Source organism: Nelumbo lutea, chromosome 4, assembly GCF_056320005.1.
Source record: "Nelumbo lutea isolate HS-2025 chromosome 4, American lotus-T2T, whole genome shotgun sequence".
NCBI lineage: Eukaryota > Viridiplantae > Streptophyta > Magnoliopsida > Proteales > Nelumbonaceae > Nelumbo > Nelumbo lutea.
In genome coordinates this window covers 87,781,227-87,903,122 of record NC_142687.1, presented here as the reverse complement: position 1 = coordinate 87,903,122, position 121,896 = coordinate 87,781,227, and the positions used below count along the sequence as shown (strand labels likewise).

The 121,896-nt window shown below is 35.6% G+C and overlaps 3 protein-coding genes and 2 pseudogenes across 11 annotated transcripts; 2 read left to right on the top strand and 3 right to left on the bottom strand.

The window, feature by feature from the left end:
• Positions 1-2,547: 2,547 nt before the first annotated feature.
• Positions 2,548-57,427, bottom strand: LOC148861602 (protein ALWAYS EARLY 3-like). 9 transcript variants are annotated; one of them, XM_088986386.1, is made up of 20 exons: positions 56,857-57,427; positions 54,596-54,709; positions 49,967-50,065; positions 49,676-49,738; positions 47,562-47,639; positions 44,558-44,747; positions 41,102-41,364; positions 40,632-41,007; positions 36,156-36,233; positions 27,250-27,533; positions 26,996-27,058; positions 25,503-25,832; positions 25,230-25,408; positions 18,176-18,458; positions 11,044-11,283; positions 10,137-10,298; positions 5,829-5,972; positions 5,534-5,749; positions 4,206-4,487; positions 2,548-2,939 (listed from the first exon to the last, which is right to left on the bottom strand). In XM_088986386.1, the coding sequence occupies exons 2-20, from the start codon at positions 54,698-54,700 to the stop codon at positions 2,775-2,777; spliced, it is 3,600 nt and encodes a 1,199-aa protein (XP_088842512.1). In that variant the 5' UTR covers positions 54,701-54,709; positions 56,857-57,427; the 3' UTR covers positions 2,548-2,774. The 9 variants fall into 9 exon arrangements, with proteins under 9 accessions (XP_088842512.1, XP_088842509.1, XP_088842513.1 ...); XM_088986383.1 differs by having other exon boundaries at positions 56,699-57,275; XM_088986387.1 differs by having other exon boundaries at positions 26,996-27,052; positions 56,699-57,243.
• Positions 57,428-59,401: 1,974 nt separating this feature from the next.
• Positions 59,402-62,152, top strand: LOC148861601 (pentatricopeptide repeat-containing protein At1g69290 pseudogene; annotated as a pseudogene).
• A 19,152-nt stretch (positions 62,153-81,304) lies between these two features.
• On the bottom strand, positions 81,305-81,470 carry LOC148861600 (U6atac minor spliceosomal RNA; annotated as a pseudogene).
• Positions 81,471-83,136: 1,666 nt separating this feature from the next.
• Positions 83,137-100,810, top strand: LOC148861599 (zinc finger CCCH domain-containing protein 34-like). The gene is made up of 7 exons (XM_088981863.1): positions 83,137-83,640; positions 83,776-83,918; positions 84,256-84,321; positions 84,515-84,634; positions 84,773-85,060; positions 85,147-85,464; positions 99,704-100,810. The coding sequence occupies exons 1-7, from the start codon at positions 83,547-83,549 to the stop codon at positions 100,100-100,102; spliced, it is 1,428 nt and encodes a 475-aa protein (XP_088837989.1). The 5' UTR covers positions 83,137-83,546; the 3' UTR covers positions 100,103-100,810.
• A 5,745-nt stretch (positions 100,811-106,555) lies between these two features.
• LOC148861598 (uncharacterized) lies at positions 106,556-107,826 on the bottom strand. The gene has a single exon (XM_088941575.1). It carries the CDS (start codon positions 107,776-107,778, stop codon positions 106,720-106,722), a length of 1,059 nt encoding a protein of 352 aa, XP_088797701.1. The 5' UTR covers positions 107,779-107,826; the 3' UTR covers positions 106,556-106,719.
• Positions 107,827-121,896: the final 14,070 nt, after the last annotated feature.

Here is a 121,896-nt window from a genome sequence, read left to right as displayed (position 1 = left end):
CCAAACGGTTGGTTGGTCGAACCCTTGAAGGTAAGCAAAACCAAAGCTCTCTGGTTTATCTCACATTCCGATCCAAGTAGATGAATCTGGCACTTTGTTTACTTCTGTCGTCTCCCTTGTCTTTTCCCGTTTGCTTCAGATTCAATGATAAAATGTCAACATTTTCTCTCCATTTCATAGTTTAAAGTTTTAAGTTATGACTTTTTTTCCCAACTTTTTCTAGGGAGAAGTTAAGAGCATGGACTTTTTTTCCCTTTTCCCAAGGTTCACGTAGCAGCATGTACTGGGAGCACCCCAAAAATTTGAACAAAAAATACTAATACTGCCCGATACAACTCTACCGGCATATCAATATTTAGAACCTTGAATTTTCATTTGCATTTCTTTGACGTGGGCAAGGCCGTAAGGGTAACAATCGCTCGTTAAAATGCTGAGCAGCTGAGGCATTTAGTTATGTTGTTACATATTTTCTTTTTATATTTTGTTTAGTGACTTATAAAAGCTCAATACTCGGATGGTTAGGGATAACATGCTTTTAGTTGTAGACTTCTAAAGCAATTTTGATCACTTGAACATTTTTTATCTGGCCATGAAGGTCTAAAATGATAGGGAGTCGGGGGTAGCATCTCATCTCATTTGAAAAACTGTGAAAGCCGGCAATCATAGCTGTGATTCACAGCTATCTAATGAACCTCTGATCAATGCAAAAGCAAAGCTCCCGTAGAAGATGAGTCTATCTAATGAAGCTGGGGTAACGGAATTGGAGTCTGAAATGAATGCGTACCAACTCTGTAGCAGAACAGCAGATATGCTTCCAAGATGCGTTTCATTGAAGAACTGGTTGATTGGCCTGCCTGCATGGTTATTAACCTTCTTCAACTTCTGTCGAGGGCGGATGGCAGGTTCGGGATGGTTAATCAATGATTATTATCTTGGTTCAGGCTCAGGTCCTAGCCCATTTGGATTCATGGAATGATGCTGGTTTTTCTCTGATCTCTACTTTTCTTTGCATGTCACAAGCAGGACTTTAGGCTATGTTTGGTTTGAAGGAAAAGGTAGGGAAACCCATACAACATTTGTTAAAAGTTTCCCTACCATTTCTTTCCTTTCCCTACTTTTCCTTCAAACCAAACAGAACCTTTAGTTCTTAATTTTCTAAAATGTGTAAAGGTAGTCGCCACAGGAAAGCTAGAGTGTCGGAATAATTTTCATTCAGGTGGGTCTTCAAAATTACTGTATTTACTTTGAGGTGTAAGATGCTTTGAATCCGTAGCCCTAGTTGAGCTGGGATTAGGGCTTTAGTATAAGCCTGACCCAAGCTGGGTTGGACTTCTGGGAGGCCTCGAATAACTCAGTTTGGTCCAAAATGTACAAATAATCAAGGGTGGTAAATTAGTACTCCACAAATGGGGCACAGGATTGCCCATGTCAGAAACAAGTGGGGTCATCTAGTAAGATAGCCTTGATCTGATTAGGAAATTCTTTATCCAAACGTACGTGTTTAGATAATGCATCAAATTTCAGATTGAAACCTGGCCAGCCAGAGGCCGAGCCCTTGGGTTCAGAGCTTCAGGCTAGTGTTACAATTGAGCACTGATTTGACCTTTTGCTCGACCAACCCAACCCGTCCACCAAGTTGGTCCGTGTTCTTACAGCGCTGATGCATTCGTGCATAAATAATTTGTTTGAGTGGGGAGGGGACCATCTTACTGGTTTGTCTCAAATCTCTGAGTTCAAATCAGAACCCCCCCCCCCCCACCCTAACGTCCCACAGCACATCTCCGCTGTATATTGGAGACATCTCCTGATGATAATACCAAGAATGATAATATCATCATGTTAGGGGATGTGCGGGACGTTGTAGGGGCTGATTCGGTCTCCAAATCTCTAAATTGCATTCTTGTCTTGGACTAATAAAAATCGGATTTGCTCCTCAGCACATGGGATCATCTCCGGATCTGCACCTTGCACCTCACAGGAACATCTCCGCATACTGTATTTATTATTCATGGGGAGATGTTCCCAGTACACGATGATGGGATATGGCTGTGAGGAGAGCTTTGTGAGGAGCAAATCCCAATTCCTTCCCATAAAATACGGGAGATGGCTGAAGTGAGGCACGCTCTAAGAGGACTACCGTCTACCGAGGAGCGAATCCGATTTCCTCCTTATATTAGGCTCCATTGACTCCAGTACAACCATCAACTCGACTGTTCCGCTGCAAAGGTAAAAAAGAGCAGCTGCAACTCAGTAGTTTATAATAAAGTAAGGAGAAAGGACATTATTTACCTCTATAATTACGACAAGTACTTCTTGAGATTAAGCAGCGGAAAGATTACAAACTCTGTTAGCCATATGCCTGCACACACTGCTGTAGCAAAGCATGCATAAACAGATATGGGAATTGAAATGGAAGTGTTAACAGTTCAGCAAAGAGCTGAAATGCAAGCTTTAGATTGGCCAAGAACCCCCACCAAACCAAATTCTCATGGTACTTCGTATGCTGCACACAAGTACAATTGCCCTAAAAAGAACTCTTGTAGGACATTAGAATCAGTAAAAACATCCTAAAATATCATAATAAACTAATACAAAACATGGCAAGGATCTTTTATTGAACATATGTACAACAGAAACCACCCTTGTTGGAATCATTAACATGCAGTGATGCACATTTTAGTCCCTGCAATGCAAGTAATAAAAAGAATCGAAACTACAACTTCATTTGATGACTCAAATATACATGGTGGACAGTATTGTGAGTGGTTCCGTGTCTATGTTGGTACAAGTGCCAATATCTGGTTCCTTACGATTCCCATGCACTTACGTATCTCTCCATAAATTGGAAGGTTCTGAGAACAACATGGCTGCAAGCTCTTAACTGCAGAATCTATTATCTGGGCAACTTCAGCAGGGGGATACTGCCGCTCAGTGCATGTCTGCATTTTTTTTATAAGGTAGTAGTACTTAGCTCCAGGGGAACAAAATAACACAAATTTTCAGAATATAGATTATGTAAACCAATTGAAGAGGACAACTTCTACTATAAAATTGTAAAGGTTCAAAAACTAGCCGAAACAGAGAATTTGTGTTGGGTTGACTTTGGAAACCAACCCAAAAACCCAAGTTGGACTATTTGCTTCCACAGCACCATATGGTGAGGCCTCTGGCCCCTGCCTGTGGTCTGTATGTCATTATTTTGTGCTACAGGCCTTATCAACAAATGAGTCATTAACAGTTTTACTGACCATAATATTATCAAAGAATGAGAAGACATATACCTAACAAGAAAATGGAACATCACATTAGATGTTCTGCCATCCTAAAAATAGGAAACTTCTTAAACCAGTTCTTCAAGTAACAGAAAGAAGATTTTGAAAGGGAAAGCAGTAATAATAATAGTATAGAGGCTATTGAAATAACAATGGTACATCCAATAACAACTTTGACACTTGTTCTCATATTACACCATCTTACTAGTCATAGCTGGACATCTGTTTTGGATTTTTTGAGATAAAGGGGAACTTAACAAACTACAAAGCTTACCACTTCTGATACCTTGGATCAATTCATCCATAACGAGGGAAAAATTGAAGAGGATGTTTCCCATAGGATTAGAGTAGGGTGGTTGAACTGGAAAGGAACATCTAGTATGCTGTGTGAATGGCAGATACCAATGAGACTGAAAGTAAAGTTTCGTAAGGTGGGTTGGTGAAGAAACATATTGTTATATGGAACAAGGAGTGGGCAGTGAAGAAACATGGTAAATAAAATTAGTACCTACGATGATGGGTGGAAAGACAAGAAAGGACTGAATAAAAAGGATCACATTAGAGAGCACTTTTAGGAGTTGCCCGATTGATGACAAGATGAGAAAAAGTCAACTGAGATGGTTTGGTCATGTGCATTGGTGACCAATAATTGCAGCAAGGAGGAGTTGGTGCAAGTAGAAGGCTTCAAGAGAGAAGGGCAAGACCAAAGAAAATGTGGGCTGTACGTGGTAAGAAAAGATCTAATGACTTGCTATTTGACTCCTGATAGAGATGGCAGAACAACACTTGTATAGCCAACCCCAAATAGTTGGTATTAAGCGTGGCATAAGTTCACTTGAACTGAGTTGGTTCACTCAACAAAACTTCCTATTCAATTACTATTATTCTATTATACATTAGAAGATCAAAATTTGTAGTAGCAATTAAAGTTACCTGAATCATGAGTAATGTGGCAACACAAGATGAGATAAGCTCTGAAAGGATCTGAGAATCATTTGAGTCAGAAGTGTTCAACTTCAGATCAGATGCAGGAACTGTAGCTGTTGGCTCTAATATACTGGACGTTGGATGATCCTGATAAGTCAAACCTCCATTGGCTGGATCTCTAATAGCTGATGCAACAGAATCAGCTCTAAAATGCCGATTATTTGCCGAATCTAAAGCTTCTCCAATCCTTGCAAAAGCATCTTCGCCCTCCTTCAAAGAGAACATAACCTGAAATTTTTACAAGTAAACTCAGACCACATACGAAGTATTGGACAAAAATGTTAAATATACCCACCATAATGGACAATTTAGCCCCATCTATCTGCATTCAATTGTTGAAATAATCCATTGACCTAAGACCACCTAGAAAATAGTTTAACAACTTGGAATAACCAACCTAAAAAAGTACCACAATCAGGCAACAGAAATATTTGGCAGTTTACAAAAAGGTGAACAGACCATATAAATAGGACCATCTGATCAATGAAATTTTAAGGCAATAAGGTAGCTAATCAATTAAACAAATCCAACCAATTTGTAAATAAGTGATATGAAGCAATGTTTTGAAAATTGTAATCGTATCGTAAATCATAGAGAAAGTTGAACCGAATCAAATATTTTAATCCGCATCTACCATATAGGTACATAAAACAATAAATATACCACCGGAATAACAGAACCTAAGATGATACAATCAAGTTTGACTTAAGAGTCAAATAAATCCACATACAATGGCTCTTTACATGTGATGAAAAATAAACTCAATGTGTGATTTTAAATAATGTAAATAAATCATTTTCTAGTAAAGGCTTAGAACATGTCTCCCATGACAAAACCAAACATAAACAAGAAAATGACGAAGTAAAGAACTAATTCTTAATTGGATTTATCTCAATCACAGTGAATCACAAGAATCGTATAAACCGTAAGATTTATGATGCAAATCATAGGATGCAAACAAAAATCAGATTTTTGCACAAACAGATTCAGACATAAGATTTGAATCAAAACCCTTCGAATTCATGATTCAAATCGTGAATCATATCGTAAATTGTAAGATTTTGACAACATTATATGAAGCATGAAGGGGCAAGACTCCACTGTTAATTTTCACAATGCTTAGATCCACTTTTCATCAACTGGATAAGCAAAATCAGAGAACATCAGCTGTAGGAAATGAAACTAGAACTCTAGAAAACTACACAATTGAGAAGAATGACAATTGTAGTCGGCATAAGTAAGAAAGAAGCCTCAGTTTAAAGGGATTTCCCTACCTGTATAGCTGTATGTACCATTGCCTGTGCTTTCAATCTGGAAGTTTCAACAATTTCAGCAACATGAGATCCAGATTCTTGAGGGAAAAATTCAGTGTGATCAAAGGAGCTTGGTCCAATAGGACCACCTGAACTAGGTTGGGGCTTCATCCATGGCAGTGGAGAATTTCCTTGGTACGTATTCCGTTGCCTCAAATAAAGAAGAGCAGAAGAAACCTGTATATGAGAATGGTGAGCTCAAGGTTGCAAAACACAATACTGGCAAAATAAAAGAAAAAAAATGGAAACCACATGCCTGGTCATTAGCTTCCTGTAGTTGTAGGATAACTGTGGCATATTGCTTCTTGAAAGGGTCAGAATCTTTAAGAGAATTGTCTCCACCTTTCTGGTTTTCCAACACTTCATCATTCATGTGCCTCAGCTCTAGTAACAGAGCTTCCTAAAAATGATAGGAAAGATGTATTAGCTTACTTTCAGATAATTAATTTGAAGAGAAGCATATCTAAGTAACATGAATAGACAAAGTTTGAGAAAGAAGCTACTGGACCACAAAAAACAAATTCAGTATTTGTTATTTCATCCTTTTTTTTTTTTTGGGGGGGGGGGGGGGGGGGGGTTGCTAAAAGATCCAAAACAATCATTACAAACAAAGAGCGCTGGACCCTATGAACACTGATGTAGTGACGCTTCCATCTTGGAGGGATGGCTCAAAGATAGCCTACAATGTTTGGCTACGTATCTTAATTTTCTGCACCGTTGCTGGTCCTTTAATTAGTGGTGATGTGTAATCTTGTTTATTCATGTTGCTTTCACCTTTGATCATGTCTGCTTATGCACATTTTCATTTGCCCTTTTACATACATTATCAGTTAGATTTTATTTCTGACCCTCTTACATATGAGTTTGTATAGTTGATGCTTTTTGTATCTGTTATAACTGTAGTTTTTTTTTTGTTAGATGATGATACAGGGTTTAGATGCCCCTCCTGTATGTCTAATGCATTCCAATTTTTTAGTTCTTAAATATAATATATATTTTTTTTGTTGCTTGTCAAAAGGTAGGGGAAAAACTTCAATCAGTAACCAAAATATAATATATAGCATGGAGACAACTACTTTCCATCAGTAACCAGAATTGTATTAAAGATTACACATGAAGATGTATTAGTATTCAGGTGATTTAAAAGAAACATAAAGAGCCAGAAGCATATGAATGTTGGACTTCCTGGCAATATTATAACATAAAGAGGCCAAGCAAATCCTAAATAGCATCCATCAAATTTAATAGGACTTCCATATATGATCTGGATACCAGTTCTACAAGATAACTGACAAGAAAAATTGGAAGATTTTTTTCTTCTTTCCTCCATTTCTTAATACCTTTGTTCCCTAATTGGTTTCCCAGGTGTAACGAAAATAGATTTTGAATGGTGCTTGGTCCATGTCCTCAGCAATTCGTAAGTGTTTCCAAGAACACTTACGAATCAAAAATAAATTGCAAGATTGGACTCAAGGAGACTAATGGGAATCAAGAGAAGGAAGATGTTAAAAAAAGAAACAAGGTGCAGGCTGAGTGGAAGAAGACTGTACATAGGGAGGAGGTGCATTGTAGACAGAGATCGAGGTTTTAGTGGATAAAAGAAGGTGATAACAGCATGTATTATTTTCATAAGTATGCTAATGGAAGGCATAATAGAGTAAACCATATCAGCAAACTTTAGGTGGAAGGTCAAGAGGCGGAGGACCCAATACAAATCAAAGCTGAGATTTTAGGGGTTCTTTAAGAAGTTTTACTCTTCAAATAGATGCTGGAAACCCTCCTTAGTAGATTGGAAAGGGCGCCCTTTCAAAGCAAAAGAGATTGTTGTTGGAGAGGAGTGTTAGTGAGGATGAAATTAAGGAGGTGCTTTTTCAATGGATGAAGACTAAGGTCCCTCTTGGCATCAATTCTAGAAAATTCTCATTCTCAAAATTTTCCAGAAAAGAAAGAATTCTGTATTTGCCAGGTTCTGAGAATGAATATAGGGGAAAAAAAAGACTTATCACCACTAACTCGTTTGGGGATGGTCACCAAAATACCAAGACCTCAATCTGAAAAACAAAACTGACGATGGTCATTCTTTGGTGGTTTCCTATCAGTGCATGAAACAGAGGATGGCCATGTTATGAAACATCAAATGAAAACATAAATAAATAAAAAATAAGATTTTTGTAGAGGCACTTCTCATTGGTGATGGTCCTAGGACTAGTTATCGCAAGCAATGGTTCTCAAAGGAAAGTGATTTCGTGATATGGTTTGCAAATTAAACCTTGAAAAGGAGTATGATAGAGTGGTATGAAGGTGTATATGGAAGCAATGAGGCTAGGGTTTGGGGAAATTTGGATTAGATGGATGCAGGGGGTGCATTCAGTTGGCTTGGTTCTCCATTCTCATCAATGGATTTCCCCACAGTCGTAATCAGATCCATGGCTTCAAGGTGAGTAAGAGAAATTTATGAAGATGGGCTGAAGATTAATATGTCTAATAGAAATTTAGCTGGAGACAACATCTCTCAAGATGAATTGAATGAGCCCGGACTAACCTTGGGCTGCAAGGTTGAGAGGATAGGCCTATAAATTACTTGGGGTTGCCATAAAGTGGGAATCCTAGTGCTAGAATCTTCTGAAATCATCATCATCTAAGCCCTTATTCCAATCTCCAACTATGTATGGTCGGCTACATGAAAGCAGCTTCTTCTTACAGGTGTTGTATATGCTCTTCTATACACGACTGCATTTTTTTTCTGAAGCCAATGCATGACTGCATGTGATCGAAACATCTTAGTCTACTTCTTATCATTTTCTTACCTACTGGAGCTACTCCTAGGTTCCTTCAAATGAGTTCATATCATTTTATCGTTTTTTGGACATGTCCCTTGACTGTCTAACATTTTTTTTGGATAATTAACTGAACTTTTATTAAAACGAATACAAAAGAATGGCAATACAACAGAACAAGGGGAGGGGTAAAATCTCTCAACCCATCCCTTGTTTAACAAGTGCATCCGCAAAGGAGTTTGCAATTCTCTCAATCAACTGAAGCTTAATCTTCATGCCCTGGGTCAACCATTTAAACTTCTTTTTCTCATTTGAGAACTTCAAGATCCCATTCTCTTCCTTCTTCAGTCAGCCAATGACCAGAATTGAGTCACCTTCCACAACCAATTTTCTGATATTTAATTCCTTTGCACTCATTATCCCTTCCAAAACCACCATAACCCCAGCTCTTGGGGAATCCCCTATTCCAATGGGAATGGAATACATAGAAATGTTTTTTCCTTCCTCATCCCTAAAAACTCCTCCTATACATGAAGGGCCCGGGTTGCCATCACTACTTCCACCAAAATTCAATTTTCTGAACCCAACAACCGGAGGGGACCAAAGTGGACTAGGCGCAGATTTAAGAGGAGCTGAACAAGCCACTTCTTTCCAATTCTTGATAATATCTCATGCTGAAATACCTCCAAAGAGTTTCATAGTCCTGACCCAAAGTGTGAAGAAACCTGATGTATTGTATTACTATAGTCCCTGCTGTACATAGTCTTATTCTTTTCATATTCTTTGTATTACTATTCCAGCCCCCCTAAGGGTTATTTTGTATTCTCTTTTTTCTCTTTTAGCCCTTCAAGGACTCTGATGTAATTCTTCGAATTATTTAATATATATGGCTCTTTGGGCTGGGGGTCAAGTAATCAGTTTAGACACCCCTGAAACTCTTTGTCCTCTCTTTCTAACTGGTTGGTTGACACAATGAACATAAGTGATGGTGTATTTGGGAGGAACATAACAAAAGAATTTCTGAGAGCTTAAATACCTCTCCCAAAGGCCTTAGAGGAAGGATTCTGGTAATGGTTATTCCTTGGATACAGGAAAGTAAGCCTTATAGAGGCATCTCTATGATGACAAGAACAGAAACCTCCTGCAAATTCTGAGTGATTTCTTCAAATCTGCCTGCATGCATATTCTTCTTCCTAGAACTTATTCTGAGTTCAACACAAAATTTTATGGTAGCTGCAGAAGCATTGCAGGTCAACAGAGAAGGGAAGGTATTGGGGGGCTCATTCTTAGAGCTAAAGGTGACCTGGTTTGGTTTGGGTAGGCAGGTATTGCAGAAGCTGAAATCCGATCTCTGTTAGTGGGTCTTAATCTCTTAGAGCCACGACATCTCTCAATATCTCTTCTGTTGTGATGGAAAGGGCTGTCATTAGCTGGATAAGTGATGGTGAGGGAGGTCTGTGGAGATTCAACTTCATTTTATAAATAACATATAATATTTTAACATTTTAGCTTAATTTATTAATAGTATACCATATCAGAATCTAAGCCAAATCCAATATGAACCCTACAGATAAGATTCAAATATAAATGGATCAAATTTGGTTATAGGTATTTCTGATTTGAATCTGTGATTACTTTACAGTCATAATTTTTGTAAGTTGTAAAGCAACATCCTAACCTTGGAAGGTCATGTACAAATACAATGATTGCATAACAATGTAAAAATGTTGACAAAACAAACTTTAGCAATAGACATAATTTAAAAACCTATTATTACGAGGTACAACCTTTTTATCAAGAGCACGAGTCAGCTCAGAAAGAGCCCGTATATCAGCCTCCTTTGCTTGAACTTGTGCTAGAGTAAATGGCTGAGTGTATCTAGCATGTTGTGCATTAATCATTTCACTGGCAGCAGCTTTAGCCTGCGAAATGGAATTGATTGTGTCCTCCTGAAAAAAAAAAATGATGAGTTTAAATGATTTTGACAAACATAACTCCAAATTCCAATTATTCCAATTCGGAGCACTCCTCTGAGCATGAAAATCAAGAAACAAATCAAGGCGGGCCCTAAGTGAATCTAAAAATAGTATCTAAACCATTTTTGTTGTTGATATTTCAATTACTCATGGTGAGTTCAAAATCCAACTGCACATAATTTATCCACTAGAGCTTACAAATACATCCATCTGGCCAATCCAAATTTGGAAAACCTAAAGTGCCTTTTGAAAAGTCTTTTTAGAATAAAAAAAAAGACGTATTGAGCTTTTGGGGTCTTGTCTTTAAAGGCAAAGACCGTTTGGCAAGTGGCTTGGTCTACCAGGCCTTTTAAAATGCATTTAGAGGCTATTCATCACGCGGAAAGACCATAAAACTTCAATTGAAGCTTCCTGAAATTCGGCATTTTTTGTCATTTTGGGTGTTTCCACACACACGTCTTCTGGTCTTACCAGCTTTTGGCTACCAAATAGAAAAAGACCAATTTTCTGTCTTTCGAGCTTGCCGATGCCCAAAAGACCACACGGAAAGACTTGCCAAATGCAACCCAATACAAGCACTTAAAAATTAAAAACAAGCTTATTTATTCAAATAAATCCTCACTTTAAAAAAGTTTATCAGTTTAACCTTTGCTGTTTCGTGAATGTTGCTAGAAATTATTCAATAGATAAATGACACGTAGAGATGACAACTACCTACCTTTGCCTGCTTTAACAGAGTGTTCATGGGATAAGTCACAGATGAAATCTGAGAAGAACCATCTACGATCTCCATATTCTCACATGGAGCAAATTTCATGCAACATCCATTTTTCAGATCTTTGGATCGAATCACTTTAGGCTCATTGATATTCTCACTGAAAATTTCAACTTCAGCAGTCTGTTTTCGAAGAAATTCAGGCATATTTTCCATTGGATTCGAAGGCATGCAGTCAATATCCTGGGAAAAAGGATAAAGTTTCATGTCATTGAGTTCAAAGACAAATAATTCTGCCAGAAAGTTATACCTTAACCTTATGGGGAGGAAACCACTGACCAATTCATGTTTGAAGTTTTTAACCTACTATTACTTTTATGAGGCAGAGGATGAATACGGAATTTAACAAATAAAATGTAGAAAGGAACTGTCAGTAATTCCTACTTCATAAGCATAGCTGTAACAAAATTTGTGTTCACATCCAAGAAATACTTTAAACTAGATGTTGTTGTATTGACTCATTAGGTTCTCATGAGAAAACATCAAGTATTTTCATAAAAGGAAATGAATTACAGAATGGTGACATCATTGAAATATTAATTAATTTATTTAAAATTATCAAAGATACTTAAATTGAGTAGTTCACAAAACTACAAAACAATAGTTATAGTAAACAAAGAGAATATATATATATATATAAAAGAATCCTGCAAGTACATGAAAAAACGAATAATGAGGCTAATATGTTAAAATAGTTCGAGATTTCTAAAATCAAAGAACCTATCCATATCAGATTCTTTTTATTTAGCAACAAGTGTTCTCAGTAAAGGAAGAAATAAGAGATAATAAACTTGCCTTCAAAGATTCTATCCCTTGGATTAAGTGAGTTTAAAAGGACAAAAAGAATGAGATCAAATGAACAGAACAGAATTTACAAAATGAAATAACAAAAATGAAAGTAATAAATCCTAAAGTTAGCATGTCTGCAATAATATAGTAAAAGGATGAAAAAAAGAAAATTTTTCATATTATTTTCATCATCATAATGAATTTTTTTCTATAACATATAATAAAAGGGAGAGTGATCATTTTGATCAAAGAATAACTCAATGTGACCATTTTCAGTACCTTGGTTCAATAATTCATAACATGGGAGAGATCGACGAGGATGTCACCCAAAGAATTAGGGCAGGATGGGCAAAATGGAGGGATGCATCTGGACTTTTATGTGATAGGCAAAAACCACTTAGATTAAAAGGAAAAATCCCATAAGACAGTTGTGAGGCTAGCCATGTTATATGGAGCCAAGTGTTGGGCAATCAAGAAACATGTCTAGAAAATCAATGTGCCAGAAACGTGAATGAAGATGGATGAGTGGAAAAACTAGAAACGATAGGATTAGGAATGAAGTACCTAAAGGAACCTAGTAGCTCAAATAGGTGATAAAATGAGAGAGAATAGATTAAGATGGCTTGGGCACATGCATAGAAGACCACCAATTGAAAGAAGTGATTTGTTACACATTGAAGGGGCTAGAAGAGCTTGGAGTAGACCAAAAAGGACATGGGTAGAAGTAGTATGAAATGATTTAAGCACTAACAGTTTAACAGTGGATATGACTTTAAATAGAATGGATTGGCGAAACAGGATTCATGTAGCCAACCCCATATGACAAGGCATGGATGATGATGATGAAGAACCTGAATTTGCATCCCATTTGTTAACCACTTTTCTTTAATTTTCTAACAATTGCACTTCTATGCACTTATCCAAAACAGGTTCATTTTCTTGATAAACTCCTAACATAAGGTAGCTCATGTGTCTACACAATATGTTTCCTTATCCATTTACTTTCATATTTAAAGCCTGAAATCCTAAGATGGGTACCAAGTGTCACAGTCTAACAGAACCTAATCAATCTCTCCCTCAATCTTCACTTTCAAATCCTGAAATCTATTCTTAACATTGGTCTATAAGTGGAGCATACTTTTTTTTCCGATAAATGAATAAAAATTTTATTAATCCAACAGATAAGAGTTACAGGCAACCCAAGGAAAGGCACAAGATGCGACCTTTCTTTTAAGATTGATCACAGAATCAAAAGGAACATGAATTACAAGGTAACCCAAAATAAAGAATCCCGAGAACCCCCTGTTTAGCAAGTAAGTCAACCATCGAGTTTGCTGATCTGCCTACCCACTGAACTCTAACTTTCATATTCCTTGTTAGCCATTTGATTTTTTAAGGAGGTCTCTATAGTCCCAGACCACAGAATCCGGATTCAGCAACTATCCCACAACCACCTGAGAGTCCCTTTCAATAAGCAGATGCTCTACCCCTAGCTGGTTTGCAAATTGGATTCCTTGTACAGCAGCTAGCAATTCAGCCCATGTAGAATCTCCTCCTATGCCCAAAGGTCCAGGGTTACCTTGGCTACTTACCTTATATTCAAAAAAGGGGGGAGGGATGTACATAAGAGATGTACAAACAGGCCAGAAAAAAACAAAAAAGAAAGGCCTGGATTGACTAAGACGGCTAAGTGTAAGCACTATACAAAAAATCCCTTCCCAGGCCTTGCTTTGCTAAAACATCATCAGTTCGATTGATCTCCAGGGGAATCCATCTAAAGGTGCAATTCAGCAGAGAAGACAGCTCATGAATTTCAAGCAAGAAGGTGAGCTAACCTCTATAGTCCCCCATCTGAGTCTCTTGCCAACTTGGTGGTACTCCTTGAGTCTCCTACAACTTTAGAGGGAGTGGACTTCTTGATGATACTTAAAAGGAACCTCCCAGCAAGCCTTAAGCCTTCTAGAAGGGAGCAGACTTCTGATTCAGAGGCATCTACAGCTTGAACCTGACCACTAAAAGCCCACAACATGTCTCCAAAATAGTTTCTAATCGCTGCTGAGGGAGGAAGCAGCAACTTTCTAAAACTGCCATCAAACTGCAACAGGTACTCACACTCCCTCAAGGAGGGAGGTACAGCCATTGAAGTTGGAGAGGAAAGAGAAGTATGCAGAATCTGCAGCCAGTTTCTTCGTAACTCCCCTCTGTCCACACCATCAAAATGTTGGTGGACCCAATGTTTTAAAAGTGAAAGGCACAAAAAAAGCGCAAGGGCCATTTTGTGCCTGAAGCACAAGGCAAAGTGCAAGCCTTTTTGAAGCAAGGCACAAAAATGCAAAAAAAAAAAAAAAAATCCAAAAAGTTCAAAATAAAAGCCAAATTTTTCAAAAATGCCAAAAATTTTAAAAAAATGCAAATTATTAAAATATTAACACATTATTAATTAAAATATAAACTTAAATTTTAAAATAAATGCTTAAAAAACCTATTATCTCAAACTAAATTACATAAGCATAACATGTAAAACATATCCAAAATAAAATTTTAAAAATAAAATCAAGCATAACATATAAAACATATTCAAGCATGTAAACTCTTAATCTCTTTATTTTTTTTCCCAATTCCATTACTTCAAATAGCTAATGTGATATTAAACATTATGCATTCTTGATTCTACAAGCAGCCTTTGTATCAAGCCCCTCAAGGCAAGCCCAAACAAGCCCATATTAGGGTTTTAAATTTTTAATCCCTATAAAAAAGAAAGGTTTTATAAATTCAAGCGTCTTTTAAAAATATCTTTTATCAGGATGAATGAATGAGCAAACATTAGCAAATATGAGGTTCTCTCCACTTCGGCGAGGGGCTTGATCGAGGGTCTAGGGGTGGAGCCCCCGGCCCAACTGCTAAACACAAAAAAACAAAAAAAAATCAGAAAAAAATGCACATATTTTCAAAAGGCACACACCTAGGCTGAAAGACAAGGCACACCAAGCGCATCAGGTGCATGCCTTTTGGAAATACTCCGCTTGGGACCTAGGTGAAACACATACCATAAAATGCACCTCGCCTATGCACCTAGGGACACCTTTTAAATCACTAGGTAGACCAGCATCCATGAGAAATTTAAGGATAAGATCTTCTCACGAATACTATTCAAAGAGGAGAAGCTATCTTCGAAAAGTCTTTAGTTCCTTTCTTCCCAAATTCCCCACATCGCAACATGAATTACTACTTTCCAAAAGAGCTTTCCTCTTTTTCCCATCTTTGGTGAAGACTTCTGAGTGTGGAGAGGAGATGGAAATGTCTAAGATTTCAGAATCTATTAAGGCTCTATGGAAGTTAAAATTGTACGAAACTTGGTGATTGGCCAATTGGATGGTTGAGGAGACCAGGGCATTTTTATCTCTAACCAGATAGAACAGGGAAGGGAAAGAGTCAGATAAGGGTTTGTTGCCCCACCAAAGGTCAGTCCAAATCTTATTTTGTTTCCATTACCCAGTTTGTATCTAATAAAAGAAACGAAGTTGTTTTGGGTTACCTTGGCTACTCCCATCAAAGTTCAGCTTAATAAAACCCTCCCCAGTTAGCATCCACTCTACCATAAATCTGTTTTTTCTGATAGAAGTATTAGCCACTAGTAACCAACTACTCCAAAGATAATCAATGGAGTAGGTCTCAAAAAGGTTTAAGGTTTCAGCCACTGAATTGCCATTGTCAGAACACAATCTTTAACTTCCAAAAATCTTCTTTCCTTTTCTGAGAAAATTCTGACTTTCCTTCCTTTCCAAACAGTCCACAAGAGAGCTACTCTGATGCACTTTCACATAACTCTCCCTCTCTTTTTTTTTTTTTTTTTTGATCAGCAAAATGACTTTTATTAATAACAGAGAAATATTGCAGTACAGTAGTTATAGGGTTGCAGAATGCATTAACCCAATCTGCAAACACTACAAAACATTTACAGTTCTGCCCAGTACAAGGTAGATCTATTTGCCCCCTGTTTTGCTAGGGTGTCTGCCCATAATTCTCCCACTTTTTGTGTGCCATTAACAATCCTTATTCTGAACTTTACAAAGAACAGGCCACTTGGGAGATAAACACCAATTAGGTCACTTCTTTTGCAAGTTTTCAAAGTATTAATCTTACCATAGTAGACTTCCCAGCAAAAAACAGCAATCCTTGGGAAAATAGTTCTAGTCCAGACTTCTTTAACTGGGAAACCCCAGGGTGCAGGAGTAGGGCAAAGGGATTTGAAAAAGGAGGAGCAAGTAAAGTTACCTTTCGAAGCAGGGGTCCACATTCATAAGTAAAGTTTGAGGGGATCTCCAAGCAAACAGACTCAAGTGATAACAAATGTTCAGAAACACAAGCAGATTCATCATCCTTTAGCCCTCTTCAGAACCCAAATTTAATGCCAAAGGAGAAACCGGGGAAGAAATAAACTTGGAATCAGCTCTTTTTTATAAAGGGAAAGAGAGTAAAGAGAGGTATCAAGGTCTTTAAGGAGTTGGTTGCCCACCCAAATATCTTCCCAAAAAAGAACATTATTTCCAGAGTAGACATCATACTGGACCAACCTGAGGAATTGGGGAAGGATCCCATGTATAGCCTTCCAAGGTGTTGCAAGAGTCGCCTGTCGAAATACCCTAGCATCCCAACCATTCTCCGAAAAGTCATGAATCCTAGTCACCACCAAGTGCCACAACCTCTCTCTCTAAAGGCCATCTCCATAACCACTTCCCTAGTAAAGCTTCATTCTTAAGAACTAGGTTTCCTAATCCTAAACCCCCTTCTTCCTTACTTCTACTATCTCCCACCTAATCAAATGACCTTTCTTCACTTCCCCTGGATCCCACAAAAAGTCCCCCATCACCATTTCTAACGGCTTAACTTCCCTTGAGGGTATCCTAATAAGTGGATCATACTTTTCAAGGTTTCACCTATGTGATGACAAAGAATCCTAAGTTGGGCACCTAACCTGAACAGCATAAAATATAGTAAGGCATCCATCTTGTATTTGTAACACCTAATAGAACAGGAGCACCACCCCTTGTACAAGGGTTCATATCATGCATGATACCTCTAGAAGAGCAAAGAGGAGGCCCATGGGTTGAAATAGTGATTTTGAGCTAGATACCAATATACCTGTACAGTGGCTCCATATCATGTAGGATACTTCAATTTTTAGTGTAGATTCCATATACAATATCACATCTAGCTATGTCCTTTTCCACATCCAAGTAACATAGATTCTGAGAGTTCATATTTTAACCAGTGTTTTAAAAGGCATGGGAGGCGTACGCCTGGAGGCGAGACCAGAGGCACTGACACCTCTGAGGTGTACGCCAAATGCGCCTCATGTACATCTGATATAAAAAGACAGAAAAAAAAAAGAAAAAAGAAAAAATGAGATCCCCCTTCCTCTTAGTAGAAGATCAAGACTGTAATCAGTCTTGAATCCTAATAGGTTTTAGGTTTACAAAACAGAAGAAAAGGAGAGAAAATGAGAGAAAAGGAGAGAGAATAGAAGAGAAACAGGAGAACACAAGTGGTTGAAAGGAAGGACAGATTCTTACAGATCTGCCACCGCCACTTTCTTATTATTTATAGGTTATGTTTAGTACATAATGGAAAGGACACATCTGCCCTTAGTACTTACATAATAAATAAAGTAAATAAAAGCTGAAATAAATAACAACTGAATTAACAAACTGACAATGCTATAACTGGAACAAATAACTATGCATGCTGTCCTACGAACACAGTGGGGACCACTGCAGTGGGGCCAGTGGGGCCCACATCAGTGTTCTCTACACTCTTCATCCTCCTCCTAACCCCCCCCCCCTTAAGGAGGCTTACGCCTCCTTGTGTTCAGGAGGCTTATGCCTCTTGCGTCCTGAACTACACCTCATGCCTCTAGGTGGTGGAACGCCTCGCATCACGCCTCCGCGTTTTAAAACATTGATTTTAACATATAATACGACCCTTTATGGGTTAAAAAGGAGAAATAGAAACACCATGCAGCAGACAAGCAGTCTTGGTAACTTTTAAAAATGTCTTAGCTTAATAGTAATGTCATTTTAGCTTTTTTTTAGTAAGGCAGACAAATAATTATGCCTGTGGTCTGCCCAATGTTCTTCTTTCTTACCTCCAACAAAATCAATTTCATGGGCTGAAAAGAGCAATTTTTTTAAGGCAAAGAGAATATGCATTCCAAATCAATGTTAAGATCTAACAATATAAATGTAAATATGAATAAAAGGTAGCATTCAGTGAAAGAATGCATTACCATGACAAATTCAACCCCTAGTTCAGGCCGGTCAAACTGAACTCTGCATCTGTTACGATCAACAGTCAGTACACTGCCATCATGGATTTCACGTGTCTTGGGGTGACAAGCAATAACACGCTGCCCAACTGATAAAGGTCGTGCCAGGTCTGTAGGAAGGCCTTCTCTAGTACCGGCACGAAGTTCTGCATAATGTGTTCTAACGGATTCACGATATTGTTCTAGTTTCTCCTTCTCTTCCTTTAGAAATTGTTCAGATAACCTTCGGGGCTTGCCAAGGGAACTGTAACACAAGAAAGAGAAATGTTAATTGTTTTGCTGATAGTTGTATATGAAATTGAAGAAAAAGAATAAGAAATGTTTCCTTTTAAGTTTTAATAGATAAAAAGAAGTATATAAAACCTCATATAAGAGACTCAAGGTATTTCCAGACAGTTCACTGTACAATGTTCAATCATCAATCATCACATCATCCAAAGAATATTTGCATAGAAAACATACATATTGTGTGATATAATGCCATTAGCAAAGCTTTTCCCAAGCCTATTTGGAAAGTGATGAACAAAGATAAAAAGGCTGCCCAGGCGTAGAACTGATCTGAGATGTCAGGATTCCATAACCAGGACATTATGATTTTTTTTTAACTGTAAGGTAAAGTAATTCATTAAAATCAAAAAGCCAAAATACAATAGCGCCCCTGTACAATGAGGAACTGTGCAGAGGAAGTGTCATATGCCCAATCAGCCAAACCCCACCAAAACAAAAGAGAAAACTATGAACTTTTTACAAAAAGAAAATCAAGATAAAAAATAGAACATGTCTATTTTTGAACAATGGGTGATTTGCCGACCAAGAGTGTGTCATCCCCAAAACCCTGTTAAGAACCCTTTTGAAGACTATCTCCCTTCGAAAATTCTACTATTACTTTCACTCCACACTACCCAGAAAACTGCTTAGGGGGGGATGCTCCACAGTACCTTTCCAGCCCTGCTTAACTAAGCCTCCTAAAAACCAAGCCTCTATGAATCCATCCCATCACATCAGAAGGGAAACACAATTTAACCCCAATCCAGTGGGGCAGTTTGTAACTTAGAGGAGTGTGCTGTGGTATTGGCTTGTAAGACTGATTTTCTTCCCATGAAGTATTTGGCTCTGCCTTTGGGGGCTAATTGGCTCTCTTCTTCGACTTGGGGTCCAGTCATTGAAAGATTGGAGAGGAAATTATCATCTTGGAAGGCTAAATACCTCTCTTTTGGAGGAAGGGTGACCTTGATAAGAAGTACCCTTTCAAATATGCCAACTTATTTCCTTTCCCTGATCCCTATCCCAATTGGAGTTGCTAAAAGATTGGAGCAGCTTCAGAGGAATTTTCTTTGGAGGGGTTCGGAGGAGGAGATCAGGGTTCATCTAGTTAATTGGGACCAAGTTTGTCTTCCAAAAGCTGAAGGTGGTTTAGGAATAAGGAAACTGAAGAATTTAATACTGCTCTCTTGTGCAAGTGGATTTGGAGATTCTCGGTTGAGAGGAATGCTTGGTGGAGATCCCTTATTGCTGACAAGTATGGGGTGGAATGGGGAAACTGGAGAACTAGAGCTCCGCCTCCAAATTGGGGCAACTCCCTGTGGAAAGGAATTATGAAAAAAATTCCTTTTAATGGGAAGGGATTTCTGTGAATGTGGGTAAAGGTGATAGAACAAAATTCTGGAAGGATACATGGTGTTTGGATGGCCCCCTTGCTGGATCCTTCCCTCTCCTTTTTAGATGTGCTGTTAACCAAGAGGCTACTGTGGCTGATTACTTCTCTTTGCTTGAGGATTCAGTGTCTTGGTTCCTTCTCTTAAGGAGGAATTTATTTGATTCGGAGTTGAAAGAATTTTTGGAGCCGATGACTCTCCTTCATAAGCAGAAGATAGATGTGCTTGGGGATGATAAGTAGTGATGGAAATGGAAGCCGGATGGTGTTTTTTCAGTGAAATCCATGGATGCTAAGTTATGCAGTGTGAGGCATACTGGTTTCCCAGCTACACAGATATGGAATTCTATGAGCCCCTCAAAATCTAATTTTCTGGTTTGGATGATGGCTCTAGACAAATGCCTTTCCAGGTCTAATATGTTAAGGAGGGGCATTCAAATTCTAGATTCAGCTTGTGTTCTTTGTGGGACTGCTACAGAAACTACAGATCATTTATGTCTTCACTGTCCGTTCTCCTTTCAGATTTGGATGCATTTTCTCAAAGCGTTGGGTGTTAGGTGGGTCATGCCGAGATCGGTTAAGGAGCATCTTTGTAGTTGGAAATCAAAGGGTCTAAGTAAGAGAGGGAAACTGATGTGGAAGACAATCCCTGCTGCTGTTTTGTGGTCCATTTGGGCTGAAAGGAATAGTAAAGTTTTCTGTAATAGATCTAAAGGTCTTGATGATGTAATTCAGAGAGCAGTGGGCAAGCTGATTTCTTGGATTTCCATTTCTGGGGAGTTCAGAGATCTTAGCTTGCCCGATTTGTTTCAGTCTGACTCCTGGTGGAGATTGTAGCCCCGGCTGTTTTTCAGACTGCCTTCTTGGGTCTGAATTTCAGTCTGTATTTGAATTTCTGAGTTGAATAAAATTACATTACCTTTAAAAAAAAAAAAACTCCAGAAGTCTTACCCTAACCCAGTAAGTGAAGTCACAGTGTAACAACAAATGGCTAGAAGACTCCACAGCTCCCTTACATAATGTGCAAGCCATATCCACCACCTCTAAACCTCTTCTCGCTAAATTGTCCTTAGTTAGGATCTTGCGCAGCACTGCAGACCAGACAAAAAAAAGTTCAGAAGGTAGCAGCTCTGATCCAGATCATGTCACTTGGAAAGGGAGATGTATCCTCCCTTGACAAGCAATTAAAGAACGATTTCACAGAGAAAGAACCCGAATTCTCAAAGAGCCATTTCCTTTTATCCTCCCCAACTCCAGTTATCTTTGAATCATAAAGAATCTTAAGCAAAATAACCAAAGAAACCAACCTCCCAATCATTAAAATTCCTCCTGAATTGGGAGTTCCAAGTACACTGTCCATTTTGCCTTTCCAAACAATCAGCAACTGCTGCATCCTTGTGTACTGCAATCTCAAACAGATCAGGATATAAGGCCATTAGAGGGTCATCCCCACACCAGTAGCCCTTCCATAAAAGCACCCTATGACCATAGCCCACTTTGTATTTTATGCCCTTCAAGAACTGAGGATGAATTTTCTGAACTTCCTTCCAAATTGAACACCCATAGGAAGATCTTACCTCTGCTGTCTCCCACTCCCTGCTACTGGACCCATACTTAGATACAATTAACCATCTCCACAGACTATCTGTATGCTCATTAAATCTCCACAACCACTTTCCCAACAGAACAGTATTTTTTTATCACTAACACAATTCATTAATTATCACAATAAGAATTACAAAGAGGAAGACAAACTTTCTTATCTTCCAACTTCAGCTTGAGGCCCAAGAAAGGAAACAAGAGAGAAAGAGAAAAAAGAAAAAGAAAAAAGAGATTTAAATTACATCTGTGCCCAGAACAATGAATCCCTGTCCACCCCTTGTTTAGCTAACCCATCAACAAAAGAATTAGCTGATCTTTTTACCCAACTGATTTTAACTTCCATTTCTCGAACCAGTCGTCTGAATTTCCTCCGCACATTGCTATAACTCCATAAATCACTATCGTCTTTATTCAGCCACCCTATCACCACCTCCAAGTCCCATTCAATTATGAGTTTTCTGATATTCATCTCCCTAGCTTTCTGGACTCCATCCATAACTGCATGGATCTGAGCTCTAGGAGAGTCACCCACTCCAATTGGGCCTGAGCACATGGCAGAAACAACCCCAATCCCTGATTGTCCAAGGTTCCTTTTGCTACTTCCATCAAAGTTTAGTTTTATGAAACCCGCAGGTGGGGGAGTCCAAGACACACTCATTACTGCTTGAGTCTAGGTACAGCTAGCAATCTCACCCCACTTCCTCAACATGTCATCCACTGTATAATCTATGAATAGCTCTAGGGATTTCATCCAATGTACAACCCTTATATGGATCAGAGCCCTCAAATCTCAACACTTCTCTCTTCTACAGAGAAGATCCTGGAGTTTCTTTCTTCCCATAAAGACTAGTAGACTACTGCCCTCAATCCTCTCCACATAGTCCTTCCCCTTTTCATACGCCACCTGAAGAAAGAAGGTGCAAAAAGACTTTGCAAATTTGATGGAGGATTCCAAGTACACCCAAACAGAGAGAAAGCCCACTCCCAAATAGATTTTGCAAATTGGCAAGACACCAGTAGATGAAAACCAGTCTCCCCATCAGCTTTACAAAGAACACATCAATGAGGGGACAAACAAGTATTGGTTCTCTTCTTCTGGAGTAGATCACCAGTGTTGACTCTTTCCAAAAAGGCTTCCCAGCAAAAGCTACCAACCCTAGGAGGAATTGGCCTACACCAAACCTCATTAACAGGAAAGGGGGGGGTTACAGGATTGGTGGACTGGATTAACACTTTAAAGGAGGCACAGGAGAAGGAACCAATAGGGGTGGGGATCCAGATTCTAGAACCTTCCTTAGCAGGGTCTAAGAAAACATCATCAAGAAGTTGGAGGAGACTCAAAATACTATCAAGATCTGAATCTCTCATAGCCCTTCTCAGACCCAAATTCCAACCAAACCCATAATTGGAAGAGGAAGGGGTGATGAAAGAGGAAACTGGCTCATTTAAAAAAAAAAAAAAAGATAGGGCATACAAAGAAGGAAACTAGTCCTTTAGAGGGGCATTCCCCACCCAAGTTTGTTCCCAAAATTTTATGGAGTTACTTGAAAATTCAAATCATGAATGGCTTTCCAAGGCAAAGCGCTTGTGGTCCTAGCCCGGATTCCAGCATCCCATCCATTTAGCTCCAGCCCATGTATGCTTACCACTATTTTAGCCCATAATTTCTCCTTCTCTAGTGGGAATCTCCACGACCATTTCCCCAGAAGGGCCAAATTCCTTTCTCTAATGTTCCCAAGCCCTAACCTACCACTGTTTTTACTCCTGGTCACCACCTTCCAGCTTACCCTATGGTCCCTCTTCTCCTCTCCTAGCTCCCAAAGGAAATCACTCATCATCTTTTCCAATCTGTTAGAAACCTTTACTGGGATTTTGAACACTGAAAGGAAATAAATAAGTAAATTTCCTAGAGTAGCCTTAATCAGTGTCATCCTACCTCCAAGAAAAAGGTAATTCTTTTTCCAAGAGACAAGTCTCTTCTCAAATCTTTCCACCACCGGATTCCAGAAACTCTCCCTCTTTGGATTGTCACCCAATGGCAACCCCAAGTGGTTCAATGGCCATCCTAAGACCTCACACCACAAGACCTCTGCATCTCCCTAATTTCTCCCTCCTCCAAATTCACACCCAATACACAACTTTTCTCAAAATTCACCTTCAATCTTGACATTTGTTCAAAAAGTAGTATCACCAATTTCCCAACAGAGCAATATTAACATCATATTATCTTTTTCCAAGTCCTCAAAATGTGGGTCATCCAAAGCCGGCTTCTTTGTCTTTCCTGTCAAGTATCACAATTTGCTACATCCACTAATATAGACATTCACAGGCTAAGACTATTTGAGAAAATTGGTCCCAGCATGTTCAACTATAGTAATTCTAATGAAGCCTCATTCATGAAGATCTTGTAATCTAACATCTTTGCATTCACTATGATCTTCTCACATACTTCAAGGAACACATAATATTGTAGATTAATTTTGCTGAAAGGGATTCAGAATTAAATGATGTGTTAGAGTTGCTTCAAGTCCTTAAAGGGGTTATTTTGGGTCCATCCAGCTCAGATAGTCATATTTGAACCCTTACCCTCTGGTGTTTTCTCTTGCTTCCTTCTTTAAGGCTCTAATCCATCCCTCTAATAGCTTGGGATTTTCCTTTCCTGTTAAGGAGGTTTTGTGTAAACCTATTCCTCCAAGGATTGGCGGCTTCTGTTGGGAGGTCTTCCAGGAAAGAAAAAATACTTGTGATCAACTCCAAATTAAAAGACCCAATTGGTGCTTATCCCCACATTGGTGTGTTCTATGTAAGGCTAACAGAGAAACTTGCTTCCACTTATTAATATCCTGCCCCCATGTTAAATCTGTTTGGGAGTGGTATTTGTCTTTGTTTGGGTGTAAGTGGATCCCCCACCTAATGTTCAGAGCCCGTTTACCTCTACTTTCTTTAGGTGGCCTAAGAAAAGAGAAAGAGTGTTGTAGAGATGTGTAAGAGCTGCAGTGAGCTGGACCAATTGGGAAGAAAGAAATTCCAGAATTTTCTCAGAAAATGAAAGAAGCAAAGAGGGAATTATTGATACCACTCTGATTAGAGTGATTCACTGGGTGAAGACTTTGGAGCTTTTTGCTGACTTCTCTTCAGTTGATATTATGAATAACCAGAAGGAAGTGGCTAATTCAGATTGTTATAAGACTGATGTAAGACATCTTTGAACTCCACCAGATAATGATTTTATCAAGTTAAATGTTAAGGGCTGAGATTCTGGCTGTTATGGAAGGTGTACAAAGGGAAAAGGATATGAACGTGAGCAAGCTGATTATAGAAGGGGAATCAAAACTGGTAATAGATTGGTTGAAAAAGGGAGGAAATGGCTTCTAGATGTTCAATAGTGAGAGAAGAAAATCAAGTGCCTAACACAAAACATGGAAGTAGAATTAAGTTGGATTAAAAGAACTGTTAATGCTTTTGCTGATGTACTAGCAAACTAAGGGGTGGGAAGAAATCAAATGTTTTGGGCACAATTGTAATCTGTATTATGCTTATAATTCTGGTGAGGAGAGGTAAGAAAGGTTACCTCTCCTCTGTTATATAATTTTCATCCTTTTTTAATGAAATTCCGTTATTGATCAAAAAAATTTCGCTGAAAGTTTTAAAACTCTGGTACATAATGCATATTATTTCTTGGTATTCTACAAGTTGTATACTTAAATGTAATCACATATAACCAATAGAAAAAAAAAAAAAAAGCTGATAAGAAAATACCTCCTTATGACACCCCATTCAACACGAGTTAACCTTGGAATATGACCCAACCCAACATGATTCAAGTATTCTACAAACTCCCGTTTAGCAAACCATGGGTAATCAATTGCACTATAAAACCACTCAAAAACACACCACCTACGTAGCATCGGTGATGACAGACAATGAGAAAGCATTTCCTGCAAATAAAAGAAAAAAGTAAAAAAACAAATTAAAAAACAAAGACATGATTAGATGAGATTCTGCAAATATGGAGGATGGAGCATATTTTACCTTAAAATCAAGTGTCTTGTCATGAAGTGACAATGAATACATATTAGGTCGATCTTTTCCAGAACTATCAGAAGATTTCAACTCCTTTGGGATAAATGATTTTGGTAGATTTATCTTACGCCTACTCCTAAGTTTGGTTGGTAAGTTTACTTGGTCTGCAGGTTGAACTTGTATCATTGATACAGCTGACTCAGTTTCTGCTCTTGGCTGATCAGTGCTTGAAGAAGAACGTTCTGAAGGTTTGACTAATTTCCCATGCTTTGGCAGAAGAGTACTTTGATTAGTCCGTTTACCTTTTGTCACAGATTTCTTTCCTTCTTCCGTTAAGGCCTATAAAACATGTTAATAAAAGGTATAGCCAAAACAGCAATGCATCAGCGAGATACCACAAAAGACCATAAAAAACATAGTAAATACACCAGAAATCCAAAAAAATGACAAGTTAAACAGGAAAAAAAATCACAAGAGAGAATGGTGTAGAGGGGAAGAGCCCTTTGTGAGTAACACCCCCCCCCCAGCTTTGACAGTGATAATGTCCGATCACGGTAGGGTCAAAGAGAGGGAGTATAATTTCACTAAATTTCAGTTCCAGATATGGTAAACAAAACAAACTATAAGTGTTAACATTCACTGAACTCAGTTTGCCAAATGTTGTATAAAAATAAAATTAATAAAAAATAAATATACAAAACTAAATGTATCCAAGATGTTAATAAAATAATAGAAAATAATAAAATAAGATCCAACATTCTAAAACTTATAAAAAAAAAGGTTTCAAATTTAGGGTTCAAATGGCCAAATTTTCCAAGATTTAAAACCAATGCCATGCTTATGTTATTCGGGATCTAGGTTTAGTAGCTTCTTCAGCAAAGATATTCCTCTAACCAATGATCGGTAGCATATAAAAGGATTAATTTTCAAGACAGTATTCAGTAAAACCTCAATTTCAAATTCCCTGGGTACTACACTTCCACATGACAAGTTCTAGATGCCAAAATTGGACAGACAGAGGCTCTTGGCTCCCACCAGTATCATTAGCTTAAACTTTGACGGTTGTTGTCCAAGACTGTCAGGCATAGGAGTTTTTAAAAACAGTCAAGGAATTGCTATGGCCATCTTATCCAGACCTATAGGCTGGGAGTTCTGTAAGGACAGAATTGTTGGCTGTTTGAAAAAGGTAGAGTTAGGCAAACACATTTGGTTATAGAGAGAGATTTATTGGTGGAAGGGAATTCAAGGGTTGTGGCAGGCTGGATTGAAATTTACAAAATGCCTCCTGGACATACAGGCACATCATGAGAGAAACGTTAACAGTTGGCTAGGGAAGTGGGGGAATATCTTATTTGGACCAAAAGGTCAGCCAATAGCTTAGCGGATGCTTTAGCTAGGCAGGAGATCAATAAAATTGTAGATATACCTACAGTAAGGCTTGCTCAGCAAGCAAAACATTAAATTCCAGCATCCTAATCCAACCAGAAAAAAGAATTGCATACCTCAGTCTTCTGAAGCTCACTGGGATATGAATCACTGTGACCTTCTGATTTTGGACTCTGCAACTAGAAAATCAATCAGGCAGGTTTATAAAAAACACCATAAATTATATGAGAGACTAAGAATATTTTTTATAAATAACAGAGAAAAGTCATTAAAGAAAAACTCCATACAGCCCAAAAATGTGGACAGCAGGCCAAGAGAGCAGATAGACCTAAGAATATGCACAATTGAAAGAAACCAAATCAATTCTTACTTTTGTTGCCAAGGACTTTCTTTTTCTATTTCTCATTTTAGGACTAGACTGGAAAGGACGCTGCTTTGTTTCTGTAACAACACTATCATCAACAGCTGAATCTCTTCCCAGTTTAGCACTTTTTGCACCAACGACTCCAACAGCAGCTACTGACTGATGTCCTTTCTCTTTAGTTGCTGACATTTTGGATTTGTCTCTTTGCTCCTTCAGGGGCATAGCTTCAGGTGCACTAGATTTCTCAACATCCAATGCTCTCTTTTCTTTCTTGAATTTGACATGTGGTTCTGGAATTGCAAATAAAGCAGCAAATCAGGTTTTTATTTCTGAAATTTCATAGTAGCAATGAATATAAAGATTCTTGCATTTTAACTTATAATGTCGTCAGATGATTCCACCCTGAATTCTGTTCTTGGCCCTTCTATTCAGAACAAAAACTACAGAACTAACTGCCCTTTGAGATTCCAAGAAGAATCTTGTTGGTAATGTGGATGTAGAAGTCGAGGTAGCAATGGACCAAAAAGATTTTGATGGCATCATCACATTAGATGAAGTTAATTGGATAAAAAGGTGGAAGTAATGGTCATTGAAAGAGTTCCCAGTTTGAAGAAGCTAGGTTGGTTCTTTTTAGGTGGTGAAGAATTTGCTATAAAAATACTTTTGGAATTAAAAGAAAGAAATAGAATTTGGATTATAACAAGAATTTGGTGATATAGATACGGTCACCTTGGATGGAAAGGGGTTGAGATTTATAGAGTGTTTGAGGGCTGTGATTTTTTCTAAAGGACATGTAGAGAAATTTATCATGATAGAAGTGAAGCTGGAAATTGTTTTGGTGAATTTTTCTTCATGGTAACTTTAAGACATAATTTCATTTAAAGAAAAATATTTATGCCAAGCATCCCCTTACATAATTTCAATTAAAGAAAAATATTTATGCCAAGCATCCCCTTACCGTTTTATAGGAAAGGGTAACTTTCATTAGATAAAACCAGAGGAACAACTGTCACCTTCTAAAGTAAAAGGTGACCCCTGAATAACAAATAACTTATAATACTGCACAAAACAAAGCCTCCCGATTCACCCCTTGTTTTGCTAGGTTGTCAGCTAAAGCATTTGCTGACCTCCTAGACCAATACACTTGTGCACCCAGCTCCCTTGTGAGGCTCAATAATTCCCTCACATGTTGTCTAAGGGACCACGTTCCCAAACTATTTGATTGCAGCCAACCTACTACTAATTTGGAATCCCACTCCACTTCTAACTGTTGAAAACCCAATTGCTTGGCCCATCTGAGCCCCTGGAGGAGAGACAATACTTCAGCTCTAAGTGAGTCCCCAAAACCTATTGGACCAGAATACAAAGCTAGGATTTTTCCTTCCACATCTCTAAACACACACCCTATTCCGGAAGGTCTGGGGTTCCCAATAGAGCAGCCATCAAAGTTCAGTTTGACATTACACTGCATAGGAGGGGACCAAACTGCTTGTATGGTAGGTGATGAAGTAGAAGACCTTGCTAAAACACTCCAGCCTCTAAACAAATCATCTATAGAGACATCCTTGAACAGTTCAAGAGTTTTCAGCCAATGTACTGCCTTGATGGTGATCCCTTCAATAACTTCAGGAGATGATTTTTCTTTCCCTTGGAAAATCCTATTATTTCTCTCTTCCCACACTGCCCACAAGATAGCTGCCCTCATTGTTCTCCACATCACCCTTCCTTTCTTCCTTGGTTGTCGGAAAAAGCTAGGGTCAAATAAATCCGCTACGCTTGTGGGAGGAGTCCACCTACAATCAAAGAGAGAGGAGAACCAATCCCAAATTAGAGCACTAAAAGGACAAGAAATTAATAGGTGATTCACCGCCTCACCATTCCTCAAGCAAAGGCTACAGACATGAGGTGACAAGCACCAATTTGGTCTCTTTCTTTAAAGCACTTCCAAGGTATTGATTTTTTGGAGAACCACTTCCCAACAAAAAGCCCTTACTTTCGGGGGGACCGGAGTGCTCCATACTTCTTTAACAGGAAAGGAAGACACAAGGTTAGAAGGAAGGACCAAAGCATTGAAAAACGAAGAACAAGAAAAACTACCTGTAGAAGTTTCAGTCCAAATTCTACTGTCAGGAGAAGAGTGATCTAGAAAAACTGAACTTAGAAGAGAAAAAATATCATTTGCCGAATCCACTTATGAGTCCCTCAAACCTCTCCTTAGTCCTAGATCCAAGAATCCCCAGAAATACAAAAAGAAGAGATAAATTGAGATTTTTTCAAATAAAGGGAATAAAGGTTCAGGAATCATTCCTTAAGGGGAGATTCCCCAATCCACAAGTCCTCAAAAAAAAAGAATCTTATTACCCATACAAGCATCATACCTGATGAAAGGAGAGAAGATAGGCAAGATACCAACAATATCTTTCCACGAGGAAAAGTGCGAAGCCCTTAGGTCGAGTTCAGCGTTCCATTCCATGAATACGTCTTATAACCTTATGCCATAGACTCTCATGCTCCTTAGGAAACCATTTGCCCAACAAAGTTGCATTTCTTATTCTAATATTTCCAATCCCTAAGCCCCCTTTGTCTTTCTTTCTAGACACCACTTCCCATTTTACCCTATGATCCTTTTTAATATCTCCAAGTTCCCACAGAAAATCCCTCATTATTTTTTCAACCTGGTTTGCAATCTTAACAGGCAATTTGAAGGTAAACAAAAAATACACTGGCAAATTTGCTAGTGTTGACTTAACTAGAGTGATTCTACCCCCTAAAGAGATGTAGTTCCTTTTCCAACCCGCTAGTCTTTTTGAGAATCTTTCCAAAACTGGGTACCAAAAGCTAACTGACCACAGGTTTCCCCCCAAAGGTAAGCCTAAATACTTGAGAAGCCAATCACTTACCTCACAACCTAGAGATCTAGCCAAAGATGTCACCTCTACTTCTTGCCTATTAATTCCAGCTACACAACTTTTATTCCAATTTAATCTCAAGTTGGAGACCTTTTCAAAATTCTCTACCAAGGCCTTTAAATTTTCCAACTCCTCTGGATCTCCTTCACAAAAAAGAATCAAGTCATCAGCAAATTGAAGGTGGGTTACAACTATTTCCTCCCTCCCTACTCTCCACCCTCTAAGCAAATTTCTAGCATTAGCTCTTAGTAATATGTACACTCAACACATCAACTATCAGGGTGAAAAGAAAAGGAGAAAGAGGGTCCCCTTGTCTTAAACCTCTCTTTGCTGGGAAGAAACCCTTGGCTACCCCATTCAATAGAATGGAGTAATGGCATGAAGTGATACAACCCTTAACCCACATGCACCACCTTTCTCCAAATCCTCTGATTCTCAATACTTCCAGTAAAAAGCCCCAGTCCACCAAATCATAGGCCTTCTCCAAGTCCAGTTTGCAAATCAGGCCCTTTTCTCCTTGTCTTTTTCTGTAATCCACACATTCATTGGCAATAAGGTTCTGATCAATAATTTGTCTTCCTGACATAAATGCCCCTTGGTTCGGAGAAATCAAGGATGGTAGTACCTTTTTTATTCTTTCTGCCAAGACCTTTGAAATTACCTTATACATACTACCAATTAGGCTTATGGGCCTAAAATCCTTTGGGTGGTTTGCATTTACCTTTGTAGAAACCAGAGCTATGAAAGTAGCATTGGCACCCGAATTTATCTTGCCTCTCTCAAAGAATTCCAAGAAGACCTCCATTAAATCACCACCAATAATATCCCAGCAATCTTGGTAAAAGGCCACCGTGAAACCATCTGGGCCTGGGGCTTTAGATCTTTCCATTGAAAAAATAGCATCTTTTACATCTTGGACTTCAAAATTCTTTTCTAGCGGATCCATCAAAACCCTATTCCCTGGGAGACAATCAAGGTCAGGAATTTCTTCTCTTTCTCTTCTTGAGCCGTCATAAATGGATTTGAAATGCTCCACAAAGGCTCTTGTTATCTCCTCCTCACTTGTAATCACTTCCCCATTACATTCCAGCCTCCCCACAAAATTCTTCCTCTTCCTACCATTTGCTAAGGTATGAAAAAAATTGGTATTCCCATCTCCCTCCTTCAACCACTTACACCTAGATAGATTTTTACACCTAGATTTTTGTCTCCAACTTATCTCCTCCTTCCTTATGATTTTCTGCAACTCCTGTTTCAGCTTCCAACGCTTTCCCTCTCTCCTGCTATCAATCTCCTCTCTGCCACACCTCCATCAATTTCTAGAATTCTATTGACAATCCACTCTTTTCTTTCTTCCACTCTTCCAAATTCCTCCTTATTCCAAGCTTTGATTCTAGATTTCAAGGCATGTAGCTTCTTTTAAAACTTGTATCCTTTCCACCTGAATTCCACTTGGTCTTCTTCCCACCATAGTTAAACCTTTTTTATAAAACCAGGATGGAGCAACCACATGTTCTCAAACCGGAAAGGACATGACCCCCCTCCTAAGTTTTCTTGGGATAACCTAACTGGACAATGGTCTGAGGTAGGTCTAGGGAGAGCCTTTACTGCTAATCCCCTCCACGCAGATTTGAAATCTGAAGAGAATAAGAATCTATCTAATTAACAACATAAGGGTTCTTGGAAATTGGACCAAGTGAAGTTTGCTTGCAACAAAGGTAGCTCTCTCAATCCATATGAGTCCACAAAAAGGATGAACTTTCTCATGCTAGAGATGACCCTATAGTTTGGATTGGTAGTCTCATTTAGGAATCTTATGACATTGAAATCACCCCCCCAAACACCACGGTCCATTACAAAGACCCCTAACGGTTGCAAGCTCATCCAAAAACCATCCCTCTCCCTACACAAGTTAGGTCCATAGACATTGGTTAAGGTCCACTCAAAACCATCCTCTTTCCTTCTCAATTTGATTGTTACTGTAAAATTGCCAATTAGTTCTTCAGTACAATCCATCTCTTCATTCTTCCATATTGTAATGATGCCTCCTGATGCTCCCCATGATTGTGTAAACACCCAACTTAACTCTCTAGCTGACCAAACACTCCTCACCCATCTTCTATCCACCTTTGTCAGCTTTTGTCAGCTTTGACTCTTGAATTAAGAAAATGGTTGGTTTCTCTTTCCTAAGGACTTCCCTAATTGCGCTTCTTTTTCTTGAACTCCCCAATCCCCCTCACATTCCAACTGATTATCTTCATGGAAAACTAAGTAAAAAGGCCCAAATGACTCAACTTAATTTAACCCAGCTTTCTCTCCTTCTGTCCTGTGCCTCCTCTTTTATAATCCACACCACACCTAAGTCTTTCGACTTCACTCATCTTTTTTTTTCCCTTGCTAGCCATATAATTTCCCATCATAGATTGTCTATAGACCCAAACTCCTTTACCATTATTGTTTAATCAGCTCACCAGGAGTTTGGAGTCTCCTTCTACTTCAATCATTCTGAAATTTCGTTGCTTACCTAGTCTCAAATATTGCAATACTGCTATCACCTCTGCCTTCAATGAGTCACCATAGCCAATTGATCCTAAATACAATGACAAAATAACACCCTTATTATTGCTAAATACTCACCCAATTCCAGAGCGCTCTGGATTACCAAGTGAGCTTCCAATCGTTAACTTAACCATGATGCTATTTGGTGGAACCCATTGCTCTTGGGTTATAGGTCTGAAAGTTGAAGAATCTGCTATCACTCTCCTGAAGAAACTAGCAACATCCTGATGAGGTATTCACCTATTGCATTGCAAAGGATACTTATTATGGGGAGGCACCAAATCACTCTTCTCTTTAGAAGCATGTCACAAGTGTTTATTTTCTCAAGTAACACTAAACAACAAAAAACCCTTTGTGAGGCAATGATCTACTCCAAACTTCTTTCACCGGAAAGAGAGAAGCAAGGTTGTGGGAAGGTAAGAGAACATAGAAAAAGAAAGCACATGTAAAAAAGACCTAATGGACAGGCTGTCCAAGAAAGAGAGTGATACTCCATCAAGATATCAATAACAATCATTGAAGCAAGTTCCCCATCCCTAAGGTCTCTTCTAAATCCAAAATTCCTAATCACTAAATCACCCAAGACAAGATGGGCATGCAAGGCTCAGAAATAGGTCAACTTGTAGGAGGAAAGGGAATAAAGTGTAGAGATGATGGGCCAAATGAGCCTTAGTTTCTTTTTCTCTTAAAGTTATGTTTAGGACTTATGTTTATTAGTAGTGGGCCTTAGTTATGAGCCTTTTTCCCCCTTTTGATATTGTCTATAGTGCTGGCCACCCTACTAAGGGTAACCATGTAATTGTCTATTATTGGGTGGCTGAAGAGAGGATCGAACTACTCTCTCTCCTCATTCCCTTTCTTCCATCTTCTTCCTCCATCTCCTTCAATCTTCTCTCTCGTTTTCTTTTTCTTTTATTTCAGATTATTGCAGGTGGGATTTTCAACTTACAGACTAGGGAACGATCCTTAAATAAGGTCTCAGCCAGCTAAAGGTTTCCCAAAACAAGATTTTGTTAATGGAACTGAAAGAGGTAGGCAAGATACCATATATAACTTTCCAAGGGGAGGCCAAAGTGACCCTAGGAGACAAGTTAACATCCCAACTGTTATCCACCATCCCATGAATACTCACAATTACCTTATGCCACAACCTATCCTATTCAAGAGGTAGCCTCCACCAGCCATTTGACCAATACCAATAGTGCTACATTTCTAAAAACCAAGTTCCCAAACCTTGGTCCTCCGTGTTCTATGCTCTTACTCATTACCTCACTACCACCCACTTCACCAAATGTTCCTTTTTGTATTCCCAATTCACAAAGTAAATCTCTCATAACTTTCTCAATCTTCCTAGCAACTTGCACCGGGATCCAGATTGTAGAAACTAAATAGGCAAATTAGTCAGGGACATGATCTAGGTATCTCTTCCCAACTAATCCACATAGCTAACTTCCTAGAAAATCTTTTTAAAGACTAGATTCCAAAAGCTAGTTTTCCTTGGGTTTCCACCTAAAGAAAAACCTAGGTATTTCAAGGGTCATGTGTCCACACCACATCCTAATATTTCTGCTACGTTAATCACTTCCCTCTCCACCATGTTTATCCCAACCAAAAAATAACTCTTCAATTGACTCCCAATTTTGGCACTTTCATATACACTAATCACCAATCTAAGGTTACTCACAACTTCCACCACATAACAACATTATATCAAATGCAAACGGTAAATGTGTAATAACTACTCTTTGCCTACCCACCCTACATTATAAAGAAATTGCACCTATCCACCCTAGCTATTAACCTGCTAAGTATATCTGCTACTAAGGGGACAAGAAGGGACGGAGTGGGTCCCCCTGCCTTAAACCTCTCTAGCCAAAAACAAATCTCCTAGAACTCATGCACACAGACACCCAGCCATCCAATTATACTATCTTTCAAATAGAAACAATATTGATATGTAAAAAAATAATAATAATTACAACAAAAAAATGTCCAAAGCACCTATTTTCATGTGACATGCTAGATCTAGCTACCTAATCCCAATTTCAGACACTCTAAGTCTCTATCTACCATTCATCCTTCATAGGGGATGATCCCCCAATACAAAATAGGTCTGTTCACTAATCACCTGTAATGCTTCTCTAATTATATCCTATATGATTTAGATGATGGTGAGATGTTTAATTCACAGCAACTTGAGAAGTTTGTCATAAGAAAGTGCTTATTGATGCTCCTTGTTGATGCCGATGGAGTATATGAATTGTATCTTTTGGAGTCAATTTTCTGAATTTCCGTTTTTGTACCTTCATACCTTGTTGTAGAATTGTGGTTGCCATGCTTCCTTTGTATTCATTTTCCATACAATCTGTTGGGTGCTTTTTACTCTAGAAATTTGGGGTATTCACATTTGCATGTTTTGATAACTTGTTCTAACAGGGTCTGGTTTAGAAGGAAAGTGTGCTCTTTTGTTTGGAGTGATTGTTATTACCTTTTATTTTCTTCCTTTTCCCAGGTCATTTCTTTATTACCTGATCTCATATCCTCCTTTTTATTTTAAAAATTTGTCCTTTACTATTAAAAAAAAACAACAATAATGCAAAAATTCAAATTTGATTAACATCCTATGCAACTTTCTATCAGGGTAGAATGGCACAGGAGATGGAACAAGTTCACTAACAATGGAAAAAGTCCAACATGGTCATATAATTTCATGCACACATAAGCTTTAAACATAAAAGATACTAGAGAGAATTACAATGGTTGCCATCATTTGGGCAGTTTAGAAGCAGAAAAATTTTTTAGAAGAGCCTTTTACAAGGATTTGCAGAAATATATAATCATCATGGACCCAGCACTGATTTTGAAAGAGACTAAGCACATGTGAATGATTTATCTTAAAAAGATTGGGGTAAAAATTTGAAACATTGGCATTGTGATTTTGTTTCTTCCAGTATATCTCATAAACTTTTTGGATCCATAAGCTTGTTAGTATCTTTTCCATTTCCTTTCGTAATACCCCTTATAACAATGAAGTTACTTTTCTCTTAGTACAATTCAATCACCCCCAATGCCCAACCCCAGAGACAACAGAAACTTGCACCTAAATCTAGGAATAACAGTCCACATAATTTTAGCTTTTTTACATGCAAGAATGCTGGGCCAATAAGAAAGAAAATCCATTCTGGCGCAACGGTGCAGTTTCTTGAACCAGTCTAATAACCACTCTCTCAATTCTCCATTTGTGAAACATTGCATAGCTTTTTATTATTCTTTCAGCAGGATAAGGGGCAAAAGATGCCTTTTGCACAAGAAGCATCTTTTGCCATTTCCAACATTGCACAATGTCTTCCTAAACAGCTACACTCTCATATAAATAACAAAATCAATAACATGTCCAAAAAGACTACTTTAAGATATTAAAGAATAGAAGCAGAAATTGTTTACCATTTTCAATTGTAGATGATGGCATCATCAAAGACAAATCTGCCAAAGTTTGCAGAGCATCCAAGGCTGAGCTATCATCTATCAAAAAGTAAGGCAGGAATAGAGAATAAGAATACTGAGAATGGCATTATTCTAAATGCTCGCAATATTAGAATGAATGGAATGGAACACAAAAAAAAGAGATAGTATTGTTTATCAACAAAAAGATTACTAAAAGCTTCACATCGTAAAATTGCATTGCTAGTAAATTTTTATATAAGAAAAATAAACATAATCACCATCAAAAATGCATTTTATAGTATACAGAAAGGAAATTTTATCAGAAGAAGAAAAACCCAATTGATCAAAAAAATAGGAGGAAATTTAAGAAGAAAACCTAAGAACAGGCACATAAAGAATATCAGCAATCACATTGATATATCAGGACAATTGAATAATCGCTTCTAAGCACACCCTATCTAAAAAGTGTGACCATCTAATGTTGGCTAATCTCAGTACCAGAGAGAACAAAACATTGAAGGATAACATATGCAAATCATTACCAATTTGGGTATCACTCTAACAGTGAGGTACACTCATAATCCATCATCCACCTCAGAAGCCCAAACATTCAAGTTGGTAGGAACTTCAACGAATACAACATCAATAAAGATAGAACTTCTTAGAACACCTTAGATCATGAACAAGACTAAAGGCCAACACACTACAAACTTGTCCTAACTGAATCTACATACTTATATCACCGATTGTTTGTCCATAAGGAGGTTCATCCATCACATAACCATATAATTTAGTCTGCAGGAACTGTAAGCATAATTGGAGGTTTCATGTCAGGACAGGAATGAGACAATCAAGGTTAATCATACTACATTCCAATTGTTTCAAATCAACTGAACATATTATGTTACTTGGAAATACAGCTACAAAACTGATATGTTTACAACTTTACATTCCCTCATTTTAGCATATATATGGGCTTATCTTGGAGCTTTCATTGTGTTATAAGAAGATGTGACAACTTTACTGGTCTTTTTTCTTACTGCTACATTCCAATTGTTTCAAATCAATTCACCATATTATATTACTTTGAAATACAACTACAAAACTGATATGTTTACATTCCCTCATGTTGACATATCTATGGGCTTATCTTGGAGCTTTCACTGTGTTATAACCTAAAAGAAGATGTGATAACATTACTGGACTTTTTTCTTAGTGTTACAAAACTTCTAATGTCATCCATCAAAAATTTAAATAAGAAATAAGAAGTCTTGTTGTTTGGGAGTAACGAATCAGATTTGATTCAAGAAGAGAAAAACTAGGAAGTAACTGGTATGAGAAGTAGAAGATAAGGACAAGAACAGCATTCATACAGATAGATAGATAATGCAATAATATAATAACTATGATAGTCAACATTAAAACAGCAATAAAACGAAAAAATAACTATGATAGTCAACACTCTCCCTCAAGCTACCACCAGCTAGCTTGCCTAGAAAGAAATAATGCAAAATTATAATAACAAACAAAAATAAATAAATGACCCATAACAAAGACTCATATCCGCCTTAAAAAAATATATATCTTTTCAAGAATTCTATTAAACACATGCATGGTACGAAGAAACATTTTTTGATAGGCACAAGGTACAAAGAAACTTGGTACCTAAAACAATGGAACAGGTCAACAACATGCATCACCCTGTACATCACAACATATTCCTACTAATGTGTAGAAGCATAAAGCCAAAGAACCAAGATACACTCATGAAATTCTCCAGGACCCTTTTAGCATATATAGTGTCTGTAGGATCTAGTTCCTTCACCACACCCATATGTTAGGGCTCCCCCCAACACCACTAGAAACCACCCATGCTTCTGCACCAAGCTTATAGTCATTCTTTGTAGATTCCACAACTCCACAAATAACCAACCTTGTCTTCCAAAAATATCAAAAACAATTTCACTAGGATGTTTGTAAAAAAGGTTCCTACCCAAGATTGATTTTAGGGTAGAAATCACTACTAGCATCACAAGTAGGGGTGTAAACAGATCGAATTCGAATCAAATCAGGCAATATCTGAATTTGAATCCAATTAGAAAAATCGATACCCGATGGGTATTGAAAATTAATATTCGAATTCGATTAAATATTCGAATATTCGATTCGTTTCATGTTCGACCAATTAATTATTTTAGGTAATTAATAAATATTTCATTTATATAAATATATAAATTATTTATATAATTTAATTATTATAAATAAATTATATAAAACATTTAAATGTTTTATATATTAAATATAAGAATTAAATAATCGGGCGAATTTGGATACTTATCGAATAGAATCAAGCCATATCTGAATTTGAATCCAATTAGCTAATCAAAATGAATAGGATATCGAAATCCGACTGATTACGATATTCGAATTATCCGAATTCAATTCAATTACATCAAATCTCGAATTCGAAATCGGATTTTTGAATACCATTGACACCCCTAATCACCAGGAAAAAAGAGAGTAAAGTGGGTAGCTCACTCCGGAGTCTCTAGATCACTTCTCTAACACAGCCACCCTCTTAATTAGGTTATAAGCAATCCTCCAAAGTCAAAGTGTCACTACTGAAAGAGTTTGATTGATCACCTATAAGTTGAACTAGGTTCTCTAATTCTTCTTAAAGTTTAGGAAGAACTGCAAGAATCTTCCATGGGTAGAAAAACTGCCCCTATAGGAAGTCCAAAATTCATCAAGAAACAAGCAATCCAATCTGAATTAACCAATCTCTTCAAGTCTCCTTGTAATTTACTGGTCCAAACTGGCATGAGCTCACCCAGGAATTCTCTCTGGTTCTCATTGATTTTTGGACAAAGTTTCAAGATTCCTTTCTCAAAACTAACAAGCCTTTAATTCATTCTCCAAAAAATCATCTAGAACCAGGCAGTGTATGAATAGATAATATCTCCACCACTTATTAGCTGAGAAACCAGGAATTAAAACCACAAACCACTGCAAAGATATCCCTAATATAAGTTGGCACTAAAATAGAGAGAGGGAAGAGGCAGGCACTTGCTCCCTACTTCATAGAAAATATCTTTATCACTCCCTACTTCAAGTTACCAAACAATGTCAAAGCACCATTGAGAAAACAATCTCCAATGACCACGATTAAATTTTTTTTTATAATTAAAAAAAATGGGCAATGGATGACCATGACTAAATTTGAAGAAGATCCATAATTGTCCTTGGAATATTAGTCAAAATCTCTAGGACACCATCCTAGGCATCAAAATCTAAAAAGTTCTCCAAAAAAATAACTTCTAAAGATCAGGTAATTTAAGGATGACACATGATTACTATTTCAGGAAAACAAAATTACCATTCATAGTAATTCATACACTTACAATTTATAGTAAAATCTCAACTTGCTATTTATATTAAAATACGAGAGGCAAAGATTTAGAATAAGGAAATCAAACTAACAAAACTCACAAGGGGGAGATTGGACAAGCAAAAGAAACCAAACAAGAACCAAATAAAAGCTGACCAAAAACAATATCACGAGGAAGAATAAAACACCAAAAGAATGTAACAGTTCAGATCTTATTGTTATCAACATCTTTATCATCATTAGAGTCATTTTTCTTCTTCTAGCTTTGATACCATCTTGTTATTTGTGAGTAAAAAAAACAAATTTGATTCAAGAAGAGAGAAAAAAACAGAAGAAAATAGAAAAAGTAGAAAGTATTTAATATGAAAAGAGGAGAAGAGCACTCATAGGCATATAACTTCAAGGAAAAAGATGAAAATACCCCTGCAGCCAGTACAGAAATAAAATTGAAATTTAACTGACAGTCAATAAGAAATTTAGTTGTAAGTAGAATATAAAAGGTCAGTGTACAAGTTCAAAGACAAGGGGATTTCTGCTGCAAGGAGGTGGATACTAATAAATAAAATTTGAGTTTTCCTGATGCTAGTCCAATTGATCTTGCTCACCAAGACACTTTTTGTATTTCTGATTTCGCTTTTCAGAATTCTTTAAATGAACTTCCCATTTAAGGGTACTAATTTAACTGGTGTTGCTTGCCAAGACCGCATTTGTTGGCAACTTTGTGGTATGTTAGTTGTCAAGATTTTTTATTATCTTCTTCATTACTTGTCCAGAATTTCTAGAAGCCATGTTCCTTTCTTTAGGATCCATCAAGCATTGAAAATATCCTGGTAATTTCAAATGGCTGTTACAATGGCTTAGTCAAATTAAGTTCCAAAAAAATTCATCAAAGCAGATAACAAAATCAAAACTTTCCTTAAATAAACTTTCTGTGCTTTTCTACACAAACCACAATGGTTTCTAAGTAACATCTAATAACCAGACAAAATGGAAAGCTAATACTAGCAGGAGCACATCTTCAACATTTAGAAACATTCAATAATATAAGTTGCATAAAGAACATAGAAGCCTAAAAGGAATTATTATACCTCCAAAGAAAAGTTGTCTGCTTCTTTTTCTTGGACGCTGAGGAGAGGACCTCTGGATCTTAGCATCTGTAACTTCAGTTTCAGCCCTCCCTTTGACAGTACCCAAACTAATTCCTTCTTCAGTACCACTACATGCTTCCCTAATATCATCAAAATGATTGGTCTCAACTTCTTCAACTTTCAGCTTCCTTCCATGAAATTTCTTCTGTTGCCATTGAACTTCAATTGTACCAGCACCTTCTGCATCTATCTGATTACCTGTATCCCTAGAAAAATCTCCGTTCTCTGCTTCCTTGCTTCCTAAACTATCTTCCAAACCATCTTCATCCATTCCAGTACCAGTAAGTCTTGCACTAGCCATCTCTGACTCGGCGTGCTAAGATCCATGGACAAGTTTTATATCATTAAGTTCATCATTTAATAATATTAACATGAAAATAACATAACAAACAGTACATGTAACTAGTTACCATCCTTTCACCATTCTGAACAGGCGAAGGCCTCATGGACTCTCTTCTATTTGGTGTTTGAGAAACTTGAGGAGAACCTCCTCTTTGTGAAGCCTCTGCCAATGCTAATGCTACCTCATGGGCAACTTCATCGTCATTAGCATCAATCTCTGGTTTCATGCCTCGTTTATTTGATGAGACATGCTTTTCCCTGTCATCTTTATCATATGAATGTGAAACAGGGAAGCGAGGTGTCCTCTTACCAACAGCCCAAGGTCGACTACCTACAAAAGATTAAAGAGCAAAAGCTGCAAATGTTAAGCCTCAAATTCCTATATTCAACCATTATTGTTTCGAAAATAATAATAATAAAAAAGCTATATGAAATTTGATAAATTTCGCCATCACCTTGAGCTGACATAAAGAAAATGAACCAAGAAGCGTATGATAATTAAACCAAGACTTGCAACTAATCATTGACTTCTTCTTTGCTACAGCTATTTAAATCATTATAAAATATCAACTCTTAATATTAGGTATTTAATGGGTATGTACATTTCCAAGTATCCAGATTGTGTGGTGGATCAGAAGCATAGAATGGGATCAAACCACTGGAGCAGCAATTTAGAAAAGCCCCAAAGTTTTAGAATCAAGAACGTAGTTGGAGAGTGCTATATGATACAATATACATATACATACATATATAACATATATGAGCATGTACAGTTCTAATACAATATCATCATCATTTTTTTTGATAAATAACTGAAAATCATTTTTTATCAACAACAGTAAATTTCATTAAAGGAAATAACCAATTACAATGATGGGGGGAGGTAAACTCTCTTAACTCTCCCCCAAGTAGATACAACATCACAAGGTAGCCCAAAGTAACTGATTCCTTCCCACCCCTTGTTTAGCAAGTGCATCTGCAAATGAATTGGCACATCGTTTTACCAATTGCACTCTCACCTCAGCACCTCCATACCCTAAGTTAGCCAAGTGAAGTGTCTCCATTCATTAACGTATGTCCACAATCCATCACCTTCCTTCCCCAACCAACCTATTATCACTTTAGAGTCTCTTTCAATGATCAGCCTGTTAACATTTAGTCCCTGAGCCCTTTTCACACCTTCCATCAAAGCCATAATTTCTGCAAACAGTGAGTCCCCAACACCAATTGGGCCTTCTCCCAAGCCCCAAGGGGTCAGCTACTGTTTCACCATTTATATCTGTTTTGTGTCATATCCATTGTTAAATTATGGGCACTTAAACCATTTCTTATTACTTCCACCCAAATCCTTTTCAGTATGCCCCTTGCTCTTCTTGCCCCTTCAACTTGTAACAGATCACTTTTCTTATTACAAGGGGCTAGCTTCATGAATCTTGTTTCACCATTCCATTCTGTTCAGTGCCATATCCATCATTAAATTATGGGAGCTCAAATCATTTCTTATTTTATAATAGATCATATATTTCTGCATAATAGTAGGCTAAGAGAATCATATGGGGCAGCCCTGTAATATCTTTAGCTTATAAGGTCAACTTTATAGAATTCTCTATATGGTGAGTAGTAACAGGTGGCTAATGCATGGGGATTGGAGGCTTAGGAGCAGAGAGAAAGAGGAGAGAAAAAAATCTATATGATGATGTGTGTGATAATAGAGAACATACATTTTATTATTTCATTTTTCTATTTAAAGGCATAGTTTTAGAATCCCACATTGGGAGAGGAAGCAAAAAAATATCCCCTTTCAAGATAAAAGATTTCCTTTTGTATAAATGGGAGCATAGTAAATTCATGAACGCAAAATCTTTTATCCTCCTCTTGTAATAATATGGACAGCTTATGCACATTTTTGCCCTTTAATGTGAAAACAGTAGAATCCATTGGGAAAATAACCTAGTTTAGATGGTTCTAGTCAATGTTATCAAAACCGTAGTCGTATTGCAAATTGTAGAGAAAGTTGGACTGAATCGGATCATGAATTATATCGTAAATTGTAAGATTATTTCTATTTGTTACAAATTAGCAAAAAATTAGATATAGATATACTAAAAAGATAATATATAAAACCCTATTTCTAAACCATATCTAACATATATGTACGTAAAACCACTTGTACAGCAGAAACCTAAGATGGTATAATCAAGTTTGACTTGAAAAACAAATAACCTACATACAATAACCCTTTAACCTACAAATGATGGAAAATAAACTCAGTGTCTGATCTTAAAAAATGTAAATAAATCATTTTCTAGTAAGGCCTTTAAAATAAGTATACCTTGACAAAACTAAATATAAACAAAAAATGACAAAAGTATAGAACTAATTCTTAATTGAATTTATTTGAATCCAGTGAATCATATAAATTGAAAGATTTACAGATCAATCATATGATTCAAACAAAAATCATAATTTTTTTTCAAAAAAGGACTCAGACATAAGATTTAAATATAAACCTCTTATGAGAATGTACTATTTACATTTGTAGATTGATTTGATTAAATTTTTAATAGAAGAAAAGAAGAGAAAAGAAAGAAAAAGAACACCATGAGCTGAGCATAGATATTAATCATGCCAATCTTGTCAAGACTACAATTGAATTTAGACTTAATAACACCCTTGCCTAGACTTAACACCTAACCGAAACGGCAATCAACCTAGGATCCAAATTTTGCTTGGAATCAACAATAGAAGGCACCATCCCTTTCAGAAACCTAATAACACATTTGTCTCCATCAAAAAACAACGAACAGAACAAATGAAAATAACAAGCCAAGAGATTATCCCAAAAAACTAAAATAAAGAGAGGAGGTGGGCATTTGCTTCCTCCAAAGAATGAGATGTTGCTTGGTTTTATAGCTTCAGAAAACTATACGAAAATAAAAATACCTAAGTGCTAACTTGAATGAATCCTAGATAGCATCAACTAATCAGAAACTACAAACTCTGGTTTCTTTCAGATTTTTTGGGAAAAAACCTAGGACTCCTTCCTAGGCTCCAAAAAAACAAGATACTTACAAACTTGTGTTTGTATATTGATGTGATTAGGTTTAGGAAGATGAAAAGGAACAGAAATGAGAAGTAAAGAACACTACATAAGAGTTTAGGTGCAACCTAAACTCTATTGAGGCCTTGTATAATTTGATACTGTACAAGATGATTAAAATACTGTAAGTCATCTAACGCACATTTCAACACTATTGAGGCCTTGTAATGGCTCTGTCCTGATCCTCCCTCCCCATTTCCATGGCAGGAAAGTAGCTTATTCCCTGAACTGAAAGTCAAATTCCACATACAACACGTAGGAGTACCAAAAATATGAAGAAAAACACAAAGTATCTTTCCTGATTTATAATGCAAAAGTGAGAAGAAAAGGTTAAGTTCTACACAGACACACAAATCAGATAAGCATATGTATTCTTTAAACAAATTGAGAAGATTGAACTCTATTTTAATTCTCAGACTTTTACCACCAGAGCGTCTCTTCTTCAATAATGATAAGCACCCATAACTTGATGCAGACTGGGAATGCAACAAATCTGAAAGATATCTATCTGATCCCTTTGAAACATTATCTCGAACTTTTCCCCGACCACGCTTTTGAGGCTTTCGAGATGTTTCTGACACATCATTGCTTTCACGTTCACTATCATTTCCTTCCTGCCAATTCACAATGTCATGACTCTAAATTCAGGCTTTCCCAAAAAAAAAAAAAAAACAGCTACATTGCTATCCCAATGCATGTAGAAGAGTAAATGCAGCATAAACTACAGATGCTTTATTTATGTGCTAAACTACATCAATCCCACAATTGGATCATACAGAATGGAAATACTAGTCTCAACTTTTAAGTCATTAGTGTATCAAAAAAGTTAAAAAGAAAAAAGAACAAAGTGCAGACAGTTGCAATTTCTACTATTGCTTCTGGGAAAAGATGGTAAAGGATTAAAAATAAAAGATTATGAAGAAGAAATTATGTCCCAAGTAAAAACATAAAATGTTCTTAAACGGATAGAACTGATAAAGTGATAAATTAAAAGCAACAAAGTTCAGTTGGCAATTAAAAAGTCAGAATTTTATCTTTACTGAAGAACCATGTTCTTCCTTTTTGAAATAGAATACCAGTGACAACTATACCATCTACATGCAACACTCAGCAAATTCAGGAAACAACAATGATAACAGTATCTTTTATCAACATACCTACAAACCACACTTGCCATCAAGGAAAAAAGTGACCCCACACTTGCCACCTAACTGTCCTAAAACCTTACTATAATTTTATGATACTGCTGAAATAGCATCTTTTCATAGTTTAAGGGAAAAAAGTTGACCCCACCATTTCTATCTTGGTCCAGGTCTGAATTTTCTCCTAATCCCCTCACCTACATGAAATCTCAGAATTTGGATATTATTGACACGATAACAAAGCATAACCTTTCAAGTGAATAGCCACAACCTTTGCTTTCTATCCTCAATAGGCTCTAAGTAATCAAACATCCTCTCTAGATCCACGTAAAATAATAATAATAATAATAATAAACAAATAAACCAGAGCTATGAACCAACAAATGTAACCATAAATTGCAAACTACCACAAAAATAGTGGAAGAAGAAGAATTCTACAGTGATCACTAGAAGAAGATTAGAATAGAAAAATCAGTTCTCAACAACAATCAACTAGAGACAACAATAAATGAAACTCAACTCCCTTATTGCTGAAAACCAAAACGGTTCAATGATAATAAGATGAACAATGCATATGAACAATGTTGGTAGACTTTATAGCCTCCTAAAACCCTACAAAACATGAAATGTTAAGTACCTAAACCACCCTTGGTCATTGGGCACCACTAAAAGACACCAAACTCTACCAATTATACTCCCCAAAATACCCTTAATTGAAGAACAAAGAAAAAAACAGATCTTATTTTCCCCTAACCAAAAAACAAATTATGATGCACTAACTAGTAACTACTAAGCCAATTAACATAAAACTTGAACAACCCTAGTTGGGGCCTATTGGTCAAATATTTGATTCAATTTTCACCAACTGTTGACAATCATAGAAATCCAGCCAGCAATGTTAACCTCCCTTAATCTTCCTGTAGTCTAATTAGCTTGAGATTTGCAGGGTTTCCTGTACACTTCTTAAGCTTTAAAATATTCAAATTTCAAGCTAACTCAATGGTTGGATTAGAAGAAATTAAGAGATTTTTGCCCATAAGTTGGACTTTTACCATAAACAGTCTTTTCCATCTTTCTCTTGGACTTCTTCTGAGATTTAGTCAAGGATTGATGAAAACCATCTACATCAAGACCAATCCTCAATGGTCCATCCCCAGTAAATGAGCCATCAAATCAGCAGACCTGATCTAGAACATAAGGCAATTCCATATTATCCAATAACATGACATCCAAGGGCCTGTGGATAAGTCCACTAACCCAACTATTTCAATTTGAGGGTCCATTCAACAATCAGTCCCTTGAAAACCATGGAGACAGACATTCTGAAACCTTAAACTAGGAACAGAGCTCCACTATAGATCTAACAATACCCATAGATTCACAATTACTATCCTGAAACTACACCAATCTCTGAAAGTACAGGATTACCTAATGAAGATATAGAAAAGAACAATGGTATTTCTTTTCTCCATTGTTTTATTTGGAAAAAAAAAAACAAAATAACCAACCAAATTCACTAGAATTCAGCACTAGAAATGTAAAACTTTTAGCCATAGTTGTCAAGGCAACGCCTAGGTGACAAGGTGCCCTTGGAGGCTCGCCTCGCCCAGTCGCCAAGCAGTCTTGTATACTGTGTAATAAAATACTTTTATATTGTTTATTTTTTGAGATTATAATTATAAAATAGACATTATTAAACAAAAATATTCATTTTTTTGTGTTTATAAACTAATTTATTTTTATTATTTTCTTATTTTTTAGCATTTAATCAACACAAACATTGCTAACTGCTGTATTGATTATTGAACCCTCAAAGACTTCAAAATCCGAACCAATAAGTAAGGGAATAACTTAAAATTTTGTCTAATCAACACATTTCTTCCTCTTCCACCTTTTCTTTTCTTCTTTTCCTATAACAAAAGTAGAGGTTTAGCCCCTATATTTTTTGGCTTTTCTTTTCTTTCTTCTTTTTCTTCTCATAAATATGTTGATTTTCTACTTAAACATGAAGCTTATAATTTTCTTATGAAAATTAAGTATAGTTATTAAAGAAAGATGGTCATGGAACCTAGGGAAATACCATAGGATATGTAGTTTTTACTTAAAAAAAAAACCATAACCTAGGCAGGCAACAAGGCGCCCCCCTGTCGCCTAGCCTTGCCTTGGCACCTTGAAAAGAACGCTTTTGGCATACTACCCACATGCATATAATAAAACTTATAAAAGGAAGAAAATTAGAAATATACAACAGAACCAAAGAAACATGTTTGAGAACGGAGAACCCACCAAAACATTGTAGTGATCAGTCATCATTGCTATCAATCCAACTACAGATGCTGTCCCCTCTGGAAGGGATAAGTATGCCTGAAAGTCCAGAAGAACTAAATAAATGAACTGTATGAGCCAAAAACAAGCCAAGTAGATACCAAATTTACACATTAAGAATGTAACTTAACTTAAAACTGCAAAAATACCTTACACATAGCTTCCAAATTACGGAAGTTAAGAAAGTATATTCATTTTCATTATATAGTCATTTCTGCAGACTCCTAAATTTCAGTTGGTGCCAGACAAGATCACTTTAGGACCATTTGAAGGATTGGAAGTTGAGAGGTCTTAATTAGGAGAGGAAGAAAATTATGAAGTACTATATTGGCAGCTGTGACTTGGTGCATTTGGAAGGATTTTTGAAGACGAGCTGCTCATATGATGAGCTGATTAGAAGGGTGATGGGGACAATTCTTTCTTCTTTATCAACACAGGAGCAGTTCAGAGACATTCCACATCATGCATAACTTTGAAACGTTGTTTTCTTTGAGAAATGTTCAGGCCAGAATGACCTTGCTGCCTGCATTATTTTTGTATAGTGATTCACTGTACATGCTCATAGTTGTAAATGGTGATACAATTTAAGTTAAAACAATACTTTACCTTTATCTCAAAAAAAAGTACATTCATGTTACCATAGAAGAATAAATAGGACAACTTTTTATTGGTATTTGCACAGCAACACTAATAACTCTCTTCTAAAGTCAGTGGTAGTGGGACTTGAATCCGCATTGCCGCTGGAACAATCTATCTAACGTACCAACTGAGCCACCCCTCAGTTGATCAAATAGGGCAACTTAAAGGCATCATAAACTTAAAGTATATTAATGTTACTATAAAATAATACATTAAGATAGTTCCACAATTACCACAGAATGATATATAGAAGCAGAAGCTTTTGGGTACCCTGATCTGCAAACTCCTCGCAGACTCCATAATTTGAGGAGCAAACAGAAAGTCCTTGAGTTGGGAAATTATCATTTAAATTAAAACAAATTCTGTTGGGGTCACTTTTAATCCTTGGAGATGAAGGGAGAACAGCAACGGGCTGGTTTTTTTTGTAAAGAAAATATAGATTGGAAGATATTTGACTCGTAGATTGGAAGTTGTATTTTCTTAGGCTCCAATCTGCTTAACTCCCTTTTAGACTCCTCAGCTTGTAAAGGGGTAAATAAACAGAGGCTGATGTGTGGTGGATATCCTTTAGATCAAAACTGTTTTTTCGGGACTTCTTTATAAATAATGTGACGAATAGCACATTAGCGCTGGTAGCCCCGCTCTCATGTTGTAAATTATATAGAAATGATGATAAGCTATATACTTTATATTCTTACTATCATTAATAAGTCAGTTTTACAACAATGGGAAAAAATGTTGTTGAAATTATTGCAATATCAATTTACTGCATGTTTATGAATTTCTGTATATTGTCTTACACTATGGCAAGAGGACCCCTTTACTTGTATATCCTTCATATTTATCTGTAGTTAACTTCTCATTAGCAATCAAAAAACGGCAGCTAGAAATTTATTTTGTTATGAAGTTTTTCACATCTTCCTGCCTACCATCAGCTAAGTTGAATTTCATGGTCTAAAATTTATAAATAAAAACAGAAAAAAAAATAGATAAAATAAAATATAAGGATGTCACAATTATAAAATATATATTAGAAGTGCAGGTACAGTTACAGCCTACATGACACATCAAGGGACAAAAGGAAAGGGAAGAATAACTTACAAATTGTCTCAGTATGTCATTGCCTATACATTACAAGAAAAAGATCACACATAACAAATCCAACTAATTTACCACCCTAAATATTGAACAGCATTGAAAAATTCAAGAAATCGTCTAAATTCATTAGTGGATTCTACATGTGAAAGAAAAAGGAAAATAATTTGCAAAAAAATATCTTAATAATACACTGCCAAACGTCAGGAAAAGATGGAGCATAACAACTGTAATAGTCACTGCATCCAAAAATTCAAATGCATCACAAAACTAGAGAAACTATTCAAGTTTGTAAGTGAAACTACTACATCTTTTAAGCCAGAAATAAGGACAATATTTACCCTATTCATATTGTAAAGAGCCTCTACCATTTCAACAGATCTATTACGTACTATACCAGCCACCTGCAAATCATTATGAATCAATAATCACTAGAAGATTCCAAGAAAATAAATAGTTATATTATGTCAATATGGAATTCCTCAAAAATCTCCATTACCAAACCTACAATAAATTCCATTAAACCAAAATAATAGCTAAAAAAATGGATTAGTCAGCCTATCGCTAAATATCTTTTTGATCAATCCTATCGCTAAATATCACATCAGACCAGATGATGAAAAATGAGAAACCTTCTTCCAGTCTTTCCCATACTTGCGGTAAGCCTCATAGAAACGGATGAGTTCTTCCCTACTCCATTGAGGCCCTAACATGTCAGATAATGTCCTCTTCTGCATAGGAGAAAATGATTGTCAACACTTTGAAAATGTGAAAAGGTTCATAAAGCTAACCCATTTAAGAAACCAGTTCTTGTTATCAGTCTTCTCACTTCTGTACATAATATTCTTCCTTTTACAAACACTTAGTTTCCTTTTGAAATACCAAAACAGAAGAGAACATGATCACAGATCAAATGGACATTAACAAAGAGCAAGTGCCAGGAATAAAAATGGAAATCAAGAAAAAAATAATATTTTCAGCACTAATATATCAATGTAAGAGAATAGTCATGGAAAATATATATACTTAGAAAAGAAAAGCACAAGGACATATAATACATGCAAACATTTGATGAGTTAAGGTGTATATATTGAAGAGTTATGGGAATTATTATAGGGAGCTGCTTTGCTAGTAAGGTCATTTAGTGAAAGAGTTCAAATGACCCAGGAAACTACCACATGGCACCTTAGCTTAAGGGTCAAAAAAGAAAAGATCATATGGGGACTGGGGAGTAGTGTCTGCAACAGACTTGGACAACATGGACAGTAAGAAACAGGAGGCTTTATGAAAATAAACACGGTACAGAAGAAAATTTTTTGAAAGGATTACGAAGCAGACTGTACATATGGGTAGGGCTGTCAATGGGTCGGGACAGGGTAGAACCGGAACCGACCCAAAAATAAATATTAAAGTCCCGGAACCAAACCAGACCTTAATATTCCCAGCATCATAGCAAGTTAAGGGTGCAGAATGTGTATCTTTTTTTTATCAATAACTGAAACGGATTCATTAAATAAAATTAAAGAAGTACAAAAGAAGGGAGAGATAAACTCTCTTAACTCTCCCAAAACAGAATCACATGTTTACAACATAGCACAAAATAGTTGATTCCTCCCCATCCCTTGTTTAGCCAGTGCATCAGCAAAGAAATTAGCATTTCTTTTCACCCAATGCATATTCACTCCCATTCCTTGTGACAGCCACTTAAACCTTCTTTTTTTATTAATGTAGTCCCACCAACCAGCCGCCGCCTCCTTTTGCAGCCAGCTAATAACCAGCTTTGAATCCCCTTCAATTATCAGTTTGTGCATATTCATTTCTTTGGCCTTTTCAACTCCTTCCATGACAGCTAGAATTTCATCCCTCAAAAAGTCTCTCACACCAATTGGACCTGAAAAGAGAGCAATGGTTCTTCATCATTTTTGAAGACTCCTCCAAAGCCTGACGAACCCAGATTCAAAGTTCAGCTTAATAAACCCACTGATTGGTAAAGACCAAGACGGCCTTGTGACAGACTTGAAAGGGGCAGAATCAGCCACATCTTTCTAGTTTTTCATCAAATCAACAACAGAAATATCCTCAAAGATTTTTAGCATTTTCACCTAATGGACCACTCTAATAGTGATGGCTTTGATTAGAGCATCCCTAATCCTCTCTTTTTTTTCTGAAAATGTCCTTTGATTCCTTTCTTAGGGCATCCCTAATCCTCTCTTTTTTTTCTGAAAATGTCCTTTGATTCCTTTCTTCCCATATTGCCCAACACACTGCCGCTCTTATACACCTCCATAAAGTTCTTCCCCTCTTCTTTGGCCACAGCTAACAAAGGTAGGGCCAAACAAGCTTTGGACATTTGGTGGGGGGTCCACCTACACCCAAACAAGGAAAGAAACCATTGCCAAATTGAAGATACAAAGGGGCAGGAGATTAAAAAGTAAAAGCAACTCTCACCATTATCCTTACAAAGAGGATACCAATGAGGGGATAAGCACCAGTAGAAACCACCTATCCTAGGCAGAATTGGCTTACTCCAAACCTCTTTTACCGGAAAAAGCAAACCCAAACTATCACCAAGTTGTATTAGGGAATAGGGACAAGAAAAAGAAGCACACGTGAAGGAACCCATAAGGGAAAGAGTCCAAATTCGAATGTCTCTTTTTGAGGGATCCAAGAAAACCCCTTCAAGACCATGGGTCAAGGTTAAAGCACTACTTATTTCAAAGTTATGCAAGCCTCTTCTGAGCCCCAAGTCCCAATCAAACCCTGACCTTGAATTGGAAGGAACCACAAAGGAAGAAATGGGCTCATCCCTCCAGTTAGAAATGGCATAAAGGGAAGGGAATTTTTTCTTTTAGAGATGAGTTGCCAAACCAAACATGTTCCCAAAATTTTACAAGATTACCAAAACAAGGACTATACCTGATATGTGGCAAGAAAGAAGGTATGATGGCATAAATGGACTTCCATGGAGGAGATCTTGTAGCCCTAGCCAAAACTCCAACATCCCAGCCATTAGTCGCAAGCCCATGAATGCTAATGATTACCATTACCCACAGCTTGTCTCTGTCAACTGGCAACCTCCATGTCCACATTGCTAGCAAAGCAGCATTCCTTTCCTGAATATTCCCCAATCCTAACCCACCAAACTTTTTGCTTCTTCTAACCACTCCCCAACTCTATGGTCCTTTTTTTTTCCTCCCCTAACTCCCACAAGAAATCTGAAATCCGAAACACTAACCCCTTCCGAAATCTGAAACAAGAACAAAAAAAACACAGTAAATTGGCTAGAGTGGACCTAATTAAGGGGATCCTCTCAATCATAGGGTTCCAAAAATTACTACCTCTCGTATTATCCCTCAAAGGTAAACCCAAATAATTCATAGGCCATTGAGAAACCATACATCCCAAAATTTCTGCCCCCTCTAAGATTTCTCTTTCCTTCATATTCAAACCCACAATACAGCTTTTATCAGAATTGATTTTCAGATCCGACATTTCTTCAAATGCAAGTACAATCATCTTCAAGTTTTGTACCCACCTTAGATCACCTCTCTCACAGAAAAGAATTGTATCATCAACAAACTATAGGTAAGTGATTGGCGCCTCACCTCTGCCTACTCTCCAACCCCTCATCAAGTTTCTAGCATTGAAGCAAAATGTGCATCTTGTGTCCCCACATCCAAAATATTGTCCAATTTTAAAAATTGCATCACATTAGTGAAACTTGAGTTAGATATTTCCATGCATATTACTTGTCAGTAACAAGAGCTATAGATGGAAGAATCGAAAACAAGGTTCCTCAACATGGTTGTTAGGGATTTGGGAAAATAATCATAATTGTCAACATGCATATGTGGGGCAGTTTAGTCTGGGTTTAATGCAATTGTTATTGTGTCTTTTCCATGACAACAGCAATGCATATGAATTACAAAATGGGGTTTCAGTTATAAACCACCACATACTGTGAAACGTCACTGCAAAACAAGTTTGTAACCAATTTATGACTCTTAGCCTTGGGCCATTATCCAATGCCAGTCGGCCCAGTCCTAACCATAGGAGGTCTAGGGAGGGGTGGACTGGAGACCTAACCTTTGGCACTTTTGTGCACAAAGTGGCCACTCTCAGACTAGAACCTGCATTTTTATGCTTATCAGCCCAAGATTTCACCATTACTCTAAACAATGGCCCTAGCATGCAGATAAAATAAAGAACAATCATTCTGAACTGAGACCATCCATTATCAAATAAATAAATGAAACTGCAAAACAAGTTTGCTACCTACTTATGACTCTTACAGAAGCAGGTAGATAAAATAAAGTACAACAACTCTCAACTTAGCCCACCTAATATTGAAAAAACAAAAGAAAAAGAAAAGAAACCCTAGGTAAAACAATATATGATTATGAGCAATATAAACATCTTCCCAAGAAAATATGAATTATAATGTTACTTAAGCATAATATATGCTTATGAAAGAAATGCCTGCCCTCCCTGGGGTGGAAGGCTGATGTATATAATTAATTTTTTTGATGTTTTGCCTGTGCCCGGTTAGTCCTAGTGCTTTTTTTTTCTAGTCCACTCCCGTCCTTGGGTAAAGGTTGTGCTTTTGTTTCTCTCTGCTCTTTGGTTTGATAAATTCTTCACATATGGGTCAAAAAAGGAACATAAGAAAACAAGTCTGTCATTCTGGCTGCTTCAGATACAAAAGCCCTTCTAAGAAACCAAACTTCACACAGAAGCACCTAAAATGGAAGAGTTCCACTGTTTTACAAGTTTTGGCTTCTTTTGGGTAAAAGAAGCTCCTGAACAAAAAAAAAAAAAAAAAGATAGGTGGGGTATACTACTCATTTAGAAAGTTCATTAGAAAGATTTGAATGTGATAATCCAGGCATCTAAAAGGAATATGCATGTTACAATTAAAGCATGTACCATGTAGAGCTATATTTTTGCTTCCAAAAGCACCTAATTTTGGCTTCTGCTTCAAGAAGAAAAAATTGTTCTAGCTTCTACAGAAGTGCCTCTAAATTTCAATTGTCAATAATCACCTAAATGTGCAGAAATAACTTCCCAGGTAATCCCAAACAAGGACTAAATCTTGTAGTTGAGATTCTCTGCTATATGGTAAGTCAAAAAACAAGCCTTACAACAAGGATAGCAAATGATTGACAATCATTAAAAACTGAGTAAATGAAAATACTACAACAATAGAAGATAAGTAAAGCCCATTCTATCACAACCAATAAGTCAGAAGAAGCTGAACTCACCCGTTGGCTACTTTTGTTTGCATTGCCTCTATCCTTGTCAGGAGACTCCTCATTAACGTTTGGAAACCGCTTATTCACACTTCTGGATTTTCTTGGTGGGGCCATGTAAACTATCTGAACAAGTGTCAATAGTAGAACTGAGAGTTAGCTAAGTAATTTTCTCAAGAAAATTGTCAATTAAATAAAGCCCTAACGCTTCACTGCACCAGAACGTATATGAGCCTTCCCAAGATAAAGTTTCTTTACACTAAAGGAAATTTTTGTTAATGGAACTAAATATTTTCAATGAAGAGAAACATGCAAGACAAACATGGCATAAAAAAGCACTCAATATCATTCCCCTAAATTTCAAGAAGCAAACTGATCAGCTACTTTTAGCAATGAAGCCTGAAGGACCTAATAATATTCCACATGCAACTTATCTTTGGGACAAAAGAAACTCATATTCCTCTCTCCATGCTTTACCTTGTCATATTCCAAAATAATCCATTTCTCATGGGCATTTTTCAAAATTAATATATAATAAACATAAAAAGAAAAAATGGATGGCATCTATTATGTGAGAATAATTCTGATACAGGACACGCATATAGATGATATAAAATTGAGGAGTGAAAAAGGCAGCCAATCCAAAGAAGTTTCAGAATGGCCCTAGGGTTCCCCTACATGGCAGAAATAGTTGAGGTCTTCCAGCAATCTTCCCTAATTCACCAACGCATAATCCTAAAAATTAAATATGGAAAATAGATGCAAAAGTAACGTCTATCCCCTTCTACTATCATGTTATTATGATATACTAACTACCGGTGGGGCAAAACATCAGAAAAAGAGGATTCTACTAATGGCCCCCAGATGTCATTCTAGGGCCCCACATTGGTAGTTAGATGCAAGAGGAAGTTTTCTACAGGGTGCTGCCATATTAAATCCACTCCAAACCCATTAGATGTCAAAACATGCAAATCTATTCTTCTAAAAATTTGCAAATCTCTTCTTTTTAAAAAGTGAAGGTATTATTGCATTATTTTCTGGATGAATAAGAATTGAGGCTCTGTAAGAGCAGAGATGATGGCTGTGCTACAGGCTTTAAGGTCTGCAAAAGTGCAAAGTACATGAACTTAGAAAGGATAGTGTTAGAAGGCAATTCAAAGGTGGAGACAAGATGGATAAAGCATAATGAGCAGAGGCTGCGGTACTATAGACAAGAGCTTAAGGAACCAAATCGCTGACAAAAAGATTCATAACTCATCCACCCACCAACAAGTTTATAAAAACATTATATGTTTGAAACATATAAGTTGCACATATCACAGAATGTGATCATCTTTTACCAATTAAGTATCTAACAAATCCACTGCAGGTTTTATCTTAACCCCAACAAAAAGATTCATAACTCAACCACCCACCAACATTTCTATAATCAAATAAAAGAAAATATGTTTTATATAAGCAATACCAGTGATCAAAAGGTGTCAATTTCGAGGAAGGGAAGCCAAAGAATTTACAATCTAATTTGACTAAGGCACCATTTGGCTATAGGAAAAAAATGAGCCAGAAAGTGTTTTGAGCGTTTGGTAAGAGTTGCTTTTAAGCCCCAAAGCACAAAGCCTAAAATTGGGGCTTTGTGCTTTTAGGCTTTGAAAGCACAAATGACAAATCTGTAGCTTATCCAAATTAACCTAAATCCTCCCGGAATTTGGAAATTCCATCAAGTTTCCTGGATGCCTTGATTCATAGACTAAAGTAGTGAAGGAGACAAAGTTAACTATAGACTAATCTAACACATCGATGGTTCAATTTACAGAGCAATAGAAGCATGCCAATCAGCATTAACGAAGACAAACTACCCACCAAATAATATTACCATCCCCCGAAAAATCAAAATCTTAAACTTAAAATTCAAAGTAAACCCTAAATCTGGTACTACAGCAAAGAAAACGATAGATACTAAATTTAGCAGAAATACTTTAAATAGATAAAGAAATTCAAATCGGTGAACTCAAATGCGAACTGGACCGAGCAATTAGTTCCAATTCTGCGTAAGTGCATCAAATACATCATCATTAAATACAACTGCAACTTCCAAAAAAGATTTAAAAGAAATACCTGTCTCCCTCCCTCCTAAAGGTCTGGAACTCGGAATTAAACAAATATAAATAAACGATCTTGGAAGAGGGAGAGGGAGAGAGATAGAGAGAGACGTGCAAAAAGAAACAACGTAAAAGTAGAAGAAATTTGCAGCAATTTAAAGCAACAGCTCCCACCCAGAGACCAACGGAACGAATATTTAGCCGATCTTTGTAATGGTAAAACCCCAAAATCTCTTACAAACACTCCAAGACTCTTAATTACAGAATCTGATCGGTAGAATAGAGCAAGATCGGCGTTAATTATCTTGCCGATTAAGGTCTCTATGCACCTATCATGTGCAGCAATCAGCAGCGAGAGAGAGAGAGAGAGAGAGAGAGAGAGAGAGGAGAGAGAGATTCGAATTTGGGTTCGGGATACTGCCGCGAAACTTGAATAAAGGACCAAATAAAAGCCTACTGCGATCAAACTCCTTTGGTAGACCTTATGCGGAACATCATATATCTGCAAAAGCAATTATTCCAATCCGACGATAATATACAATGAGTTTTATTTCCCTCTCTAAACCCTGGGTTTTGTTGGATTCAGCATTTATGTACACACAGAAAAATGCCGGTTCTTTACTTCTTACGGGCTACGGCTAACAAGTACGAGACCGGATCTGCTCCTCACACCGATCAGACAGAAACATCTGACCGTGCATTGGAACATCTCCCGTACTGTGTGAGGAGAAGATCCCAATTCAACAACTACCCGTTACTACCGCCATCACTGATTACGAAGATAGGAGCAATATGTGGGGCCAGCATTGTGTGATCAGCGTTGTGACCAGCAAATCCGGACGCTTCAACATATTATTGGTAAGTTAGCAAATCGATCTCTCTTTGCACACTTATTAAGAGAGGGATGGATTGGATAGTGGGTAACGATGAAAATATTAAATTTTTTGAACGATATTTGAGCCGGAGATCTGCTCCTGACACCTGGTGCCGTGAGGCGCCTTACATTGGGAATATCTCCCATACTTATCAATTATAATTCATGGGAGATGTTTCCAATGCACAGTGGGTGTGCATGTGAGGAGCAGATCTCATCATTTTGAGCTGGAAACTCACTTCTTCTTGGTGAGGCCATCCATGAGAATGTTGTTAATATGGAGCTCTGTGTTTCGAATGTGATTGATAAGAAATCAAATATTTGGAAAGAAAATTTGATCTCAACATTGATCCAACCTATATTGATCCTTTCGAGTAGTGAGGAAGATAAATTTGTTTGAAGACCTATAATGATATATTGAATAGTGTTTGGAGGTTTAATTAACCCAACGACTTAAAGTATTCCTCTTTCTTGTCCTAGCAATAAATTGCCCACAAAAAAATAATCTTATATCTATATACGTCAATATAGACATTGCATGCAACCACTGTGGTGACAATGAAGATTTAGATCATATTTTTTTCTAAGTTGTGTTCGAAACAAGTTTGGCATATTGTAACTTATGATATCCCTATTCCTAATCATGGGTATTCAACCATTGCAAACTAGTGGTTTATGGTTTCGGGTTCTCGTTCAGATTTTAAGAATCCTCTTGTGAAGGAAATAATTGTGATTCTTTTGTGGTATATTTGGAAAATTAAAAACAATTTTGCTTTCAATGATGAGTATACTCCTCCCCCGATTCTCTTGGATAAAGCACTTCACCTTTTTTTGTGAAGTTGAGTCTAGTTGTTCTAAGGAGGGGATGGCAGGTGGGATTAAAAGTTATAAGTCCAATGTGTGGAAAACTCATAGAATGTGAATGGTTAGAAATAATTTTGATGCATCATGAAATTGAGAGGGTAAGTGTTATGTAGCTTGTATTGCTCGAGATCATAGTGGGGTCTTGCGTGACCTTAAAGCATACTTCATATGTAACACATCCATTAAAGTAGACCGGTGAAGCATGGAATGCGTGGGAGGTGCATCGCCATCAACTTCAAGGAATTTCACATTATGATTGAAAAAGATATGAAGCTCATCATCAACTACCTTAGAATTTTTGTTGGGTTGTTGTGGAAATTAAGGAATGTTATTGAATAATGTTGGAATTTGTGCTCATTCTTGCTAGAGGGTGTCTCTTTCATCCATTTGTATAAAGAGTTAAAACAAGTTGTTGATTGGCTAGAGTGGAATGCATTGTCTAGTGGGAGTGTTCCAATCAATTGTATCCTATGAGACCTAAGGTTTATTTATTTGTGTGACTTGTGGGAGCTACCCCCCATCTTATGTAGCACCTCTTCACTTGATTTATCCAAGAGAAACTAGAGTACTAAGAGAAACAAATAAAACTTGATTTTCCCTATTGGTTTTTCATTTGTACTATTTTTATTTCACCCGTAATTATTAAAGTGCTTTTTTTATTTATTTTGAGCTATAAAAAATATGTATTTTTTGCAAGAAATCGCTAAGTAATGTTGATATTTGGGGCTTATTCCTTTTTACGTCCCATACCTCGAGGCTTATGCCTCGTTATGACAAACGCTTAAGCCTCAAGCCAAAGTTGCAAGGCTTAACACTTGAGGCAAAATCTGAGCACCTCGCCTCAATGTCATGGAGCTAGTCGACGAGGCCTCGTGCGGCACTCGATTGGGTCGAGTAAGTCTATGAAATAAAACAATAATACACAAGAGTCAATAAATATTGCATACAAACTAGTCAAAAGGCATTATATTGCATTAAGCGATGGTAAGCACAAGCACACGAGTTTGTGTCAATGAGACATTGTGCTTAACTTGTACATAGTTTTGGCGTCACTCAATTACCTACTTCTCCTCAAATAGTAGCTTAAGCTTTTGGTGCTTTGGTGGAAAGTTACATCAAAATATTAGAAAATCATACCAAGTATTTACAATAAGGCCATTGGCATTCCTCCCCGTACAAAATACATAGTTAGCCCACCCACGACACACACAATGGCACTCTAAAGGCATGTTGAAGGCACAATGGAAGGTGCATGTTGGCGCAGTGAAAGAGTCACTATTGACATCAAGGCTTATGCCTTACACTTCAAGGTTTAAGCCTCTTAAAACAATGCCAGAAAAGAGCTATACGGGATGGGCTACCCCCACCATGCATGTAGCCTAACAAAAAATATCTTGGCCATGTTCTTATAGTGTAGTAACAATTTTATAGGTTCACTAGCCCAACTTGGACCATACCCCAAACATGATAATATTTGTCTAGGCTTGGGACAAAGACACATTTGCCCATGTTATTTATAAAATTATGATTTTCAAATTTTTTAGGTTTAGTTTATTATAAAAAATATATAAAATTTATATATATATATATATATTTAATATAATATTTGTTATCTAAATATGCATGTATATAGTTTATAGGTTGATCTTACGAGTTAGCTTGATCATTGCCTGTTAGGGATGTCAATGGACTCTGAAAATCCAATCGTTGATTTAACTCCAAATTGAATTATATTGGATTTAGATGCTAACAATTGGGTTAAATGTGGATTTAACCTCATCCGACCCAACTAAAATTCAAGTCCAATAAAAATATTATTTTATGAATATGTGTAGTGTAATTATGTATACACACATCTTATATATATTTATTAATAGGAAACGGGTGCTTTCTCCATCAAATAAATGGAATATACTCATGCGAGTAGATTCATGTTCTCACGTGACACTAATTCAAACGTGCGAATAGTTTTGAGGGATGAAGTCGCGACACCTGGCCCGATTTGTAGTTCTTGGCAAAGGCCTCCATGCATGCATCGGTCAATTAACGACAAACCCGAAGCTTGAGTCGTGTAAGGTTTCGACAACGTAGAGATATTTGGACAAGAGCCTCGTCGCCAGTGTTGATGGATCGTCGATCGCATTTCAATGCCAAATTGGTTACAACATCGAAGCGAGAGAAGATATAGGGAATAAGAGGTTTAGATCAGATTCTGCCTTGAGCGATAGACGGTGTCAGCTCTGTCCTTTGACTCGAAACCATCGTCGACAGACTAGATAACAACTTTTATGGTCATCCGATCCAAGAGATTGGAAAATGCAGGCCAAGCATTCATCTGGCATATTTGAAATGTAATCACAAGTTCCGGCGACATTCCTCGGAATCTTGGGATTCAACTCGACTTCCATTTGCGCCGCTACCTCTAACCCAATAACACAAAATCGCCTTAGAGTCCATCCTTGTAGCATCCATTGACAATCGTGGCACTGGTGAAGCATGGAAGTCTTTCAAGATCTCACAAGCAATTCAGCATTCCCAAGTAAGCATCTCTCCAACTCTCTAAAGTTCATAATCTTAAGAGGCCATTCGCTTCTATCATCTTTCTGTTAAAGAATAATCCTGAAGTTCTATCTCTTGAAACAATAGAGACTCTCTTACATGCCATTAAATCTGCAAACATTGCCGCCCCTACTTTTGCTTTAATAAAATCATTGTTCAAGAATATATATTTTCCTCCTTTTAGTTTATAGGGATGCATGCTTATCGAAATAAGTATGAAAGATGGTAGATTTGCTGCTTTTTTTAGAAGTGTTTAACCAAAACTGTAGGATTGCTTTGGATGAGAAGTTGGATAGCATGAAACTTGGCTTAGTTGCTTGTAGTGCGGCATTGGAAGGATGATGTTGTCATCTGGAGTCTATAAGTGATGCCGAGAGTGTTGTGGAAATTATGTCTATTTTGGGTGTTCAACCCGATGAGTCAAGTTTTGGTTTTCTTGCTTACTTGTACGCATTGAAGGGGCTTGAAGACAAGATTATTGAATTGGAGAAATTGATCGGTGATTTTGGTTTTTCTTCAAAGAGCATATTTTACAATAATTGAATTCATGAGTATGTGAAATCAAGCAATTTATAATCCATTTCAGCAACCATTCTACGCAGTTTGCAAGGGAGAGATGTACATGATTCAAATTTTGGTGAAGAAACTTATAGTGCAGTTTTGAATGGGTTTCTTCAAGATGAAGGTGTCAAGGGTTTAACTAAGTTGATAATAGAATCTCAAAAATTAAAGTCTTCTTCAATTAGGGCTGATGGTTCTGTGGGGTTTGGGATTGCAAATGCTTGTGTTAATCTAGGGTTATTAGATAAAGCACATAGTATTATTGATGAGATGAATGCTCATGGAGGTCCTGTTGGCCTTGGTGTATATGTGTTAATCTTAAAGGCTTACTACAAATAGCATAGAACAACTAATGCTGCTCATTTAGTAATGAAGATAACTGCTTATGGACTTCAGTTGGATGCATGTTGCTATGATACTCTAATAGAAGCATCTATAGCAAGCCAATATTTCCAACCAACCTTTTCTTTGTATAGGGACATGCGCGAGGCAAGAATACCTGACCTGAAAAGTAGTTATCTAACTATAATGACAAATTTAATAGATAATCACCGACTTGGACTAGTGGAAGTCTTTCTAGATGAAGTTCTTAAGGTAAATAGCCCACCATAAGTTGAACGATTCACCGTGACTTCTTTATTTCTTTTTTTTTTTTTTGTTTAATTAATTGCTTTGTGATTTTCATAGAACTAGACTGAATTATATTCATGGTTGGAAGTCGACCAATTTGATGGATTTAAGTTTGTTTATAAAAAAGAATTTTCTTCGTGGGAATGGGGATATTCATGGTTTGAAGTCGAGATTTAGGTTTGTTTTATATAAAGTATTTTTTTCATGGGAACGGGGATTTAAAATAAAATAAAAATTTTGTTATTTGTTAAATGCGCATAGTTTAATCAAAAATTAAAAATCATATGATAATTGTTGGTGATTGGTGGAGAATTACAGATGGAAAGTATTTCATTTCTCAAATGTATATTTCATTTATCACATGTGTAGGAGGCTCGAGACGCTAGACAACTGATAGTGTCGTTTCAATGAGCCTCCATTTATTTTTTCTATTCAATTGCGATGTCAAACGGTTGACAGTCTCATTTCAATGAGCCTCTATTTCTTTTTTATCTTGGGGTTTTTATGGTTCAGTTCACCCCTAGGGTGGAGCTAGGATTTCTACGGGTGGATTCAAATCTGCACATGGATTAATGCGAAATTCACGTGCAAAATGTAGTTTATAGGGAGGGAGCCTATTAGTAAACTATGAGGGGGCAGCAATTCAGATTTCTGAGGTGGACTGCAGTCCAGTTATCCCTTTTATTATTTTGAGAATTATTTTTCTACATTGATTAGTCCTGCAACGCAGTGGTCACCCGCTAGCATATGTATTATGTATAATTATATAAAGCTTATAATTGATAAATTTAATATTTTATTATTATACTCTATTATTTAATCACATGCAACTATATATTTTTCTTCATATTAATTACTTGAATTTTACATATAAAAATTGAAAAATTAACAAAATGCTTGTAGAAATGTGTACATGCATTTGCACATGAAAATTTTAAATTACAATAACAGTTATTATCATTAGTATTGTTGTTGTTGTTGTTATTATTATTATTATTATTACACTTCTATCATAAATAAAAATAATTTGTATTTTAATGATTATTTTATTTAATATAATGAATATGCAACATTAGAATTATTTTCAAATGTTTTTGACAAAAATATGTATTTTTTTCATTTTTTGTGTTCTATCTTTCTTTTTTAATATCTATTATTCAATTATGACATCATGATTTTCCTTGAAAAGTTTGACCCACCACCTAGACAAGAAAATAGAGTTGCTTTCATATCAGTTTTAAATTATATCTTTCATCTACACTATATAAATAACTTTCCCTTATCACACTTAATTTGTGTTCGACAAAACTATTATATTAATTTTGTATACATTCTTGATTATTTGTACTTTTTTTTTTTACTTTGTAGCAATTACTATTTAACTATCATATCATCAATTGATCCATAACCCATCACCCAAAAAAGAAAATAGTTTGATTTCTATGATGACATTAAATTTGTATTACATTTCCATCATTGATAAAATCATTTCTTATGTTTAATACTTATTTTTGTTATTTGACCAAAAACTATTTAATTTTGTTTAATATATTGAATAATATTAGAGATGTACCCAATATTTTATTTTTATAAATATATAACATTAGATATGTGCCCAACTTTTTCTATTTTTTATGATTCTTTGTATTTTCTATTTTTTAAAATTTTATTATTTGACAATGACATCATTTCATTTTTATGTCGATTGTAAATGTGGCATTCCATTTTCATCATTAATACAAATACTTCATACATTTCATATTTATTTTTGTTTAGTATAATAAATATACAATATTAGAGACATGTCAATTTCTATTTTTTGTATTATATTTTATTTTTGTTATTTAACTATGACATTATTTATTAGCCCATTTGACCCCAAATGGAAGAAAATGGTTTTTTTAAAATTAATTTTAAAAATATTTACTTTCATACTATTAAAATTAATGTCATGGAGTTAATTAGTAGAATTTAATGATAACATTTTATCTTGAATATAGGATTTAATGAGATAATATATGATATATAAGAAATTTAATGAGAGAAAATAGGAAAATATTTACATTTCTAAATGGTTTTAAATTTTACATTTCATTTTCATCATTAATAAAAACATTTATTATTTATAATACTTATAATTGTTTAATATGTTGAATATATGATATTAAAAATGTTTCTTTTTTTAATTTCTCTCTATATGTATATTCATTTTATCTATTTTGAATTTTTATTATTTATTTGTGGCAAGAAGAATTTTTATTTTAACAATTATTTTTTATTAAATATGATGAATATAGAACATTAAAAATGTTCCAAAATGTATTTTTATAAAATTCAGTATTTTTTTCATTTTTTGTGTTTCTATCTTTTTCTAAATGTTTTTTATTCAATTATGACATCATGAGTATCTTTGAAAAGTTGGATCATTGACCCACCATCTAAATAATAGCTTTGTTTTCGGATGAATATTAAATTACATATTTCATCTACATTATAGGAATATTTTTTACATATCATACTTAAATTTTGTTTGACATAATTAAGATATATTTGTTTATTTATTCTTTTGATTACTTACACTTTTTTATTTTTAAAGATTTATTGTTTAACTATAATATCATCAGTTAATCCATTCGACCCAAATAACCAACAAAGGGATAGCTCGTTGGTGCGTTAACTGGATTGTTCCAGTGTTGACGCAAAATCAAATCCCACACCCAGCACTTTGGGGAAAAAGGGGGTCAGGGGGAAATTATTAATGGTGCATAGCACCGAATACCCCCCAAAAAAAGGACCCGAACCACCAACCTACCACCTATATTGAAAATTACTCTGATTTCTTATTGACATTGAATTTTGTATTACATTTCCATCATTGATAAAATTATTTCTTATGTATAATACTTTTTTTTGTTTGATATAATGATGGTATTATATTAGAAATGTATCCAACATTTTTATTTTTTATAAATATATAATAAATAAGTGTCCCATTTTTTTATTTATGATTAATTATATTTTTTATTTCAAAATTTTTCTTATTTAATTATGACATCATTTCATTTTTAGGTTGATTTTAGATTTGACATTCCATTTTCATCATTAATAAAATTACTTATTACATATAATTCTTATTTTATTAGTATAATGAATATATATTATTAAATATATGCCCAATTCTCTCTTCTTTTTTGTATTTTGATATTTTATTTATTTTTAATTGATTATTTAATTATGACAATATTGGTTAACCCATTTGACCCAAATGGTTAAATTTCTTATCCATCACCAAGAGGGAAGGCAGTGGTTTTGTCTTCAAATTACTTTTCAAAATATTTATTTTTATGCTATTAAAATTAATGTTGTTGATTTAATTAATAGAATTTAATGATGAGAAAAGTATTACTTAGATATATGATTTAATGAGAGAATATACCTTCAAAATGATATTTAATGAGAATGAATGTGAAAATAGTTTTATTTCCAATTAGTTTTAAATTTTATATTCCATTCTCATCATTAATTAAAACATTTATTATTTATCATATGTATTATTGTTTAATATGTTGAATATATTATGTTAAGATTAACCCCATTTTTTTAAAATTCTATGTATTTTTGCATTTTACCAGTTTTTTAATTTTATTATTTAATTATGGCAACATTGATTGGCCCATTTGACTTAAAATGGTTTAATTTTTTACCACCACTTAGATGAAAACAATACTTTTTCAGGTATATTTTAAAAGTATATATTTTTATCTTATTGGAATTATTATTTTAATATGTATGGATTTAATTAATAGAATTTAGTGATGAAAATAAATAAAAATGCCTTAAATATATGATTTTATGAAGGTAAATGCAAGTTAATACCTTAAATGTTGGATTTAATGAAAGGGAATTCAATGCGTTGAATATCTTAATATTACATTTTTTCAACTCATTTAATATCAGGAACCAATTACCCTCTTTGCCCTATTGTTTTATGAATAAATTTAAATATGGAAGGGTAAATTTTGTATTGAGAAAATTTCAGAAATATTTTTTTGTGGCTATTCGTGCTTTTTAAAGTAGTATAGATAGATAGATAGATAGATACTTTAAAAATAGTTGTTTTTATTCTTTATTATTTTTTGGTAATTTTAAACACAATAATATGGTTTTGGATTAAAATTGAATTTGATCAAAACTCTAACATAATAGTTGGATACAGATGTAGATCTAAAGATTTCATAATCAAATATAGACGTGGATGTAGTCGGGTCTAATTTGAATCTAATCCGTTTACAACCCTGTTATTTGCATTATGCTATGTGATTGGTGTAGATCTAAGCTAAACCAAGTTCATAAGAAATTTGTTGTTGGAACTTGAAAATTTGTAAGTCTAGCAGGTTTGGACTAAGTTATGAAATTTTTATTAAGAATACTAAAATTCTAAAAGACTATAACTTAACCTTATTCTCAAGATGTCGATAAATTAAAAATACTGAAAAACATTAACCCCCCCCCCCCAAATAAAAAAATAAAGACGAAAGTACTAAATAATGAATTGGGAAAAACTGATTTTTCTCTGTGGATTTTCCCCTATTTTCATGCATGCATTATTCATATTCTACTAATTCTTTCAATTTGAAATGTCTTGCATATTTCACTATATTTTTCCTATTTGGTTATATACATGAATCACATCATTCAAGACAAGTTTGATATCCACATTGACTAAAGAATTTCTCATGTTGTTGGTGCTTGTTGGTAGCAAAGTTTTGTTAAGCGATTTTGTAAAGTTTTTCTTTTTGGTCAATGGAATAAATTTGATTGGGATTTTTTTCCCTTTTGGCAACAAGATTGAGTGGGGTTGGTTATGAAATTGAACATACCAATAACTATACTCCCCCTATAAATTGCAAAACTTTATAAGCATCCATATTTAAGAAAAAAATAAAATAACCTACTTTTAATAATATAACTTCATCATCGTAAAAAATAGAGTTTACATACTTGATATGTTTACAACATACAAGAGGGAAAATGTTGATTTCCATACCTAATATCTACATGCTTTAGGTTAAATAGTAAAATTATTACTTGAGGACCCTAAAGAAATGCAAGAGTTCAAGGGTTCTCTATAATGTGAAATCACATGATATTAGTAATGGGGGAGTGTAGGCTTGAGGTGAAAAATTAGACATGTTCAACCTATTGTCATTAACTGGTTTAAGGTGCAAAAAATCCCGAAATGAGAAACTTAACAAAACAATAGGTTTGAGGTTTGATTATTCTTAACGCTGCGTTTGGAAACAATGCAAATAAGTGTGAATGCAAATGTGTAGAGTGTAAACCTATTCGGATCAATTGCAAAATTGGATTAGTTTTACACTGACAAATTTACTTTCTTACCAAACAAAATTTTAGTTGTAATGGATGCAAACATTAATTCCAATAAAACATGTGTTTTTTTTTTATCAAAAGCTCATTTGAATACAAATTTACTTGTTTTTTATTGATGTACTTTTACATCTTATTAACATTTTAAATATGCATTGATTTGTCATTTGTCAATGCATAAATGTAATGTTGTCAAACACAGACAATAGTGAACTATAGTGCAAATTTACCCTGAACTAGGATTTACACTCCATTTGCATTGCTTCCAAATGCAGCATAATGAACTTTTTAATCGATTATGTCATTTCCTCTTAGATTTCTTCATTGGGGAAATTTAATATCAATATTGTATAGTCCCCTAATCCCCTTCCAAAAAAGGTGTCTAAGATAATGATGGCATATTAATTGGATTCATTAACTAGTTTTTCAAATTTGATTATCACTACGGCAGCAAGATAGTATGATACTATTGTTGATGACTGAAATTTTGTACGACTTGATAAATGGTATTGTTTTAACATCAATGGAATCATCATAAAGAAAATGTAGACCTCTATTACTTTTAAACTTATCATTCATTTATCTTGAAAAATAGCATTTAAATCTATTTTATTTGATAACTTTTTCATTTCGTCTACGTAATACCTACCTTTTACATTTGTTTAACAATCATAGTTTTTCATTTGACTTTTTGATGAAAATTCGAGAACAATATTGAAAAATGAAACAAAAACCCCATTTTGCAAATAATTCCTACACTTTTTTCTATATTTTATTTATTTTTTCATGTATTTGGTCCCTTGGATGAAGATTGATGAAATAAAATAAGGAATTATACCAATGGATTATACTCCTTGTGATTTGTTAATAGCATTTTTCTTGTCTTTTTCCTAGTCATTTGTTTGCAATTGTTGTGGTGTTTAGGATTTTTTCTATAACTTTTTGTTTCTCTCGCATTTGAAGGTTAATAACCAGATTTTTAAACACTTTTCTTTTATGTTTTAAATTATCAAAGGAAGAAAATAGAAGAAACTTGTCATTAAAATAAAGATTGCACATGTGAACGGGATTTGGCAATGCAAAGTGTGACGTGAAATGTTTTAATTAGAAGTGCACATTAACAAACACGAAGTCGAATGCAGGAGATCTAGATTCCTTGCTAACAAGGATTTTAATATCGATATACGAGGTGTATCGTATCAGCCTATGCTAGTACGAGATACGCTATGAACATAAGCATATCCCTGAGTCATATGTATCGTAGTGATACAAATCTGTATCAACCTGTATCGCATTGTATCAGCCGATACGTGGTCTTAAATGCAATCCCAAGCCACTAATCCATGTTTGCCCTTGTGATAATAAATAAAATAAAATATACTTTATTAACTTCCTTTTCTACATGCGATTTCTTTTTCAATCTCTATTACCAAAAAAAACTCTAACTAAAATTTCAAAAGAATAGTATTCAAAAATAGTATTTTATAAACCAATACAATAAATAATCTATCAAATCCATGTTTATATGAAAAAGATGATTTTAATATCAAGAAAATTATACAAATAAAATATTAATAATATATTAACTATTTTAACACTTAAAATTTATAAATATGCAAATGATATGCATATTAAAATTATTATATATTATTAATTAAAATTTTTATTTATATTAATAAGTAATAACAACATATTTATTATTTTTATAAAAGAAAATTATTATTTATAAAACATTTAATAACATTAAATTGAATTTATCAAATTCATTAATCTATATTTATTTCAAAAAAATATTTTTCATATTATAAAAATTATATAAATAAAATATTAATAATGGAATGATTGTTTTAGTAATTAAAAATTATGCATTTTTATATCATATGTATATTATAAAATTTAACAAATTTGATATACTTTAAGTCAATATTAGATTTTTATAAATTATTAACATTTTAATTTGTATTCGAGAATTTAATATATATTCAACCTTTTGTTGATGTTAATAAATAGAAAATAAAAATAATTTATATAATAGGTGCATATGTGTAGTGTCTAGGACTCTTGATCGATGCCTTGTAAATAAAATTATATTAGGAGGGACCCGTGTGATGCACAGAAAAATCAGAAAGATTTAATAATTTTATTTTTTATTTAATAGAGATTTATAAAAAATAATTATTGTGAATTGAATATGAGCAAATATTTTTTAATAAAGATTAGTTTTATTAATATTTTTTTGTGATTTTAATAATTTTTATTCTTTTTATTATTTTAAATGAAATTTTGATTAATTTTAAATAAATAAAAATAAATATAAAAGCTAACATTTTCTTAATTCCACTAATAATTAACAATTATATAGGAATGACAACGAGATGGGTTTAGGGCAGGGCACCCCATCCCTTTTCCTGCCCCATAGTCAAGACACTCTACCCCATTCCTGCCTCATCCACAGTGTCATGTGGGTTCAGGGCAAGGTAACCACTCCTCAATGTCAGGCGAGTTCAGGGGCAAGGCATCCCACTCCTCATCAAGGATTAAAAATCCTCGAATTTCCCTGCCTCATCCCCAGCATTGGGTGGGTTCAAGTAGAGGTGTAAATTGGGTCGTGCTGGGTCGGCACAACACGACCAACATGTGGCCCGCATAAAGTGCGGGTCGTGCCATGCTGGCCCAAGAGGCGTCTCAAGCCATGCTTCCCTCCTCTAGGATAATTTGGGGGGTCGGTTCGGCACAACCCACGACTCATGCCGTGGGTTGAACTAGTTCATGGGTCAGGCCATGCCACACACCAAGCCAAGCTCAAGGCAAGGCACCCACTCCCCGTCTAAGGTTTTTAAAATTGGACTGAATAGGGAACCGTTATGGGGTTCAACAGTCTGATTGTTCGATCCGAACGTATGACCCGCTTTGACAAAAAAAATAAAAAATTAGAAAAACAAAAAATGCCAAAAACTATTGTCTAGTTGATTGATCGCCCAAGTTTGCGGTTCTATGACCAAATAAACGGTTTTTGTACAAAAAGCAGTTTTGAAGTGAAAAGACCGGTTCCCAATTTTTTGGGTCTAACCACTTTGTTTGATTCAGTTTAAAAAACACTATCCCCATCAACCCAATATTCAATTTGATGTAGAAATTACCAAAAGGATATATTGAGTATCAACCACATGGTAAATTTATAAAAGTACACTAAATTGTCTTTAATATTCAAAAATATAATTTTATGAAAAATTTGGAAAATGTATTGTACCTGTGTAATTTTGAAAATTTATTTAAATTTGTATAAAATAATATATTTTATTTTTAAATGGTTTACTTACAAAATTATATTAATTTATCTTATAATTTCTATATAAACTAGCCAATAATTTCCTTTTTCCAATATTATACTAATGTATCTTAATAATTTGTGTAATTATTTATTCAAATTATAGTTTTCCATTTCCTATAGTCATTTATCTTTAATAATTTACAATGAAAATTACATAATTTTCAATGGTTTTCCAAAATCTATCAAATGTAATAAATTTTCCTAAAGTTTCCAAAATATTCTAATATTTTTCAATAACCATTTAATGCATTTTAAAACTTTCAAATACTTTATATCTTTTAATTTCAAAAATAGTATTTTATGAAAACTTTTGAAAAAAATTATTACATTTGTGTAACTATGGGGATTTATTGATCTTTTCAAAAATTGTATGTTACTGACAAAATTACACTAATTTATCTTTTATTTTTTAATATGAATTAACTAATCAGTTCATTTTCTAACATTATAATATTTTTGTTCCCCTTTTGTATTTGGTTATTAATTATAATAATAACAATAACTAAAATTTTATACTTTTTGATAATTGTTAAATATAATTCTCAATTTTATAGAAATTAGTTAAAGAGTTCTCTATTTAAGTAAAATATTGTTAATGTCTTAATTAATAACAATATTTATTATATTTTTATAATTTACTAACCATACTAATAAGAATATTTAATTTTTGGTAATTTACTCACCGCATTTATTAACTTTTGGTCATAACAATGCTTAATACTCATTGAATATGGGTGGGATTAAATATTAATATGAATATTTGAAATGAGGGAGAGTGGATATAGATTGAGGGGATGCATTTTAGAAATTGACTAGGGTTAGAGTGGGGCAATATAATACTTTCCTATTGGTTTAAATGAGATACCTTGGAAAAGAGATTATAGGAATATTTTTAGGTATTTGGGTGACATGGCTTAATGGAAGTGGTGGGAAGGGGAGAGGAGGGAAAGTTAATGAAAATGTAGGGTGGGGATAATAGAGCAATGAGAGGCATGGTGATGGGGACCCATATTTTGTTAAGCAAAAGTTAAACAATAGATCCAAATCGATAAAACTAGAGTTGGTGGATTTTCGCTAATGGTCAATCGGTTTCGAGTGATAAATTGCGGACTTGATCGGATTGATTTGGTTAGCGAAATACCCTGCAACTGAACTGAACCAATCATTGAACATTCCTAATTTCAACAAAATTTATAGTCTAATCTCTAATAAATAACAATAGTTTAATCTCCAATAATTATTGAAAATTTAAAGCAAATGTACACAATCATTGAAAATAAGTTTATAATGAAAATATAATAGATATATAATAAAACTACAATAATTACAAAAATATAATAAATACTGAAAATATACTAAATTAGTCAATAAATAGTGTAATCTTAAATAACAGTTTAATCTCTAATAAGTTATAATCTATAAATTATAAAAATATATAATTACTAAAAATAAATTTATAACAAAAATACAATAAATAAAATTTCAAAAGTTAAATAATAGTTGTTTAATCTCAATTAATTGTTTATAATTTTCTATTAAATAGCAAAAATAAAAATACATTTATAAATAAATATTGAAAGCATAATTATAAAAACAATAAATAGTTAAGCATATGTAATTTCCTTATTGGTTTTAGAAATAGAAAAGAAAATCCCTTTTTCTTTATGGTTGTTAGAAATGGTTAAGCATATGTGATTTCCTTATTGGTTTAATGGTAGTTGTGGAACTAAAAAAATAAAAAATTCAAAAAAAACATAAAAATTAGGGAAAGGGGTTTGAAGCAAGGAGAGGGTTGCTGACATGGAAGGACCAATTTTAATATATGTATATATAGGGAGAGAGAGAGAGAGAGAGAGAGAGAGAGATGATATCTATGCATCCTGATATATTAATTCTAATATATTTCTTCATATATATCACTAAAATAAACATTTCCTATGTATTTATATATTATTTTTTATTATTTTGATATTAAAATTAATGATATTGTTGTATTTATGGAATTTATGTGTATTTTCCTAGCATATCCACACATTTTCATATTTTTCGTCCATATCCATGTGTTTCCAAAGCATATCCATATACGAATTATCCGATATGATACCCGATACCGATACTTTAATCATTGTTTGCAAAGACCCTTTGTTCTACTCTACTTGTAAGAAAGATCATGGTAGGGTAGAGCCATGTAAAACATGTCAAATTCAGTGGTAATTCTTGTCATGGTTTTCGAATCGGCGTTGACTTGGATGGTTGAACATCATGACCAAAACTCGTTGACATGTTCAACAGTCTTTGGCATTTTTTATTTTTAAATTTTTGTTGTCAAAATGGGTCATCCGTTCGAACTAGATGGTTGAACCGTTGACCTAGGAACTGATGGCCATAACGATTCCATTTCCATGTCATTTTTTAAAAACATGATTATTGTAATATTAGTTTCTATACTTACTAGAAGTAGGTTTGGCCGTTATATACAAACAACACAAACATTTTTCATTTTGTCTACTTGTAGCCTTTAATTCGAATTGTACAACCGCATAGAAATGCACAAATGGTAAAGGAAGATTGATGTAGTTCTTCACCAACTTGGTAATGGCACAAATTTACAACCACACTAGGTCACCCTCCCTATCCATCCTTCCAAAGTTTGTTTAGAAAAAAAAAATTAAATGAATATGAAGAAAAAGTTCATGAATTTCCCTTATTTTGTCTGAGTTTTTTATATATTGTTTTACCTGGAGTTTTTGAATTAACATTAAGGCCCCGTTCACTTTTCGGTAAGTTACTTATCCAAGTAAATGTAATTACATGTGTAAATTTTCCCTTAGAAACATTTACTTGAGTAAGTGCATTCACCCATGTTCTTTTATTTCCTCTTTAAATAAGGCAATGTCAATTTTAACCATTAAAATCCATTATTAAATGGGCATTTTTGTCTTATTCAAGTATTAACAACTTTCCCCCTAGGTGGGAAAATTATTTACCCACCTATGAGATGGGTATCACTTACTTGGACAAGTGATACCTAGGAAAATAAACTTTCTCTAGTCCCCACATAAATCTGAAAAATGAACATGGGATTCTTGTTCAATGGGAACCAAAATCCCATTGACCAACTTTCTCCCTCTCAAAATCCAAAAAAAGAACACCCCCTAAAAGACATTGGCATGGTTATCTCATTGATGTGCTATTATTGACTATTTATTGTGAGGCCATAAGATGTAATTTGAATTACTAGTTTTCACTTCATTCATTTTTTTTTGGCATTTGGTGATATAGACCATAGTATAACCCTCTCCCCAAATTTAGTGGATGTGGGAAACGAATCCACTCTATGATGGAACAAACTGGTTAAAATACCAACTCATCCACCACTTATTGTCATTTTCACTCCATTCAATTATCTCTTATTAAGTATTTTATTTTAAGCATTAACTTTGACAATATAAAACTCGTGCTTTTAAAACTGATCATAAAATGAAACTTTGCTTCCATCATGGTGGTGGGTAAGCAATTTAGCCATTTAGGTCAAATGGGTTAACTTATGATAACATATAGCAAAACTTTTTAAAATATAAATAATTAAAAAAGTAAATAAATTGGGCACATATCTAATAATTTGTATTAATCATATTAGAGAAAATAAATGTGATAACCAATGCTTAATTTTGACCAAAATAGCCTTAGTTTTTTACTAGGTCCCTCTCTAATTGTGATGATAGAAAATGTAATTTGAATTACTACTTTCACTTTATTTAATTTCCTATCATTAAGCCTTATATTTTTGAAATTAATTCCCATCATCTTCGTTGAATTCTATTATTGACAAAAATACCCTTATGTATGAATTTGGTCCATCATTAACTGTGAAGGCGAATTAACTACTATTTGTCATCTTGATCAATTACCTCTCGATAAGTTTTGCATTTATGGCCTTAACTTCCATTCCCCATTGAATCCTATATTTAAGATATTTCATTGATTAATAACTTTCTATTCATTTGATTTATACCCAATACTTGTTAACAATATAAAACTCATGTTTTAAAAAACAACCAAAAACCAATCTTTCCTTGTTGATGGTGGGTAAGTAATTTAGCCATCTGGGTTAAATGGGTAAATTCATGATATCATATTTAAATAATGCAAAAGTTTAAAAACAAATAAATAAAGTGAACAATAATTATATTTATTGATTTTATGAATGAAATACACAATTCCACATCAACCCAAAAATGAATTTGTTTTATTATTTGGTGATGGGCCAACAGTTAGGTGATGGGCCAACAGTTAGACCTTTTGGGCAAAATTTCTCAACACTTCATGTCAAAACTTTTATTTTAAAAGCTACAAAGAAACTCATTAATATTTTGTTTTAATCATATAAAAAATGTGTGATAAAGAAAAACCATCTTTATTTATGAAGAAATTTTAAATACAAGATTTAAAATCATATTGAGAAAAGTGGGATTGTTTTGTGGTTTAGTGGCGAGTCAATAATTCAAACATTTATCAATCTCAAATGGGAATGTTTTTTCACAATGATCATATTTAAATTTTCTAAGTATAACTTGATTGATTTTGGTTTGATCTATTTGCAACCCCAATTGAAGTGTAAATAAAACATCATAAACTTAAAAAATGACAATTCAAAGGTTGTTTTCTATATGAAAATACGTAGGCATTGTTTTGGATAGACTTATACTTTTGTACACTTAAAAAATATCAAAGTATAAAGTACATAAAATACTTTTATTTTAGTATTTTTGCTTTGAAAACCGTATGGATAAAAAATTTGAAAAGTATGCTTTATAAAACAACAATACCATTTTCTGTTTGGAAAAAACACGTCCGCTTGTACTCTCGGTGATGATTTTCAGTGGTTTCGGGGTCCAAGACTGGTGACGACAGTCCGACTCTAGTAATGGCGAGTGGAGATAGGGTCATGAGTTTATCAAAGAGTGGTCACCAAAGATTAAAGTATTGGTGTCGGGTATCGTATCAGACAATTCGAATACGGATACGCTTTGGAAACGCATGGATACTGATGAAAAATATATGAAAATGCATGGATGCGCTAGGAAAATACATATAAATTCCATAAATACAATAATATCATTAAATTAATGCCAAAATAATAAAAATAGTATATAAATACAAAGAAAATGTATATTTTAATGATATATATATGAATAAATATGTTATAATTAATACATCAAGATGCATATTTATCATATAATTTTATTTACAATGCATAAATCAATAGTCCAAGCACTAAACATATGCACCTATTATATAAAATATTATTATTATTATTTTTAATTTATTAACATTAACAAAAAGTCAACTAAATATTAAATTCTCAAATACAAATTAAAACATTAATTAATAAATTATAAAAATCTAATATTAACTTAAAGTATATCAAATTTGATAAAATTTATAATATACATATCATATAAAAATTCTTAATTCTTAATTACTAAAACAATCATTGCTTTGTTAATATTTTATTTATATAATTTTTATAATATGAAAAATAATTTTTTGAAATAAATGTAGATTATTGGATTTGATCAATTCAATTTAATGTTATAGTCTTAAATATTTTATAAATAATAAACATGCTGTTATTACTTATTAATATAAATTAAAGTATTAATTAATAAATTATAAAAATATGTAATAATTTTAATATGCATATCATTTGCAAATTTATAAATTTTAAGTATTAAAATAGTTATTCTATTCTTAATATTTTATTGTGTAATTTTCTTGATATTAAAATCATCTTTTTATATAAACATGGATTTGATAGATTATTTATTGTATTAGTTTATAAAATACTATTTTTGAATATTATTGTATTAGTTTATATAACTATTTTTGAATAGTTATTCTATTCTTAATATGTAATAATTTTTTTTTATAATAGAGATTGAAAAAATCGCATGTAGAGATAGTAGTTGATAAAGTCTATTTTATTTTATTTTATTTATTATCATAAAGGACAAATATGAATTTTTGGCTTAGGATTGCATTTAAGGTGTAGGCTTTGGGCACGCTCTGGTGATCCGAGTTTGAATCTGCGTATCGATGCATATAGGCCGATACAATGCGATACGGGCCGATATGGATCTATATCACTATGATACATACGATTCACAGGATATGCTAACCTCGTATTGGGTGTATTAAATCCTTGGTGGTCACATGTGACGAAAAGCAAAAGCATAAATTCGCCAAAAAACATGAAGTATTTTAGGCCTTTTTAGACTTTTAAAAGTATGAAAGCAAAAAGTATAAACTACATAATACAAAAAATTTGTCAAGTTTTTTTTGTACTTTTCTACTTTCAAAAGTACAAAAGTACTTTATAAAAAGTCTATTTAAATAGGGCCTTACTTTCAAGGGCTAAAGTAGTATTATAGCCACCTAAATTCCTACACTTTACCATTCAACAATTAAAGGAGTATTTGGTAGTAGAGGTCAGACCGTGCTGGGTTGGCATGACGTGGCCCGTGTAAAGGCTATTGTTAGAACTAAAGCAAATGACTACAATAAATTGGAAAAGCATTGATTTTGGGGAGAAATTGATATTGCACGATTTGGTGCCTGATTGAACTGCATAATTAAATAATATTATTAATTATTGGTTGAAAATTACTTAAAACTATTACATAGTAAAATAACATATTTGGTATTTTAATGAGTAAATTAAATACACTAAGTATTAACTTAATTACTTTGTCATCCCTATAGTTTAATTAATTACTAATTAGAATACTATTTATGGGCAATTATTTTTATATTTAATTTATATTAAATTTAGTTAACTTTAAATATTGGGTAGGCTTTAAAAACTTTTAAATAATGGACAAATTACTCAAACTTCCCCAATAGAGTTTACATTAAATAAAATTTTATAGTTACCTAACTTTAAATTTGGTTAAGTTTTACGGTTGCATTAATCACTTTTGTCCTGTTTCAAAATTTTCCGAGTTACTTAGTTATTTAAAATTTTATCAATCATTAAAGTTTAATTAGTTATTTTTATTTGTGGGCAATTATTTATATATTAAACTTTGATTAAATTTAACTAATTTAAATAATGGGTAGACTTTAAAAATATTAAATGATGGATACATTAATTTTTATGGACTGTAACGTGGGCCAGACTGGGCCCAGGCTTGGGTTATAACCCTTATCACATGTGTTGACCCCGGCTCGGCCCATGATCACCCCTATTTGAACTACACCACACTTTATGAGGTGTTTTACATGGTGATGTGGATATTGTTAGTAAACTTATTCTAATAATTTATGCTTAATTTGGAAGGAGTACAAATACAAATATGTATAATGTAAATACATACAAAATAATATAAAATATAAGGTTTTGCATTCTACATATTTGCATTTGTATTCCTTCTAAACTGAGCCTTATTACATTATATATAACAATCATCCAATTTATTGTGGTGTGGTGTGTTTCAAAAATAAGCAATCCAAATAATATCCCCACATTGCAAAACAACTCCCATGCCGATGGTGGTTCATTTGGTAAGGTTATGGGCCTTTTGACATGTTCTAGTGGAGACTTGGGATAAAGTATTCAACCCGTGTTGGTTACAAAACAATCAAAACCATTAAACGGTTTGAATGGTTCAACCACTCGGGTCAGCAGTTAATTGACCAAATTAATGTTTTTTTTGCAAATATCCGATTTTGGGGAAAACGAGATCGATCATGATTGGTTCCCGGTTTTTTCAGTTTGACCCAATTTTGAAAACCATGCGTTGTATAGTCTCATTTTTTTCTAAGGCTTAATGTGGAAGAGTACAAATACAAATATGTGGAGTACAAAATCTTATATTTTGTATTATTTGGTATGTATTTGCATTATACATATTTGTATTCGTATTTTTACCCAATTGAGCCTAAGGCTGCATTTGGTTGCGGTATAAAGGCATAATAGTGAAAATGAAAAGAATGCAAATTATGGCCTAATTTTGTTTTGGGTTTTATTTCATTTTGCTTGACATCTTATTTAACTTAATTTGTAATGCAATAAAATAAAATAAAATAAATTTTGAAATAAAAGTAAATCAAAATTAACACCCAAATCATTTACAATACCATAATTTTGCATCATTTACATTGCAATCAAATACAATCTAAAGAAAACTAGATTTTAACCGTTCAGTCCACCCCTAAAAATCTTTACTTCATCCTACGGCTATAATGACAAATCTATCAACTGAATGCTGTACATGGGAGAGCCACTAGTAGAGTTGGAGGAGTTTACTTATCCCAAAAAGTTTTTCCAAGAAAAAACGCGAGAGATTCTGAACCTTACCTAAGATGAAATGCTACTTTGGAGAATATTGTATTATCTATCTTCACCCCTTCTTTGGCATTTCATTGTGCCACGTGTATCAACAAGCTGGTACAACTTATCTTTCCTGTCTGCTCAGAGATCAGACTTGAATTATTTAAAAAAATAAAGTAATTATATATATATATATACAGTTGCACACACATGCAGAATATAAATATGCCAGCACGTATTGGCTTTATCCTTAGCACGTGTTCATTGTCTACTGACTTATTGAGGCATAATGAAATTTTCGTCACGTCTTCTGTTAAAAACAAATCCCGATATAACTCCGATTTATCGGGATATGATGTAATCTCGTGCTTCCTTTTACACTTGCATGATCATCGAAAGCGAACGGGAAGCAGCAAAATCTCCGAAGAGTGCCACCCGTGTACTAGTTTGTCCAAGTCAAACAGCTTTTCACCAGTTGACCGGTATCTGCCGGTGTCCGCTCAACTCCACCGTATTACTCTGACAATTGCGTCCAACGAGTCGACCGGGTACAGTCGGTCCTAGAATTTATAGTCTGAAAAAGGCCAATCACAGAGATTGCTCACCTACTCCACTGCACCATGTGACTTATAGAGCAGAGATGGCGACACGCGTAAGATCTGGTATGTCCTTTGAAACGAGATCCGAGCCATCGATTGCCACCGGAAGGGGAGCAATGAAACGACCTCGGGAGATTTTCCCTGGTGAGAATTGTCGTAAGTCGTAAAGCGGGCCCATGGAACTTCTGACTTACGTGTCGAGATACAGTTGGTTAGACCCGACGTGTCAGAGCATTAAGTGTCCGTATATACTTCCGTGATTTTCTTCTTCTTTATCGAGCTCGTTTTACCAAAAATAACCCTCACCGGCGCTGCGAATTACAAATTAACGATTGTCCAACATATCGTCAAATTACAAGAATATCCTTCCGTTCAAAAGAAAATAATTAATAAGGCTTATGTTTGATTTGTAGGAAAAGGTAAGAAAATCTTTACAAACCTTGTATAGTTTTTTTTGTCTTTCCCTACTTTTTCTTTTACATTGCATAAACACGCATTAATAATATCTACTATACATATGTTAAATTCATGGAGAAATGTTTCCATTGTACCACTTAATTTTCATTCTTTTAGTGTGTAAAGAGCTTATATTGTAGGGAATCCCGATATCTAGATAAATGCCTGTTCGGAAGGGCTGAGCTGAATGTCAAGCTAAATTAGTTCAGCGACTTTGAGTCATTCTCGATATCTATCTAAAGACTAAAGAGGTTGATTTTTTGTTAAAACTTGAAGTTGATGTTTGGCATCGATGATGATTTCTTGAAAATCATTGTCATGTTGGAGCCACATGTACATTAGTATTAGCAGAATTCGTGTTAAAATTTTTTGTTTGGTTGGTTGATTTTGGTGATTTTCAGGAAATAAACCAAAAACAGATTATTGAAATCACCCCTTTTCAGGGATCACTTTTTTGCCTAGTTTCTAGCTGTTTCTATTTTTTGTATGATGACATGGCATTGAATAATAACTCTAATACAAAAATAATCGGTCCTTAAGAATCAATACCAAACAAATTCAAAGCCAGTTTCTCGAAAATCATATTACAGGGCATAAATAATACGGAACAATAATTTTTTGAAAAAATCACTGATTCCTGAATAATGGGCAAGAAATCATCACCAATGCCAAATATCACCTCGGTGGCTTTCTGTATAGGGCTAACCTTGGAAAGCCAGAAGCCATCACATATAAGCCCTCCCAAAATTGGCACTCAAATGACCCATTAACAGCTGATTTGGGTTTTTCTTTTTGTTTGAATCATTTCATCAAACATCTCTTATAGCTGTCCATATGGGACCCATCTTAAAAAGCCAAAAGCCACTGCAATCCAACCCTTCCAAACGGACACCAAGCCTTATGGGTTTGCAGATTAAAATGCAAGCCTAGCTTGCTTTTCTTAGCAATTGCACTATGGCAGTGATTATGGTTTTATATTATATATATGATGTTTTTATGCACGCCTAGCAAAAACAATAATAATAAAAAATATATATATTCTATATTTAGAAGGTAGTGCTCGAGTGCTTAGTGTTTAGAATGTTGGCGAAGGTGGGAGTTGGGATATGATGTGTGTGGTGACAAGCCTAAGAAGGCTACTCCCATCCCTATCAAAGGAGATGACAAATTATCTCTTCTTTGAATGAATACAAATGTTGGGAATGGCAGAAAGAAAAAAAATATTAAATAAAAAATAAGGTTGGGTTTTAGTTTAGGGTTTATGCAGTGACTCGTGTGAATGCAAAATTGTGAATTCTAACCCAATGCATGAACTATTATCAATATTAGGGTTTGCAATTAGTATTTAAAATTCAAACTTGCATTTATATTTACTATATAACATAGATATTTGCATTAATTTTGCATTTAAAAGGTAATAACCTAATAGTTATTAAATCATAATATTTCAACAATCTCACCATATCTAAATATCTTAACCTTTAAATATAATCAATGAATTAAAATATTTATTTAATTCAATTGGGCTTCCATCATTTTATTGAGCTTTGCTTTAGTTACACACATGCATTATTTGCAAATTAATGCAAAGGCTCACATTACAGACATCTATCTTAGATTGACTAAAGACCATATTAATGGAGTCGCTCATGTAAACCAATAATGATCATCACTATGAAATGTGGTTGATATTCTCCATTCGTCCACTTGACTCAAACAAGCATTATTACATGTACAGTCAAAAAATCAATTATTCATTCTCCCTTTGAGATGTCCTAAGAAGTCACAAAACTTTGGCTTATTTTAAGCACTTTTTTAAAAGTGATTATTGCGTTTTTGGCTCGTTTTGGCCTGTCATGTAATTTTCAAAATACCCATATTAGCCCTGTTTGAGGAAAAAAATGAAGATATTTTCAAAGCACTTATTAAGATGGTGTTTGGTATGGCTTCCATTTGGGGTTTGTTCCATGAATCAATGATAAACGTCGAGGCAATGTTTATTAACGAAAAATGTTTTGATATGTTTTTTGTTATTTGACACCGTTTAAATGCATTCCGTGTAAACACATTCCACCCATCCCCGTTACAGTACCGTTGGAAGCAACATAGGGGCATTGCGGGAAGCATTTTTTTGGGTGATAAACACACCAAAACAAATCCTGTTTTTCTTGAATAAATGTAAATGCTTATATGGCACTATTTTTTCTAATAAATGAAAGCTATACCAAACATCGTATAAGATATAAGGCTTTATTTATCGAATAAGCACTATCAAGCAAGGTTTAGTTGTTCAACAGGTTGTGGAAACCAATGATAAGGTTCCATGCCAGTATTAAATACATGGGGCCCATATCTTTTACAATAGGGCCCATGAATCTGATATTGACATGAAACCTCTTGGTTCCACTGCCCATTAAACAGCTAAAATGTTCTGCTAATCTGAATTCCTCTCAAGCATAGGGGCTTAAGCTGTATTTGGCATTCTTTATTTAAAGGATTTATCTTTTTTTTACACTTAAAATGCTTGTATGAATAATAAGGTTTTAACAGAAAAATAAGATAAGCACTTCAAATAAGTAAATGCCAAATGCAGCCTTAGCCGCTCAAAATATTCCATTTATGTCTATTTAAGTCATTTTGGAATTGGGGGGAGGAGAATAGGAGGTTGAGAAATAAGCAAACAAACGGGGAAATTGTGTCGTTCATTTGTAACGGGGAGAAGGACAGATTTGTCTTATTAAGCAGTAAAAAAAGCAAGGGCATTGGGGTTATTTCAAAGAAAAGCAGTGTCGGTTACGTATTTATATAGATCCGGATTCTTTGTTTAAAGATTTTGCGCGAATTTACAATTCCAGGTGCTTATTTAATGTAACCCTCCTCTTTGGCTTTGGCGGGTATATAAACGAACAGACGAAATGAGCCCCAGCAAGGAGATCGAACGCTTTGAAAACGGGGGAAGAGAGAGACTGTGAAAGAGAAAGAGGGAGAGAGAGAGAGGGCGACTGACGGACTGAGCCAGAGCAAAACCAAACCAGAGAAAAAAAAGAAGAGCAGCGAGAGCGAGACCATCCAATAAGCAATCAATCGCTTCATTGCCCAAGCTCCCCTCTCTCCCTCTCCCTCTCCCTCTCCCTCCCCCCTAAATTGATTGGACATTGTTCAACCTTCCTGAATATTCCAGCCCACCACCGTCCAGAACCGCACTACACCCGTTCCCTTTTCATTCCTGTAAATTTTTGTAAGGTATACTATATACCGTCTGTACCAATGGAGATGTACGGTCGGAACCCAGCAATGGAGGGGTCGCAATCGGATCCGCCGGTTGACTGGAACTCTCCAGGGGCTCAAACTGGGCTTGAAGGTCAGTTCTTTCTCCTGGCATTTGGGTTTCGTTTTTTTTCATTCCGTTGAAGTTTCGTAATAGCAATCTCAGTTTAGGGTTCACGGAATGTGGAGGTTTCCTGAATTTGGTTTGGCCTTGGCTTTGCAAATGCAGAACCCATGTGGCAAATGGGATTGGTCAGCAGGGATTCCTACCCGGAGAGGCCTAACGAGCCCGACTGTGTCTACTACATGCGTACTGGGTTTTGTGGCTATGGTGCCAGGTGCCGTTACAATCATCCCCGCGATCGCAGTGCGGTAACCCCCCTTGATCATCTTTTGCCTTACTCTGAGCTGTAGAAACTTAGGGCTTTAACAGAGGCTGTCGATATGCCTTTTTTCGGATGAGAATGATCAGTTTTGTCGGTTCAATTCAGTTTAATATTGTAATGTATGCTATTATGCATTTCATTGTTTGGTTTCAATATTGTTTTTGAACAATTTTGAGCTCTTTATGGTTCTTTCTGGTGAAGCTGTGGGAAGACCGTCCATTTTATTTTTTTTCTTGTTGCCCATTTTCCTTTGAATTATGAAACAAGATCTATGAACTAGAAGTTGGAATTTGTCAATCAATTTGAACAATATGCACTGCTAGGTTCTGGGATCTGCACGACCCGGAGGGGTGGAGTACCCGGAGCGAGTGGGTCAACCTGTGTGCCAGGTACTTTGCTGTCTGACAATGTTAATATCCTATGTAGTACTTTTCCTAATGCAGGCCAGACAACCATTTGATCTGGCCGACTCTGATTGGTGATGAATTCACTACATTAGCTTCTCCATGGTTTGTTCGTCTGTTATATAAAAAGCATTATTGCCGTATGGCGTTAATCATACTGTTGTCTTTAAATGTGCAGTATTTTATGAAGACGGGAACTTGCAAATTTGGTGCTTCCTGCAAGTACCATCACCCGAGACATGGAGGTGGATCCGTGAGCCCTGTCTCACTAAATTATCATGGATACCCATTACGACCGGTTTGAACCACTTTCAAATTTTTACTATATTTTTTATTTACTTTTTTTTTTTCTTTTGAAATCATCTTTTATAGATTTTGAGTAGGTTTTGAGACATTTGTAATTAGATTATCCCTGAAGTGAGATTAACTGCAACAGGGGGAGAAGGAATGTTCCTACTATGTTAAAACGGGGCAATGCAAGTTTGGTGTAACCTGTAAATTCCATCATCCACAACCAGCTGGTTCATCAGTGCCGGCACCTGCATCTTCATTTGATCCTATGGTGCAGTCTCCTTCAGTTCCTTCTCAACAATATGGGGGAGTGGCAGCCAACTGGCAAGTTGCAAGGCCCCCACTTTTACCTGGTTCATATGTACAAGGGGCTTATGGACATGTGCTGCTTTCCCCAGGGATGGTTCCAGTTCCTGGTTGGAGTCCGTATCCTGTATGTGAATAAAAACTTATTTCTGTTACTTTGGACTTTTGTCAATATTGTCTGCATTTACTTAGGGGTTATTAGTCCACTTGCAGGCACCTGTTAGCCCAGTGGCCTCCCCTAGTACTCAACCCACTGTTGGGGGAGGTCCACTTTATGGAGTAACACGGCTATCACCTTCTGCACCTGCATATGCTGGACCTTATCCACCATTACCTTCTTCTGCTGGCCCTTCAAGTAGTAGTCAGAAGGAACATGTATATCCAGAGAGACCTGGCCAACCTGAATGCCAGTATTACATGAGGACAGGGGAATGCAAATTCGGATCCTCATGTAAATATCATCACCCCCCAGAATGGATTACACCAAAAACAAATTGTATCCTCAGCCCTATTGGTCTCCCTTTGCGTCCGGTATGTTTTATTTATTCTTTGTCTTGTCCATTTCTTTAATGCGGAGTTATAATTGTTGGTTTTCTTGGAATTGAAAGGAAGGCCCTATAAAGATAGATCAGTTATGCTTGCTTTCTTAAGGAAAGAAATGGTTATACACAATGATTTTGAACATACTTTGATATTACATTTAGATATAGTTTAAGTTCTTACCTTCCTGATTCTTTCTTCTTAGTTTGAGACTATTTAACAATACAGGACAGCATCTGCACTGGTGTTCTTTTTTCTGCATTTTTTTTGACGTCCTTGCAAATTCATCCGGGGACCTTTGAAGTGTCTTTTCATAAATAACTAGACCTTTGAAGCGTTTTATCCCTTGTAAGCATTCAATGTATGATGTTTCTGGGGGGGGGGGTTCATCTGTCATGGTTCCATATAGAATTTGTTGATACTATCATTTTTTTCATGATAAATAAAAAAAGAAAATATCTTATACTATCATTTTGCTTCATGTGCTTTGAGGATGGAGAGTCTATTGGACACTTGTTAATTAACTGCAGCTTTGCCAGAAGTCATTGGCAATTTTTTCTGGATGCATCTCTTGATGGAAGCTACAGTTGGATTCCTCCAAGTTCAGTCACTGAATTTGTTGCTCCATGGGTCAAAGCAAAGATGGGAAAAAGAGGAAAGCTTTTTTGGAAAGCAGTAATTCATGCTGTGATGTGGGGAATCTGGGAAGAAAGGAACAGAAGAATCTTCAAAGATAGATTCTCCTCCTTGGATAGTATTTGTGAGAAGATTTTATCCCTAATCTTTTCATGGATGCTGGTCCACCGACTTTTTGATGAGGTGAACAGAGGGGAGTTACAAAGAAATTGGCTGCAGATTTTGTATACTTCCCCTTCCTCTCCAACTTCAACATCTCTTCCTCCACCAAGTAGGAACTGTGAGTACCTGTTGTAGTTGGATGGCAGTTTTAGAAGGTCGCTTCCTCCCTCAGCAGCGGGAATAGGGGACATTGTTAGAAATTCTAGTGGAGACATCTTTTGGGCCTTTAGTGGCCCGGTTCAAGCTGCAGACGCCTCTGAAGCAGAAGTCCGCTCCCTTGTAGAAGGTTTAAGGGTTGCTAAGGGGGTCCTTTTCAGTCCCTTAGCAGTAGGAGTGGAGACTCAAGGATCACCATTAAGTGGGCAAAAGAATCCGATGAGGGACCATAGAGGTTATCTCACTTCCTTGCTGAAATTCATGGGCTTTCTTCTCTGCTAAACTGCACCTTTAGATGGATTCCCCGGGAGATCAATAGAACAGCAGATATTTTAGCAAAGCAAGGTTGGGAAGGGATTTTTTGTATAGTGCTAACTCTTTGCCATCTTAGTTGATCCAGGCCCTTCTTTTTTGTTTTTTGTTTTTTTTTTCTGGCGTAATTGTACATCTCTTATGTACATCCCGTCCCCCTTTTTTGAATACAAGTTATCTTTCTCTTCAAAAAGAAAGAAGGATACAAGAGTGGTGATAAGATATCGCCCACAAGCAAGAGAAAAGAAAGACACTATTAGGCCCCACCTCTCTCTTCTAAACAATCTTTCTAAAGCCCAACAAAGAAAAAACCCCAGACGAAACACACAAAAAAACCTCACATCACCACATAGTTAATTCAATCCTTACCTTACACTTTAACCTACTCAGCCAATAACTAGGCCAAACAAACCTCCCACTGTTTATACTCATTTAGTCAGCTACAGAGTTTTCAGCTAATTAATTTGCAACATACATGCTTAGAGAAACATAAGTGGAACTTTGTAGTCTGTCTTGCAACTGAAGCAAATATAGATTTTTTTTTTTGAAATAAGAGTTAACTGATTGTAGCAAATATAGAATTATGTGGATCGACTATTGTCTTCGTTCATGGAATTGAACTGGTGTCTATGACATAAACGTCAAGGCAATGCCTAGGTGAGAAGGCGCCATTGGAGTTCGAGGGTTGCCTTCTGTATTTTTTATTTATGATATTTATAATACTAAATTATTCATCTTGAGGGTTTATAATATTTTCATATTGCTTTTGCTAGTTACTTTTTATTATTTCTTATTTGTTTGGGTTCAATCGACACTCAAATTGTCTTGAGCCCTTTAATATTTCAAAAAAGAAATTGAAGAATTTATCCAGTGAGCACACAAGAGCAACCTAGGAATTATTATTGTTATTTATTAATACTAACAAACAAGGGCTCGGTGCTTATATCTTCTTTACTACTAATAAAACAAGAGCAACCAAGGAATTATTATAATAGGTATATTGATTTTTTATTTTTTTATATGAGGATTATACTTATTTCATGAAGATTGTGGTGATTATTAGTCAAAGACTATTGCTAATTACTATAAAACCTTGGGAACTACCCTGGGATTTATATTTTTTTATTATAAAAACCCATTGCCTAGGCAACAAGGTGCCCACTGTTGCCTAGGTTTCCCTTGGCTTCTTGAAAACTATTGTCTGTGAGATGGTTTTTGGGTCGGTACTTTGGTAGTGGGTCCTAAGAGAACAGTTGTAATGATGACTGGGTATTCCTCTTATGGTGACCATTTTAGTCTTAAATTGGGTCATCATTTATGAGAATTTGGAAACTAATTATATTTGAAACACTTTTTTTAGCAGTACAGGTTAAAGAAGATTGTATTAATTATTTATAAAAACAGAAGATTCTATTAATTAAAATATGGTTTTTAAGGCACAGAAAAGATATACAATATGGACATCATATTGAAACATAATTACTCCATGATAGCTAGACAAAAAACAGCAAAAAGAGAATATTCTATACATGTGATCTAAGGCAATGAAGATGTGTTGTGCATCCTTCCTCTGTTCACTCCAGACCTTGTTAGCACACCAGCAGTGGAGTTTAAGACTCTAATTATCTGTCTCAAAACAGACTTGCATGTGCCCAATAATTGCGTTACCTCACTCAGCTTGCTAGATAGCTGCCATTGGTGCCTTACAAATACAAGTGTTTGGAAGTTCAAGTCAACTCAAGACTCATGAGGATGGTTTTTCATTGAATCTATCTTCTACACCTTATGAGCCCTTTCATCTTCTTTTGTGTTGCTTTATTTTGCAATTATATCTTTAGTGAAATAACTTATTTTATTTTTGAATGGTTGCCCCTTTATCAAAATTGTAACTTGGCATCCAGGTTGAATCCTTAGTTTTGTTAGATTCCAAGATATGCTAATTTGGTTTCTGGTAGACTCAAATTGGGGGGTGGGGGGTGGGGAGGGTGTCAGAAAAGTCATTATTTTACTCTTTTCCAAGAGGTTTGTTAGGTATCAAGTTAGCATAGCAGGGTTGTTTCTATCTTTTTATCTTTTTTTTTTTTTTTTTTGGTTTCAAATCTCTCTTCTTCTTCTTTACCTAAGCAATTTGCTGACCAGCATGTTGTGTTATGGTTTTATGATGATGTTTTATTGAATTTCTTGTCCTTATTTGTGGTGTCTTGGTTTTTTCCCCCTTCTCCATCCAATGAAGAAAACTTTATTAATCAAAAGACCAAAGCAATACAAGCATCCCTAGGAGAGGCACAAGCTATGGTGTCTTGGGTTTTCCAGGAGAAGTTTCATAAATTAATGGTTTCTCATCACCTTTGAAGTCCATGCCAAAATTTTATGGGGACTGTGTTTTCCGTTGTTTTTTCACTGATTGTAGTTTATGGAGATGAATGATATGGTTTGAATGATGATAGCATTTTTTTTGAATGATGATGACATTCATCTGATTATTCCAGAGTAGTCCCCTAATCATAATGCCATCATGTATAATTTTAAGGGTTGTTAATTGACATCTATTTTTAATGAACTCTTTGATTTTTTTAACCAATAAAAAAAATGGTTGTTCAATGGGGAAAATGGGGCATTGATAAAAAAAGGGGAAAATGGGATTGTTGGGTACTGGTTGGCCTTTATGATGAGTTAAAAAAAAATGACACTCACCATGTACATTAGTTATTCATTTAAGTCGAATAAACTAGGAGAAGAAAGGAAAATGTTACATAGAAGATTGGAAGTTTTTCTCAAGAATCCATGAAATGTTGGAATCCAATGTGTTTCTGAGAAAGAGACTTCATCTAGTTATGCAAGTTCATGCAGCATTTTCTGAGAAAATGTTACATAATTGAGATAGTGCATGGGTGTCTTGCATTATTCTGAGTGACCATATTTTTTTTTGATCGATAACAGAAATCTTTATTAATAAATAATACTTGTGAAAATTAATTACAGAAAATGGGGAGGTAAACTATCTTAACTCCCCAACATCAAAATGACAACAAAATACTAAAAATGTGCCCAAAACAAAGAATCCTTAGCCACCCCTTGCTTAGCTAATCCATCAGCCATTGAGTTAGCACTTCTCTTCACCCAGCTGTATTGCACCTCTAAGTCCTTACACAGCCAATTAAAATTTTTCTTCTCATTGCTGTAGCTCCACAAGCCACTGATATCTCCTTTCAGCCACCTAATCACCACCTTTGAGTCCCCTTCAATCACTAAGCATCTAATGCTTAATTCTCTTGCTCTTTGGATTCCTTCTTGAACTGCTAGAATTTCGGCTCTAAGAGAGTCACCCTCTCCAATTGGCCCAGAGAACATGGCAGTAATATACCCCTCCTCATTCCTGAAAACACCCCCTATCCCAGAGGGCCCTGGATTCCTTAAACTACATCCATCAAAATTCAGTATTATGAATCCGACGGGAGGGGGGGTCCAAGTGGGACTACAGTTCCTTTTATACATAACAACAGTAGCAACCTCTTTCCACTTTCTCAGCATGTCTGCCATAGAGAATTTAGAGAATATCTCCACTGATTTCAGCCAATGAGCAACCCTTGAAAGTATCAAATCTGTTAGGTTTTCTGTGGTTCTTTCCTTATCTGAAAAAAATCGTGAATTTCTTTCTTCCCATATTGACCAGCACACTGCAGCCCTAATGCTTCTCCACATAATCTTCCCCCTTCTCTTAGGCCAACTAAAGAAAGAAGGAGAGAACAAGCATTGCACACTCCTGGGGGGATTCCAAGTATACCCAAAAAGGGAAAACACCCACTCCCAAACAGTCTTAGTAACTGGACAAGTAACCATAATATGATAACCCGTTTCCCCATCAGTTTTGCAAAGAATACACCTTATGGAAAGTAAATAGCAGTTGGGCCTCTTTCTTTGAAGCAAGTCATTTGTGTTAACTCTTTCCAGGAAAATTTCCCAACAAAAACTACCAAACCGAGGAGAAATGGGTTTGCTCCAAATCTCTTTAACCGGGAATGACAGCCCAAGCGGTGTAGTAGGTTGGACTAATGTCACAAAAAATGAAGCACAAGAGAAAGAGCCAGATGAAGGGGTCCATATTTTGGTGTCTCCCTTACTAGGGTTCAAGAAAACATTTTGAAGGATGCTTAGCAAAGATGACATACACCCCAAATCTGTATCTCTTATTGCCCTTGTCAACCCCAGATTCCACCCAAACCCAGAAGAAGAATCAGAAGGAACCAAGGAGGAAATGGGTTCATTTTTTAAATCTGACAAAGCATACATTGATGGAAATTGGTCTTTCAGGGGTAGGTCCCCAACCCAAATTTGCTCCCAGAATTTTATTCGATTACCGGAGTTCAAGTCGTACCTGATCCGAGGGGAGAAAACTGGAAGCAGATCATGAATGACTTTCCACGGGGATGCGGCAGTAGTCCTTCCCAAAATTCCAGGATCCCGGTCATTCTCATCCAGCCCATGTATGCTAGCCACAATCTTCGTCCACAATTTGTTCCTTTCCAACAGGAATCTCCACAACCATTTCCCCAATAATGCCATGTTCCTTTTCCTGATCCCAATCCCAAGCCCCCTAGCTTCTTGTTCCTATTTACCACTTCCCACCTCACCCTATGGTCTTTCTTCTCCACTCTTGGTTCCCATAAAAAAATCCCTCATTAATTTTTCTATCTTGTTTGAGACCTTTGTAGTAATCTTAAACACTGACATGAAGTAAATAGGAAGGTTGGAAAGGGTGGGCCTTTTCTTAAATCTCTCTACTATCGGGTTTCAAAAGCTTTCATTCTTGGGGTTATTTCCTAGGGGGAGGCCCAAATAAGTGATAGGCCACTCCGAGATAGCGCACCCTAACACACCTGCACAATCACTTACTTCCCTTTCCTCCAAATTCACTCCCACCACACAACTCTTATCGAAGTTCACTTTAAGATTGGACATCTGCTTAAAGAGTTGTATTGTCAGTTTTAGGTTTCTGATCCATCTTATATCCCCACCCTCACAAAATAGGATTGTGTCATCTGCAAACTGCAAGTGTGTAAGTGGTACTTCCCCCCTTCCGACTCTCCAACCTCTTATTAAGTCTCTAGAATCGATTCTATGTATCAGTCTCCCCAGGAACTCTGCAATCAGAGTAAAGAGAAAGGGGGAGAGCGGATCACTTTGTCTCATTCCTCTCATGGACGGAAAGAAATCCACCGCAGTTCCATTCACCAATATCGAGTAATGGCAACTCCTGATACAACCCCAGATCCAACTACACCATCTATATCCAAAACCAAAACTTTTCATTACCTCCACCAAGAAGGACCAATCAACTAGGTCATAAGCCTTCTCTAAGTCTAGTTTGCATACCACTCCCTTTTTCTTGGATTTTCTAAATTTCTCTAAGCTCTCATTTGCAATCAAAATTTGAGCAGTGATCTGCCTTCCCTTCACAAAAGTTCCTTGATTGGGTGTGATAATGGTTGGAAGAACTTTCTTAATTCTTAGGGACAAGACTTTTGCAATTATCTTGTACAAACTATTCACCAAACTAATCGGTCTGAAATTCCTTGGATGTGATGCCTCTTTCTTCTTAGGGACCAATGCAATGAACGTGGAGTTTAAACCCGGATTAATGATTCCCCTCCTGTGGAACTCCTCAAAAACCAACACTAGGTCCTTCTTTACAATATCCCAACAATCCTGATAAAATGCCATTGTAAATCCATCTGGGCCTGGAGCTTTCGTTCTATCCATTGAAAACATTGCTTCCTTTATCTCCTCTAAGTCAAAGTTTTTCTCTAACCCCACTTTGGTTTCTAAACTAAGAGTTGGCCATTCCAGCCCCTCCACCGAAATCCTCTCATTTAGAGGCCTTCCAAAAATTGATTTAGAATGGGTTGCAAAAGCCTCTGCTATTTCTGCTGGTTGGGAAAGAACAACTCCATCAACTTCTAGCTTAGAAATGATATTCTTCCTTCTTCTAGTGTTTGCCACAAAGTGAAAAAATCTAGTGTTTCTGTCTCCCTCCTTTAACCATTTACATCTAGATTTTTGTCTCCAACTTATTTCTTCCTGCAATTTGAGATCCTCCAACTGCTTTCTAACCCTCCATCTCAATTCTCTGTCTTCTTCTCCAAAAGAACACCCTTTCCTCCTTCAAGTCCAGTTCCTCAATTTGCTCTATTAAAATCTTCTTTCTTTCCTCCACTCTTCCAAATTCCAGACGGTTCCACTCCTTTATTTGAGATTTTAGGAATTGAATCTTTTTGTGGAATCTCATCCCCTCCCATTCAACTGACGGATTGTGTTGTTTCCACCATTCTTTGATCTTCTCTACGAATCCCGGATGGATCAACCACATATTCTCAAACCTAAAGGGAGCAAGTCCACCTCTTCTTAAGTCCTCCTTACACAACACTATAGGCCAATGGTCTGAAGTGAGTCTAGGGTGCTCTAGAATTTAGGTTCCCCCAATGCTCCTCCCAATCTGTTGAGAACAAGAATCTATCTAACTCAGAGCAGATTGGGTTAGATTGAGGGTTGGACCAAGTGTAGATATTGCTTTGGATCGGGAATTCCTTAAGCTCAAAAGTATCCACAAATTGATTGAAATTTCTCATGCTGGTTGTCACTCTCTGTCTGGGATTATTGGTTTCCTCTGTGAATCTTACTACATTAAGCCCCCCCCACCCATAGGCCCCTAATATCACTCAATTCTTCCCATAACCACTTCCTCTTCCTATAGTCATTGGGGCCATATACATTTGTTGGTACCCATTCAAAACCATCTTCCACCTGCCTGAATTTCATAGAAATTGAATGATCCCCTATCAGTTCTTCCAAACCGACCACCACATCTTCCTTCCATAATGTTATGATCCCACCCGAGGCTCCCCAAGATGGAGTAGCCACCCACTTTATCCCTTTAGAATGCCAGACACTTCTTGCCTATCTACTATCAAAGTCCATTCTCTTGGACTCCTGGATTAACACCACATCCGGGTTGAACTTCCTAATTACTTCTTTGATAATTGCTCTCTTCCTTGCATTACCCAATCCCCTCACATTCCAGCTTAGAATTCTCATCTCAACTTTAGAGTTTAACCCTAAAAAATCACCAGATGTCTATTTGATTCCTTTCCTTCTATCCCCTCTCACCCCAAACTTATTATCCCCATCGATATCTCTCTTTAATCTCTCCACTTCACTCAATTTTCTTTTCTTAATCTCTCTCCTCCTTTCTTTTTATTAGGGGAACTTTTAGATAATTTAGATTCTTAAGCTTACACCCCAGCTTTCCAAATTCAGCTATTGAATCATCCTTCCTAGTCTCCTTCCCTTTTTCATTTCTGTTCTTTCCATAACTAGTCTTCTCCTCCATTCTAACCTCCTCCTCCTCATTGCACACCAGCTCAGACCCATTTGTAACTCTCCTTTGTAGCTCATTTTTCTCGATTTCACCCATTATGCTCTCAATGATTCCCCATATTCTTTCTTCCCTTAAAGTTCCCTCCATCCTCACCTCCCCCCCTTCTTTCCTTGAGGACTCAGTGTGGCCTCCTTCTCATGGGCTTCTGAGACTGGACTGGGAATGGTTTCTGGAACAAGAGAAATAGAAGCCGCATTAGTAGCAAAAGCTAAATGAACAGGGTTAGCAGGGTTACCCGGGTTCGGCTGGGCAAAGGGAATTGGGATTGTAGGCGGACAGATGGTTGTCAAGCCCTGTATGTCAAAATTGGAGTTTTCTGTCTCCTCGTTTTGGAGGGAAATATTCCCCATCATTCTGTTTTCACAATGACTGCTCCCCTTACCCAATTGTTTACCATTCGGTGATGTATTCTTGCTCAGTTCTGGGTTAACGTAAGCTAACACCTTGGTTTTCCGTACAGCACTAGCGCTTGAGAGAGGCTTTTCCAGTTCTGGGCACCTGAATTGCCCCCACCTCTTTGATTGTGAGTCTCTCTGTTTTCAGCCTCTGTGTTGTGCATCTCTGCCTCCTTGTTCCCTTCTTGTTCTCCCACCAAATCTCCATGGAGTAGGCAGTCCAAGTGTAGGGACTCCCTGTTATAGTCCTCTTGAGATCCTTCATCTTCCAAGCTTCCAAAACATGAGATGTCGTCTGAACTCTCCTCCTCAACGTCACTGTATGAACCACAGCTTATCCACCCTTGGTCTTCTACATCCCTCTCTTCTTTCTTATCCCTCAGATAGCGCGGATTAGGGCGATCTGTGCCCTACTTTCCTGCTCCTCAACACCCAGTCGAGGGACCCAACACAGAGATTGAGTTTCTCTCTCTGTTCGGCATTTTTCCTTTTGTTTCAGTTCGGCCAGCGCAGTTTTGGAAGATGATAGATGGGATTTTTCAACTATCATTAACCTTGTTGGTTCGAGCTGTGCTTGTACTGCCAAGAGAATGGGAAGTCTTGGTCTTTATCCCATTCACTTTTAAAATTGTAGCAGTTATAACTTGTCATTGATGCTTTAAAAGAGAAGCCCCAGGCCTTTGAAGAAAAAGTTCAAGGAAAGTTTTACGACTCCAGTACTTGGGGGAGGTAACATCTCGTGCTTCTTCCTAGGCTGCATGTATTTCTGATACTATTTCAATAAAATTGCTCTCATTTATCAAAAAAAAAAAGTTTTATGACTTTGGTCTTGCCACTGAAGATGTGGAATTCATCCCATTATCTATTTATATGCATTTTTTAGGATGTATACCTAGAGCCAGATCTAGATGTTCAACAGAAGCTAATTGACAAGTTGCAGATCGGGCCAATTCCTGCAAAGCCTATGAAGCTTGACCACATAGATACTGTGATTTCCGTGCTAGGCATTAAGCAGAAGGGTCTTATGTTATAATCCAACTGAAGATCTCTATTCTTTTGATGGCTCTGAATCTAAGTACTTGGAGTTGATTTTCTAGTTATTAGATAAGCTTTACATAGTTCTTCAAAACTTGGCAACAAGTTTTTGAAATGGCAGGAGGATCATGCAAATGTGGAAAAAGAGAAAGATAACATTGGAATAAGAAACCAGTTTTTTCCTGTTTCATTCTCCAGTGGCAGTTTTTTTTTTAAAATTTGGGATTTTCTTTCTTGTCTCATAGGAACCTGGGAAGCTATATGAAGCCAGTCCAAATTGGTGCACCAGTAATCTGAAGGGATTTCTCTGCTGATCTCTACTAATGTCAAGATTTGTTTTAAGGTTTTTGGGGATGAAATTGAAATCTGTACCATCTTGTGTGATGAAGACCTTCTTGGGGTGGGAGGGTGGGTGAGGGAAAGGGTGATCCTGTTTGTGTGATGAGGTGGGGCAACTATTTGTTTTTTTGGATGGATGTGTGAGAGAAAGGGTTATCCCCTTTGGGTGGGGAGGTGGGATAGCTATTTGAATTGGTTTGGAGCATAATTTTCAAGGTGCCAAGGTGAGGCCAGGCGACAGGGGGTGCCTTATCGCCTAGGCGATGGATTTTTTTTTTTTAAAGTAAAACCATATATCCTAGGGATTCCCTAGGTTCCATTTCCATAATCATCTTTCCTTAACTATTATCCATAATTTTCATAAGAGAAGTATAAATTTCATGTTTAAGTCTAGAAAAGGTGGAAGAAGAAAATGTGATGATTAGACAAAAAATTAAGTTCTTCCCTTGCTTATTGGTTCACGTTTTGAAATCTTTGACGGTTCAATCAAGGATCAAAATTTTGATACAATACGCCCCGTATCGAGCGTATTGCATTGTATCTTTGTGGTCCCGATACACCTGTTTATAGGTGTTTTCGGGAACCCATTTTTTTTAAATAATATATATTTATTTATTTATATTTGAAGATGAAATTGAAAACCAGAAAAATAAAAAAATAGGGGGAGTATCATTGTAAGTACCGATACACCTCTGCCGATACACAGAGGTATATTGATACTTTGAACCATGGGTTCAATACAGCAGTTAGCATTGTTTGTGTTGATTAAACCTAACAAATAAGAAAATAATATATAAAATTATAAACACATAAAATGTATATTCTAGTTTAATAATGTCTATTTTATAATTATATTGTAAAAAAATAAAAAATGTAAAAGTATTTTATAACACAGTACACAAAAATGCTTGGCGATTGGGCGAGCCTCGCCTCCAAGGGCTCCTTGGCGTTGCCTTGACAACTATGGGTTGGAGATATGGTTCAACAAAGATGGTGTTTGGCACCATGGGCATTTCAAGTCTCAATGTTTGTACTTGAATTTAGTATCGGAAATCAGGAGAGTAAAGTGTTTTGGCATATAGCATAATGCACAGTTGTTTATTGTGGTTTTAAACATACAAGTGCCACTGGACGCCACATATACAATCGAAGTGGAAACAACCCCTTGTTGGGGGAACACCATTTTGACTTTCCTCCAACATCATGTACATAATTTGATATAAAGAGTAGTACAGACATTTGTACTTGAATATGCCCAACCAAACACCATTTCGTACAGTGCTAATACTTTACCTTTGTGATTGTTTTTTTTCTTGACCAATAACACTACCTTTGTGATTGTTCTGTTGGGGTCTTTTTGTTTCTTGTACATCTTTCAATGTACACCCCCCTGATTTATTTTGAATAGAAAGTTACCTTTTTCTCAAAAGAATTCAAAATGCCTACATGGACTCCAAATGGAAAAACAACAGACAACACTACGGTTCCAAATGCCCCCAATTTGATGGAAAACAATAATAGAGATATATAAAGTTGGGGAAAAGTTCTTAACAAATTTCGTGTAATTTCTCAAGAACTTCTCCTCAGCTTTCTGTTTCTCTCTTTTTTTTGATAGTTAACAAAATTTTCATTAATATAAACATAAATTATGTACAAGTACAGGCACAGCATCCCTGGGAGAGATGGAGCTTCCTACCTCACCTCAGTACAATTAATTACAGATGACTGCAAGCCCAATACAACTGGTCCCGTTTACCCCTTGCTTAGCTAGAGAATCAGCAAAGCCATTTGCAAACCTTGGTACCTAAGGACTAGTGAGTACTTATCTCCATGTCCCTTGTTAACCACTTAGTCTTCTTTATAATTCTTTATAATTTCTCTGAGTCCAAACCACTTTCTTCTCATCTTTAATCTACCCAACCACTGCCCGTTTCTCACTCATTTTCTATCAAACCAGGTACTGCCGTAGGCTTTAGGTTCAGTTAATTGAGGACAGTTTGGGTGGTCTTCCTTACATCAACACCACAGGATTGTGAGAATAGCAGTATTAAATTTGGATGGCTTAAATTGATCTGATGTTGTAATAATTCTGATCCAGAATACCAGACAGCTGAACTGCTGAACCAGAAACCGCTGGTCTCAGGGGTTTGTCTGGTTTTGGAAAACATTGGTTTGGTTATCTAATCGTGAACATGAGAGTTCGATCCTCTCTCACCCCAATTAATGTTAGCAAACCCCATATAGTTGGGATAAGGCATGGATGATGATGATTTTACTCCTTTAAATTTTCTTTCACCCTTTTTTAACATGTACTGAATTGGACTAGGTGAGATTGGGTATTCAACTATTGGGTCAGATGGTTTGGCCTCAGCTTTGCCAACCTTGCCCAGGTTAAAGCTCTGGTTTCTATGGTTTAATTTGAAGTGGTTGAATTTGTCAGCTTTGTCATGGGAGTGGCATTCCTCTACTTTTTTGCACATCCTTTAACATCTTTACCATGCATCTTTTTATAAGTAGGATATGCCCCTGATAATTAATACAAAAAGGAAGGCCATAATCCAACATTAATCCTGGTTATCTGGATCTTGAGAGGGGTGTATTTGGACAAGGACCCTAACCTTCCAACTTTTTCTTGCACAAAATGGTCATTCTCAGACTTCATCCTGTGTTCTCACACTTGTCAGCTCAATATTTTACCATCGCACCGTGAAAATTACACCTTTCTGTTTCAATAGAAAGGCTAATAACTTGACTCTGAGTGCAATGCCCACACAAGTGGGCCTAGGTAACTCAACATCCTTTTCCATTTCACTTTTGAAAACCTCTCTGACCGTATGAGGTCAAAGATACACAGAATACCTGTTGAAGTTGAACTAGCTATTGTGGATGGGAATGTAAAACATTCATAAGTTATTACATCATATGGTGTAGGACAGATAAGGAAATGGGAATTTGTCTGTGATTTTTGAATTAAAATATTTCAATGAAGAGGTTGCTAGACGAGCCATACTTTGTGAAGTAGACAGGATACAAATAGCTGCCATTAAGATGTTGAGATGGATGAGGAGCAAGACTTTTAAAGTATAAATGAATGAATTCAACATAACTTGGGTACCCTAATAGGTGATGGTAGCACAGAGTTGATTGAGATGGTTTCGTCATCTGCTACAAGGATCAGCAATGACATGATGAAGTGTCATGGAGCAAGATGTCTTTAAGAGGATCAAGTTGAAGGGTGAGAAGCCTGCATTTTGTAATGGAAAGCATCTGAAGATTTATGCTTTAATAGAGATACTTTCTCTGATATACTGGAATGGTAGGTGATTGATGACATGGAGCAACAGTAGTTAGAGGCTCTATTGATTTTGATGATGAAGGCGTTTAAGTGAAAACATGTCACTTCTTTGCTTGTATGCATGCATTATCAAGAATACTCTCTCATGTATCCTTTCCAGTATTCAGATATAGCTGAAATATTCTTAATTGTTGGGCACTTGGTTCTTTTTGGATGTGTTTATTCCAAGGTTCTTGCAATGTTTATTTTTTATGATGCTGTATGGGTCTACATTGCCCTTTTTCTTGTTTCTCAGTATTCTATCTTCATCTCTGTGCACAAGTGGTTTCTTTGCATCTACCTGTTCTGCTTCTTCCATCTGGTTTTATAGTTAATTTATTTTTAATAATGCTGCAATGTTTTTTGTGCATTTATGAACTCTATTGTCATTAGTACATTGCATCTGAGCTTCTATTTGATTAACAGGGTGCTCCACCTTGCGCTTTCTATACACAATATGGGATATGCAAATTCGGACCTACATGCAAATTTGATCATCCAATGGGGAGTCTAAGTTATAGCCCATCTGCATCTTCTCTTGCTGATATGCCAGTTGCTCCTTACCCAGTTGGATCTTCACTGGCTACTCTGGCTCCATCTTCTTCTTCTTCAGAACTAAGGCCTGAATTCATTTTGGTATCAAAGGATTCTTTCTCAACCAGAATACAATCTTCTGAGAACACATCCAGTGGTTCAGTTGGTTCAATTTTCTCCAAGAGTGGACCTGTTCCTCATTCTGCCATCCAACCTTCTGGTCAGACATCCACTTCATCTTCTGGTAGCAGTAGCACGGTGCATGGCAGTGAGGCTCGTAGTTCAAGATGATCATTACAAAATCTGGTCCTCATTATTCCTCTGGATCAAATTTCATGATTTCGGTATGTTCACTGTCCTTGTACCCCAGGAACATAATATATTCAATACTTCCTTTCCAGATAAAAGCCTCATTTATCAGTCGCTGGGTTTCCAACAACAGATCCAGTCATAGCCCAAATTAGGTATAATCAGCTTGTGTTCATACAATCTTTATATGGCCAACTCTCTCATTTTGAATAAGCTATAGCCATTGTTGATAGGTATAGCAACCTTATAGTAGACATTTTAATAACCACAGAAAACCCCTTTAAATTAGCAAACATACGCCCCTCCTGTACTTTTGTATTTATTATGCCCTGATCTTTTCGAAGCGAAAAGGATCAGTCAGTTCTACTTTGTTTGCTTTTTCTTTAACAGTATTGCCATCTTTTCTGTTATTTCCCCCTTCATTTGGTCTTAGCTTGGGAATGGGCATTCAATTTTGTTGTTCTAAGCTTAAATACCAAAGCTTAGAATGGGATTTAAAGGCTTTCTTCTCCCCTTCCCTTTTTGTCCAGGGGTTTATTGTGAAAAAGTAAATTTTGAAAGTCAAGTAGTATTGCATTTATGCAAACATATGAGACAGGAGACATGGCTATGTCTTTGAGACTTGTGCATTGCTTGATGATGGCTGTTATATTTATTAAATACAAAAAGGAAACTTTGACATTGTAGTAATTTAATTATTTCTTTATTTTTTTCAATTAATTTAGTATAATCTCATGCAACGTTTTCTGGCATAAGAAATTAAGAAGTATACTTTAGCAGCGGCTACTGAACTGAGATATTATTCTTGCTCCAAGCAATAATTTGTTCCCTGACAACAATGTGTGCAGTTCAGTCTTAAGTACCTGGTGTATTTTTATAGTTGTTGCATGGTATGGTCAAAGACCCCTCAATCTTTTAAATGTGAAACAATTTTACTTTCATTCCTTGAACGTAAATTGTATTATTTTTGTTTTTTGAAAAGACCACATTAGTCAAGTAATACCCTTAAAGTTCAAAATTGCATGCATTTTCTAAAATAGATTATTTACTGTATCCATAAAAAGATTATTTACCGTCGTATATTTATAGATGATGCACCATCTTCTAATCAGCTATATTTGGTTGTGTACGATGTTTAAAGGTTTTCTTCGCTTATCTCTGACAGTAGGTTAAAATAAAAGTTTTGCTAATGTGAAAAGCCTTTATTTTTTTAGAGTAGTGTTTCAATCCTTGAGCTATCAACTATGCTCTTAAGTTGGTATGCAAGTGAGGATTTCTGTGGATTCTTTTTTTTTTTTTTTAAATACCAAAAATTCTATCCAAAGCATCCACTTTCTATTTCCTGTCTCCTTATTTATCTCTAAAATTTACTAATAATTAATTCCCTCTGTCGATTATCCCTAATAATGGTATAATTAACCCCACTTATACTATTATTAAGTCATACCCTCTTTCCCAATTTATGACAAACACTGCCACTGCATCTCTCATACTAGTTCATGACCTAGCTTTCAATCCTCACCTGTGATAGCGCTTGATTGATTGTATTCTAATGTTTCTACTTTTTAATGCAGTGAAAGAGTGTTTCTTTTTCTTTTTATTTTTGTTTGATCCCAGTTCTCTGCTACGAGTCAGAGATCCTACCAGCCTCGGTAATAGGCATTTTCTTATTTACCACAACATACTGGAACGGAAATTTTATTGGATTTGAACCAACTACTCTAATACGTAGTTATTCCTTTTTTTTTTTTTTTTAATTTTGATCACGATTCTGTATTTTTTTATATGCCAGGATCTTAAACTAGCAATAACCTGACAATTGGATTTGGATTATTGTCTAAAATGCCCAGTTTTGAACAGAATTTATTGGAAGTCCAATTTTGAATAGGAATTAGTGATTGGTTTGGCAGTAAATTGAGTACTTAAGTGAGATTCCTCTGATTTAAAGATTTAAGAGGGAGGCAGAGGTCATCCAGAAAAGCTTTATAGCTATGTATATAAGGTAACATTTATTTATTTATTATTCAATTTTTTTTGGTAAAAGGGGAATTATATTAAACTAACACAAAAAAAAAAGAAAAAAAAACTAAACTGCCAAAAAGATAAAGAGGTCAATGTGAGTCTGACCAGCAAGCTCTTTGATGGCAAGGGGGACGGTTCAAAATAAAGATGCCAGATTTTGATACATGGGTTTTGGAAACAGAGGTCTGGATGAAAGCTAAAAAGCAAAGGTAGGTAAAACCGCAGAGATTATATTTACGAGTTACGAGGCGATTTCTTTAAAGATCAAACATTCAACTATTAAAGCATTATTGTCATGGACGTATCACTGCCATGTAAGTAATCGATTCGAAAATCCCTCGCATTTGCATAAGGAAGAGCTATCTCCTAGAACTTTGAACGTCATCCCAAGTCACAAAAATGGTGACAAGCTGATTCCTCTACTGATTTTTGAGGAAGCCATCTCATCAAATGGGGGGTTTCTTTGCACATTATTTGGGGAAATGACTGTTTAATCCCTTGCGGAACTTTCCAACTTGGGATTATTCGTGTGTATATGTATGATGAAGACTAGGGGGGAAGTTAAAAATTGAATAAATTGAAAATTTAATCCAAAACCAAAAGGGGTGAGCTTTTGGTTTATTTGGTTAAAATCGTTCTGAATAAATCGAGATTTTTAAAATTGAAGTATAAATTTTAAAAATCAACCCAAACCAAATAGCTGAGGTTGATTATTTTTGGGTCCGGTTTTTGGTTATTTTTTGTTAGAAATGAATAATATATAACTGAAGCTGAAAACTGAAATAGCTGAAAACTGAAAGCCGAATCAAATAGCTGAAAACCCAAAACTGAAATCAAAGTTTAACCGAAAAGATTTTTTTTTTGTTTAAATTTCAACCGAATAATGCTCGATGGAGAGTTAGAGGGCTGATGTTGCTAAGAGCATTTTTATTTTGGCGGGGGGGGGGTTCCTTGTTATTAGAATTGAAAATAATGGATGGATGACAATTTTTACCCTACCTGACGGGGTGGGTCTTTTTGCTTGGAGGACAAGTTTTGGGGCGGGGATGGGTTGTAGGATTTTACCTGTATGGGTATGGGTAGGGTTAGGCTAAACCTGACCCTCCCCACTTGCATATTGTTAGAAAGCATATAAACTCCAAGTGTTGAATTTAATAATATTTTGGATTTCATGTAAAAGATAATTGATAGTTTGTGTTTTTTACATATCTTAACCAAATAATTGAAAATTTTGTTGTTTATTTGTTTTTACTTATTTATTTTTATATATGACAAGAAATAATAGGAAATTAGATATGGGTTTTAAATCAAACCCGCCTCTACCCTTGAATACGGAGAGGATAGGGTTTTGTGTTTTCATGTGCGGATAGGGTTTGGATTCTCAAAATTCAACACGTTACGGGTTTTGGGGCAGGTACGGGTTGAAAGGTTTAGGGACTAGAGTTTACAAAACCCTTTTAGAACCTGCTTTGTTGCCATCCCTAGTGTCTAATGTTATTGACATTTGTATTTTCTTATTTACTGTCCGTCTGTTTTGAGTTCAGCCAGCCTTTACAATCTTGCATTGGGGATATCTCCATACTTATATGTTTTATTTCATGGGTAGATATTCCTGATGCATGGTTGCAAGAGGTTGTTGGCACAGTGTGAGCATGGACCTTCCCTGACCTAACCCGATCTTGTATGTTTCTTGTTATTTTGTTCCTTAGGTTGTGTTTGATTGCAGTGCAATTTTATTTGCACTAGTACAAATTTATGGGAGCGCAAATGAAAAAAAAATGCAAATTTTGGTTTAATTTTTCTTTGAATTTTAGGTTATTCTGCTTTAGGTCTTATTTTACTTCATTTGTAGCAACCAAACAAAGTAAAGCAAAATTTGAAACAAAAATAAATCAAAATTTACACCCAAAGCATTTGCACTGCCATAGTTTTGCATCAGTGCACATTTATTTGTACTGCAACCAAACACAGCCTTTGCGGTTTAAATATTCCATTCTCCTTATTTTCATCAAAATTCTCAACTTTCGAGAATGAAATAATAAATTTGGACAATCAATATTCTGGTCTTTTTTAGTTCAACACATCCCTGTTTATATGATAAGGATTCACCTGCTCGGAGCATTTTCATTTTGGTTTAGATGGGAATGGGTCCCGCTGATGAGAGAACCTCTCATAGGCCGAAAATGTAACACGTGGTAAGTTACTGACGCAGATTTGATGACTGTCAATCTGGTCAGTAGCAATGTAGCATATCATTCATTCATGGCCCTGTAAACTAAAAAGAGATAATGGTTTGGTCTGAACTCTCTCTGAAGCTGTACTTTTTTTCTAGGAAGTTCAGTAAATGTTCCCAACAGGACTTTGGGTCTATATTCTATAACACCAACACTGGGGGGATTTCATCCATTCTTTTATTTTCTTTCGACCATTGCTTGCTTTCTTACCAATCTATAAGCTTGTGGTTCCTATTGATATTGAAAACCCGTCACAATGGGAATTGAAAACGCAGACGAACCCTCGTTTGATTTGAAATGACAAAAGTCAATATATAAGTCACTTTTTTTTTTTTTTCTTTTAAATTTCTCTGAAGCATTTATTTTTAAGAAACTAGTTGGGTGGCACGTGTTTGGGATGGTCGTCTTGACGTGAGGCCGTGGTAACATGAATAAGGCAACATCTGGAAATCGGAAACCATGAAGATTTTTTAATATTTGAAGGCACATGAGTGACCCGCATTATTTGGTTGAAGCAATTCTATACTTGGTACATATAAATTTAAAGGCCTCTAGCATGGTTTCATTTGTCAGCACATCCCAGTCATCAGGATTCTAAGGTCTCGTTTGCCCTTTGATAAATTATTTACCTGAGTAACTGTATCTGTCCATATTCTTTTATTTATTATGTAAATAATGTAGTTATCACTTTAACCATGAAAATCTATCATTAAAAGGGATATTTTTGTCCCATTTAAGTGTTGATAACTTTCTTTTCAGGTGTGAAAGTTATTTATTCATTTAGGAAATAGATGCCCAAAAAAATAAAATTTTTCTGTTCTCCACATAAATCTGATAAAAGAATATGGATTTCTTGATAATGAAAATCAAAATCCCATTGACCAACTTTCTCTCTCAAAATTTGAAAAAAGAACGCCCATAAAAGATTAAACCCCGCCAAGTGAATCTGGACGAATACGTAGAAAATGGTATGCCATTTGTTCCTATGACTTCACAATCCTAAGTTGTAAACGTTCTCATGCACGAGAAGTTACCATTAGGTGAGGGGTAAAAGAGTAATTGTCATATTTCCTTTTGACCGAAAAGACAAACAAGGGCATGAATGGGTTAACGTATCATGCCAGAACGTTTTCGACAGCCTAGGCTAGGCTGTCCGCAGTTCGTCCGCAACAGCCAAAGCTTTCTTCGTAATCATCTGATTCTGATCCATCACATTCTTTCGGATGAAATTTGAAACGTCCTGGGGTGTCTGTAACAATAACAGAAGCCCAGCATTGCCTGGCTCTTTTCGGAATCATGAAAAAACTGGTTTCTCAGTGTTAGGTCAATGAAAGCAAATTATAGGAATTGGGGTCTTCTCCTCACACTGACTTTACATCCCATCCCCAATTTATATTAGGAATATTTTTCATGAATAATAATTAATGACATACAGGACATGTTCCGGATGTGCAGCTGGTATGTACTGTGAGGTTAGTGTGAGACGCAAATCCAGACTCCAATTATAGTGCCCTTTTCATGAGGACCACAACTAGATGTGGTATTTATACCGAGAGAGCCTACCGGCCCTACCCAACCTCGGCTCTTTTTGTTTACCAAAGCCTGCTTATGCCCCGTTTAGGACATTTGGGGCCAACTGGGTTAATTAAGTCACTTAGGTTGAGCACTTGTATTCTAGGTAAGCCAGTCAGAATATAATTAATTTCATGTTACAGTCACAACCCTGGCATCTGGAATGTTGGCTTTTCAGATTTTCGTCCAGCACAGCTTCAGCTGTGTGGGGCCCAGTTCGGAACGCCGGTAGCCCTCCCAAAAGGGCACTTAAACTTAGGCTCAGCCTCAAGTATCAACTGATATCAGGGCTGATAGCTAATGGGCTCATTTTACAGTATATCTTCTTGGATTTTTCAGATTTGCTCCATCTAACGGTGGGCCCAATTTTATGCATGCCCACAGAGGGGCCCATTAATTTGATTTGCGTGTTGCTCTGGGACGCTTAAATAATGACACATTTACTGCTTCCATCACTGATGTATTTTAGATTATATATGCACAAGTCAGAACATGAATGACTGATGGAAGGTTGAAACACAGGAGAAGGTTGCAAAGTGGAGTCTCCTTTCAGGAGAAGCTTTAATTTATTGGGACTGAAAGAAGAACCAAAGCTAGATGAGATTCCAAAATATTCTCTTTTTTCCTTTAGCTTTGTTAGATGATGGAAGTCTACGATCTGCAGTGTAATCACAGCAACAGAATAATTGCAGAAAACATGCAAGAAAAAGTGAAAAACTAGTGTGAGAAAGTTCAGACCACTGACGTACTTACTTCATGAGGAAACTCTCCTCAAAAGAGTGAGTAACCCAAGTCTATTACATCAGTAAACGGAGGAAAGGATGGAGAGCAAGTTTCTATGTGAGTAGCCTGAGACAGGAACTCGTACCCAGGACTGTCCATGAAGGGATACAGAGCTTCCATGCACTCGTCTTCCACCATAAAAGGTTTGCTGTCTGTTGCAGCAATCAGCCCACAGGAGCTGAGATCCCATGACTGCAGGTCACCAGCCCAAAAGCCTTGACCAAGCTCGTCCAAGTAGGGAAAATTCTCGGAGTTCATTACAGTTGCTGACCCACCAAATATATCTGGTGGTGGAGCTCCGCTGTCGTTGTAGTGAGACTGAATCTCCGGAGGTGAGCTAGTGAAAATCGAGTTCGTCGAGCAAAAGGTCTGCTTATCTGAACAGCCGCTAAAGCTACTCTTTTCAGAGCTCATGCTCGTGGGGTTTGAAGGAGGAGGCCGCAAGTAACTCTCAGGAATAATGCTCCCCAGGTAGCCTGAACCAGAGTCATCAGCAGAGAAGAAGAAATTATTGTGGAACACAGACTCATTTGACGCTGGACTGTTGCACGCGTCCTGGTTGAATTGGAGGGGAGTTTCACTGGGGTCATGCTGAAATGGAAGGCTCTCGTCGATGGTGGATTGTTTGGTTTGAGGTTGAGGGATGGTGAGTAGCTGCGATGGTGGTAAGAAGGCTTGAACGTCGAGAGGTGTGAGAAGGGAATGAAAGGTGGTGTTTCCAGTGTAGATGAAGTTGGTTCTTGCTTGGGTGCCTTTCATCGAGAGGGCGGCCCTGTCGTAGGCCAGAGCTGCTTCGTGAGCAGTGTCGAAGGTCCCCAGCCAGTGCCTCTCCTTGGTTGTAGGGTCTCTGATCTCAGCGGCATATCGGCCCCAAGGACGGCGCCTGACACCGAGAAACCTTCCTGGTTCCACTTGTTTTCTACGGCCTCTCCGCTCAGTTGATTGAGGTGGGGATGCGTTAGACTGCTGGGGTAGAGAGAAACCCATTTGAGCTGACCCAGTTTCTCCGATTTTGAAGGATTTGTCCAAGGTTTTGGCCATCGACATTGGGGAAGCAGTCAGCAGTGAAGGAAATATGGTTCAGTAGGTGGTGGGGTGGGGATGTGATAAAGAATGAGAAAGAGAGGCGGAGACAAAGCCAGAGGAATGTCAGGGAGATGTGGTTGAGTGCGTAGAGAAGTGATAAAGAAGGAGGTAGAGAGAGAGAGAGAGAGAGAGGGACAGAAGAATGTCAGGAGAGTAGAGACAGAAAGGGAGAATGGAAGCTGAACAAGTGAAGTTCTTAGTTTGGGTAAATGTGTGAATGAGAGAGCTGGTGGGACTCTTTAAAGACTCTGATTTGATCATGGGGACACAAGGAAAAGGGTATTTTGCAATTGTCACTCATTCAAATCCTATTTTTCTTTTCCTTCCACTTCTTATTTTTATTTCTCTTATATATATATATATATATATAACACATTCAACTCAAATGTTTATAAAATAAGATTAATGGGTTAACTAGAACATACTTTGTAAGAGTTACAGTTGATTTCTTCCGGTCTCCAATGATTTTTGGTTCTAATGTCCTATTGCTTAGAGTGAGGAATTAATATAATACAAAAATATAAATAAAAAGCAAATGAAAAAAAGGTGAGGTCACTTAAAATCATGGTTTTTAAAATCGAACAGGTTAGGGTCCGGTTACCAGTTCGAACTGTCCGACTGTTTGACCCAAATGGCCGATCCGTTTTGACAAAAAAATAAAAAAATTAAAACAAATTAAAAAAATAGTTAAAACTGTTCAAACGGTTAATTGACCGATTCAGCGGTTTATGATTTTGGAAAAAAACGTGGATTTGGGAAAAAATAGAATTGGTCAGGTGACCGGTTCCCGGTTTTCCAGTCCGGTCCAGTCCAATTTTGAAAATCATACTTAAAATCTATATAAAAACACTAAAATTATTGGAGAGTTATCTAAGTCCTGGTGGATCTCAAAAATTAATTTGAATTGCAAAACAATAGCCAGCTGTTCTCATCTCAAATGTTCTAGTCTGCTCAAGTATTTTCAAAGGGAGCAGTTAGATAGTATCCATCTAAGTGGAAGATGTAGCCTAAAGATAGTGCCATAATGGTTTAGACGGTTCTTTCTTATGACATGGAAGCAACCCTACAATGAAATCCTACTACAAGAGGGTATCTTCCACAACTGTGGCCCCCTCAAGAATTGGAGCCATGCTCTATTTATCTGTTCCACTGCCATTATTTATCAAATGGGTTTGTCTCAATTTATGATGTTAGGACCAAGGTTTAAAATATCGCAATATATTAATGTGTATCAATACCGTAAATATTGGTTTAAATCTTGAAAAGTATCACCTCTTCGATGTTTTGCACAATTATCGGGCGTGTTGATATATACTCTGAACCATGAACCATGTCTAGGACTAATAGTTTACCACAATTTGTGTATATTTATATTAAATCTTACAAAGTCTATGTATGTATGTATAATAAACTTAAAATTGTTTGATCACATTCCTTCAGAAAGATGGGTATATGGTCTCGAAAAAAAGGTTGAGTCAAAAGGTCAATCAAATTATAAGGTATCAAGCCGCACACACAACTACAAGATTTAGTGGGAAAGTAGTCTATTTTGATTAGTAGATCCAATGAGTACAGTTGTGATTGAATTCCATTTGTATAATTCTATAACTCATTTGGTCTTGGGAACAATAAAAAGTAGCTAAAAATAAAATTGGTCAACCTAATTACTTGTTTTTAATGGGAATTTCTTAGGTCTAAACTTGTCCCCACTAGGCACTACTGTGGTCTTTTCCTAATTATAAATAAAGAAGTGAGATGTAAAAGACAAGGTAGACCAAACTTAGACAGCTGAGAGGATCACTAGACTGACTAATTATAATATATACATAAAAATACCTAAAATTTATTTGCAGTGTGACATAGACATGGAATCTATGACTGAGTCTTGACTCCTCCACTTAGCCAGTATGATTAGTTTCATTGAATCCCATTCTAGTTTCAGATTAAATAAATCCATTTTTCATGTAGAAAATGTGATGCAAAGATAAGCTGTAGTTCAGTTGATTTAAGAAGATCAGTCTTCCAATCAACATGAAGAACCTTGGGAAGATACTCTCAATAGGAGTTAGTGATGTGAGAGTAGTGTTTGTTTTCCTTCCATAGGGGGTTTGCTAAGTTGCAGACTGACTTGATGTACTTGAATGAATTGCAATTTGGGATACTCCAAGAAGGGTCATCCCCATCTCAAAAGAAGTGAACAAGTTGGGTTGACATGGACATAAAAGGTATTTTATATGGAGTTCCTTAAAAGGGAGATTTGTGGTATAAAAGGCAGTGGTGGGTATTTCTTCCTTTCATCTCTCTACTTAGTTTTTCTAGGCTTCTTGTTCTTTAATTGGAGTTTGGGTCATATTGGAATTTTGCACATTCCCCAAGAAGATCACATGCTTTTGCCTAGGGTTAAAGGTCGCCCGGGATTTGGGGGAAAAGATCATGTCTTAGGACTTGGACTTTTGTGGAGAGAGAGAGAGATCCCTTTCCTAGTCCTATATGCATATAAACACACACAAAAAAAAAAGGAAAATAAGGAATTAAAAATTTTCTAGAAATAGAAGAATTAGATATGATGCTTGGAACACTAGATGAAACCTCATTAACTAATCGATAATCACAACTTGTCATATGGTTAGATGATGAGATGATCAGGTGGGTCCCTTCCCAAAGACCTAAAGAAGTGGTTGATGTTAAACCCCATGTAGTGGATGGGTTGGTGACCAAACCAACCAAGCGTAGTTGGCTCCCTAATGATTAAAGAGATTTTCTTTTTCTAATTTGTTGGAGACTATCCGTTACAAGTAAATGTTAGGAAAATCCATTTTTGTAAGTAAAGTTTGGTTTGCTTTCTGTGTTCATCCAAGAAAGCAACGTGATTTTGCCTTCCAAATTATAAATATTGATTTTAAGAAAGAAAATGCACCAATGAAAAACCAGAGGAAAAGGGAAAGATGTTTAAAATTAAATTTTATATATTGGGTTTTTAGTAATAAAATTTGATAATTTTCAGGGAAAACAAAAATTGAAAGCTAGACAGAAAAAAAAAACACAAATCAGTAACAGCTATAACTTGATTGAGGACTAAGGCTAAGGATTGAAGTACAAGATAATGCTAGGGCTTGGTCCGCTTGGAAGTAGATAACACTTTTTTTTCCCTTCTTTTTCATAGAGATGACAAAGTATGTATGAAAGATGGACTGTCCCTTCAGCTTCTTTTGTTATCCTGCAATTTCAATTTCCAAGAAAATAAAGGCTAACCTATCTAAAACTAAAGCTTAATATACATGATGTTTTATACAGCGAACAAACAAAGTGGTATACTATGTAAGCATGTGGATTTGATTTACATTCTAATAGTATATGTACAGAAAATCCCTCAAAAATTTTATTAATTAGTAGATATAAGTAAGATTTAAAATATCGATACAGGCCGATACATCGATAGGGACGTATTGGCCTGTATCTTTGCTCACTTTTTAATTTTAGTTTTATTTTTTATTTTTCTTTTGAAACTGGTTCAGAGGGATTGGTCTAAGGCTGGTTTTATCCCCTGAACTAGGCCAAATCCTGAAACACCTGCTGCAAGGGTATATCGAAAAGCCTCCAATATAATATGTATCGGCCGATATGCCTCGATACATTGCAATATTTTGATCCTTGGATATAAGTTAGTATTAGTATATATTTGTGGAAGGATCTATCATTATTAACTTAATTTCTTCTTAGTTGAGTAGAAGACATGTTCATTTCTAATTGAGTGGGCGATGTGTTGATGGAATGAGCTTGAACTAGCCATGTTTATGCTGTCAAATCCACAAGTGAATTGTGTTGTTCCAAAGGAGGCAGGAAAGTTGTCCATTTGATATATATAGTTGGCTAACTGACAGTTAGCTTGTGTTTTGAGAAAGAAATGTCTCCTTTATCTTGACCTTGGGGCCTATTTAGAGGTGTCAGATGTATGACTTACATAGTTCATGTAACTCATAAGCCAAACCAAATATAGTCAGGCCAAAACTGGGCTGGTCCTGGCCCCAACCAGGTTCAGAATTCAGACTTCAGAGTCAGAACTCAGAACCCATTCTGCAATTCTGCATGGACACTGCAGCCAGCAGCCCTGGTTTTTGAGGGGAATATATATATCTTAGCTTTAACTGTTAGCTAGTTAACCTTGGAGCCTGGCAGAATGTTGTGGTCTGTGGTGAAGTGATCAAGGTTCATAGATAGAGGCAGCATGGTTTCAGCTACAGCCTAGCTAGCTGATCAGAAAAAAATAGGGCAGCTAAGCTGTAGAGAAGCAGAGGCAGAGGTATGGGTTCCTATTATTGCAGGATAAGTAGTGAGTGGCTGCATGGCAGCTGAGATGGCTGCAGGAACAGACAAGTACATGTATTCCCCTATATTTTCAGTCAGAGCTGAGAGGTGAAGGTGATGGGTTGGGGCTGGCATGGACGAAGCAAAGGCACCGTCTACGTTGTGTACGTGACCAATCAATATGGTTGGTCGGATTGAAGGCCGCTCAAAATCAAATCTGAAGCGATCATTTTTCGTATACTCAAGTCTGGAAATTATAAAATGAAGCTGGGATATATAGGGCGGAGGAGCAGCTTCTCTGGTATAGTTTGTCAAGCTTCTGGTTATTATAAAGAGCTAGATCATCACTTCCACGGCTCCAGTTTGTGTGGGTTTGATAATTTAAGTTCTTCTGCATGGCAACTCAGATAAGCATTTTTATATTCAGAAGATAGATTAATTAAACCACTCAAATGATGATCAGAGAGAAACCCAGCAAAGAATCACAGAGTTGGGTCCTTGGTGGAATTGCAAAAACCATGGGCTTAGACTGAGAGAGGTCATGATAATTACAGAGTTTTCATTAGCAATTACACCTTTCTAGTGGCTCTAATATTCTAATGGAGATTCATAAGGCATTAGTTTGAACCTTTGAATGGGACAGGGCCATCATTTTCCTTTGGAGTTTGAATGATACAAGTAACAATCATAGTAAAAATGGGTTTGGGTTCAATGGGTTTGCCAAACAAAGCTTATAAGTAGATCCAAATTTGATTTGTTTAAATTTAAATTGGAATTGGACCTTATCCATAAAATTTTATGTCGAATTGAACTCGAATTGCAATAGGATATTGGATAGTATAAATAAATTAAACTACAATTGATCAAAGTATCATATATTATTAATAAAATGAACTAACCATGATTTTGATATTATATTTTATGAACAAAATTAATTGAAAATTACTTATATAAAACTTGGATCAATGTAAATTTGTAGAAAAACAATTGAATTGAATTATATCATATCAGATAGGGGTGGATCTATATTTAATCCAAATATAGAAAAATCGAATTAGAACCACTGTGAATGGGATTGAATTTGAATTCAGACAGTTTGATATAGTTTGCAGCCCTATCCCAAACAGGCACTTAGGGCCCATTTTAGAGGGCTGCTGAGTTGAAAATTAAACCAAGTAGCTTCAACTGCTTTGAAGCACTTTAGATAAGCTATTTAAAGAGACAGCCCTTGCCCTTCAAATGATACTAATTGATAACTGACTTAAGATTTTCGGATTTTTAAGTTTTAACCAAACATGGCTTATAGGCTGTTTGTCTGACAATCCATCTTGGAAAACAAGAAGTCACTACACTTCAACCCTCTCAAAGGGACACTAAGAGACAAAGTAGCTGAACGAAAGCTTATCTTCAGTTCAGCCCTCCCAAACCATTGTATTCTTAGAAGTGATTTTACTTTAGAAAATAATCACTTTTTGTTTAATGCCATGTCACTCTTGTTTAATGCCATCATCATCATAATAATGCATCAAGTTTCTTTAACTAATTATATTTTACCAAATATACTGAATTCGACTTTGACAGTGTAAAAAGAGCAAGGAAGAAGTGTTCATATTTCATCATTTAGCAAAATTTCAAAATAAATAAATGAGTTATATTTTATTATTTTATGGCCCTATGCTCTGAAGTCTGATCCCTTCTTTTGTGAAAACGAAAAATAATGAAAATAAGGCCCTGGAAACTGCAAAGACTTCCTATGGATGATAGACACAGATAGAATTGTAGGGAGAGACAGAGAGAGGGTCTTCTAATCCAACCCATGAATCCAACACACAACCCGATTCCACGCCCTCCCACCAAAGATGGTGATCCCCAATTCCCCACCAATCAAAACCCGCCACCTTACCTCATTATCCACCTCCTAAAACTAAAACAATAGGCAGAATCACGAGGGGGCGTGCATACTGTTGCCACGCAATTAACCACGAAAAGTGGGACCCACACAACGTGTCAGCTGCGGGAAAGATCTCTAGTCCTTAATTCCTTACCGATCCCTTCCCCCCTCCTACCGGCTACAGTTGATCTATAACCCTAACATCAGCAGCATCTAGGTGACGTGTCGGAATCTCAGTTGGAGAGTTGGTCGACGTGGATTAGAAATAAAATATTTTTCTCGGCCGGAGACTTTTTACCAACTACGTGTCAAATATCTGGACGTAAATCGCGGAACACGAGATACAGATACGAGGTTGGACGTACGATGAAGGTGGAGGGAAGGATGGTGTACGGACGGGAGAGAGAGAGAGAGAGAGAGGCCTCGGGCCTGGGTTGAAACAGTAAAACCAAATCAACGAGAATGGTAGTCAAAGATACGGAAACTTGCTTTAGATTGGACGGCTGAGGGGTCCCGTCCCGTCCCGTTTGTCCATGTCCATCATCACTAGACCATGTTTACCGTCTGCATGCACATCAGAACCTAGTGCTTAAAAATAATTGCTTATTCAGAATCCAAATAAGCACTTATTTTGGATACAAATAAGTCCTAATAAATGATTATTTCTGAGAATGCTTATTTTTAAGTGATTAATAAATAAGCCTGAATAGTGTTTATTTCCTTTCTAGTCTGTCTTGGCCCATCAGTCATTTTGAAAATACTTATACTGTTCCTTTTTTCTTTTCTAAAAAAAAGATTTTTCACCAAACGCTCATGAGAGCTTATTAGAACAAGTACTCCCGAAGTTCACCTAAATACAACTTATTTGGTTAGTGGTTACATCCCACCCTTGTATAGAAGCAATAATTTTGATTAAAAATACATGATTTATTAACATAAATAATTCTGCTATTTTACAATCATCTTTATTAAGCGTCCATTTGGTTATCAGTTGAAATTGGAATGAAAATTCTTGGAAATCAGAATTAGAATGGTCTATTCCCATAGTCTGTTTGGTTCAGACAGGAATGAGAATGAGAATTGGAATAAGCAGGAATAGAATTTTATTCCCAAGGGAAGGGTAGGAAATGACCATTCCTTCAAATGGGGAGAATGCTATCCAGTAAGAATGGAAATGTGATTCTAATTCTGTCCAACCAAACAATTAGAATGGAATAGCCCATTTCAATTTTGATTTCAAACCCTTATTACTGCAAACCAAACGGGGCTTAATATTATATTATCTAAAAACCAAAATTTAAATTAATTAATTATTTAAATAATTATAGCTGTCAGTGTTTTCCTATTATTGAGGGGGACAGGATTGATATAACTATAAGCTGTGCTGAACCAGATTTGACCCGCTGACAGCCTTATTGACAAACATCAAACTCTCCAATCCACTTACTCTCCTAATGAAACTCATTAGGTTAAGGCCTGTAGCCCAGTAATACATATTCATGGACCAACCAAACGGCCCATGTAATCTGGATGCCCAGTCTAATGCATGAATTGGGCCAAGCTGGGCGTCTATATCTGGTCGGAGATCCTAGCACTATCTCCACATGGACACACCGATAGACCGTGTATGTGTTTAATAGCACAACTCCTCCAACTCCCAGTCCCAGACCCATGAAATTGAACTTAAGCTTGGGCATTCAAAGCGTGTGTTTTGTTTTGTCGGCGTTTTGTGATAGATATTTACTAAAATGTTATTATGTTATCGGCAAATCAGTATTTTTTCTATCATGTTCATTGATAAAAGTGGGTTTTGATTTATGTGTGTACCAATCATTGGAGGAAGCTTCATTTTAACGCTTTCCCTTAGAGGTGTAAAGTAAGTTGTGCCGAACCGGCACGACACGACCTGTGGGCTGTCACAGGCCATGTTGCCCTCCTTGATAAAAATTTTGGGGGTCGGCCTGGCGCATGGGTTGAGCCTTGGGCTAGGTCGGGCTGTTCATCGGGCCGAAGCTATTTATTTAAAAATAATTGACAAAAAACTTAAAATTTTAATTTTATATGAATTTTGTGTATACAATTGCTTATATATACAATAACTAAATAAATTAGTATAATAAAATTAAAAAATATTTATTTTATTAATATATTATATACTATATATTATTATATAACTATAATATTATATAAATAAATAAATAAATATATATAATATGAATATCTATAAATAAAATATATGGGCCGTGCCGCAGGTAACACGACCTGCTTGGTCGTGTCGTGCCATGCCACACCGGCTCGTGGACCTAAAACCCCAGGCCCAACACGACCTGCATGATCGTGTCGGGCCTGGCATGGCCCACAGACCGACGTGCTAGGCCGGTCCAAGTTTGTGTCGCGGCATGACCCGATTGATTTACACCTTTACTTTTCCCAATGGTTGAATATTTATTCACTATTTTTGCTGTTGTGGCGCCTAATTGTCCATAAATGGTTTATCAAATACTTTTATAGGTTTTGAAGACAAATCAAGTACAAACATTTATTTAATAAACAAAAGCTATATCAAACACATACAAAGTTGGTCCAGTTTTGTCCGGCTGGAAATCTGGAATGCAGTAAACTTCTATGACTGTGAATTGAAGGGTTCTGATTTTTAAACCAATCTTAGCACTAACCACTCAAATAATCATTGATTTTATCTCACTTTAAATTGCATTAGCCACCCATTTTTTTTCTTTTCCCTTTTCTCTTAAATCCTAATTAATCCAAAATGTTTTTTATTTTCTCCAAACCAAACGGCTAAAACAACAAGAATCATTTCATTTACATAGAAAAACAAGTTGTTTTTTTTTTTTTTAATTCTTGTTTCATACTTTCATTTCATTGATATAAAAAAACAAGTTTATTTAAGTTCTTATTTCATTTCACCAACATGAATGCCTTTCATCTTATAATATAAAAACTATCCACTCATTTCTCCAATAAATCAAAAAGAAACAAATGAAACCTTTAATTTATATGTATTAGAAAGAAACCTCTACCCTTTCATCTAAATGGTAGTTTGGGGATTTAAAAAAATAGTTGATTGAGGATCTTTTTAAAGTTAACTGAAGGAATTCTAATGGTGGGGTCTATGTAGTTTATCCCCCCCCCCCCCTTTTTTTTTTTTAAATTTTAAAGGGGCTCGACCTGAAAGCCTTTATACATTTTGCAAATCAAATCTCTAACTTTAGAGATGCAATTGAGTCGAGCTCTAATCGAATAGTTTGGGCTCGAGCTTGATTATGCTCGATTCGAGTTTGATTCTAGTTGAATTCGAATCTTGAGGTAAACTTGATTAGTTATTCAAACCAAAGCTTGACCAATAAAAAGTTCAGCTCAAAAAGTCGTAAGCCTAGCTCGATTAACATATAGATAAATAGATACAATTATAGAACATAACAGTATATTTTATAATATATAATATGAAAAATATTTTTATGTAATCTATTTTTTATATTCTTATATAATATAATATGCTACATATTATGAAATTTAAAATATATTTATTTTTGAGTTTTTAAGCTGAATTCAGGCTCATCAAATATTTAATTGAACTCAAACCTAATAGTATTTTAATCAAATCGAGCCAAGACACGCAGAAATTCGGCTCAGCTTAGCTCGATTGCACCTCTATCTGACTTACATCCCTAATGATTTACACCCTACTTAATGAAAATTTTGCCTATATCGGCCCTCCAAATTTTGCATTGCAAAACCTATTTACACAACATTTCTCTCACCTTCAATTTCTCCCATATAAAATGGGGATCACTTGCACTCCGATGTATTTACTTCCATTTGCAGTCTTCTCATGTGTATCTAAAACAAATAAATGAAGCAAAGTGAAGCCTGAAGCAAAAATCAACCACAATTTGCACTCTCCCATTTACACCATTGCAAATAAAAGAAAAAAAAAATACAAACAGAGTGAGGTAAATAAAAAATAACTATTATTTTTGTCAGAATATTAATATATGCTATTTAAAAAAGTGGAAGGTTCAAATATAATAAAATAACCTAATCACCGAAAAAATATGATATTTATCATAATTAATTAGATTATGATATTATCATATCTATGATAATATATGCTATTTAAAAAAGTGGAAGGTTCAAATATAATAAAATAACCTAATCACCGAAAAAATATGATATTTATCATAATTAATTAGATTATGATATTATCATATTTATGATATTATAAATAGGAGTATATCTTGGGCTGGATGGTGTTTGATTAAGGAGCACCCGAATTGACACTTCTCGTCTCACATGGAGGAGTCAAATGAGGTGGCCGTGAATCTGCATCAAGGGGGTGTTGGGTTTTTTTTTATACCTTACTTTCAATCTATTCAGGCCTGCGTTTTGGGCTTTCTCCATGAACATTTTATATTTATTTGGGCTTGAGTTCATTAAAATTTGGCAAATGCTAAGCATGAGTCCGGCTCATGAGCAGGTCTCCATGAATACCAACCAAAGCACTGAGGCCTCTATAAGATTAACTCCTCCAAGTTAGATTTGATAAAGAATTAATGGAATCCAAAATGCCATCCAAAATCTTATTAAGTGTATGAACAATGCATCTAAATACGGCTCCGATCAGAATTTTTGGATTTCAGATTTTATCAATTATTATGGATTTATGGCCCATTTGGCATGTCTTTCCATGTGGTCTTTCGATTGTTTACAAGTCGAGAAGACCAATTTCTGGTCTATTTCCGTTTGACGTGTGGAAGATTTAGTTGTCAAAAGATGGAACGCTGAAATGACACGAAAAAGTCCATTTTGGGTTGATTTCAGGAAGTTCCAAATGAAGTTTTTCGCGCGGAAATATGCACGGAAAGATGTGCGTCTGCCAAACATGCTGTGGGCTGTTCAGATCTTCATGCAAAAGCTCAATGCGTCTTTTAACTGTTAGAGCTATCAGAAGATATTCTCAAAAAGATGCGCCAAACAACCCCTTACTAGGCTCAATACAAAGCTCTCTTGTTCAGAAGCCCAATTATGTACTAAATACACTAAAGGCCTTGCATTTTTATTCAAGGCTTAATTTTTTTTTTTGTTCAAAACAGGACTTAAAAGTTCAATGAAAACGAACAAAACAAAGTTTAATAAATTATACTATATATAACATATCCTAAGTTCAATTATGTATATAATATACAAAAGTTGAGTAGGATGTCTGTTATGTATTAAAAGTTCTTAAAAAAAAAAAACTTGAAATCCCATTAAAATGTTAAGCATTGCTATGTATATACTCCTCAAACTCCTAAAATTAAAAAAATGTTTATTTTATTTTTTAATCTGTAATAGATCCAAACCTTTTTGTCCTATTTTTTTTCCAAACACTACCTCATCTATTCCTTATCTCATTTTCTTATTTAACTAGTAAGCATGTACGTGCTATGCATGTGTCAATTCTAGATGATGATAATGATAGTAATAATGTATCTACAAATTTCTATAAATATATATTTTTTATTTTTTATTTTTATATTATTTATTATTAATCAAATGTAGAATGCAAAATCCAAATCTGATTACATATATAGCTTGTTATATTTTTATTATTAATTAGCTTGTTAAAAATATTGACATAGATCTAATTAGTAGCATTTATTAGTGAAAAAATAATTTAAATATATGATTTAATAACAGAAAAATATGAATTAATACCCTTAAGTATAAGACTTAGCGAGAGGGGATTAAATGAGGTGAAAAGTAATAATAATTAAAGTTACATTTTCAACCCCTACAATTAGGGATGGAATAAATAGACAAATATAGGCATTTTAGTAGCCACTAAAGCTGACATTAAGGTTGTAATAAAATGACTTTTACATCTTTTATCAAATAAAGAAATAGAGGGCAAGTTTAGTCTAAAAAAACTATATATATATATATATATATATATATATATATATTGCACACACACGGGAATGGGTAGGATATGGTATTAAGTATTCTTGGAAGGCATATGAACTTATGTGTTTGGTGTTGAGTTTAATAATATTTTGAATTTTATGTGAAAGATAATTGATAGTTTATCTGTTGTATATATTATTTAATCAAACAATTGAAAATTTTGATGTTTGTTCATGTTATTTTATTTGTTTATTGCTTATATAAAAGAAAATTAGATGCGGGTTTTGAACCCTACTTGCCAACTTGATCCATCCATGTCCGAATGTAGGGAGGATAGGATGAGGAAGGGTTTTGCATTTTCATGTGTGGAAAGGGTTTAGATTGTGAAAATCCAATTGCTACAAGTTTAGAGGGTATATGTTAAGAGGTCCAGTGGGGTGGGGTAAGGCAAGTAGGATTTGGAATTTATAAAATCCTCCCCAAACCTGCCCCTTTTCCATTTTTGATCTCTTATAAACAGTTTTGTTTTCATTTATAAAGGTTAAATTGCAAATTAGTACCTTATACTTTGGGGGTAGTCTGAATTTAGTACCCAAACTTTAAAATGTGCCATTGTATTACTTAACTTCAGAAAGCTATCAATTTAATACCAATCGTTATAGTCTATTAGTTATTTGTATTACATGACGATATGTGTGACTTAAATTTTTAAAATATCAAAACTACCCTTTTTAATATTTTTGAGACCATTTTACCTTGATTGTTTTTCTCGACAATGGAAAGAATCTAAGGCCTCTTTGTTATGGATTGAATAACTAAAAAAGGGAATACAATGATGACAGTCTAAGTCCCTCTTCTCTGGTAATGTGTTATCTTCTCCAATGCCGTTTTTTCATGTAACTTCTTTGGTAAGAAGTATCAATTCTTTGGCAAAAAGTTTAAGGCATAAAGTGAACAATGGTGCTCGATCATAGGGAAAAGATATTTAAATATGGATACTTTGACCATTTCAAAATTATGCATTTCTTACCTATTCAAATTGGAAGGATATTTGTGTCCTTTCACATGCCATCCAATATCGATTAACGATTTTTGGACTGATTGATAATTTCCAAAAATTCAAATTGCACTTAATTAGAGCAGAAATGGAATTTGGTCCTCACAAGACCATGCTCACACCACACAATCCCTTGCAACCTTGCATTAGGAATATCTCCCCATGAAAAAAGCAGTGTAAATCCAATCTCATTAGAGCACTAACATGCAATTTGCCCATAATATATGTATAATAAAAAAAAGGAAAGAGGGGGAGGTGAGGGGTCCTCTCACCACCTCACACATACCTCTTCCTCCTCTCCTTTCTCACACATGCACATATTTATTTTTAAATCAAATCATTAAAATATAACAAGTCAAAATTAAAATTCTTGTGTCTTAATTGTTTCTCATAAAATCCATATTTACTCTTTACTAAAACTATTCATAAATCTCTCTCTCTCTTTCTCTCTCTCTCTCTCTCTCACACACACACACACACACATTAATAGTCAATGTTTGTAACATCTTTCTTTTCCATTAAATTCCCCTTAAAGCTTAGTATGGGAAGAGTGTAAATGCAAATATGTATAGCACATATTTATATTTGTATTTATACACATTTGTATTTGTATTTATACTTTTCCCTAACTAAGCCTAAACTTCTGTTAATTTCTTTTGATTCTTTCTAATAAAATAGGGTTGTAAATTAAATGAATTGAGTTAAGTTAAGGGCCAACCTAAATATGAACCCTAGATTGGACCCAAAATTTCCCACCAGTATATGGGGTGAACTAATCTTCTTATATAAAAATCTAAAGAAACCATTGCTCCTTTCCATGGAATATCATGTTTTTCTTTCTTTTTTATTAATTTAATGTATATTTGTTTCATGGATTGTTCTAGTTGAATAATACAATGCAAAGAAAACATTTAATGTG

What these genes read in the sequence shown, in the direction of transcription:
- LOC148861598 (XM_088941575.1), bottom strand. Translation starts at nt 107,778, where the DNA reads ATGTCGATGGCCAAAACCTTGGACAAATCCTTCAAAATCGGAGAAACT.
- LOC148861602 (XM_088986380.1), bottom strand. Translation starts at nt 54,700, where the DNA reads ATGGCCCCACCAAGAAAATCCAGAAGTGTGAATAAGCGGTTTCCAAAC. An exon ending in TTCAGAATGGTGAAAGGATG is followed by an intron (nt 41,008 to 41,101) that starts GTAACTAGTTAC and finishes CATGGATCTTAG; the next exon opens with CACGCCGAGTCAGAGATGGC. An exon ending in TGGTACATACAGCTATACAG is followed by an intron (nt 4,488 to 5,533) that starts GTAGGGAAATCC and finishes TAAAAATTTCAG; the next exon opens with GTTATGTTCTCTTTGAAGGA.
- LOC148861599 (XM_088981863.1), top strand. Translation starts at nt 83,547, where the DNA reads ATGGAGATGTACGGTCGGAACCCAGCAATGGAGGGGTCGCAATCGGAT. An exon ending in TGGGTCAACCTGTGTGCCAG is followed by an intron (nt 84,322 to 84,514) that starts GTACTTTGCTGT and finishes TTAAATGTGCAG; the next exon opens with TATTTTATGAAGACGGGAAC. An exon ending in CTGGTTGGAGTCCGTATCCT is followed by an intron (nt 85,061 to 85,146) that starts GTATGTGAATAA and finishes GTCCACTTGCAG; the next exon opens with GCACCTGTTAGCCCAGTGGC.